At 41.3% G+C, this 125,207-nt stretch overlaps 3 protein-coding genes, 2 non-coding genes and 2 pseudogenes across 12 annotated transcripts; 6 read left to right on the top strand and 1 right to left on the bottom strand.

The window, feature by feature from the left end:
- Positions 1 to 19,358: 19,358 nt before the first annotated feature.
- ASB7 (ankyrin repeat and SOCS box containing 7) lies at positions 19,359 to 69,555 on the bottom strand. Its single transcript, XM_033188833.1, has 6 exons — positions 68,911 to 69,555; positions 68,628 to 68,731; positions 62,150 to 62,271; positions 59,570 to 59,831; positions 41,644 to 42,249; positions 19,359 to 22,744 (listed from the first exon to the last, which is right to left on the bottom strand). The coding sequence occupies exons 4-6, from the start codon at positions 59,778 to 59,780 to the stop codon at positions 22,605 to 22,607; spliced, it is 957 nt and encodes a 318-aa protein (XP_033044724.1). The 5' UTR covers positions 59,781 to 59,831; positions 62,150 to 62,271; positions 68,628 to 68,731; positions 68,911 to 69,555; the 3' UTR covers positions 19,359 to 22,604.
- Positions 24,551 to 25,641, top strand: LOC117069536 (annotated as a pseudogene).
- A 166-nt stretch (positions 69,556 to 69,721) lies between the features above and the next one.
- Positions 69,722 to 98,538, top strand: LINS1 (lines homolog 1). 8 transcript variants are annotated; one of them, XM_033188827.1, is made up of 8 exons: positions 71,672 to 71,682; positions 74,609 to 74,614; positions 90,865 to 91,361; positions 91,456 to 91,545; positions 92,509 to 92,650; positions 93,397 to 93,987; positions 95,577 to 95,748; positions 97,538 to 98,415. In XM_033188827.1, exons 3-8 carry the CDS (start codon positions 90,963 to 90,965, stop codon positions 98,412 to 98,414), a joined length of 2,271 nt encoding a protein of 756 aa, XP_033044718.1. In that variant the 5' UTR covers positions 71,672 to 71,682; positions 74,609 to 74,614; positions 90,865 to 90,962; the 3' UTR covers position 98,415. The 8 variants fall into 8 exon arrangements, with proteins under 8 accessions (XP_033044715.1, XP_033044722.1, XP_033044723.1 ...); XM_033188824.1 differs by lacking the exons at positions 71,672 to 71,682; positions 74,609 to 74,614 and adding an exon at positions 69,722 to 69,836 and having other exon boundaries at positions 97,538 to 98,538; XM_033188831.1 differs by lacking the exons at positions 71,672 to 71,682; positions 74,609 to 74,614 and adding an exon at positions 69,722 to 69,836 and having other exon boundaries at positions 93,697 to 93,987; positions 97,538 to 98,424.
- Positions 98,539 to 105,746: 7,208 nt separating this feature from the next.
- Positions 105,747 to 109,288, top strand: LOC117071069 (SH3 and multiple ankyrin repeat domains protein 3-like). The gene is made up of 2 exons (XM_033190856.1): positions 105,747 to 105,797; positions 108,389 to 109,288. The coding sequence occupies exons 1-2, from the start codon at positions 105,747 to 105,749 to the stop codon at positions 108,770 to 108,772; spliced, it is 435 nt and encodes a 144-aa protein (XP_033046747.1). The 3' UTR covers positions 108,773 to 109,288.
- Positions 106,887 to 106,993, top strand: LOC117071630. Its single transcript, XR_004432398.1, has one exon. It is a non-coding gene; the product is annotated as a U6 spliceosomal RNA (small nuclear RNA).
- LOC117071070 lies at positions 108,890 to 110,616 on the top strand (annotated as a pseudogene).
- Positions 110,617 to 111,788: 1,172 nt separating this feature from the next.
- Positions 111,789 to 111,894, top strand: LOC117071697. Its single transcript, XR_004432452.1, has one exon. It is a non-coding gene; the product is annotated as a U6 spliceosomal RNA (small nuclear RNA).
- Positions 111,895 to 125,207: the final 13,313 nt, after the last annotated feature.

Below are 125,207 nucleotides of genomic sequence, written 5' to 3' on the forward strand. Positions count from 1 at the left end.
CTTAGTGCCAGAGCCCAGCCTGGGGCTCTGGGGAAAGGATCGTGAACAGCCAATGTATTAACAGGGCTGGGGTGAGGTAGCCCGGGAGCAGAGCCCATGGCTTCTCAGGTAATAGTGTAAACATCCCAAATCTCCCCATCTCCTCTTCTCTCCCTGTGACTTCCACATATACCCAGTGCTCCCAGCACTGGGTCCCTGTGATTCACAGCCTCCTGCCACTTCAATGAGCATGCTTTGAAAAGTGAGCCCTTATCCTCCGGTCTTAATCAAGTGTCCTATGACCACGTGGAGGTTGACTGCACCAAGCAGGCCATGGCTATGTGGAGCCAAATATGGTGACTCTGATGGTGGAATTGTGTTCCCAACTAAAATTCATGTGTTGAATTCTAACCCCAAGCGCTGCAGACTGTAATTTACTAGGAAATAGGGTCTTTGCAGGCTGTACCAAGTTAAGATGAGGTCATTAGGGCGAGCCCTAATCTAATGAGACTGGCGTCCTTATAAAAAGGAGAGACGTGGACACAGAGAGACACGCACGGGGAGACTGCCACATGGACATGAAAGCACAGACCAGGATGAGTTTTCAACTAGCCAGGGACACCAAAGATCACCAGAAAACCCCCGAAGCTAGAGAGAGGCCTGGAGCAGAGTTTTCCTCCCAGCCCTCAGTAGGAACCCACCCTGCCAGCACCTTGATTTTTGACTTTCAGCCTCCAGAACTGAGAGACGATACATTTCTGCTGTTTAAGTCCCCAGGCTGTGGCACCCTGAAACAGCCCTCGCAAACTAATACAGCGACCAAAGACCCTGGAATCTCCAGGAAAGTTACAATTCCAAGTGTCTAAACCTCAGTCCTCATAAGCTGTCAAAATGTCCCAGAAATTCACATTTAATCTACAAAATACCCTCTCCCAATCTGCCTCGGAAACCCCCAAACAGCATAAAAGCTCATTGAGAGATCTAAGTCTTGATTCAGGATTCAGAAAATGAGGCCATCAAACATGTAGATCCGTCTACAAAAGCCTGCCTCATTCAGGACTCACTTTACCCAGGGGGGAGTAACCAGGTTTTCTCTCGCTCTCCAGACTCCAGTAACGGTGGTGGGGGCTGGACCCACCCTCCGAAGGCAGGCAAATTCCTGCCAAGAGTCAGCCGAGCTGTCTCTCACAGAAAGCTCCAAGCCCTGCAGGAGTGAGCTGAGTGCTGCTCCCGTGCTGGGAGTGCTGTCCATCCCTTGGTGCCCTAGGAGCTACCCCTGGGAGGACAGCCCCATTTGAAGCCCACGTGCAGGCAAAACTCCTTCAGATCTGGGCATGGGCTTCCAATCATTGCCACATCACTCTCTGTCTGAGCTTGAACATATCTCGAGCTTGCTGGTTGTTATTGGGTTACAGTAACTAGATTTTCTTGGGGGGCAGGGGGCAGGGATGGGTGGGAAGATACATCCAGAAAATGAAATGCAATGCTGCCTGTTATTCACCAATAAGTTTTTCAAGCCAGAAGACCATGGTGTTTTTTGTTGATTGATATTGCTTGATTTAGATTCAGAAGCTGGGCTCTCCTACAGTTACCCAGCCCTTCACTGGACTGGCTGACAAGGAGCCAAACAGCCCTGTCAACCTGTGTAATGCCTGAGGGTCAGCCAGAAGCCTTGGAGCCCCTGGTCTGAGTGGCGAAAGCAAATCACAGTGGAATGTGCCGAGGCAGGCTTCCAGCAAAACCCAACCCACAGTGGCTAGTGGCCCGAGACACGTCACCTGGGCTCTGGGTGAACTGTTTAAAGATGTCACAGTAAAGCTAGCCAAGGGATCAGTTAGACTACATGCAGCATTGTCTGTCTGCAGAGGAGTCCCCTGAGAGTTCCTAGAGACAGACATGTGGCTACCATCCCACCTCCACCACTTCTTCGCCATATGACTTCAGGCAACTCCCTTAGCCTCTCTGTGCCTCAGTTTCCTCATCTTCATCTTGCGGTAATGGAGTGCCTGCCTCATAGAGTCATTGAGAAGAGTTGCCTAGAAGAGAATTGCGCAAGCGCACATACGCGCGCGCACACACACACACACACGTATGCAATCCACGCACCTGGGTTGCTAATTTGTCAGTAACCACAGCCTTTAGGCCATCACAGCCAGCAGGGCCCGAGGATCATCGAGTCCAGAGGCCACCCGGGGTTCAGGGCCAGGCGGAAGGCCCCTCCCGAGGGGATCCCCATGCCCTCACACGGAGCTGGGACGCTCCACATGCTTACACTCACCATGTGTCTTTTTCAGACCCAAGAAACCCACATTTCAGGAAAGACGATTTTCTTTAGTACGAGAGGCTCTTATTACAGGAAGGAAACAATTTTAAAATGGCATCTAGAAATGGCCACTTAGGTTAGGTGGGAACAGAGAGACATAATGACCCTCAGTCCTGCACTTTCCCACACACATTTCTGTGAGGGATGTGTGTGTGTGTGTGTGTGTGTGTGTGTTTAAATACAAGTCTGAGTCACAGAATTTAAAATCTAAGGAAGGGAATTTTCAAGCAAGTCTCGTCAGCTCCAGCTTTGTGGGACCCACCAGCTTGTCCTATCTATTTACATTATTATTCGGTTTTTGGCCAGAGAGATGAAATATGGGATTAGAGAGGAGGTGAGGGACAAAACAATCCACCATGGTGTAAATAAATGAAGAGCCAAATCCTCCGTCCAAACAAAACCCAAGTGGCCTGGCCAGGCCTTCCTCTCCACGCGCTGCCCCGCGCCTCGCCTCCCCGCAACCGCAGGAACATATGGAGTCGGAAAATGCACGTTAGCAAAGCGCTGCACGTCGCCAGGCGCTGGCTAGTCCCTGGAAGAGACACAAGCATTTCCCAGCCTCTGCTGAGGGGCCAGATGTTTTCCTCATTAGGTTTTCCTCGGGTAGAAATAATTCTTGCCTGTTTAATGTTCAAGTCAATTAGTAATCACTCTACAAGGCCTGGGAGCTGTCTACTTTCAGTTGCCTTTAGAGATGAAACTCTAAAAACATATCCTAGAACACAGCATCATCTATGAAACATACCTGCCAAAAACGCTGACCCTGAACCCAGCCTGCTGCCAAACTTACTTCCAGTTTACCGGATATACCAAAAGTAGAGGAACAAGCTAAATGGCACCAGGGATAAACAGGCGCGCAAATCCAGAATATGGATATTCTCTAAGACAAATTTTCTGGACTCTTTAGTCAACTCCTGAGGTTTTTTTTTAAGGTAGGGTGTACTATTCTGGAATGAAAAATCAAAGGGACACAACCAAATGCAACGTGTAAACCAAGATTCAATCCTGGCTTTAAAAAGTAAATCAGGCCGGGCGCGGTGGCTCAAGCCTGTAATCCCAGCACTTTGGGAGGCCGAGACGGGTGGATCGCGAGGTCAGGAGATCGAGACCATCCTGGCTAACACGGCGAAACCCCGTCTCTACTAAAAAATAGAAAAAACTAGCCGGGCGAGTTGGCAGGCGCCTGTAGTCCCAGCTACTCGGGAGGCTGAGGCAGGAGAATGGCGTAAACCCGGGAGGCGGAGCTTGCAGTGAGCTGAGATCCGGCCACTGCACTCCAGCCTGGGCGACTGCGAGACTCCGTCTCAAAAAAAAAAAAAAAAAAAAAGTAAATCAAAACAGTTACAACAGATATTCTTGTGGCAACTGGGGAAATTTGAATAAGGACTCTGTATTAGATTTTGAAATTACCATTGTTTTCTTATGAATGATATCAGTATTCTGGTTATATTGAAGAATGTATTTTTGGATGCAAGTGAAGTATCATAATGTCTATACCTTCGTTTCATTTATTTATTTATTTTCAGAGACAAGGTCTCAGCCTGTCATCCAGGCTGGAGTGCAGTGCACAGTCATGGCTCACTGCAACTTCAACCTCCGGGGCTCAAGGGATCCTCCCACCTCAGCCTCCCAAGTTGCTGGGACTACTGCTATTATTTTAAAATTTTTGTAGAGAGAGAGTCTTGCTAGATTGCTCAGATTAGTCTCTAACTCCTGGGCTCAAGTGACCCTCCCACCACAGCCTCCCAAAGTCCTGGGAGTACAGGTCTAAACCACCATGCCCAACCAATAACTTAGTTTTAAATAGCATAGAAAAAAAGATATATAGGATATATAGGCTTCCAAGTACACATAAAGATAACTCAGTGATGTTAACATCTTTACAAATGTTGAAACCACAAATGCTTTCATATTACACAGCTAGGGAAAGAAAACAAAGAAAAATAAAACCAACCAAACAAAAATAGTTTTAAAACTAAAAAAAAAAAAAAAATTAAGTTAGTGAAAAATCTATTCTAATTAAAAGCCATGCACTCTACTACTCTGTCTTCTGAAAAGCATAATGGAGAAAATACTGCCGGCCAACAAGTGTGCATGATAAAACTACTAGGCATGAAAAGAGGAAACAAGAGCATTGTAAAATCAAAATGCAGGGTAGGCCAGGTGCAGAGGCTCACACCTGTAATCCCAGCATTTTGGGAGGCCAAGGCAAGAGGATCATTTGAAAAATGGAAGGGAGCCATCCATATATGCACCAATGATGATAGCTCAAAAATCAAGTAAAATCAAATACTGCCCAGTTCCTGTACTTGGTTATATGAATGATGAGAAAATGTTCTCATGTTGGTCTTCAGTCCTCTGGATGCTGAACTAAAAGAATTATACCAGGCCAGGTGCGGTGGCTCAAGCCTGTAATCCTAGCACTTTGGGAGGCTGAGGCAGGCGGATCACGAGGTCAAGAGATTGAGACCCTCCTGGCCAACGTGGTGAAACCCCGTCTCTACTAAAAATACACAAATTAGCTAGGCTTGGTGGTGTGCACCTATAGTCCCAGCTAATCGGGAGGCTGAGGCAGGAGAATCACTTGAACCTGGGAGGTAGAGGTTGCAGTGAGCCAAGATCATGCCACTGCACTCTAGCCTGGCAACAGAGTAAGACTCCATCTCAAAAAAAAAAAACACAAAAAACATACCCATTACAGGATGTTTTAGTTCATTCAATTATTCATTCCATAAATATTTACTGAGGGCCTGCTATAGTCCATGCACATAGACATATACACATATGTCATGCTATGATGAAATACATAAAGCATGGTAAGGGGCTTGGGAATAGAGAGTCTGACTTCTGGTCAAGGGGCCAGGGTTGAGCTCTTGGAGAAGGTGCCCTCTGGGCTGAGGCTAGAGTGAGTGAGTGAGCTGCCCTGTGTTCCAGAGGGAGGAGTACTTCTGGCAGAGGAACAGTCAGTGCACAGAGAGGCTGCAGGGCAGGGGTGTGCTCTGCACGTGGGGATTGCAGGGCTCGGAGCGGCTCCAGGAAAGTGCTACAGGCCAGAGAGGGCTGGAAGCCATGGGAAGCACTTCAGATTTGGTGAGTTGGAAGCCATCGGTAGGTTTGAGAGGAGTAGTGACATATCTGATCTGTGTTTTTAAAGGTTAAAGCCAAATGAGTATCTTGAAAGAGTAAACCAGAATATTATCAAGTCTATGAAGGCAGGGGTGATATCAAAAACACTGAGCAACTTTTGAGACAAAGGCTCTGCCAGTCTCAGCTGACACTGGTCCTTGCATAGAAACCAGGTGCCAGAGAGCCCGCCTGCTGGGGCAAGGGCCAGTCCTGGAGTTTCTGGATCTGGATGAGGTATCTGAGATCCAGGAGGTCTCAGGGAATGCCTGTTTGCCCATCTGTATGGAAGTAGTCAATATTTTAACAAAAGAATGGGTAAACACACGCACATATAAAGATAAAATGAATATAAATAAGAGTCAGTCGTGTCTCCATTTAACTGTCTAAAGTAGGTAGAATTGAGCTGGAAGTTTAAGAAAACCCAATCAAGGTCATCAATGAGCAGTTCTACTTCTTCCCCAACTGCCTTTATCCATAGACAACTCATCCATCCATCCATCCATCCACGCATAGAGAATCCACAGTTTTTAAGTTACTGGCACGTGCCAAATACTGTTTTAGTGCAGAGGGTATATCAGTAAAGGCAGGCAACGTCATCAGTCTAATGGAGTTTGTATTTTTATGTAAATGAACAATAAACAAATACACATCAAGCAAATTTCAGCCTGAAAAAATAAAAGCACTTCATGATAATAAGGTGATTGGGAAGTAGGTTAAATACTTTAGATTCCAGAAAAAAAATCAGCAAGAGAAAGACAGTAGAATAGAACCTGTTCCTGCTGTATTTCTGGAGAAGCATTTGGCATGTGGAAGGTTCTTTATATTGTTGGAAGAAAAATTGAATGTGGAATATTATTTAGCCAACAACAAGAATTCATTATATCTGCACATGGTAACATGAAAGGGTTTCTGCGAGTAGAAACATATAAGCTGCTGAGAGATCATTTTTGTAAACTACATGCACACAGATAGACGGACAGAGAAAGAGCTGGAAGAATCCACACTGCAATGGTTAGCACTGGGAAGGAAGAACAGGCTTTCACTTTTTACCTAAGGTATTTGTTCACTGATTATATTTTAAGGGTATACACTCATTTTGAAATAAAGAAGGACTTTTCAAAAGATGCACACAGTGATTTATATGCATTGGCGGGGGGTGTCTTAGAGCAGGAATATTGCTGAATAATTTGATTCAAACATGAAACCTGCACAAGACAAAGTCACTTTACAGATGATGACTCTTCAGATGTTCAGGCAAACTCACACACTCACTCACACATAATGCATCGGCCAGGCTCCCTGATGCCCCCAAGCCCTCTTCTATGTCCAAGGAAATACTTCTGCAGAGCATGTTAGAGTTTCCAATGCATGTGTGTTATCTCAGAAACAAAGGGCAGAAGGGGAAAAAACAGAAAATAAAGTATTGCAAGTCTCAAATTTCAGCATCCTGTTGTCACCATTGAAATAACTTGCCAGGATTTCTAGCGGTTAAATAGTCCAGATCTCTACTACAGGGGAAGATTAGAGATGCTGACTCGATGAACTCAGTCCAGGAGAATTCTGTTACTGGTTTGCAACAAAAAGAACTGGATGGGATGAGACTGTCCTTGTGGTTTCTCGCCCTAGAAAGACCTGCTTCATGTTAGGAGTATTAAAATCCTGGAGACAAAGGCATCCTGTGCTGATTTTTGTGACAGTATTAGAAAACTAACAAGGCGTGCCCTCCCTAAATTCTCCTGGGCAGTGTTGGTCCAAGGGCCTCACCATGGACAGCTGCACACAAAAAATCGGTGGGTGGGATGCTGGCAGGAGAGGGTCCCAGGGTGAGGGCTCCCTGACCCCAGAGGCTGAGCTGGCGAATCAGGTGACTCAAACTCCTGAAAGACCCTGTAATTTTCAGTTAACTAAATGGGGAGAAAATCAAGATGCAAATCACCTTTCAAGTATTTAATTTAATTAGACAAGGAAAATGAGGCTTCTTGAAAATTCTTACTTGGTATTAACTTCTGTCACAAAGCAGCCTAGAGTAATTGGTAAAAGTGAAAAAGTGATTACCGAGGCTTAAGCTTATTTATCACAGCTGGTGCACTTTTACAAAGTGAGTTTTATGGTGCTAAACCCTCCACCAGAGCAAAACAGGCCCTGGAGCATGGATTCCAGCCTTTTCATAAGCCACCTCTAATAAGCCATGGTAAGAGGGTGGGTGGAGAGGGGAGCATGGTAACAGGCAGCCGATGTGGGGCTCTTGGCTCCATCTGTTGCCCTGGGTGCCCGGTTTTTCCCCCTGCTGGCTTCTCTGTGATGTTAGGATCACAGTGTGTGGCAGCTGAAGGAACCCTTAGCTCATGCCTCTAACCCTGGGCAAATGACTCGGCCAGAGTCATACCACCACTTACCAGCACAGCCAGCCTTCAAAGTCAGCCTGCATGAGGCCAGGTTAGGCTCTTTTGTCTTTTTAGCAAGCTAATCAGAAAGAAAATGGAACCAGGTCTCATGAGTGCACTGGAGAAGCTATTCGTCTCTAATCGGCAGCCTTGCTTTAGTGTTAGTGCATTAATAATTTTTGTTTATATTCTTTATTCTCCAAGGGTCTAAACATTTGGAAGGTGGGTTCCTGATCCCATTCCTCCTCCAGGATGAACTACCATATATCGGATATAGGAAGCACTGGACATAACAGAAGAAAGAAAAGAAAAGAAGAAAAGAAAAGAAAAAGAAAGGAATCTCTCCATGTCAATAACAAACCTAACTGATGAACTTTAGGAGTCTGTTTTTTCCACCAAAACAGAATAAAACTTCCAAGTAAGGGGTCGACACTTGCAACGCAACAACCTCTGTGCTGAAATTCAAAAACTGAGGAAAAAATAGACTCAGCCCACAGAAAACAATTAAGTGGGTAAGACGACAATTTTCCTTTTTCATTTTTGAAAAAAGATATTAAAATGAAGGCTCAGAGAAAAATAGTACAGTCATATACTTACTTCCAAAACAGTACATTTCAGGTCGGGCGCGGTGGCTCAAGCCTGTAATCCCAGCACTTTGGGAGGCCGAGACGGGCGGATCCCAAGGTCAGGAGATCGAGACCATCCTGGCTAACACAGTGAAACCCCGTCTCTACTAAATAATACAAAAAACTAGCCGGGCGAGGTGGCGGGCGCCTGTAGTCCCAGCTACTCGGGAGGCTGAGGCAGGAGAATGGCGTAAACCCGGGAGGCGGAGCTTGCAGTGAGCCAGGATCCGACCACTACACTCCAGCCTGGGTGACAGAGCGAGACTCCGTCTCGGAAAAAAAAAAAAAAAACAGTACATTTCATCAAACTCACTTTGTCCCTCCCAACCCAAAACAGTCAAATGAAATCAGTGTCATGGCAAGCCAGGACTTGTCTGGGGTCCTGAACCAGTGAGCCGGGGATCTAGCAGCATTTCCCTCTAGAAAAATATTGTTAGGCAAGTCAGTAGATACAGAGGTTGGAAAATATGGCCATTGCAATCTATGTGAGGATTCAAAGACCCTAAATATTTTATTAAGCACCTTTGCCTGATGAAAAGATTTCTGAACCCCCTCTCCCTTACATCTTGACAGGCTGTGTTCTTATTAAAAGGGGCTACGAAACTGGCCAGGCTTTGGAGCAGGGCAGGCTGGACCCAGTCCTGGGCTGTGTGTAGTAGATGATTGTACTCTGAAGAGAAACTTTGGATGTCCTTTTTCCTTCAGAGTTGTCTGTTTTTCCAGTTTCAAAGAGAAACCTATCAAATTCATCAAATTGTATACATTAAATGTGTGCGATTTTTTTGTATAACACTTATATCTCAAAAAAACTGTTAATCAAAAGAGAACCAAGTTTTTGTTTTTGTTTTTGTTTTTGAGATGGAGTCTCACTTTTTGCCCAGACTGGTGTGCAGTGGTACGATCTCAGCTCACTGCAACCTCTACTTCCCAGGTTCAAGTGATTCTCCTGCCTCAGCCTCCTGAGTAGCTGGGACTATAAGTGCCTGCCACCACACCTGGATATATTTTTTTATTTTTTAGTAGAAACTGGGTTTCACCATGTTGGCCAGGCAGGTCTCAAACTCCTGACCTCAAGCAATCTGTCTGCCTTAGCTTCCCAAAGTGCTGGGATTACAGGTGTGAGCCATCATGCCTAGCAGACCCATCTTTGTTTTAGCAGGCAGATTCCATGCAGAGATGACTCTATGTCGGTGGTCCCACCAGTGGCTCCAGGACCCACAGTAGCAGCAGTATCTGATGTGAGGCTATGCTTATCTCCTAGCTGATTTATTTTTCTTAACGCCCCCGCAAGAAGCTCAGGCTGCATTGAGTGGCTGGAAAAGGATTCATAGGTGCCATGATTTCTTTTACTACTCAGGGGTCGGGGGTGGGTTGGTCAGACTGCAGTCAGCTGGAGCTGGCAAGGTGTTTTCTATCTGCTATCAGCAATTGGGGCAATGCTGCCCATGCTTCTTAGAGACACTTCGTTGGCAGGTCACCTCATGGGCAGTGCCAAGGCACATGCTGGCTGAGGCAGCTAGAGTCATTGTCTCTCCCACCCTGGAGCAGGCTAGGGTTGTCATTATTAATGTTTGGCACACATTATTATTTACGAGCCAGCAAATGAGACTGAAGAACATTTAACAGCAGGATAACAGAACTACAGGCTACTGGTTTTGTCTGTGCCCAACTGAAATTAAGTAGTTGCAAAAGATAATTGGAGACATAAAGGCCTAGGATGTCGAGTCAGCTTGTATTGTGGCAGGAGAGATGTGTCGTCTTTGTTCATATAACACATGCAGAACTATTCAAGGCTGGTCCATAAAATAAGAAGACTCAGTTTTACGTGTGGGTTCTGAAAATCACTACATCATTACTCACAACTCATGGGTAAGCAGATAGATGGCTATTGTATATCTCATAGTGACAGCAGGATTTCTTTCTTTCTCTTTTCTTTTTTTACCTTGTCCTTTTTTTGCTCCAAAGAGTCCAAATACCCTCACACAGTAGCTCTAAGTTGGGTCCACAGACCAACAGCACACACCTCACCTGGGTGCTTGTTAGACATGGAGATTATTTTTTTTTATTTTTTATTTTTTGAGACAGAGCCTCACTTTGTTGCCCAGCCTGGAGTGCAGTGGCACGATCTTGGTTCACTGCAACCTCCGCCTCCTTGACTCAAGAAATTCTCATGGCTCAGTCTCCTGAGTGGCTGGGACTACAAGCATGTGCCACTACACCTGGCAATTTTTTTTTTTTTTTTTTTAGTGGAGACAGAGTTTCATCCCATCAGCCAAGCTGGTCTTGAACTCCTGACCTCAGGTGATCTGCCCACCTCAGCCTCCCAAAGTGCTGGGATTACAGGCATGAGCCGCCATGCCTGGCTAGACATGGAGATTCTTAAGCCCCACCTGAGAACCACTGCATCTGAAATTCTGGGGGTAGGACTCGCACTATTTTAAAAAGTTCTCCAGTGGGTACAGAGGCTTGCTCACTTGCACTAACACAGAGAGTACCATAATTCCACACCCCAGGGATTGTATATGTTTTGAATCTGGAAAGCAGAAGTCCCTGGCTCCACAGAGCCCCAGCCCTGATCTCCACCCAGCCCAGTCTTCCCATGCCAACTCTGCTTCTGTCCTCTTGCTCATCATCTGGGCTCCCACGCGGGCTCCTTCTGAGTGCTGGCACGAATCTGGTCCTTCAGCATAGGTGCTCAAAAAGTATGTGTTGAATGAGCAAGCAGCACTCACCAGGTTCATTTCTAAACACTCCCGGGATTTTGTGAACATGTGCAGTAAGGAACACCAGGGCAGAACCGAACGGGGATTAGGCTTGACTTAGAAGCACCGCGGGAACTCCTCTCAGGGTCTGTATCACTTCCAGGGGATAGAGTCTGACCTGAGAAATCTCTCAAAGTGCATGTCATGAGAAGATGAGCTTCTACTGAGCAGGCTTTTTATTATTGCCCACTAAAACACAAGGTTATTAGAGTACTTTTTAATTAAATAATTGTTAGATGGAGTAGGAAGTAATGGTACAGGTTAATCTCAGGGTAGGGCTTTTTTTTTTTTTTTTTTTTGAACCCTCTAATAACTTCCTAAACATCAGCATTTCCATGAAGCTAGCCAAAGTTACTTAATTATAGGCTTCATGAGTAAGTGTTTCTACGGAATTCTCAAAGGGCTCATCAGGCTCCTCATATAACACACGGTTTAGATGTTTCCACGCGGAGCCTATATACGTGCTTTTAAAAAAATTTTTTTAGAGACAATGTCTCGCTCTGTTGCCCAGGTTGAAGTGCAGTGGCACGATCTCGGCTCACTGCAACCTCTGCCTTGCGGGTTCTAGCAATTCTCTTGTCTCAGCCTCCAGAGTAGTTGGGACTATAGGCACACACTGCCACACTGGGCTAATTTTTTGTATTTTAGTAGAGACAGGGTTTCACCGTGTTGCCCAGGCTGGTCTCAAACTCCCGAGCTCAGGTAATCCACCTGCCTTAGCCTCCCAAAGTGCTAGGATTACAGGTGTGAGCCACCGTGCCCAGCCTGTGCTTTTTTATCTTAAGGCACAAAGCTGTCCAGGAGTGCATGCCATGAGGACTTCAACACCTGGGAGCCAGCCTGGCTCACAGATGAGGCAACAACCGAACTCAGTTGCTGGCATCCCCACCCTGCCCAGCCACCAGCCACTGCGGGGCCTGGCATCAGTTACATAGTGGCTCTCCTGGTGGGGGGGGGGTCCCTCCAGGCAGGTGAGCACACCCTGGTGACAAGAATGTCACAGCTCATCACCGAGACACCCGACATCGCTGTTGCATCCCCTCACAGCTCTGAGAATCTCCCTTCAAAGGCCTTTCTGCAGGCAAAGCCAGGCTGGGTATTGTAACATAGCAGCCTGCAAGGCATTGGGGCAAAGGTGGGCACAGTGGACCGGCAGCAATGCAGCACCAGAGCCAAGCCCAGCATTGCCACCAGCGGGGAGCTCTCCAGGCTCTTTCAGTCTTGATGTTCCCTCTCTGCCTGGAGGCCTCCTCCTGAGTGCTGACAGACTCTCTCTCTGCATCTAAAGCAGGACCCATGTGGAGTTAAGTGAAGAAGCATAAAGAGAGCTGGGGGAGAACTCGAGGAACACGGGGGCAGCCTCCGAACCCACTCAGCCTGAGGCCTCCGAACACACATGGCCCAAGGCCTCTGAACCCACCCAGCGTGAGGCAGGGCCTCGAGATGGGGATCCGAGGTCCAGAAGGCAGGAGGCGGCAGGCCCTGTGCGGCACACTCAAGTCACCTGACGTCGGCAAGCTCAGCAGAGCAGAGAGATGCTTGGGAACAGGGGCACACATGTGTGGCGCCTTAACACTGCCGAGATCACAGTCCCCTTGGACGTGGTGACAACGCCACAGATCTGCTTCCTGGGAAAGGTCACGTGTTTCCCCTCAGAGGGGCTTCCCAGCCCTGAATTCGGAGCCCCGAGGAACACACACACACACACACAGCAGGACAGTGGGACACGTGTCACAGAACAGGCCTGTGGGGACCCAGGAGGGTGAGCTACACCAGCTCAGGAGCCTGGGGAAACCATCCCAGTGAGAGGCCCTGCGGAAGTGGGCAGAGAAGGGAAGACACTCCTCCACCTCTTCACCTGTGGAAATGACTGGAATACCCACTGTGGGGCGGTGTGGGGGGCGGTGGTGAGGGCGCATGGGAAGGGCTGTAGATTAGGAGTGGGTACATGAACAAATCACTGATTCCTTTCCAGTTCTCTCACCTGGTACCAGGGTTACGACCAGAGGCCTGCCCGTTTCCTCACTCACCCAACATCTGCCAGCCAGGGACCACACACAGCGCCGTTCTCTTTGCCGGGCCGCAAGCCTAAGGCCAGATCCCTGCCTTCCCGGGGCTTCCGACGTGGCAGACAAACCAGTTTCCCCATTACAAAGAGGAATTGTGGGGCAACCCTTCCAACCTGGAGTTTCCCAAGGACACAGACAGACCCAAGGGCAAGGAAGGTGGAGGGAAAGGGCAGGAACTGGAACAGGAATGCCCAAAGAAGCTGGTCTTAGAGGCTGCTGCTGTCCTGGGTACACACTGGGTGTGCAGCAGGATGGAAATCAGTCCTTTGCTCGCCCCAGCCCACCGACTAGTAGACCACACTTCTGCATAGGCACCAGCCTCTCTGCCATCTCTGGTGGGATGAAAGGGATGGAAAGTCTAGAAAATTTGAGCGTAGGTTACTCTAAATTCACAGGCCATGAACAATGAAACCCACCTTGGCCTGCACAATTGTAGCTGACCTCTCTGAAGAGGAGCTATAGGCCCAGGCTTCCCTCCGTGGATGTGGATGAGACAGAGGTATAGTTTCCTCCCCAGCACGGTTTTTGTTTTGTTTTTATTTTGTTTTGTTTTGTTTTGTTTTTGAGACAGAGTCTTGCTCTGTTGCCCAGGCTGGAGTGCAGTGGCACCATCTTGGCTCACTGCAACCTCCACCTTCTGGGTTTAAGCGATTCTTGCAGCCTCAGCCTCCCTAGTAGCTGGGATTATAGGCACGAGCCACCACCCCCGGCTACTTTTTATATTTTTAGTAGAGATGGGGTTTCACCATGTTGGTCAGGCTGGTCTCAAACTCCTGAGCTCAAGCGATCTGCCCGCCTCAGCCTCCCAAAATGCTGGGATTACAGGTGTGAGCCACCGCGCCCGGCACCAGCATGCCTTGTATCAGAACCTCATCCCCGTTCATCTAAGGCTTTAATGTAAACGCGCACACCCCTTGGAGTGGGTGGTAAACTTACGTCATTTTCACATTAGAGGACAAATGTGTCCTGAGAACAGACTTAATACGAAGCAGGACTAAAGGTGAGTGTTCTGAACAGGCTGTAGCAAAGCAGCAGTTGCTTTCTAGGCCCCCAGTGCAGGCAGGGAACGGTGGCAGAGCTCTCCTGGCCCCAGACAAGATGTTGTGCCCTAGTCTTTGAGGGGCTCCTAGGTAAGGATGCTACTGCTGTCAGTGCTGCCTGTCTCCATCCCAGGCGCCAGGTCTACCTTAGAAACTGTCATTAGGCTGCCGCTGTGTGTCCTGCTCCATGCCTCTCAGAGAAGGCTCTCCTGACAAGAAGAGGTAGGAGGCAAGGGCCGTTCATCTCTGCTTTATTGGTAGAGTAGAGTGAAGGGCTGAGCCATTACACTTCATGTCCTAAAAACACCTGCCAGGGATGGGGCTGGGAGGCTGGAGTGGTAGGGGTGATGACTTTCAAATCTACCTGGTATTAGGTTTGACAGGAAGTTGCAAGAGACACGATCACCTTGTCATTGACATGTGCACTGTGATTTTAAACACAGAACCTCAAGATGCTCCATAGATAGTATATTTGAGTCCACAGTTCTGGGATAAAGCATCACTATCTTAGTCTCAAAGGCTGATAAATTAGGACAAACTCTAATGGTATGACAGTCTTGAAATCAGCACACTGAAATAGGCAATCTTACTTTTTACTTGCCTAATGGTCTAACAAACTAATAGATTAATTTATCAACTTCTTATAGAAACTTCAGGAGAAGACTCCACGTAAGTAAATGTCAACGTAAAATATATACAACCACCCAACAAGTGCTATCGGATACAAGGATGTTTATTTCAACTTTATTTCTAAGACAAAATATCCACGTTCTTCTCCCTACTCCTCCCCAAGTCTCTTTTAACAAGTCTCTTTTTCTCTTTTCAGTAGAAGTGTATGTTATAAATGTGAGGGATCATAAAAAATGATGAAAGGATGGCAGTATACCAATCTCTTAGCTGCCTGCAATGAAAGCTAAAAGAAAAAGCAAGCCAAGTATGCATGCCACTGGCCTCTGTGTGCAGGCTCATATGTTCAGTTATCCTGCTCATCTTGTAAACAGTGGACAGGCAGAGCTGAGAGCGGTAGCATCCTTGCCTAGGAAGTAATTCTTACTGCCACACTCCCGAGGCCAACAAAGGGCACACGGAGTTCCTAAGGGAGTCCTAGAACCCAAGCTGTTTCCTTTTAGTCAAGATTATCCGAAAGGCAGTCAGGTGCAGTGGCTCACGCCTGTAATCCCAGCACTTTGCAGGGGCTGAGGCAGGCAGATCACCTGAGGTCAGGAGTTCGAGACCAGCCTGGCCAACATGGCTAAACCCTGTCTCTACTAAAATTACAAAAAATTTAGCCAGGCATGGTGGTGTGCACCTGCGGTCCCAGCTACTCAGGAGGCTGAGGCACAAGAATCGCTCGAACCCGGGCGGCAGAGGTTGCAGTGAGTCAAGATCACACCACTGCACTCCAGCCTGGGCAACAGAGACTCCGTCTCAATTAAAAAAAAAAAAAAAAAGGCAGGCATGGTGGAGGCTAAGGCTGAACTCTTGGGCCACATTTAATAGGAAATTACAGGCATTTTATAGATGTGTGGGCTTTAAATCCAGGAAATGTAACATGTGAAATCCTAAGCCTTGCCAACTTTTGCCAAGATGGGTCTCACTTATTATTGCTGTCCTCATAATGGGGTGATTTCCATTCCGTGGAAAACAACTGATGCCAGCAGGAGAAGAGTGACACCAATTCAGGGATGGTGAGGACCAGCGAAGAGCATAAGAAGGCCTGGCTTTCTCACCTGCCCAAGGAAGGGTTTGGACTAGATTCACTTGAAAATCTGCGGGAGCATCCATAGTGTGAAGTGTGAAAGGCACTGTGCCAGCCAGGCACTAAAGAGGGCAGACATGGTCAAACAAGGACCGAGTCGGCCAGGGCTTTCCTATGTAAGAATACCACCCATGCGGTGTATGAAACACTGGAGAAAAAGCAACATGGCGTAGAGATGGGGCGGGGGATCCACCTCAGTCTCCATCCAGCTTCACCCACAGCTGGAGCCTGCATAGATACTCCAGCTAGGCAGGTGCCTGGGGGCAGCTCTGAGTCAGCCATCTAGACTGTGCCTTGCCCTGCCTCCTTCGGGGGCTCACAGCACTGTGGGGGCTCAGGGAGGGAGAATCCTGACTGATACAATTCCTGACAACCAAAATCCAGTGGTCTCTGCTGAAGGTCTCAGTGCCCACACAAGACAAGTAGCTAGGCTCCACTGCCAGGTGACGCTGGCAGCAGGGAGGCTGAAGGGAGGAGGCGGAGGGAAGAAGGAAGAGCCAAAGGCAATACTAGTAGGAATCAGGAGGGCCATACCTACCTGAGACTTAAAGCTATGAACGACCTGGCCCTCTTTTTCCTTGGAGCCCTGAAGGAACAAAGTTAACATGCTAGGGACCAAATGCCACATGCCACTAAGGCCCTGGAAAATGGATTCTGTTGGCAAATACTGTTTGAGGGTCAGGCAAATAAGACCCAGTGTTTGTCTTCAAGGAACTCTCTGCCCAGTGGACTCACAGCAAATGAATTCTTAAGAGCACCAGTGGTAAACCAGGAAGAAATGCAATTTGTGCTCTGGTGCTACCCAAGATGGAAAATGGCTGTAGCCAACTAATGAGGCATTCTTCCAAAATGATAAGCTATATTTCTACTCAGGTAAGGTGGAGAAAATAAGCCATTTGGGAACTCTAAAATCAGCACACTAAAACAACCTGATGAGGCTGAGTCTACACCTTGTACACAGGCATGTACCTCACTAAAGGGTTAAGTGACCAGAATGAAGAGGGAAAATCTAGAAACTCTCTAGAGAAATCTAAAATGGTCATGTACAGTAAGTCCATGCCCCACAACTGTTCTTTTTTCTGGTAAAGAAAAAGAAAACTAAGAAGTGACCTGACCTGAAACTATTAGAGGAAGAAAAGCAACATCAGCTCAAAACTGAGCAGCAAGAAAAATATGACTACATTTGCCAGATAAAATAGGAAATCTCTGCAGCTGGAGTACTTCTGTGTCAGTCTACTCATCACATAACCAAATTTCTCACCTTAAACTGAATGTCATTGTCCAAATTCAGCCATCTCTGTTCTGATTCATAAACTACTGTTTCGCAAAAAAGTGAATCACTTCATTACTTCTTAATGTAACGTAACATTACACTTTTAATTTAAAACAGTGTTCTAATAAAAAGGAAACATAAATGTTCCAAGTGAGATTTTCAAGATACTGGAATCAAGATTGAAAATATATTTACAGGCCGGGCGTGGTGGCTCACGCCTGTAATGCCAACACTTTGGGAGGCTAAGGCAGGTCAATCACTTGAAGTCAGGAATTCGAGACCAGCCTGGCCAACATGGCGAAACCCCGTCTCTACTAAAAATACAAAAACTAGCCAGGCGTAGTGGAGCACACCTATAATCCCAGTTACTTGGGAGGCTGAGGCAGGCGAATCACTTGAACCCAGGAGGCAGAGGTTGCAGTGAGCCAAGACTGTGCCAACTGCCCTCCAGCCTGTGTGACAGAGTGAGACTCTGTCTCTAAAATAAAATAAAATAAACTTATAATAACTACCAATGATGACATGTTTTTAAAAGGTCACATATGTGAAAGAGAAATACTGTGCTTGAATGTGATCCTTCACTTCCAACGGTTTAAGGGTCAGAGTGAATCAAACCCTTGCCTTGCAGATACACAACTGAGGTGCTCTAGGCATAGCCGGATGAATGAGACTTAAAGATCACATCTAATCATTTAGTGTAAGATACTCGCTCAGGACAGTGAGACCAAGCACTGGGGCAACAGGGCTAGTTCAGGGTTTTACTCCCACACTGATGATCTTTTATAGTCCATACACAAATCACCTCAGTCTTTTCAAATGTGATTCAGAATGTTGACTGTCACTCAGGAATCACAGAGTTCTTCTGGAAGATAAGGAAATATCCATCAAATGAGCCATGGTCTTCAGGAAATATATTACAAAGAGTGGAACCCTATTTGTCAGGGGCATACAAGAGAAGTTATGAGATCCAGTTGGCCATATGCTGTCTGAACCTTTGTTTCATTTAGTAGGTAATAACAAAATAACTAAAGATAGAATAAAGAAAAATTATCTTTGTATCTTAGTATGTTGAGTTCTATCATCAAAACTTGTAAAACTTCACTCTTACTCCTTCAGTTAAGCACACACAGTTACATTGTTACATAAATATAGGCAGAGGATACAAATCCATGTTCTTTCATCTCAGATATCCAAATATGTGAGATGTGGAACTATTTTTTTTATCAAGTAGATAATGTTTTATCAATAGCTGTAAACTATTTTTGTAAACTGTCTTTCAGCTGAGAAAACAATATACTACTTCTATCATATTGGAAAAGGAATGATCTCAAGGTTTCCAAGCAACACAGCAATTTTTCAAAGCTGAACTCCCCTGCTGATCATTAGAAATAGTTTCAAATGTCCTATTCTTGGCCTTCATTTGTGCCAAACCCTGGACAAGGCTGCAACAAGATTATAATTCCAAAACATCCCACTCCTGCATGGGGTACTACGCAGTCCCTCTTCCCTTTCTCTCAGCACACCATCATTCATATTCACTTTGGGTCTCTCCTGAATCAAGCTGTGCTTATGTTTTATAGAGGAAATGTGAAATCAAAGTTGTTTTGCTTCATCTCCTGCAGGGTAACTCAGTCAGATTCATTGCTTTGACTGCATACTGTCCTACGTTTAGAAACGCTGTGGTCTAAATCCTGTCCTCAGTCAAGGTGTGACACGCGTGAGGTAGGTGGCGATTATGGCCCAAGAAAGCCCGGTGCTGGATCGATACACTCAACACTGTGATAATCTTTAGTTGGCTGGTATTTGCAGAATGCATTAAACAAATTAAAGGAGGGTAAGAAATGGCTTATCTGGTGACAATGTAGAGTGGTATTGTTTTCCGCATCATCATATTCTTAAACAATTCCCAGTGATCTAAAATGCTGATGAAGTAAGGACAGAGTTTTATTTATTTTCACCAAATAGCTGGACATATTAAAAAGTTAAGGTAGACTGGAAATAAAATACAACTCCAACATGTTTTAAATCAGATTTGATTTTTTTTTAATTCAAATTGACCCAAAGCAAAACTTACATTAAAAAGGAAGAACAAAATACATTATGATATAACACACTAGGAGTTACATGAAAGCTAAATTTGTGGGCAAATGGCCTTATCCCAATCACATTCTGGGCTAATGAGCACTTCTGCAGGAAAGTTAGAATCTCGATTTCGTATGGTCCACGCTGGTCATTAAACTACACATTCTTGTCTCTTAGGGTGTGCATCTGACAAATCATGCTCGACTCCCTCATGCTCCAGATGTGCACTCTTGCTACTGCCAGAACACTGAATTCTCTAGTGGAAATGTTGTTCCAAGCATGACTGATAATGAATTAAAAAACGAAACAGTCAAGTCTTCCAAACTAACAGGCATGGATTACTGTGTAGTAAATAGTTTAGAAATATGGGAATTAAATAATCTAAAAAACACTCTTACTCTGCTGTACATTTATAAACACAAATATTTACAAAAAAAAAAAAACACAAAACCTTGTTTTCGAAAGATGAGGTTTACAGTTCATTAATGATCATAATCTTTTATGAGCTGGTTTCTTTGGTGTATTTGCCAAATATATTTTTATAAAGGTTTAGTAATAGGCTTAAATAATAAATTTCAAAGGAAACATAAAAGAATCTGACAAATTTGAAAATATTCGGAACATTTTCTGTTCTGTCTTCTGGAAAAAACAATCAGTTGATTTTTCTGAAAATATCTGTTCTCCCTATTCATTATGCGAGCACGAATGCTTCTCTGTCAATCCAATTCAAATGCAGACCTGCAGGTTTCACCACTATAATCTACCAGTAACCCACTTGGAGACATTTTAGTTATTGTGAAATGTGATTGGGATTTTATTAACAACAAAAATAAAACATTCTTTTTAAGCTTCCAGATAAATCAAACCTCAAACAATAAATAATGGAATTATACACTTCTTCATTAAATAGAAATTTCAAAATTCCAGGAAGAGCTCTCATAATTTTTTTCTGAAGTCACAGCAGCATACAGAACAAAGAATTTACCTTAATCTGATCTTTTTTTACTTGGAATTCCCTGACTCAAACTCAGTGGCTTAGTTTGGAAACCTCTGAATGGCTGGGGAGAGAAAATCATTTTAAACTAGGTGAATAAATTAACACACACATACGTGGAAATAAGCCCTGTGCAAGTGTTACATTAACATCACTGCTCAGAGTGCAGAAACTCCAGGCACCCCTCTGCCTCCTCACATCCCTGGACCTGGGGTTTTAGGGAGAAGTCACACTCAATTCATTTCTAGCCACACCATGTCCCTAAGACTGCTAGTGTGTCCTAGCCCTGACCTGGGTATTGGTTTAAAGAATGAGAATATAGCTTGGCAACTGTCTTCACAGGGGACTCTGTCTGGAGATAACTTTCTGGAATATTTTTATGGGGAAAAGGACAGACTACTCGTTCCTATCCATCAGGCTCCAGCTAGTTTGGGGATGGTTATAGAACTGGCCACACTCAGACTGGCTGCCTGCGAAAGAGTCTATGCCAAAGAGTCTATGGGTCACCCCAGTAATCTCCCGAATAATCCTTTTTTCTGAAGCTGCCCGTCTTTGGAAACCTGTGCAATGCCTAGGCACAAGCAGATCAGAGTGTAAGATGCCACAACTACTCTGCACCCAAGAGAACAAACGCTGTGCTTGAGAAAATAGCACTGCTGGCTCTGAAAAAGGTAAGCCAGAGACAACCCCTAATTCTGCTTAGTTACACTTCTGGGTGAAACAGTTTACGCTTCATGACTTAAATCTAGAAATTCAGATGAGAGAAGCCCTTCATCTTGTAAACTTCTGATAACAAATTTATTAACAGTGTGTGAATATTTTTTCCCAAAGCACTAAAAACAATACTGGGACATCTGAAAAGATTCTTCTGAAGCTAATAACACAAATCAAGCACAGAATACATTTCTGAGGGCATCATCTTAGATGCCTAATGCCTCTGGGACTTTTTCCATTGTTACTGACACTTATCAGATCCGTGTTTACACAGCAAACATATGCCCAATCAACCCAGAAAAGAATTGTCCTGAAGAGCCTCACTGTATATAACCTTAAAATAGGAAATGTTTATTTAGCATATTAGAAATTAGCCAGACTTATAAATGTATACCCCTTAAAGATTTTACCCTTAAAAAGTTTTTTTTTTTTTTTAAACTGGGAGAAAAAGAAACACCATGAAGCCACCCCAAATTATTGAACCATTAAAGCCAAATGATTTAACAATTTTTAAGGGAAGACTCTACCACCAGGATACAAAATTTTCTGCTTAAAGTGAAGTAAAATACATAGCTTAAAATGGAAATTGCAACTGACATAGTATGGTTCTGCAATGAAAATTAAAGTGGCGGCTCCTGTTCTCACGGGCATGTCAAAGCTGGCTGTGAAATGATGACCAGCAAGTGAAATAATGGATAAAATACACCAGAAAGAGTATTGCACTGCAGGCACAGTTTTAAAAACAGAATACACTGGTTTCAATAAAGTTAGTTTCTTTCTCGTTAATTTTTTTAAAAGCACAACTCTAACTAGAGATAGAAATCGAGACACAATGTCTCAGGGTAGTGTACTACAGTTGTTAAAAAAAAAAAAAAGTTAAAAACAAGAGCACACCAAAAGAAAAGCAGAGGTACTGAATTTATGACATCCGAAAGCTACATCAATTAGGAAAAAGAACAGTTTGAAACGGCCAATTTGTACTCATTAAAAATGAATGAGGTGACAGCATTACTTTAAACATTTCTTAGGGCATTTTCCAGAGGAACCCAGGGACCCCCTGGGTGAAACTGTGCCTCCAAACGTTAACAAGTGCTTTGCTGGTTTAGAATACCGCGCTTACCAAGGAAACCATAAATTTGGAAAGGGTAAATTCTCCACTCCAAACCTGCTTGTGTCATTTAAGAAAAGACATTTTTTCTAAATGCAGTATTGTATACAAAGCTTGGACCTCTTAAACTTGGACCAAGAAACCAAATTAAGACCTTCAAGCATGTGGTGTGTGTTTTTATATATATATAAAAAATCCCTCCCCTACAATGAAAACCAACCAAACAAACAGAAAACCCAAAAGTGTATACCTGCTTTCTGATTTCACAGCAAATCAGAAATTGCATAGGATATACTTTGTGCAAGGCAAAAAGCCTTTTAAGTATCTGGAATATAACTCCTAATCCTGCTCACAGTTCTGGTATATCAGATATCATCAAATTTGTGTTTTAAGTAGTCTTTCATGACCTTGGCAATTGGTAGTTCATCAAGTAGCTTTAGGTTTTGAAGGCCTATACATTGTCGAATTTTAATTCGGCACAGGTCCTGCAAGTTTCTGGGCTGTCCTAAAAAGACAGAAAAAAGAGAATGTTACAAAGCCACAAAGCACAATATTTAAGGCACTTTTGAAAAAAACTGTTTATTTCACTGAGAAGTTCTCTCCATGGACTTTACACGCAAAGGCCCGGAAAGATACCAACTCAAACAAAGTGTCCTAGGACCTTCATGCAATGCCTTATTTGATCTTTTTCACAATCCTGGGATGGTGGATATTTTCACCTCCATTTTACAAATAAGAATACTGAGTATCAGATGTAAACAAGCTGCTTAATATCAGACAACCAATTAAGGCTTTAGACTGAGACTAAAAACAGTTCTGATTCTAAGCCTCATATCCTTTCTGTTACAAATCAGGAAAACTCTGGTTCTCATTCTGATTAGGTCTCTCTCAGGCTGGTGAGCCACTGTGAGCCAATCATTGCTCTGAGTCTTGGGTTCTCAATCTGAAAAGTGTGGGGACTGAATGAGATGTCCCCTATTGTGAGCCTCCCTTTCGGCTCTGGGTCTAGGACACTGGAGCCCCGAAGCCCACCACGGTCTCTGTGGAAATTTCCAAATGAGCTTTCCAGATCTGCCCACCTGTTTTCCATGATTCTGAACATAGCAGAACCTTGGTTGTAAGGCTGAGAGTTGAGTGCAGCAGGAATGGGGTGTGAAAAGCACCTCAAGGTATTCTGAATCTGCATCGCTTCAAGCTTCCACACCCTGATCATTTGCCAATAAAAACTCCTGTTATATCTCAATTCAAAAGAAAAATCACAAAATCCTATTTCTTTCCCTTTGGAATATTTTGTTTTACCAAAACAATAAAGATGGCTCCAAAAACAAGCAAGAATTCTTCAACTGTGCTTCAGTAGTGTTTGGAGTCAAGGGAGTTTTGCTTTCATATTAAACATGATAATAAAGCTAATATGTATTGAATACTTACTCTGTGCCTGTATTGTTAAGAGCTCATGACATATATTAACTCCTTTCATCCTTTTATGAGGGAAGTACTTTGATCATCGCCCCCATTTTATAGAGTCTCAGAGAGATTAAGTAGCATGCTTAAAGTCAAGTTGAATGCCATATTTGTCATTCTCAAACTTTTTGGTTTCAAAACTCCTTTACATTTTAAAAAAATTATTCCAAACCCCAAAAAAACTTTTATGTGGGCTATCCCTATAGATAAATGCCATATTTTAAGTTAAAACAGAAATTTTAGAAATACTTTTAAATTCATTCTAATAAACCCTTTACATGTTAACATAAATAACACATCATTATGAAAATTAACTATATTTTCCAAAACCAAAAAAAAATTTAACAAGAAGAATGTTATTCTTTCACATTTTTGCAAAGCTTTTAATGTCTGGCTTAATAGATGATAGCTGAATTTTCATATATGCTTCTGAATTCAATCTGTTGAAATAAATCACATCAATCACACCACCTAGTCTCTGGAAAACAATGACACTCGTGTCAAAAGGAATGAGAAAAAGGCAAATCATATCTCAGTGTTATTATGAAAATCAGGAGCAGACCTATGGAGAGAAAGCAAAGTCCGGGATTAGACTGCAGCTTCTCGCTTACCTGTGCAGTGTAATTTTGAGCTGTCTCTTTGTAGTCCTAAGATACAGGGGCTCCCGTTCTCAGCCTACTAGCCCATATGTTTCTGTGGCCAAGTCTTGTGTGCACTCCCTGCCATTGCCCAGCTGCAAACACACTTCTACACTGATCACAAGAAATAGGCCATTGATGATGTTCCCTTCTCAATCACTGCTGTCTCTGAAAGTGATGACCTTACTAACACCATCAATAATAAATAAAGGACAGAAATGAGTTCCACAAATATATGGAGTTGATTTCCTTTTTAAGGATCAGTTTCTGCGAATGCTCTTGGTCAAACACATGGAACGGGAGAACATCTCATTAGAAGAAGTTGTGGAAATAGAATAAGCGGAGAAGTATACTGCACCCCAACCAGAATGATGTGTCCATGATGACTGGACCAGTTCAATTTAAGGGACAGAGGTATGGATCTTGACTAGTTCGGATCTGGTCCTTGGAAGGAAAGTCAACATTGACAATTGTGGGACATATGGATGTTGTAAAAGATATGGCCTGGGTGATAAAACACAGTTTGTGTTATTACTGAGTGCCTCTATGGATCAGACTGTTCTCTCATGGGAGTGGAATGTTGAGAGAAACAAAGTGAAAACCCTACACTGCGGCACAAGTATAGATTCTACAGCTATTGATAGCTCAGCAACTAAATTTTGCAGTGGCTCCTGGGATAAGATGCTAAGGATCTGGTCTACAGTCCCTACAGAAGAAGATGAAATGGAGGAATCCACAAATTGACCAAGAAAGAAACAGAAAACAGAGCAGTTGGGACTAACAAGGACTCCCATAGTGACCTTCTCTGGCCACAAGGAAGCAATTTCCTCAGTGGTGTGGTCAGATGCTGAAGAAATCTGCAGTGTACCTTGGGAGCATACAATTAGTGTGTGGGATGTCATGTTTGGCAATCTTAAGTCAACTTTACAGGAAATAAAGTGTTTAATTGTATTTCCTATTCTCCACTTTGTAAATGTTTAGCGTCTAGAAGCACAGATAGGTATATCAGACTGTGGGATCCCCAAACTAAAGACGGTTCTTTCGTGTTGCGTCCCTAACCTCACACAGGTTGGGAGACATCAGTACAATGGTCTCCTACCCATGAACCACCGCTGATTTCAGGATCCTTATATAACACTGTCAAGCTGTGGGATACAAGAAGTTGTAAGGCTTCTCTCTATGATGTGGCTGCTCATGAAGACAAAGTTCTGAGAGCAGACTAGACAGACACAGGGCTCCTTCAAGTGGAGGAGCAGACAATAAACTGTATTCCTACAGATATGGGGGACACGAACACGAATAATAATTTGATTACAAAGATTCTTTCTATAAATGAAACTGGTAGAGAATCATGAAATTACATTGATGCAGATGCAGAAAGCAGCCTTTTGAAGTTTATATAAAGTTTTCACCCTTCCTAACAGCTAACATATCAACTATCTTTTCTTACTTTGTATTTGTAATACAAAAGTTTGTGTTTATAAAACAGAAACTGTGGCTTGCATTCCCTATTAAAAAAAAAAAAAGGAAAGAAATCATTTTGACCTCACAGATACCCCAAAAGGGTCTTGGGGACTCCAGGGTCCACTAGACCATACTTGGAAAACTATTCTTGTATTTTATCCCTTATATCCATTGTACTTGTTTACCGTGATCACCATTATTCAAAATGAAGTACTTCTTCATAAATGACAAAGGCTGACAGATCTCTGCTTTGTAAGGCCTGTATGAACATATGCTTTTTGAGAGGTTACCTGCTATGTGATCTCTTAACAGAATGGCAGCAGAAGTGACTGCTTTCTTAGGAATGTCTGTAAACTAGGAGTATGTGTATCCACAGATGTCTGTACATGGATCTGTGCAGGGATGTGACACACACTCTCATGTGTCTCTTGGGAGGATTATGTCTCCTCCACCTTTCAGATCTCTGCCAAAATAGCACTTCATCACAGGAGACTATGTCAGGATTCACCATCAGATACTCCCAGAGTTCCTTTCCTTTATAACATTTAATAAGGTTGTGAGTTCACATTTATTTGGTGATTATGTGTTAATTAATGCCCATCTTCCTCACTATATGACATGTTCCATGAGGGGAGGGCCATGTCTGGCTCCATTTGCCAATGTAAACCTGACAGCTGACACAGTATTCAGCGAATATGAGTTGAATGAATGCTTAATAGGGTTGTCCTTAAAGTATAAAACAGTCAACGCAAAATACACCCAGGTCAACAGCAAATCATTTCCAAGCCTGTTTTGAATTATTTTTCAACACTATTCATGGGCTACTTTAGGAAAAGAATAAATTATCATTGTCATTTTTCAGGAAATGCTTACAGTATTTGATCTGCAAATGCAAACTGGAATGTGAATTAGATGTGAATCTTCTTTCTTTAAAGAATCTGATTTTCCTAATAGATGATGGGTTCTTTTTAAGTATTATTTATTTATTTATTGCAAAGCAGTCTCACTCTGTTGCCCAGGCTGGAGTGCAGTGGTGCAATCTCACCTCACTGCAACCTCCATCTCCCAAGTTCAAGCTATTCTCATGCCTCAGCCTCCTGAGTAGCTGGGATTATAGGCATGTGCCACCATGCCCAGCTAATTTTTGTATTTTTAGTAGAGATGGGGTCTCATCATGTTGGCCAGGCTGGTCTCGAACTCCTGGCCTCAAGTGATCCAGCTGCCTCAGCCTCCCAAAGTGCTCGGATTACAAGGCATGAGCTGCCATGCCAGGCCCTTTTTAATATTAATAAAAAGAACCACCACAACATATTCAGGCAAAAAACAGATGAGGAACGAGTTTACATATGTGTATACAGGCATACTTAAATGAAAACATCATTCAAAAAAATGGTAAAAACTAAATTATTAGAATTTGCTTAGCTAAGGTAAAAAAGAAGGGGCTGGCCGGGCGCGGTGGCTCACGCCTGTAATCCCAGCACTTTGGGAGGCTGAAGTGGGCAGATCACAAGGTCAGGAGATTGAGACCATTCTGGCCAACATGGTGAAACTCCGTCTCTACTAAACAAATACAAAAAAAAAAAAAAAAATTAGCCAGGTATGGTGGTGGCAAGCTACTCAGAAGGCTGAGGCAGGAGAATCACTTAAACCCGGGAGGCAGAGGTTGCAGTGAGCCAAGATCATGCCACTGCACTCCAGCCTGGGCAAATGAGTGAGACTCTGTATCAAGAAATAAAAAAAAGAAGGGACTGAGACAAAAGGTTACGGAATGGGGGATCTGTTGACATGGATTTGTTTTGTGACAGACTTCTCTCCAAAGATGACCACATTACCTTCTATCTCTCCTGCCTTTCCACAATGAGGCTGGACACTGCTATCATTAAGAGATGAGGTCTATGTTCCCTCTTATTGGAACTGGGTGGGTCTGTGATAATGGTGATAGTGTTGTTAAGTAACTTACAAGGCTAAGTCACAAAAGGTGATGCAGCTTTTGCCAGACTCTTGGGACATTTACTACTGCAGCACACCCACCATTCCACGAAGATGCTCTGGTAGCCTACACAAGGGAACTGAGGTCACTGACCAATAATCCTGGCTGAGCTCCCAGTCAACTGCCAGCACCAACTCGCCAGCCACCTGAGGCAGCCTTTTGTTTGTTTGTTTTTTAGCCAGTCTTATTCCTTCACCCAGCCTGGAGTGCAGTCGCAAAATCTCTGCTCACTGCAACCTCCATCTCCAGGATTTAAGCAATTCTCCTGCCTCAGCCTCCCGGGCAGCTGGGACTACAGGCATGCACCACCACGCCTGGCTAATTTTTGTATTTTTAATAGAGACAGGGTTTCACCATGTTGGTCAGGCTGGTCTCAAACTCCTGACCTCAGGTGATCTGCCTGCCTTGGCCTCCCAAGGTGCTGGGATTACAGACGTCGCCTGGCCGCAAGAGTGAGCCATTTTCAAAAGAGAGATGCCCCAGTCAAATTGCTCCAGAAAATAATGTGTGGAGCAGGGAAGTAAAACAAATGACTCTTGTTGTTTTAAGCCACTAAAGTGCTACAGCATTAGATGAGACTCTGGCACCTGAAAGTGGGGCTTTGCCCTTGGCACCAGGCAGTGGGAGGGCTTTGAGGTGAGTGTTACAAGGAAGCCAGAAGGGCTTTAAGAAGCCTGTTGGTTGGGGCTGTATAAAAAAGTTTTTTGAATGTTACTAGAAGCTGGAAGACAGGGAAGCCTTGTATGTATGTAATAGTGCAAAGTCTGGCAACACTGTCACCTGGGGTAATGTGGTAAACAGGAAATGTCCTAATGACCTAATGGTCTATTTAAGTAGATTCCTCAGGCAGAATACTGTAAGTATCACTGGCTTTTCTTCATTATCTATGATAAGATGCAAGAGGGCAAAAATGAGACAACAACTTTAATTCAAGGGAAGCACTGACAGAAATGCTACCATCTTCACAAGTTATTTATCTCTGCGTAAGCCTTTTCCAGGGAAAAATGCACATTCTTAGGCCTAAATATGTTGAAATGCTCTAGTCAATATGTTGAAATGCTCTAGACTAATTTTTCTTCTCCTTAAAACGTGTGTTGTTGGAAGAATCTGACCTTTTAAAGGTTTCTTGACCATGTGTAACTCCTGTCTGCAGAATTTCCTTTAATGATAGAGGCATATCATAGTGGTTAAAAGCATCAACTTTGGAGCCAGGCTGCCTGGATTTGGCTCCTGGCCCCACCACCACTTGCAATCTGTGTGATCTTGGGCTCCTTAGCTTCCTGCTTGTTTTCTCATAATCATCACACTCACCTCAAAGGTTTTACAAGCATTAAAAAAGTTAATTTTGGTAAAGTGCTTATAAAGTGCCAAGCACACAGTAAGTACCAGGTAAATACATTTTTAAATATTTGTAAGGATGTCTGCTTCTGGTTACCAAAAAAGTAGAGGGCCCTCTTTGGAAGCTGCAGTCTCCATCTTCCTGGTGTCAGGACAGTAAGAAAACTAGGTGACAGTTTAACAGTAAAGGAGCAACTGGAAACCCATTTGTGGGAAACAGTCCTGGGCAAATTGATATAAATCATATTCTAGAAATCCCTGCCTGACTTGAATCAGGCAGAGATGTGAGGGCTTTTACCTGTATAAAAAGATGTGCAGAGACGAAGTGAGGGATATCATGACACTGTTTCTCTACGAGTGTACAGGTATGAACTCATCTTGCCATGTACCAGTATTGCTGAGTGAAAAGTGAGCTAAATTTTAGGCATAATAAGGACTGCTCATGGTAAGTACTGTCATTTCTAAGACTGTCTAAGGAGTTTTTTTTTCAGAAATGGCATTTTAGGAATAGAAGATTATGACTGAAAGAGAAGTACTTATTTTTTTGTCAACTGATCGCTTAAAAGTATTTACTGAGCATCTATTTTTTTTTTTTTTTTTTTTTTTTGAGACGGAGTCTTGCTCTGCCACCCAGGCTGGAGTGCAGTGGCCGGATCTCAGCTCACTGCAAGCTTCGCCTCACGGGTTTACGCCATTCTCCTGTCTCAGCCTCCGGAGTAGCTGGGACTACAGGCGCCCGCCACCTCGCCCGGCTAGTTTTTTTGTATTTTTAGTAGAGACGGGGTTTCACCGTGTTAGCCAGGATGGTCTCGATCTCCTGACCTCGTGATCCGCCCGTCTCGGCCTCCCAAAGTGCTGGGATTACAGGCTTGAGCCACCGCGCCCGGCCGAGCATCTATTAATGCTATATGTATTCAACAATGCACTATCCCAGAGATTAAAGGACCAAGGGAAGAGAAGGGCAGTGGCAGAAGAAGAGAAGCAGAGAAAGAGTATAAAGAGAATGAAAGAAGAAAAATCAACACAAATGTGCACACCATTTACTAGGCATCTTAGAAAATTAATTCCTCCCATTAAAGAACAACTTCCCTGTCCACGGGATGATAACAGGGGAAAACTGGAAGACATCTCACAAAAGAGCATAATTTAAAGAACTAGAAACCCTTTAGGGGATGCAGAAAAAACTACCAGGTATTCATACTAATGAACTACAATGGAATTACATAATAGTTCAAAGAGTTATTAGTCTTTCCATTTTATAAAGAAGCCCATCATTAGTAATAATTGGGCTGGTATAAAATAGGAAATCAGCTTTTGAAGGGTCTAGTATAAATTACAAAACCAGGGCCAGCGGCATAATTTAGAAAATTAAATATCCTAAATCACCTCCCTGTGACATCGCCATTACTGTTTTTACGATAGGATCAACTTATTTGTTTAAAAATATCTAGATTCATAAAGGTAGAGAGGAAAAATATTTTTAAATACCCAAACTGAGCAAAATGAAGGCAAAACAAAGTTCCAAAGTTGTTCTTTCGGGTGGAGAGGGGTAGAAATTGGAGGTGGAGGGGGGGCACAAAGGAATAAGTGAAAGATTTGCGTCCTCTGGATTGCTCTACACACCTGACCTGGTCCTTCCGGACTCTCTCCATCTTAGGTCAACATCTGGGATGGTCGTCCAATATCTCTTTGTTTTATTTCAGCTTCCCATTTTAAAATCCTACCATAGGCTGGGCATGGTGGCTCACGCTACCTGTAATCACAGCACTTTGAGAGGCTAAGGCGGGCAGATCACCTGAGGTCAGGAGTTTGAGATCAGCCTGACGAACATGGCGAAACTCCATCTCTACTAAAAATGCAAAAATTAGCTGGGTATGGTGGCACATGCCTGCAGTCCCAACTACTCAGGAGGCTGAGGCAGGAGAATTGCACGAGCCTTGTAGGTGGAGGGTGCAGTCAGTTGAGATCACACCATTGTACTCCAGCATGGGCGACAAGTGAGACTCTGTCTCAAAAAAAAAAAAAAAGAAAAAGAAAAAGAGAAAAAAAATCCTACCATAAATACATTTTATTCCTTTGCTCTTGCATCTGAATTCCCTTCACAGGGACCTAGTATGAAATGTGCTAAACAAATCTTACTTTATAGGACAAAGGCAGTTTCCAGCTCTCCTTAAAATAACAATTATGGTATTCTCTTCGATAGAATCCTAATGTATACAACATCAGGCTTATGATATTTTTCTATTGGAAGATTTTTTCCATAGGTAAATGAGCTCTGAATTATATTTTCCATTTGCACTAAGTCAAATGACAAGAAATCTCTAGATGTCTATATCAAAAATATAAAGTAATACAAATACTATAAACGGCAGGATATTTTCTGTATCAAAGAACCTTAAAATGTGATGCAATTTGACTAAAAATTGTGTTACTATTTATTTCTAAAAGTGATTCTTAATAACTGGGACTGAAAAACCTGGTAAGACTATGATATAATTATAAATCAATAATCAAAAATGCCCCTGGTTAAAATGTATTACACAAATTACTTCTCCAAAGAGCTGTACTACACAACACTGCTTTGGATAAACCATCCTACAAAAATATTAAAGTAGCATTCAAAAGGAACACAGGAAGGGAAGGCACTTGTTTTAGAGGCATTTTGTGTGATCAGCTGCTCATATACTTATTGCTGTATGGGGTTTAACCTGAGAAAGCCCAAGCTTAAATTTTGCTTTCTTAAAATTAAAAAAAAAGGAGGAGTTGTGATTTTTATTATGCCTTATTTAAGTTATTTTAAAGTTGGAAATGCTGTCTTTAAAGTTTTACTTCTACAGCTAGAACACAGTACTTGACTATTGCTAAAATTTAAACAAAAATATTTCAGGTTACCGTGATATTTATAAAATAGTATTTTCAAGTATCTGTGTTTAATGTTCCAAAAAGCAACTAGTTTAAGTACTCGACAGACTGTCTTCTGCAAAACCATTTATACAACTCAATTCCCATCTACCTGATCTTTTTCTAAACAGGATATTCTAAACAGGACTCAGAGTTCATTAGTCCAGTATTAAACACACCCACAGGCAACACGGGGTTTGGAACTGACCACATCTGCCAAACTGCCCAGAAATACATAGAAATACATACCAGTTAACTCCTTAAAACGTACAAATCAAAATACAGCCCAGCCTTACCTGTTATACACCACCCAAAGCATACTGGTGGTGGCTTCCAGTCTGTGAACAGTGTCTACTACAAACAGCTCACTTACTCAGCTCAGCCTCCTATGGATAGTAAATACCAAACTAGCATATTCTCTGACTTAAGAATCACCTAGACCAGAGCCTGCCACAGGAATAGAAGATGCTCTGTTCTCACTCATACGTGAGAGTTTAACAATGAGACCATATGGACACAGGGAGGGAACATCATACACCAGGGCCTGTCGGAGGGTGGGGGGCAAGGGGAGGGAGAGCATTAGGACAAACACCTAATGCATGCGGGTCTTAAAACCTAGATGACGGGTTGATAGGTGCAGTAAACCACCATGGCACATGTATACCCATGTAACAAACCTGCACGTTCTACACGTGTATCCCAGAACTTAAAACAATAATAATTAAAACGATGCTACAGTGTAAAAGTAAGATGTGAAAGTAAGTTGTTCACACGAGTGAACAAATAAATGCTTTATTTATTCAAGGACTTCCTGGCCCCTTTGATATGTTACTGTGCACAGTGAACCTCTGAAACCTGGACCTAGGATCCAAGGTACTTGTCTTCCAAACTGATTTGAATCATGAATCCACTTGACTCCACAGTATCTGATAGACAATTTTTCTTTTTCTTTAAGACTAGTCAAGTGCAGTCTTGAGAAGGGAGGAAAGAGTAGAACGAGGGATCTGACCCGTAACTGACTGTGGACACTACCTTTGAACTAGCCAGCCAGTTTTATAAACAAATTTCAGGAAATCACTGATCTCTGCAGAGCCTACATAGTAAATATGATAGTAAACGGCAAGCAATAATGTACTACATCTCGTATTATCCACAGATTTTAACTTTAAATAGAAATATATTAGAGATTCACCAAATTCTGAAACACTAGGCTAACAGGACACCCTAAAAATCTGATTGTAGGGAATGTATATCACTAGGTCTCAGTCTTTTAGTTTTAGGACCCCCTTGCACTTTTAAAATTGGAGAAGTGCAAGGAATCTTTATGTCAGTTATACTTATCTACATTTACCATTTTAGAAATTGAGAAATTTTTTAAATATCTAATTCACTTAAAAATCCATTATCAATTGAAATACATTTTTATGTAAAAAAAAAAGAGTTCCTTTCCAAAACAAAAGGGATTTTTGTGAGAACAGCACTTCTTACAATTTTCTGCAAATCTCTTTTAATGTCTGGCTTCACAGAGGCAGCCGCAGTCAGAGATCTGCTTCTGCATTTCATCTGCTACAACACGCTGTCTTGACTGGAGCACCTGAAGAAAATCCAGCCTCACTCAGACACGTAGTTGGAAAAGGAAGGAATTTTTAAATAATTTTTTTCAAGTAACTGTGGATCTTCTCTGATACTCCATCAAAACTAGACAAGTGGGCGTTTCTTAATGGTTAGTTACAATATGAAATCCACTGGTCCAACTTGCACTTGAAATGGATCGTTTATCCACGTGTGATTGTTGTGACATTATGCATTAGTCATTTGGAAAACAAGGTTCATTGGGTTATGTGGATCTTCCAAACGTTAACCTGTTCCATTATAGAAGATCAAAAAATCACTTTGTTGGCCGGGCGCGGTGGCTCAAGCCTGTAATCCCAGCACTTTGGGAGGCCGAGACGGGCGGATCACGAGGTCAGGAGATCGAAACCGTTCTGGCTAACATGGTGAAACCCCGTCTCTACTAAAAAATACAAAAAACTAGCTGGGCGAGGTGGCGGGCGCCTGTAGTCCCAGCTACTCGGGAGGCTGAGGCAGGAGAATGGCGTAAGCCCGGGAGGCGCAGCTTGCAGTGAGCTGAGATCCGGCCACTGCACTCCAGCCTGGGCAACAGAGCCAGACTCCGTCTCAAAAAAAAAAAAAAAAAAAAAAAAAAAAATCACTTTGTTAATATCTTCACTGATTGAAGAAGTCTTTAGATACTAGGAATCTCACAGCAGCAAATATAAGTTTTCTAAAATTCTCATTTGCAAAGTTCACATTTTATGACTGGTCATAAGTCCTGTCAGTTGTTTTCCTTAAAGTGACAAGTGAATTTTACTCATTTTCAAGAAAATGTCTGCCAAATACCCAAGACTAACTGGCTAGAGTTTAGTTGTTACTCTTTCAAGTAAAAATGGTGTTCCATGAAAAAGCTGCCAGTTCAGTTCAAACAAACTGAAGTTGCTTTTCCTCAATCAAATCACTGCACTTTGGTATGAAGTAAGAATACTAGTCATTTCCATCCCACAGAAAGTTTAAAAAGTATTCGCAGGGACAAGATTTAATAAAATTAATTTTACCGCTTCATCACAGACCTTCTTAAGTGGAATTGGAATCTTTTTTCCTGAGAGTGTCTGGCAGTGAACAATGACCAGTACTGGCTGGGGCCACTGTCTCGATTCATGCTAACATGCCAGCAGTTTCACCTACCACTGCTTGTACACCATCAACACAAATGTCATCACAGTGAAAAAGGCAAATCACATCTTAGTACTGTTAGGAAATTAGTTTTGATCTCATAGGCACCTAAAACAATCTTGAGGAGCCCCGGCTATAAAGTCCACACTGAAAAACATTCTAACATAAATTTAAAAAAGAAAAACCATTTTTGTTTTGTTTTCAATCATAAGCAGCAGAAAATCATAGCCTTTAAGAGTAGTTAGTGGCAAGAAATTTTAAAAGGGAGGGACTTGGGGACTATGTTCCAATTCCCCTGGTTTTTCAGAGAAGGAAACTGATGCCAGTGGGGTGGGGGGAGTGTTAAACATCTTGTCCAAGTTTCCAAGGCAAGTCAGACGCTAGATCAGAAGCCCATTAGCTGCTCTACCATCCCATCCTACTGATTCAACAGTGCCTCTGGCACAGGCACGGCGGGGAGATCTTTGGGATGATGTACGGGAGACACCTGATCCCAGTGGGCAAAACATTAACCAGCTCAAAGGACAATGGACAGAGTATGTTTTTCCTATTTTAAATAAAAACGATAAAACTAAATAGACTTCCAGTTTTAGTTCCAACAGGTAAAGAGCTTGGAAATCATCATGCCCATCCTTACAAGACAAAACACTTGAATAAACTCGAAGTCAATGACTTTTCATGGATCTATCAGAAAACTGAAGCTGTGGGGCAAACCTCCACCCAAAATCTGGAGAGGAAACAAACTCAGAGCCATGGCTGAGATCTGTGCACCTGCAGCCCAAGTCATTGAAGCCATAAACTGGTAGGAACGCTGAAATGGTAATTTTGACGAATGGCCAGACTGTGAATTGACTAGTCTGAGAGTGGCAGCCGGTCTTATGAAGCCTCCCACTTGGTTGTGAGTTCTAATCCCAGGAACTCCACCAAGTCCTCAAGGTAAAGAGCCAGTAAAGACCCTCTCATGGCTCCAGCATGAGGAGGTGAAGAGTAACCCTTGTGAAATGCACCCAGAACCTTCTCCATGATAAAGGCCCGCACCCTGGAGGTGGGAAAGACTTTCTCAGAGCCTTGTCTCAGAGCCAAGAGGAAAGGGCATTCCTGAGTCCAGTCCCCTCTGGCCTCCTGTCTCACTTATGGGGCTGGAAAAGCTACACAAGAAGAAACACGTGTGAAGACGCAGCCTAGAGACACAGGTCCACTGAAAGACTGAGAGTGAATCAGAAGACTGCAGACCACTGGCCCTTCCCACACCTTACAACTGCACCAGTGGGGCTCCAATGTGTGACACAGGATGAAAGCCAAGAAAGCTGCAGGATGTACCCTCTCTCCAATGAGGGTGCTTAGGGAAGCCCAAAGCCAAGACACAGGACAAAAACAAGGGCACTGCAGGGACCGGAACCCTCTGGCACCCACAGCTGCAATAAACATGACGCACAGCCCAATTCACAGTCAGATTAACAAAAAGCCTCACGTCAAAGGACTGTTTACCTCAGTTTCTGTTACCCACCATGTCTAGCTTCAGTAAAAAAATCACAAAACATGCTAAGAGGCACGAAAAAAAAACAGTCTGGAGAGACAAAACAAGCATCAGAACCAGACTTAAATATGACACAGGTGCTGGAATTACCAGTCAGGGAATTTAAAATAACCATAATTATTAAGATTAATGAAATTATTAAATGGTAATTGTCAAATCTTGACTGTCTTCATGCCTTAATAAGCAGTAGCTCTGAGGAGGTGAAATTCTCAACACAGTAGAGATGTGGATGTCACCGGCAGAGGGGAAAAGGAGTGACAAGGTGACCCCTCCAACAAGCACTGTACCTTGTCTGCTGGGGCAAACAAACCTTTGACTCTGCTTTGCCTTTCAAACCTTTCTCCCATATATAAAGGGTAAAAACCCTCACAGTGAAAGGAATTCCTAGGTAGAAAGCACAGTATGGCATCTTTTCTGCAAATAATCTAGCCAATCAGGCACTGCCTCCTTCCCAGTGGCCTTCTCCAGGAGGGAGCCATCCTGTTTACTGCTGTCTCAACTTTCACTGGACTGTGTTACTGAAAAGTTTCCTCCAATTTCTATACCATTTGCACAAGGAACTGCAGCTACTACTATTTCTTTCTTTCTTTTTTTTTTTTTTTTTTTTGAGATGGAGTCTCACTCTGTCACCCAGGCTGGAGTGCAATGGCATGCTTGCAGCTCACTGCAACTGAAGCCTCCCGGGTTCAGATTCTCCTGCCTCAGCCTCATGAGTAGCTGGGACAATAGGTGCATGCCACCACACCCAGCCAATTTTTGTGTTTTTAGTGGAGATGGGGTTTCACCATGTTGGACAGGCTGGTCTCTAACTCCTGGCCTCAAGTGATCCACCTGCTTTGGCCTCCCAAAGTGCTGGGATTACAGGTGTCAGCCACTGCACCTGGTCCTTTCTCTTTTCTTTTGAATCCTTTCCTTTCATCTAAAGAAGTGGCTTTAGAGTGAGAACAGTACTTACCTTGCCAGGTCTATAATTTGTGCTTAAGCATTCTGAGGTGGGGTTTTCCCCAAAAACATACATTCTCTCCTACTTCTCTTTGAACAAAATTCCAGTTGTGCCAATCATTAAAGCCTCGTTTTTATATGCATGTATATGTGAATATGTATATGATTAAATGTTCTTGCTAGTCACTGCCTCAGGTTCAGCTTTCTCATGGAATCTCTTTCTAAAAGATTTCATATTCTGAATAACTCCTTGGTTCATACATTGACTACGGGAGTTTACATTGTGAGCAAGAAGAAAAAAAATCACTAACTCCCTATCTGATTCTTCAGGGTGGGTGGTATTATTATTTACTCCTCAAGCTTTACTGAGGAACGATCTTTTCACGAGGTTATAGTACTGTACCTGTTTAACAACATTTTCTCGTGTCACCCTTTTCTTGTGCATAACCACAAAGTTTCTCTTTTGAATGAGGCAAACATTCCCACAACCTTCTGCTCTTCACCTGAGGCTGGAGAACTGTAACCAATGCCCATACGCCAGAGCCTCCAGGATCGTCTTAGTTCTGGAGTGGTGTGTGTGCAAACATTATGTACACATTATTCCACTTTGTGTGCACGAGCCTGAGAATGAGGGCCTTCTAAGTTTTGTGCCCTGGCCACCTCACTTGCCTCAACCTAGTCCTGGCTCAGGCACAAGGGGCCATTTACCTCCAGAACGGCCACTGCTGTCTGTCCTCACCACCATTTATTTCTCTTTCTTTTCTTTTTTTTCTTCCTTTCTTTCTTCTTCCTTTCCTTTTCCTTTTCCCTCCCTCCCTCCCACTCTCCTTCCTTCCTTCCTTCCTCTCTCTCTCTCTCTGTCTCTTTCTCTTTTTTTTTTCTTGAGAGAGTTTCGCTCTTGTTACCCAGGCTGGAATGCAGTAGCACAATCTCGGCTCACTGCAACCTCCACCTCCTGGGTTCAAGTGATTCTCCTGCCTCAGCCTCCCAAGCAGCTGGGATTACAGGTATGTGCCACCATGCCCAGCTAATTTTTGTATTTTTAGTAGAGATGGGGTTTCACCATGTTGGCCAGGCTGGTCTCAAACTCCTGACCTCAGGTGCTCCGCCTGCCTTGGCCTCCCAAAGTGCTAGGATTACTGCGCCTGGCTGTCACTACCATTTCTACTTGACACTGGTCACACCTTCACTGTTCTCTCTTTAATTTATTCATTTCTTTTTTTCTTTTTTTTTTGACTACAAGTAAAAAACTAAAAACTGGCTTCTTATAAACACTGCCAACTAAGCAGGACACAACTTTCCTTCCATAAGTGATGTTCATTATTCAGGCAGGTGCTTTGGCTCCTCTTAACTGTGTTTATCGTTCCTGGGCACAGAGAAGTGGCTCCTCCATGGATGGGCCCTGCTGTGCTCCTGCCATCCTGGAAGGGGGAGGTTCTGAGGTCTGAATGCTAGACAGCGGGCTGGCTGAAGGGAACAGCAACAGCAGCTCTTCCTGGCCTCTCCCCCTACTCAGCGTCAACAAGTCACCAGCAGATGCTACTTTATTACCAAGCCACGAGTGCACTCTGTTTTGTTTTTGTTTGCACTATATATTAGAGTTTTTATAGCAATTTTTCCAAAAGGCCAGAGTAGTTTTTAAATTCTGGTATTATAATTTTTTTGGTCTCTTCCAATGTAAAAAATCTGTTTTTAGTCAAAACAGTGTGATGAAGAGTAAAATGTCCCAGAATGAAGACCACCATGTGGCCCCCTGCTGTCCTTATGCCTTGGCAGTCTGCGATCTCCAATCATAAGCCAACAGCATGATGCCTGGGGCTGCAGTGCTTAGAGCACACAGGCTAGAAGAAGCTCTCAGCTTTGATTTAGTGCTCCCTGAACTAACCAACCTTCTTTCGAGCTGCTTTTCGTAAGAAAGCTCAGTCCAGAGCATCAGTCACAGTTGCTCCTTCTTGGCCCATATTGTTCACCAGGAAAAGAAAACCTGTTTAGAGCCAAAGAACACACAGGTGAAGCAGAAACACCAATTTACTTTTGGCAGGAAACACCACTGGAGAGTCAAGAAATATTAAATTATGTTGAGGCACCTGAAGACAAAGGACAACTGCAGCCTTAACAGACAGAGGGCCCTGCACTCAGGAAAGCAGTCTGGGCTTCCTCAGTCCCCACCCCTCGTTGTACAGAGTCAGCCAGACTGCCTGGACTTACTGAGGACCTCCTAAGCGCATAGCTCTGCTCCTCGTGCAGTGGAGAACCTAAGCACAGACAGAGGCAGTCCCCACTGATGTTTCTATCTGCTCAAATTTTAAAGTGCATGTGAGCCTTTAACTCAACATTCCTGCTGTGCAACAGCACTGCTGGGGGCAGCTCTAAGGGCTCAGGGACACAGGGCGGCTGCCCACATGCTTTTCCTGCCCAGCGGCTCCTCTCAGCCACCTGGCTGCGTGCCTCCATGTACAGACTCTAAACAGTCATATATAGGGTTGAAACTGGGAGGCTTGAGTTGAATATTAATCTAAAGATTTGCTCTGTTGGTAGTAAGCCAGTTCTTGCTGTTAATCCACCCTCACTTTATTAGTTACACACTTTATCTTGAAAAACAATTACAAAGAACAGCGCCTGGAACATGTTAAGTGTTAAGTGCATTATAAATATTAACTCATTTAATTCTCATAACAAGCCTATATTATCTTAATTTGAAGGTGAGGACACTAAGGCACAGAGAGATTAGGTGATCTGCTCAAGGTCACAGCTAACACATGATAGAGTTAGGGCTCAAACTCTTGCAGTCTAGCTCTAGTCTATGCCATTAACCGCTGAACAAAGTATTTTTAAAAAAGGAGGCTGAGGCATTTAGGTGAGTATATAACATGCCTTCCTAAGGGCAGCCACACTCATGATAACTAAGTCTCTAATGTAGAAGTTAAAAGAACAACAACAACAAGGCAACCAGGAACTGCAGCACTGCAGATATCATATCTCCCATCTTTGGCTGCTTGTGTGTGTCTCAGAAGCTTTCTGCAATGGAACGCCCACCAGCCAGCCCCAAATACCTCTCCCAAGGCAGGCAGATCTGTGTGGATCAACAAAGGAGTCACCAGGCACTTGTGGCCATTTAAACTTAAATCGCAATTAAATACAATTTCAATTCCTCAGTGGCAATGGTCATATTAATAGGTGCTCAACAGCCACATGGGACCAGTGGCTACTATACTGGACAGCAATGAGAGACCATTTCCAACATTACAGAAACTGGTACTAGCCAGCACTGAGTAGACAAAGTAGTGTGATTTCTTCTTATGCTTTAGTCTGAATACATTCGTGATAATAATTTCATCTTTTCTTCCATGAATCTGCAAAATTCAAGTTACATTTTGTTTCTTCATAAAGCAAGTTTGTACTCCAAAGGTCAGTTCTAAGGGGTAGAGTGGGTTATTTACAAGCAACTCAAGTAAAGCCTTTGTCCTCTAGTAGCTGGTACCCAGGATATTAATATGTCTTCTTCTATCATAATGATCAAAAGTTCAAAACCAGTGAGGAAAAAGGAATTCATTAAAAAGTTCAGCAGACAGCAAAATCAATTTTGTTTACAGATTTTAGCTTCATGTTGGACATTAAGCATGAGACACACAATCAACTGGTCACATGGAAGCTTGACAAGAGACGATGGCTAAGTCCACACAAACTGACACCCCATCACAGAAACAACTAGGACGCATGTATTACTACAGAAAGTGGGTCAGACACTTCAAGGCTTTAAAAAAAAGCATCCACATAAAAATTGTTCAAATACAATGGAAGCCATGTGGTCCAGGGACAGTGGTGCCAAACTTCCCACTGCTAGCAAATATTTTCTTACAACAATTTCTAGCATCCTTAACTTCCACTAGCAGTATCTCTAAATAAACAGTACCACTGTTCCATTTCATGTGGGTTCTCATGAAGCAGAAAAGCCACAACTAAAACGTGAACAACTTAGCAATAAAGCACAAATTCTAGGATATTTTCACAGCTAAGGAATCTAAAATCCAAAATTCTCCCTCTAACTCCTCAACTTGAAGTCCACGGAAGCCAGGTAAGATTATCCTTATGACCAACAGGAATTGCCTTGTTCTAACACAGATCTTTGTTTATTTAAAGAAATTCTCCTCTGTGTCCTTCTCTCTATTCCTTCCCTCACTCTTACCGTCTACCCCTATTACATTTAGAAACACAATTGAATTTTTATGAAATCTTGTGATTCAAAGTTATTTTTTTATTTCAGAAGAATGAGGCATCGCTTACCAAGCAGTGGTTATAGGAATGATTAATATCTAGTCATCTTAGGTTGCAAAAACACATTAAGCTCCTCAGAAGATGCAAATTTTTTAAAAATGCAATAAAGTAATAATTATATTACATACTTGTGACTTCTTGTAAGAAATCCAAACATGGTCGACTACTTCCAGAAATACTTATTGAAACAGCCAATGGGGTCTGTCCTTCATAGTTCCGTGTGTTCGTGTCTGCTCCATAATTATATAACATCCGTGCACAGAGCACATCATCCCTAAGGGCAGATAAGTGTAAAGGAGTCTGTCCATCTTCTAAGCGACCCAAGTTTGTGTCTGCCCCTCTCTGAAGGAACATTCGGCAATAAGAGTGATTGCTTTTGATCACGGCATATCGCAACAGGAAACCATTCTGAATGTCGATGTTGGCGTTGTGGTCCAGGAGGATTTTCACACAGCTTGACCTCTCTCGGATAATGGCAAGCTGAAGCGGTGTGGTACCTTTATCACTGAGTGGGTCAACCTCAGCCTTGAACTCCAGGAGAAGCCGGACAAATGAGTCCCTGCCGTAGTGGGCAGCCACATGGAGGGGAGTCCAGCCGTCATTGCTTTTTGCATTAATGATGTCGCTCCTGTATTCAGATTCTAACATCAAGCGTGCAATACGGGCCCGGCCATGCATGGCTGCATAATGAAGAGCCGTGAAGCCTCCGATTAAGTCTTTAACTGTGGGATCAGCTGGAGTTAAAACCAAAATGAAAGTATTAGCAGACTCTAAGACAAAATAACAAACATTACCATGGCACAGCAAACTGTGGCCAATTCTTATATAAAATGTGAAGCAACCAACCACTGTAATGAATATCAAGTACTTTTTTCCTCAGTTTAATTCAAGTCTAGTTTTAATGGAAAATAAATTTTGTAGAATGTTATCACGTCTGGGTTAATGAAAGGAGAAAGACAAAGTGTTTAAAATGATACACACAAAAAACATGGAGTACAGATCACCACATCCCCTGTCTTTGCTAATTTAACCAACTGCCTTTGGCTACTCAGCTCCTTCATCTCTGCACTGTTTCACATTGCTCTTCTGTTTTGAACTTTTTGTTTTATTTTCTCTTGTGCTTCTTCTTGGTCTTAAAGAGAAGCATGTGTAGCAACATCTGCTGCTCTAAATTACGGATGTACTATGGTCTGGCACACTGTGTTGTTCTAGGGTATATTAAGTAATAAGAAAAAAGTTTTTCTGTGGTCTATAAAAATTCCAAAGCATTTCAGATATATGTCAAGTAATCTTGATAAATTGTTTTTTCAAAAGACAGAAGTCTATTCTGAATTCCCAGTTTTACATGAACTTTAGAGTTTATAAGAATTAAGCAATGCATTATGTGAATAACCTCAGCATTGTGTAAATATTATTTTCTAAAACAGTTCCAAAAACCTCTCCTAACTGATCTCTGGGGAAGAAAAAACAACTATAATAATTTATCTGCTATGTGACTCAAGTCACAGACTTTTGTCACTGGCCTCAGATATTTCATTAAGCCAAAGGTTGGTTCTTGACGGTGTTCACCCCATGGCATCTCTGGCTGGGGGCAGAAGACGGACAAGGACTGGTTATGCAGGGCACCTCCTGGAAGCCAGCAATTCCGTACAAAAGACAAATTGATCAGACCTAACTACCCAGGATGAAAATGCTCTCTTCTTGTAAAAGTCACCTTTAATTTTTGGCTTGTTAACAAAAGAAAAAAAAATCATTAATGTTTCACACACACACATACACACACACACACAACACACACAGCCTCCACAGGTGAGTAAAAACTCATGTATTATTTAATAAATGTTATTTAGGTCTAGAACATATTATGACAAACGGTTCTCTTAGAAAAATCTATGAGGCAGAAAACTGTATGTAAAATAACACTGTGGAGAGTACTTCAGTGAAGGAGTTGCTAACAAAACCTGTACAAAATAAGATTTTTTTAGGTAAGCCATATCATGTAGATTTCTAAAAATATTTATTGTAAAGTGACAGTACACAATGGTAGTATTAGTTGTATCTATTTAGAGGAAATAAGGGCATCATATCTACTTTGGTCTTAACTGAAAGAAAAATATACAGTACCTGTTTACTACATGACTTAAGTAAATAGGCCAAGAACATTTTAACACAGCATTTTGCTGCCATCTGCTGGTAAGGCATGAGCATGAGCTACTAATGTTTCCGTTGGGCAGATACTGCTGAGCCCTCAAGTCACTCAAGCCTGTTTCAGGTGCATTGCTCACCAAAAGTTTGAAATCAGGCGTGAAATCTACAAGATGCTCTCCCGTTCAAATGAAACAAAAAATCCTGCCAAAGGTCATTTCTAATCTGCACTTGGCCACTCAACTGCTTGCAGACATTCCCTCTTAATCTGCAAGTGAAATTTAAGAATACCTTCTTTAACTTCTCCCACCTTTCAGCCACCAGGGGTGCTTTTAAAGGAGCCAGCCAACATCCTTATTTGCATCCTATACTCGTTCTATTTGATGGTAAAATTAAAATTATGTTACAAAACACTGCACTTGCATCTTTGCTTTCCATTTCAGGTCTCTTTTAGGTTCTATGTACGTTTTGATGCTACACTGAACTAAGGAAAAACAGAGATTCACACACACAACAATGACCTGCTTAGTCTCTGTTAAAACCAAATGGGAGATCAGAAAGCAAATGAAAATGCAAACAAAATGTAATTTAAAGATTATTAGCCCATGAAATAAGGTAAGAAAAATATGTCATTTGTAATAGCAACAAAAACTACAAAACACCTAGACAGAAATTCAGTAAGAAATGTATAAGACGTGAAAAGAAAACGTTAATTCAACTCATATCATCTGTATCCATTCAAATGTCCTTTTATCAAAAAAAGAAAAGCCTCCCCTAAACATTTCATCTAAAGCAGCAACCCCACCAAACTAATTACTTTGTCCCCTTATCGAACATTTTCTCCCCAGGTAGAACTTATTCTAAATAAGCTGTAGCAAAATCTCAACAGGTTCATTTAAATTTACTGGGGAAAAAATTTAATGTATATAAACAGAAGCAAAGAAACATTCCCTATGAATATGAGGGGATTGTTTTTTTTCTAACAGCTTTATTGAGGTAAAATGCATTCACTTTAAGTGTACAGACTGATGAGCTCTGATAATTGTATACAGGTATATAACCCACCACCCCATTTAAAATACAGAACATTCCATCATCTCAAAAAGTTCCTTCATCTCTCTTTAGCCCTTCCCAGACTCTGGGTCCCATGCAAATCACTGGTCAACAAAAAGTTTTCTCTTTTCTGGAAATTCATATTAATAGAATCATATGTAGACTTTTGTGTTTGACTTACTTCACTTTGCATTATGTTTCCAAAACATTTCCATGTTGTATCAACAGTTCATTCTTTTGTATTGCTGGATAGTACTGTATACTATATAGTTTTTTTAATCCATTTATGAGAAGATGGACATTTGAGTTATTACCAATTTGAGGCTATTTGAATAATGCTACCATGAATTAATATATGAGAGAGAAGGAGAGAGGGACAGAGTGTGTGTTTTCATTTCACTTGGGTTTCATATCTACGAGAGACTTGCTGGGTCATATGTCAAATGCACATTAAACTTTTATAAGTGGCTTTTTAAATGGCTATACCATTTTACATTCTCACCAGCAATGGATGAGTTCAAATTGTTCTACATCTTGGTATCATTAGTAATTTTAATTTCACTCATTCTAGACAGGTAAAATCGTGGCTTTTCCATTTCCCAAATAACTAGCTATACTGAACTTATTCATATACTTTGTTTTGTGAATTGTCTGTTCACATCCTTTATCCACTTTTATTGGTTGTCTCCTCATTAATGAGTTGTACAAATTCTGTGTATATTCTGGATACAAGCCTTTTGTCAGATGTGTTTTGTAAATATTTTCTCCTAGTTTGTTGCTTGCCTTTTCATTTTCTGTATTATGTTTTGAAGAGCAAGACTCTTGATTTTGATGAAGCCCATTATTTATTTTACAGTTTGTGGTTTTATATCTTATTTTTAAAATCTTTGCCCAATGCAATGTCACAAAGATTTTCTTTTTTCTTCTAGGAATTTTGCACTTTTAACTCTCACATTTAGATCAATGGCCCATAATTAATTTTTGTGTGTGGTATATCATAAGTTTGAGGTTGAGTACTTTCCACAAAGATATCTACTTGTTCCAGCACAATTTGTTAAAACGACTCTTTTCTTAATGATTTACCCTAGTGTCACTGCTGAAAATCAATTTACCATAAAAGTGTAGGTCTATTTCTGAACTGTTTTGTTCCATTGGTCTAAAAGTCTCTCCATACACCAAACCTACACTGTCTTGACTACTGTAGCTAACAGTAAGTTTTAATAGCAGGTAGCTTAAGTTCTCTAGCCTTCTTTAAAATTATTAATATTTGGGATAATAAATTTTAGAATCAGCTTGTCAATTCTTCAAACAAGTCTGCTGGAATTTTGATTAGAACTCCACTGACTCTAAGGACAGCAACCTCTCTAAAATGATCTAAACAATATTGATTCTTCCAAACCATAAACATGGGATAATTCTCTATTTAGGTCTTAATTCTCTTCAGCAATGTTTTATAGCTTATATACATCATACATACATTTTGTTAAATTCTTAAATATTTTAAACTTTGTTGCTAGTATAATGAGTAAAATTCCATTTTCCAAATGATGACTGTTGATGGAAATAAAATTGATTTTTGTACACTGACTTGTGTATTCTATAATCTACCCAAAATCACTTTTAGTTCTAGTACACATTTGTAGGTTTCTTTTTTTTTGAGACAGAGTCTTGCTCTGCTACCCAGGCTGGAGTGCAGTGGCACGATCTCGGCTCACTGCAAGCTCCACCTCCCAGGTTCACACCATTCTCCTGCCTCAGCCTCTCGAGTAGCTGGGACTCCAGGCGCCTGCCACCACGCCGGCCTTTTTTTTTTTTTTTTTTTTTTTTGTAGTTTTAGTAGAGACAGGGTTTCACTGTGTTAGCCAGGATGGTCTTGATCTCCTGACATCTTGATCCGCCCACCTCGGCCTCCCAAAGTGCTGTGATTACAGATGTGAGCTACCGCGCCCGGCCTGTAGTTTTCTTGCCAGTGTCTACATGTACAATTATTTTCTCTGCAAATAAAGACAGTTTGACTTCTTTCTTTCCAATTCATGACCCTTGATTACTGCTCTGCTCTCATTCCACTGGTTAGAACCTACAGTAAAGTGCTGAATAAAGTGGCAAAAGCAGAGACCCTTCCCTTGGTTCCTGATCTTAAAAGGAAAGAAATCAGTAGTTCACCACCTGGGAAGCTGTAGCTTTTCATTGCTTTGGAAATCACCTTCTGCTTCTGGTTTCCCGTCTTTCTCATGAAGGTATTTAAGACTGTCCCATTTTCTGAATCTACTGAAATGACTGTTTGGTATTTATGTTTTATTCTAATGTAACAAATTACTTAGCCTATTGATTTTCAGATGTCAAACAAATATTGCATTCCTGGAATAAATACTACTTGGGCATAATATCCTTTTTTTATACACCAACAGACTGAATTTGCCAATATTTTGTTAAGAATTTTTGTATCTATTGTCATGAAAAATACTGGCCTATAGTTTTCTTCCAAGGTCTTTGTTTGGCCTGTATCAGGGCTACACAAGTCTCATACAACAAGCTTGGAGGTGTTCCCTCCTCTGTCAAAACTATTGTGTAGAATTCTTATTTATGTATACTTTAATATTTGAAATAATTCAATGAGAAGCCAGGTGGGCCTAAAGTGTTCTCAGTGAAAAGTTTCAGTGATTAGCTAGATTTCTTAAACTGATATAAGGCTATTAATCTATTTTTTCCTTGGGTCAGTTTTAGCAATGTGCATCAGGAAATCTGTCCATTTTTCCTAATGGCACACAGGTGCCCATTATACTCCTTATTATCTTTTTGATGTCTAGAGGATCTGTAGAAACATACCCCTTTCCATTCTTTTTAAATTTTTTTATTGGTATGTAATATTTTACATGTTTATTGGGTATATGGGAATATTTATTACATGAACAGAATGTATAATGATCAAGTCAGGGTACTTGTATTATTCATCATCACCTTGAGCATTTATCATTTCTATGAGCTGGGAACATTTCAAGTCTTCTCTTGCAGCTACTCTGAGATACATAATACATTGTTGCTAACTATAGTCACCCTATTCTGCTATTGAAAGTTAGAGCTTATTTCTTCTAACAAATAGTACCCATTAACCAACCTGTCTTCATCTCCTCCTACCACCAACATACCCTTCCCAGCCTCTTGTTATCTATCATTCTATTCTTTACTCCCGAGAGGCCAACTTTTTTAGCTTCCACATGAGTGAGAACGTAATGTGCTTATTTCACCTCGCATAATGACCTCCAGTCATCTATGTGGCTGCAAATGATCTCATTTTTTACGGCCCAATTTTATTCTATTATGTGTATATATAACACGATGGACACTTAGGTTGATTCCAAATCTTTGCTATTGTGAATAGTGCTGTAATAAACACACAAGTGAAGGTATTCCTTTGACATACTGATTTCTTTTCCTTTGGATACTCAGTAGTGGGACTGCTGGATTATATGGTATTTCTATTTTTAGTTTCTTTGAGAAATGTCCAGTTTTCCACAGTGGATGTACTAATTTACAGTCCCACCAACATCATATTAAGAGTTTTCTTTTCTCTGCCTCTTCGCTGGCATCTGTTATTTTTTGTCTTTTTAATAGTAGCCATTATAACTGGGATAAGACATCTCATTGTGGTTTTGATTTGCATTTCCCTAATGATTAATGATGTTGAGCAATTTTTCACACACCCGCTGGACACGTGCATGCCTTCTTTCGAGAAATGTCTATTTGTGTCCTTTGCTAACTTTTTTGTTTTTTTGAGATGGAATTTCGCTCTTGTCACCCAGGCTGGAGTGCAGTGGCGCCATTTCCGCTCACTGCAACCTCTGCCTCCCAGGTTCAAGCAATTCTCCTGCCCCAGCCTCCCGAGTAGCTGGGATTACAGGCACCCACCACCACGTGAGCCCAGCTAATTTTCATATTTTTAGTAGAGATGGGGTTTCACCATGTTGGCCAGGCTGGTCTTGAACTCCTGGCCTCAGGTGACCCACCTGCCTCAGCCTCCCAAAGTGCTGGGATTACAGGTGTGGGCCACCACGCCTGACCTGCCCACTTTTTAATCGGATTATTTGTTGTTTTTACTGTTGAGTTCCTTGCATATTCTGGATATTACAATTTCCCTTGTCAGATGAATAGTTTGCAAATATTTTCTCCCATTCAACAGGTTGTCTCTTCATTCTATCAATTGTTCCTTTTGCTGTATAGAGGTTTTTCAGTTTCTAAAATATAGTCCCGTTTGCCTATGTTTTAGGTGTCTGTGTTTCTGAGGTCTTAGCCATAAAATCTCTGCCTAAACCAATGTCCTGAAGCATTTTCCCTGTTTTCTCCCAGTAGATTTGTGGTTCCAGGTCTTATGCTTATGTTTTTCATCCATCTTGTGTTGTTTTGCATATGGTGAGAGACAGGAGCCTGGTTTTACTCTTCCGCATATGGATATCCAGTTTTCCCAGCAACATTTACCTGAAAAGGGTGTCCATCCCCCAATGTACGTTCTTGTTATCTTTGTCGAAAATCAGTTTGCTATAAATACACAGATTTCTGGATTCTCTGTTCCATTGGTCTGTGTCTGTTTTTAGGTCAATACCATGCTGTTTTGGTTACTAGAGTCTTGTAGTATATTCTGAAGTCAGATAGTGTGATGTCTCCAGCTTTGTCCCTTTTGCTCAGGATTGCTTCAGCTATTCGGGATCTTTTTTGGTTCCTTATGAATTTTAGGATTGTTGTTTCTAATTCACAAAAAGTGACGCTGGTATTTTGATAGAAATTGCCTTGAACCTACACATTGCCTTGGACAGAAGAGTCATTTTAACAACATTAATTCTTCCAATCCATGAGCATGGGATGTCTTTCCATTTGTTTGTGTCCTCTTCAATTTGTTTCATCAGTGCTTTGTACTTTTCCTTGTAGAGATCTCTCGTCTTCTTGGTTAAATTTATGCCTAGGTTTTTTTTTTTTTTTTTTTTTTGGTAGCTATTATAAGTGAGAATACCTTCATGATTTCTTTTTTTGCCTGTTTCATTACTGGTATACAGAAATGCTACTGACTTTTGTATGTTGATTTTGTATCCTGCAACTTTACTGATTTATCAGATCTAAGAGTTTTTTAGGTAAAGTCTTTAGGTTTTTCTAGACATAGATCATATTATCATCAGCAAAGAGGGACAATTTGACTTCCTCTTTTCCAATTTGAATGCCTTTTATTCCTTTCTCTTGCTTGACTGCTCTGGCTAGGATTTCCAGTACTACAGGGAATCTCTCTTCCACTCTTGATATTGGTTATGTATCTTTTCTCTTGTTTTTTTTTTCCCCCACCATTCTAGACAAAGATTCATCAATAAAATTGATCTTTTCAAAGAATCCTTTTTTGCTTTTCAGTTCCATCTATCTTCTCTGTCATTTACCCATTTTCAATTCCACTGATTTCAATTATTCTCTTTTATTACTTCATTCCTGTTTTTACTTTGGGATTAACTGAATTCTAGAAGTATACAGAAACTGTTTCAATATAGCTCCTTTCTTTGTGCAATTACTGTCATATATTTCATCTTTATATGTTATAAGCCCAACAATTTAATTTCATAATTATTGTCTATTTTCATTTAAAAGATGAAATGATGACAAAAATATACTGTCTGTGGCAAAATTCCTCAAAGGTAAAAGAACAGCATTTCCTAAAAACTACTGTCAACTTTGATGATAGACTTTCAGCTTTTCTTCTACACATTTTTAAAAAGTTATACGTAGCTGTAACCATACTCTAATTACTTAATTGCTTCTCTATATGCGTTGAGAATGCCTACATTTGAAAAATTATATACAATGAAAGGTAGGCTTTTTTTCAATACATCATGACATTTAGTAAGGTGAAACTTTTATATAGAATATATTTCCTGCTTTTAAGACTGATTCCTCTGGCCACGTTAAAAGAATTGTATTTAATCTAATTATTAACTAAACTTAATTTAAATGAATAGAGTTAATATAAATTCTATACTGGCAAGAGAAGCTACTGTTTTTAAGACTTCAATACATACTACTAAACTGCTATTCAAATGTACTCTTGTAAATTCCCATCAATGTGCCAGTTTCATAACATTTGGAATTATCATTTGCAAAATCTTTCATTTTTGAAACGTTAAAAGTATTTTTCACCATTCTTCTGTGGATTTCTTTGATTACCCCCTTATCTCTCACTTTTTTCCCTGTGTTTCACCAAAAGGATTTTACCTACTTTATCGAGAGGTTTTCTCAGGTTCCTCTGGGGATCTGCTTCTAGATCTTTAGCCAACTTCCCTCAGGCCAATTTGTATAAACACTGAATCTGAAGATGAATAAATGCACTAAGACATTGTCTCTTCAACGTTATTTTCTTGAAACGTCCAGCATGGTCTTGGAGTTTTTAGAAGACTCAAAATTGGGAAATTAAGACAATCAGGAGTTTGTTACAATTTCCACCGTTAAAATAGAGACTCTTCCATTATGATTCTAACAGTACACTAACCTGGTCAGAAAGACTACCAGGATTTGTACAGATGTGCTATTATATGCATCCCATTTGTGTTTAAAAACTCAAATATTTTTGGACCATTGTAAAACCCTAAGTTTTCATCATTTTGAAGCAGGATGCTTGAAAGTAAAGCAGGAAAATAACACTTATATGCACAGGCCGATGTTCCACTGTCAGTCATTCATATCCATGTGTTCCCTAGCACAGCATCAACAAACCACAGATGAAAAATAATTTGATTAAAAAATTAGAAATAACAATACAATAAAAATACATTTTTAAAAAACAATACAGTATAACAACTACTTACACAGCGTTTACGGTGTGTTAGGTATTATAAGTAGTTTAAAGATGATTTTAAAGTATACCGGAAGATACGTGTAGGTTATATGCAAATACTATGCCATTTTCTCCCAGGGATTCGAGTATCTGTGGTTTTGTTACACTGAGGGGGTAGTTCTGGAACCAATCCTCTGTAGATACCAAAGGACAACTGTGCTCTCCAATATGGCAGCCACTCGTCACATGTAACATTTAAAACATGGCTAGCGTGTCTGAGGAACTGAACTTTTTAATTAACTTGGCTGAAATTTAAATAACCACACCTGCTATGGACAGCACAGGCTTACATTAAACTAGAAAGAGAGCCACACTGTGTTTTCCTTTTGGAATATAGGTAGTGTCAGTTACCCAACTCAAACTTGCTCATGTTCTGAACAAAACTGGATTTCTCCAGAAGCATCAGCAAGTGTGGCTTCATGTGGTCGCTCCCCACCAGGCTGTCTGTGGTCACAATGCTCTCCCCAAACTATGGTCACAGGCAACCTCTTTCTCTGATTTTGGCTAGCTCTGTGTGATCACTGGTCGATGGTTTCACCAGGCAGGTATCTGAATTTAACACAAGTAAAATCTGACCCATCAATATATTTGAGTAATTTCTAGTTGGGTGAGTGACTGGTATTAGATACTTATGTCCCATTTATTAAACTGCATCTGGCTAGCTTCACTCCTGTTCCTTTGCTAACCTTCATTTCAATTAACAACAATCTTCCTAATCCTCAGGCCAAAACCTCAGTCATTCTTGATTTATTTCACTCTCACCTCACATCCCAGCTAATTTTCTTGCCTTAGGGTTTACGCCCTTCTGATATGTCCACATACTATAACCAGCTAGATTACTAAAGCACGAATCTGTTCTCCCATTCCTCTGTCAAATGTTTTGACACCTCACCAATGTTCCTACAATTACTGGATATGCTGCAATACTACTGAACATTTTTCAGCTCCTAAAACCAAAAGTGTTCCTTCTTTCCTTCAATCCGTCACATGTAGTGTACCCTGAGTTGGAATAATTCCACACCTCCATCCTTCCAGTCTCCATCCTTGCCTCACCTTTCCAAATTTCCATTCCAACCCTGCTTTATCTAGGAAGCCTTCCTTGCACTCATCCACCCACCCCAGCAGACAGTGAGGACCTTGTTTTCTTAGGGGCAATACAGAATTATAGGTAAGACCAACGGTTTGAATCCCAGCTCCACTGCTTATGAAGTAATGACCTTGGGTGAATTACTTACTCTTCTGCAGCATAGAATTTTTAATGTAAAAACTGATAATACTTACTATCCTAAAAGAGCTGTGAGGAATTTGGCATATACTAAACCCTCAATAAATGCTGGCTATAACTCTGTCCCCCAGCAGATGATGAAGTACTAGAAGGAGAGCCCCATATTTGCTCATTTCTGCAACTTGGGGCCCAGCCCTGGGCCTGGCATCTATTAGGTGCTCAATTAATATTTGCTGAATACATAGTTTTTAAGGGATCAACTGGCCACCTTGTCTATCTATATATATGAATTATTGTTCTTTCTTTCTGTCTCTACACACACACACACACACACACACACACAGCAGGGTGAGAAGGTGAGGGAGGGTGAAAAGTCAAGTCTTGTTTCTTATGAGCTTTTCCACTCACTGTTCCCTATTGAGATCTTTGACTTCCTGTTGGTTTACTATCCACCACAAAATAAGCTACTAACAGGAAGAGCCAATCTGACTGGAGTTCACAAAGTTTTAAAGAAATTACATTGTTTTGAGGCCGGGTGCCGTAGCTCATGCCTGTAATTCCAGTACTTTGGGGGGCTGAGGTGGGCGGATCACCTGGGATCAGGAGTTCGGGACTAGCCTAGCCAACATGGTGAAACCCCATCTCTACTAAAAAAAAAAAAAAAAAAAAAATTAGCCGGGTGTGCACACGCCCGTAGTCCCAGCTACTCAGAAGGCTAAGGCAGGAGAATCGCTTGAACTTGGGAGGTGGAGGTTGCAGTGAGCCAAGATCACACCACTGCACTCCAGCCTGGGTGACAGACCGAGACTCCATCTCAAAAGGAAAGGAAAGGGAAAGGGAAAGTAAAGATAAACTACCTTGTTTTGCAAGTAACAGGTATAGCTGAGGCGGGAGGACTGCTTGAGCCCAGGAGGTAGAGGCTGCGGTGAGCTATGATTATGCCACTGCACTCCTGGGTGTGCCACTGCACAGCCTGGGTGACACAGGGAGAGCCTGTGGGAGGTGGGGGATGTATGATGTATTCAAGCGACTTCCTAATCCCACCAAAAGGCAGCCCATTTCCAATCTTTTTTGATAAAAGCAAAGATTAGTCTTGTCTCTGTAAAACTGAGGAATAATAATAAAACTTTAGATAATTGGTGTTAGTTTTCGCTCTCTTTCTTGATGGAAGCAAAACAGATATGGGTTCTACCCTCAAGAAGCTTTAGACTAATCGGAGATACAGACAGTAAATAAAGATCTATAAAACAATTCATTGTGCTCATGACAGCTGTAATAATAAAAAGTACAGGGAACAATAATATCACATAACAGAAGGATAACGTTACACAGGGAACAATAGTATCACATAGCAAGGATATATATAAGGATTCTAGGTGACCTGGTCTGGCTGGTAAGAGAAGGTTTTCCTGAGAAAATGATCAGCGAGAGCTGAGAGAGAAGCAGGCAGAGCAACATGATGGGGCAGGGGTGGAGAGTGAGCAGAAGAGTGATCCAAGAGGGTCCCAGGCCAAAACCTTTGCACTCAGTGACTCTGAAAGAACGCAGAGGGACTGTGGCTCAAAGCTGCAGCTGGAAAGGTAAGAGGAGCCAGGCATTGCAGGACCATGTGGATCACATTATAAACTTTCAATATCATCGTAAGAGAAATGGGAAACCAATTGTGGAATTTTTTTTTTTTTTGAGACGGAGTCTCGCTCTGTCGCCCAGGCTGGAGTGCAGTGGCCGGATCTCAGCTCACTGCAAGCTCCGCCTCCCGGGTTTACGCCATTCTCCTGCCTCAGCCTCCCGAGTAGCTGGGACTACAGGCACCCGCCACCTCGCCCGGCTAGTTTTTTGTATTTTTTAGTAGAGATGGGGTTTCACGGTGTTAGCCAGGATGGTCTCGATCTCCTGACCTCGTGATCCGCCCGTCTCGGCCTCCCAAAGTGCTGGGACTACAGGCTTGAGCCACCGCGCCTGGCCCAATTATGGATTTTTAAAAGGAAATATTTTTATTTCCATTTTAACAGGTCACATTATTTGCAGACAGATTGGGAGGGGGCAAGACTAGAAGCAGGGATGGAAGAGACCACTGTAACAGTCCTGGTGAGGAATGTTTCCTGGCCCAAGAATGGGTAGCATCTCCAGGGAAAGGAAGTGAAAAGATCTGACAACTTTTTAGGAAGCAGAATCAATAAGACTTAGCCATCAGTCATATTGGAGGTAAAGAAAAGGTACCAAGGATGGTTTCTAGATTTCTGGCATGGCAATCAGAGGCTGTGGTGTCGTTTGCTAGAATGAACACCGTAGTGAGAATATGAACGCAGCTTGTGCTATGCTGATGATGTCTATGAGCCATGGGAGTGCAGAGGTTAAACACACTTGGCTACACTGGTCTAGAGGTCACAAGCCAGGACTAGAGCACACCTAAGCACCACAAGTGGCCATAAGCAAGTGGGGCAGTAGGTGTTTTCTTCTACTAATTTTTCTAAGTCGGTTCATAATACACTAGGTGAAACACTCTCTAAATCTCTTATTCTACTAGGAAAAGGGTATCAGGTAAGAGGTGCTATATAAAAACAAATATAGGGCTTATCCAAAATATTTGTTGTTTTAAATAAAAACTCAGAAATGGAACCACACATATATGAAACTCTTATATCTGACCTAGCAGTGCACGGTAATGAAGAAAGAAGGCATGATTTAGGCTATCTTTATGGGAAAAAAGTGAAACTTTACCAGGCTACCTCATATACACCAAATCCAATTCTGAACAGATTAAAAACCTAAATGTCATAAAACATTTTAGAAGAAAATAAAGGCAAATAATGACCCTGCAGTATATTTCCTAAACAAGACACAAAGGGCACAAACTATAAGGCTAAAGAAAACCATAATTCACCTACATTAAAATGTAGACTTTTGCCCAACAACAAAAACAAGAATGTGAAAAACAAACTACAAAAACAGAGAGAATATTGCAACATATTAACAAAGGAGAATATATGAACAATCCCAACAAATCAATAAGACAAAAAGCCCAGTCTTTCAATGTTTGTTACTCATGTCATTTTTTCAAAGAAAAAAAAAAAAAAGAGAGAGAGAGGCAGGCATATCACACCAGGAAGGAGAAAACCATCTGGTAGTACATCACTAACAAAGGCAGGTGAATAGGCACTATCCTGCCCTGTCAGTAAGAACATAAAATGATGACAATCTCTTTGGAGGACAACTTGCCAATATCCATAAAAAATGTTTTGACTTGGCAAATGCACTTCTAGCACTTAGTCAAGAAATAAATTCTCACATAATGTAATATGATCAGTCAAGGACATTCTCTGTGATGTTTCCAGTAGCAGAAAAATGAAAACGTAAAATGTCCGACAATAGAAAGTAAGTGTAAATAAATTACATCTATACGATGGAATCTGAGACAGAGTCCTATGCAGATAAGGAACTATCATTAAATTAACTGTCATGTGAAAAAATCAAGAGGTGGAACAGAACGTTTAAAAAAGGGAGTTGGCTACAAGGTAGAAAATGGAAAAATATTTCTGCCTACATGCATAGACTATCTCTGGATGGTACAAAAGAAACCAGCAAAAGATATGGCCTCTAGGAAGAAGAGTAAGGGACTGGGGCTAAAAGTTAGAGATTTGTCCCTCATTGATCAGTCTATAGCAGCTTTAATTTGCTTTTTAACCATGTATGTATGCACTACCTTTTAAAAAACAAAATCTCCTGCTATAAACATTTCAGCCATTCTCAAAAAATAAAAGAGAATAAACAACGATAGTATATCCATACTTATCAATAGCTGAAAAGAGTGAATCAATATGTATTAATAGAACCGACAGAAAGTTTCTTTGGGGATAATGAAAATGTTTTAAAATTGACTGTGGTGATGAATATCCAACTCTACGAATATGCCAAAAGCCATTAACTGTACACTTTAAATGAGCGAATTCTATGGCATTTGAATTGTATCTCAATAAAGCTCTTAAAATACATATAGATATACAGTCATATACTGCTTAACAACAGGGATACATTCTGAGGACTAGGTTGTTAGGTGATATCGCTCTTGGGTGAACATCATAAAATGCACTCACACGAACCTAGATGGCACAGCGTACTACACACCCAGGTTATATCATATAGCCTACTATTCCTAGGCCACAAGCCTGTACAACATGTTACTGTACTGAATACTGTAGGCAACTGTAATACAATGGTATTTGTGTACCTAACCATAGAAAAGGTATAGTAAAACATGGTCTTATAATTTTATGGGACCACCACTGTAAATGGGGTCCATGATTGAGCAAAATGTCCTTATGCTGCATGTAACCAGATACATACACATATACAGAAAGATTCAGAAACTTTAGCCCAAGCTGGTCAACCTGCAGCCCAGGACAGCTTTGAATGCAGCCTAACACAAATTCATAAACTTTCTTGAAATATTATGAGAATGTTTTGCTTTTTTTTTTTTTTTAGCTCATCAGCTATTGTTAGTGTTAGTACATTTTATTCGTGACTCAAGACAATTCTTCTTCCAATGTGGCCCAGGGAAGCCAAAAGATTGGACACCCCTGCTACAGCCTCTAAGCCCCTCACTGGTTTTTTCTTTTTTTCACCCCACATTGGTTTTGATAAAGTTTTATTGGAACACCGCCACACCCATTAATTTACATACTATCTGTGGCTGCCTCCATGCTATGACAGCAGAGCTGGGTAGTTACAAAAGCCAGTATGGCATACAAAGTCTAACATGTTTACTATCTGGCCTTTTACAGAACAAGTTTGCAGACCCCTGTTATTAAAAAAGTCTTTAAGTCACACAGTTGTATAAAAAACAACAGTTGTAGAATTACACAGTCAGTATATTATTGATGTTCAAAAACCACACACAACATAATACCATAGAATTTTTCTTTTTTTTTTTTTTTTGAGACAGAGTTTTGCAGTTTTGCCCAGACAGGAGTGCAGTGGCATGATCTCGGCTCACTGCAACCTCCACCCACCAGGTTCAGGCGATTCGCCTGCCTCAGTCTCCTGAGTAACTGGGATCACAGACGTCCACCACCATGCCCAGCTAAATTTTTATTTTTAGTAGAAATGGGGTTTCGCCACTTTGGCCAGGCTGATCTCGAACTCCTGACCTCAGGCAATCCACTCACCTTGGCCTCCCAAAGTGCTAGGATTACAGGCGTGAGCTACTGTGCCTGGCCATATGACTGAATTTCTATGAGTTCATGTAATAGTGTTAGGAAATACTCTAGAAGGGTAAGCACTAAACCAAATGTATACCCAGTTACATCCACACAGAGGCAGACGGACAAGGATCAGGGTTAGTCAAAGGGGGCTTTGGCTTTATTTGTAATTTAACTGAAGATTTGCTTTGTTTGAAAGAGACAATATTCATGTATTACTTGAATAACAGAATATTTTTTATTAACTTTTTTTAAAGTGAGGCTGGCAGAAGTGAAAAGCAACAGGACTAGGTGGAATAAACATTGTGAGCCCTGATCTTGGTCTTAAATGTCATGAAACCCTGCATAAAATTTTAACCGTTCTGACTTTACACCCACCTTTTACTTTTTACATATCTTTTTCCTGGCATTCCACTTCTATTTCCCTTTCATCAACTTCAGAACTGAGGTTTTTGTGTTATAAGGCGAAATTATATGGAAGACAAGCTACAAAGTAAGCACAGGCCAGAGAATTTCTGGGTTTTGACAATGGTCAACTATTTCAGGCATATAGTTCCCATTTCAGGGCCCCTGGGCCATGCAGCTACTCCTAGTCTCAGTGTTAGCACGCCTTGCAATCAGTCCATCCTGTTAGCCTTTGTATTCATATTATTCACGTGACCCTCATAAGAATTCTAGAACTTCCAACATTTTTCTGCACCTCAAAATGCAAGTAAGCTTGGCTAGTTTTGTAACAAAGTGCACCTTAGCAAGGAAACTAAATCACTTCTAATGAGCAATTAAAGCCCTAGAATGGCATGTATGTAATTTGAGTCCCCAACCAAGCTGCTTTCAACCATAATTTACAGAGATAATATGGGTATACATGATCAAATATATATGAAATCCATCTCTAGGAAAATAAAGTAGGTTGAAATTCAACTGGAGAAATTAGTTTTGGACAATTATTGGTTTAAAAACCGTGGGAATGGACAGTTTTTTGAAGCAAAAACATTAATATGTCAAATATAGTTTCCAATTGCATATATTTATACAAAATTAGATCTCAGATAAGCAATCTTCTTACAGTATACCTACAAACTATGTACAGTTTCTGGAAAAAACAAGTGCTCTAAAATAACAAAGGAAAGCATCTAAAACAAAAAGATAAGGATAGGGTATCATTAGGCCATGATGTTTAAAGGACTGGTGCTCGGTCTATATGCTTGAGCAATAATCAACAGGGGAAACTTGTGTAATTCTCTAATTATGAGTATACCACAGCCACTTCTGCTTCTGAAACAAAAGCAACTGGACAACCTGAAGAAAGGCTGCTTAGCTGAAATAACCTGGGCAAACCTGGCTGTACAGAAACTACAGTTTCAGGGAAAAGAATCCATTCATAAAACTGATCTTTTAAACAATCTGGTTTTAAACAAAAAGGCACACTTATAGCAAATCTTCACAAAGGAGAGAGAATAAAATGTTGAGTATTAACAGAAGAGAAGCATTAGAAATTACACATAGACACATTTTAAACTAAAAATAATTTATGCTTCTCCTTGGGGAAAAAGATTTGCTTCTACAAAACTCACCTCCGTGTTCTAGAAAAACCCGAACACATCTTTCCTTTCCTCTTGCTGCAGAGAAATGAAGCAGAGTCCAGCCATTAGCATCTCGGCCATTTGGAGAATAGCCTTGTTCTAACATCTTTCGCACTGTGTGGACATCTCCAGCAGCCACTGCAGCCTGAATCTGCAACTCTTCCTGGAGTTCAGGGTTCCTTCGACAATGATGGTGTAACATCCTAGCTGAGTCCACTTTTTACAAAGGATTCATTAGGTCACAGGGATCAGCCTTTAAGAAGAGAAGGTAGAAAATGTAAAATTTAGAATAGCTGGTTCCTGATACTGTGTCCATTAAATATCACAGAACATTCCATTTGCCAAATCAGTAAACCTTACTAATGACAGTGTATACTACTAGCCGGGTGTGGTGGTGCACACCTATAGTCCCAGCAACTCAGGAAGCTGAGGTGGGAGGATTACCTGAACCCAGGAGATCAAAGCTGCAGTGAGCCATGACAGCACCACTGCACTCCAGTCTGGACCATAGAACAAGACCCTATCTCAAAAAAACAAACAAACAAACAAACTAGCAAGATGATACAATATATTTTAAAACCTTAAGAATCTAAACAATCAGGCCAGGCACAGTGGCTCATGCCTATAATCCTAGCACTCTGGAAGGCCAAGGCAGGCGGCTCACTTGAGGCCAGGAGTTCGAGACCAGCCTGGACAACACGGTGAAACCCAGTCTCTACCAAAAACACAAAAATTAGCTGGGTGTGGTGGCACATGCCTGTAATCTCAGCTATTTGGGTGGCTGAGGCACAAGAATTGCTTGAACCCGGGAGGTGGAGGTTTCAGCGAGCTGAGATTGTACCGCTGCACTCCAGACTGGGTAACAGAGTGAAATTCTGTCACAGAAAAAAAAAAAAAAGAATCTAAACAATCTGGTGATTAACCACATGATAAAATTACTGAAAGGAAAAGTAGTACAGTGAATTCTCATACTCTCTAATAGGTCAGAAAAGAGGACTGTACTAAAACCCAATATAGAATGAAATATCTGGCCAGGCACAGTGGCTCACGTCTGTAATCCCAGCACCTTGGGAGGCCAAGGCAGAAGGGATTACTTGAACCCAGGAGTTCGAGACCAACCTGGACAACACAGTGAGACCCTGTTTCTACAAAAAAATACAAAATACAAAAATTAGCCAGGCATAGTAGTGTGCACCTGTAGTCCCAGCTACTCGGCGGGTAGAAGCAGGAGGATCACTTGAGCCTGGATCGAGGCTGCAGTGAGCTGTGATTGTGCCACTGCACTCCAGCCTGGGATACAAAGCAAGACCCTGTCTCAAAAATTAAAGAAAGTAAAATGAGACCTCCTTTATGGAAACAGGAACAGTCCAAAGTGAAATGGTAAAAAGTTGCATCTTACGCATGCATACAAAAACATTTTTAGTGTGTTTTTAAGTTTTTAACTACATACAGCAAACTAAACTAACACGCTTCTGGAAAGCAACTCTAGGTGTGCTAACTGGAAGGAATAGATTAGACTCATCTCTTAACTAGCAGCCTCTGTTTCTAACAATTTTTTAAAGTGTGATAAAGCCCTTTAAAGACATTTCTGTTCTCATATGTAGGTTAGACATCTCAGGATAATCTTGCTACCAACAATCATTTATCTTGCAAAACTTATTATAGACTGTACAAAGGCAAAACTTATTATAGACTGTATCTTGCAAAACTTATTATAGACTTAGGCCTAACTTAAGTCAAATTGTTACAACTTAAGAATACAAATATCCTATGTTGTTTTATACATAGGAAATGGTGTCATTACCTACTCACAAGTATCATGACTAAGTGCTCAACTTTAAAAATATCAAGCTACTTCTACAAATAGCTATTTCCTCATAGAAGATTGCCTCTTTTTTTTTTTTTTTTTTGAGACAGAGTCTTGCTCTGTCCCCCAGGCTGGAGTGCAGTGGCGCAATCTCGGCTCACTGCAAGCTCCGCCTCCCAGGTTCACGCCATTCTCCTGCCTCAGCCTCCCAAGTAGCTGGGACTACAGGTGCCCGCCATCACACCCGCTAATTTTTTTGTATTTTTAGTAGAGATGGGGTTTCACCGTGTTAGCCAGGATGGTCTTGATCTCCTAACCTCGTGATGTGCACTCCCAAAGTGCTGGGATTACAGGCTTGAGCCACCACACCCCGCCACAAGATCGCCTCTTATTTCTTCTCTCAATTCCTTCACAAAAATTGTCCCTTCTCAGAAATGTTAAAATGAGAATCCTTTCAGAATAGGTTTTTGCTTATTCTCAGTTATAACAGAAAATGCTGAAGACCATTCGAAGGAACTAATGGAAACTTACTATGTTCACAATCATCCTTAACAGATTTTCTTTTTAACAAAGTGATTATGTTGGCACTTAAAATGAGGTCTACCATGCAAGAAAAAGACTGAAACAATATCCAAACAAACCTGGGTTTTCTTTAGTGAGTGGTGTATTTAGTACACTTTAACCGATTTGAGAGAGAAGTAAAAAAGTTAAATGAGTTTTCCCCCAGAACAACACAGATGACCAATAACCCTGAGTCAACTCACCTTATGGAAGAGTGTCCCTTCTCCTGATGTATAGATTGCCTAATAACCATTGTGCACATACAGCATCGTGGGGAGGGGCTTCAAAGTATGTCCAGCCTGCAGAGCAAAATAGCCTTCTTGACCTAAAAACAAATAAAAATAACAATCATAGGAAAATTCCTTAAAATAATAATCATAGCTGTCTGCACAGTCTATCTTTTGATGAATTTAAACTTCAGGGCTTTACAATAAATCTGTAGAGCAGAGAAAGAACTCAGATCAACTCTTACAGAAAATAACGATTTAGTTTCAGGATTTTTCCCCCAAAATGCTATTTGAAAAAGAGCAAATAAAAAAAATAATAAATCATATATTTGGAATTTGGATGCAAGCATAGATTCTTCATTTTCCTCTATTGAGAATACAGTTTCAGACTTGCTTTATCTGAATTACTTTTTAACTGACACCATTAGTCACCTGCACTTTCTAAACAGGACTTAAATGAGAATATGTGTGCATTAAATATAGTAGGTGGCCTGGGTTAAAATAAAATCTATGACAACTAAAAGGAGACTGCGTCTTTAAATGCTTTTTCTTCACATGCCCTAAAGGCATCAAGTCAATCACTTTGAAATTGTTATTCTTTTATGCATACACCAAACTAGATAAAACATTAACAACAGCCTTGCCAGGTTCCCCACTTGAATTCTGAATAAACTCTCTCTACAATTAAAAGAAAAGGGATCATTCTTCTGGTCAATTAAATTCCAGCTCTGTTAATCCATCAACGTTAAGGACACAAAGTGACTTCCACACAAAACTCTAGGAATTACGTATTGGGAGAACTACTACCCCATCCCCTGATGGTGGGTGAGCATCACTTAAACCTTCAGACAAGAAAAGGTCAGACAACTTAGCAACCTGGCATGTGGCAGTTGTATGTCCTGCCAGCTGCACACAGAATTTTCAACCAATCCAAATTGGTATAGTCACTTCTCTCTTTTCCTCTATTCTCATCTACTTTTCCTTGTCAAACTTCTTCAAGGAAGGTAAAGAGTTTGCCAACTTGCCCTTGGAAATAAAGTTTGTTTTAAAATTCTATTATTATTTCTAAATAAATGAGGGAGACAGGATCAGAACAAATCCTACGAAACAAGCTGTGAAACATGCAAAAAGATCCTTATACAAATGGCTGATTCCAAGACTGGAACATTGCACGGTGCCAGAAAGCAAGGAGGTGCTCAAAGAAAGACATCACGATGGGGGAAGTCAAAGGGACACAGGAGCCAACTGAAAGATCCCTCAATAGCCAAAGAGGGAACAACTGGAGCAATACTTAAAATAGTACCAAATGACAAAGTACGAAGCAGATACCAAGAGTTCACACTGATACAAATAACTGACTGGATAAATAAAGAGGGGGAGAAACACATCTGTTGTTCAGAATTCCAAATAATTTGTATAGATAGTCCCTCCTCAAGATGGTGACAAACATATATGTTAACATAAGACGTTAATAGGAGGAACTGAGTGTCGAGCATCTAGGAACTCTATACTGCCTTTGTAATTTTTCTGTAAATCCAAAGCTTTCCTATAATAAATTTTATTTTAAAATGCAAATCAACATCTCCAATGATGAGCCTCACACATTGCCACCAATGAATATGCCACCACTTTTCACATGAGCTACGTCTACATTTCAAGAGTGAACATTACTGGACATCTCACTTCTAAGTGTGTCCTCAGCACCCCTTGCTTCCCAGAAGAAGTAAAAATGACTCAATATAGCTTCAAGCCTGTAAGAATTCCTGTGGTTGTTGCTGGCTTCCAACTACCCATCTCCACATCCACGGAGGCAGCCGGAAGTGACAGGGAAGAGGGCATGAGAGCTGAGCAGAATAGGAAATGGTGTTAATTTATTAATAATACCAAGAGAAGGCCTGGTGGTAGAAGATGAAGTAGCAAAACTATTTCTCCCCACAAGAAAGATGCACAGGCAGTAGCAACTTGTGATAATTCCATATGAGCTCCTTCAGTCAAACAAACAAATGTCTACGGAATGCTTCACACCTACTTGGCACAGTGATAGGATCAGGCCATAGGCAGCACCTCCAGGTGGTATTACAATAGAGTTCTGCATATTTAAAATGAATTTTTAAAAATCCCAGACATTTTAAGATTATTTTTCTCTTTTCTGAAAATACCAAGTGCTATAAACAATACCCACAGGTTTAAACCAAAAAAAGTACTCCCTGCATGTACTAGTGCATCAGTGTTTACCAGAAAAAAACATACACACAAGTCATGCACACATGATCCCTGTCAGTGCACTGCTTTGAATTATGACAGACAATAAGTTATTATAAAAGACCCCCAAATAGTCAAAAGCATGAACAAGTAATTTCCTCTTGGTGTTACTTTATGAGAGCTGCACCTGACAGAGTAGGGCTAGTCACATGTGTATAAATGAAGAAAAGACCATGGAGCTGAAAAGCAAACACAATATCCAGCGGGAAAGAGGTCTATTAAAAAACGACAGAGGAAGTCCAGAGATGAGAACGGAAGAAAGCCTATTTTCCCTCAGGGAGTTTACTAAAAAACTGATAGCTCACAGAAGTCACCTATAAAATAAAAAATGAATATAGCAAAGGAAGTAATTTTCTGTGTTTTTTTTTTGAGACAGAGGCTCGCTCTATTGCCAGGCTGGAATGCAGTGGTGTGATCCTGGCTCACTGCAACCTCTGCCTTCAGGGTTCAAGCAATTCTCCTGCCTCAGCCTCCCGAGTAGCTGGGACTACAGTCGCGAGCCACCACGCCCGGCTAATTCTTGTGTTTTTAGTAGAGACGAGGTTTCACCATGTCGGCCAGGATGATCTCAATCTCTTGACCTCGTGATCCACCCGCCTTAGCCTCCCAAAGTGCTGGGATTACAGGTGTGAGCCATTGTGCCTGGCCAGGAGGTAATTTTCTAAGTTATGTATGTTCAGTTAAGCTTTTGTGGACTCAGGAGCTACTGATACTCTGAGGGTATGATCTTGAGAAATTCCATTCTAGGTTTCAGTCAGAAGGAAAAAAAAAACATACAAACAAGGAAGACTTTCTTTTCCACTCGGGGTCAAAATAAAACAATCTAGGCTCCAAGCTTTAATACTACTGACCATATTAAAAACTACTAATTTAGAAATTCAAATACATTACTATCTAATTTCCATATAGATGCCAAGTGAAGTTCATTTAAACCCAAAACTTCTTGCTTCACATAGTTAAAAGTCTATACTGATAGAACAGAGTGAAGAATAAAATAAACATAAAACAAAATATGCTTAAGACCCGTCCAAAGTTACAAAACCTTCACCAAATTTAACCATATTTCCCAAATTTCCTTCGGCATAAATGATTAGACATTAATGACTTTTTGCATATTATTATCATTAAAAGTCCACACAGTTTTGATCAAGTGATGTAAACTGAACTGTGCTTTCCGATGTCACATAAACTTAGAAACAAGATATTGGCTTGCTACTCAAAGAAAGAAATAAGCATCTCTTTGCAAAGTAAACAAAAATACATGCTGCTAAGAAAATAAATGCAATCGGCAACTCCAATGACACTGGATCTGAGGGAAAAAAAAAAATCCTTCAATGGTTCACATTCACAAGATCTAAGAGGGAAGATGGATGCAAAAACACTACACGGCCCTACCAAAATGGAGAACATGGCTGAGACGCCTGTTCACAAGCTCTACTGATAGGATCAGGAGCCTGGAACCCAAAATAAAGTAGAAGTGTTATTTTAATAACACTCAACAAAATATAGCATAGTGGTTATGTTCCAAAACAAATAAAGGCATTAGTACTTCCTCCAAATTACTGGGCCTCCATATAACATAAGGGTTTATTACCATGCACAACTTATCCATGACTCACATAAATTCCAGCAGAGAAACCAGTAACTTTCATAAAGTGTGGATGAAGCAACAGAAGAAATTTTAGAATTCACTTATCCAGACCCAACTCAAAGCTTAAATCACAAGTATTATAACGATGAGGTCCTGTCAATATTATCCTATTAACCCAGGTCTGCCAACACCATCTTTGTAGCCTCATGTGTCAGTTCCTAGAAAGTTTGCAAGAAAGGAAACAATCATCCTACATAAGAAGTGCATTCAGTTGATTATGAAATGGAAGGCTGCAAGTCAGGTAACAGATATGCCAATATAAATGATATCTGGCTTTAGACCTTTTAGGAATGGGATGTATCTCTGTGTCACCAAAGTTAAACATGAATTAAAGAGATATTGTATGTGTCACAGTATTAAATAATTGTAAATGACATCACTTTATGTGTAAAGAATGTAAGTACTGGCCACAGTATACTAAAGATGCATCATTGTATATCTTCAATTAAAATCAATTATTCGCCCTACATGATTATAAATCTATTATTTGGTGACCAAATAAACAGGACTTTTTTTAAGCCACATGATTAGCAATAGAATTAATACAAAGCTAACTGCCAGGTTAAAAAATTTAAGCTACCTAACTAGCCATGTTGGTAAATAAATACCCAAATTAAATATTCTAAATGTCTGGTATAATCTAGACAAAACACTCTCAATCATTCTGATATCAGAAACATGACAGATGTTGACAATTTATATATATATTCCTTAATCTTAGAAAAACCATTAAAAGATGAGATGATCCATGAAATACTATTTAAGCAATGAGAATGAACTGGCTGAGAGTCAGAGTAAAGCCTTCTCCTCTCTTACCTTATATGCTGGACTAGCCACAGACTCGCTCCCTTACCATCTCAGGTGAAACTACTTCTTAGAAATGAAAGCATCCTAGAGTTAAATCTAAAGCTGAAAAAATATTTAACTGAGAGGCTTGAATACAAAACCCAGCACTTCATTTTGATCTTTAAAACATACTTCAAATATTTTAGCATTTTTTAAAAGTTCTGAAGCAATCATTAGGCCATCTCCCTGGCAACTTCCATATTTACAGAATAAAAATTAGCCTTTAAAGATTTCTGCTTAGCTTTTACTGAAATGACGTAGTCAAGTACTCCTGATTCCCCACATATACATACAAAAGCTGCCCTAAGTATTCATCAGGGAACAGTCATTGGTAGATACTGATTCTAAATCCTATTCCCTAGAATCTCTTCTTTTGGCATACAGTTCCATGTCTCAAGAATATGTATACCTCAGATATCCTTAAAAACGTCTTTAGCTATGTCTTGAGAATTAACAGAATCAGTAAAGATGCTAATTTCTTTTTGTGGAAGGCAGAAAGTCCAGTGGAACATAGGAAATCAAAAATATCAACTTCTGCTATTTTAAGTACTTCCTTGTAACAAAAATTCCCTAAACAATCTGGGATATTAAAATAACTCAGATTAACAAGTCACTTTATACTTTTGCTACTGGATGTTAGAAAAGTCATTCATTTGGCTAATTTTGTAATTAAACCTTGTATAATTTTCATGCTTATATCCCCTTTTTAGGAATTACACTAATGTCCTAAGTTTACTTTCAGTGCATTTTCAGAAGCAACAACAAAATATGGCAGCAGAAATGTGATCACATGAATTAGATGCCTAAATTTCAATCTAGCAAACTCTATGTAAAGGTTTTTGAAAGAGAAATCTTTTTTATAGAGTGCTAAAATTAAGACCCAGATATGTAACCACACCAAAAGGTTCCTTTGTTTTTAAATTCCTGAGTCAAACGATTAATAAGATATTGTGTAAATTTTTAAAAGCTCTTCTAGAAAATCTGAGGTGTAACAAACATTGTATATTTTTAAGTTTCAAAGCCCATCCACATTTGTCACACACAAACACACAGAAAGCCCAAAGAGTTAATTACGCCTAAGTGCTTCAGGGTAATAATGTTGCCTTCATATCATTCACACTCTTAAGGTACACAGGTTGGCTTTCTAGTAGCAAATAAAATCAAATTATTTTCTGAAACTCATAAATCTCAGGCCAATAATTTACCTTTCTCTACCAAATCGATGTCAGTTCGATAACTCAAAAGGTTTTTCTGATGCTGGTAGAAGAAAGGTGATAGGAAAGAATAAGGGGGAAAACAGTAAATTGTGGTTTAATTAAAAAGGAAAGTCGTTCAGAATTAACAAGCAATTAACAAGGAACTGAGGAATTCCTATGAGAGTAAGGAAGGGAGGAGGGTAGCTACAAAAAGGTCTCAAAGCCTCAGAGCAGAGTAAATGGCACAGTATACCAAAAGATAATGAAAAACACAGAAACACACTGTACAGAGAGAAAGTGGGAAAATACGTTCCTGGGTAGAGAAGTTATAAAATGTTAAGGATCAGGCACGGGTAATGTTTTTATTTTTCCTGGGAAACTGGGGGTGGGGGGATTAGGAAAGGTTGCATTCCCAGGCAACCACCCTGAAAATAAACCACTGCTTAATGAGGTAGGGGCCAGGAATAAACAGTGGGGGAGGGGAGGGCTGGCTCATTACCTTTATAGACGATGCTGGTCAGATCAGAGGCGCTGTGCCTTCTGCTTCTCTGATAGGTGGGCAGACCCCTTCCTGCTTTCGCGTCTTCTTCAGCCAGCTCAAACCTAGAAAAACAGAAACCAGTGAGTGGTGTAGTGCCTCAGGGGTGAGGAGGAGGGGGTTCTGAAGGGGGAGCTCAGGAAAGGGGCTGGAGAGTGGCAAGAGCAGGCAAGAAAAAGCAGAGATTTTCCTCCCTCCTTCCTCAGCCAGCCCTCTTCCCCTCGGGAGAGGTAAAGGACTTTACCTGTCTCCTCAGCTGCTGCTTCTCTTCCTCCTTTCAGCCTTCTCTACACTCACCAACTTCTCCATTGAAGAAATACCCCAGGCAGGGCCGGACCCTGGCGTTCCTGAACCTCCTCGGTCCCTCACGGCCCCAGCCCGGCGAGCATCCGAACAGACGAGCAAGCAGGAGGTGGCGATCCCGGCCGCCGGGCAGCCTTGGGGCAGGGGTGCAGGGAGGCAGGGAGGAAGTCCCGGCTCGGGTGGGGGGGCAGTCCCGGTCCAGGGCTCGGAGTAGGGGGCTGCCGCGCTCCGGGCCGGAGGCTTCCAGCTACGGAGGGACCCAGGAGGTCTCGGGACGGCGAGGTCCCAGGTCATACGGGGCCCGAAGTGCCAGTCGTGGGATCTCCGGACAGGGGGCTTTCGGGATGCACTTTGCACTGGGCCACCCCCGCCCCCTCCCTCCAGCACTTTGGGGTCACTGGGATGGGACCAAGCCTTCAGCAACCAATCAGCGGCCGCACTGGAGCCTGAGCCTGGAGCCGTAAACCAAGTCCGGGATGGGTGGGGGTGGGGGGAGTGGGGGCGACTTGGTTGGTTGGTTGCTTCCTTCTCTCCTCCTTATCCCCAGCAGCCCCCACCCTCTACCTGCCGTAAAGTTGCCTCTGCATTCGCGACAGTTAAGGGAGGCGTGCCGAACGAGGCAGAGATTCGTCTCCGATTGGCCTCACTCACTTCCCCCTACAGCTTCCCCGTGGTGGCTTCCGAGGCTCCGCCCCTGGCGGAGGGACTCAAAGCCGTTGCTAAGAGACACTATACGCCGAACGCGGTCTCTGCGCATGCGGAGGGAGGGGACAGCGTGTACTTTCTGTGAACTACGGTGGCCCAGAGGGAGCATTTGTGTTCCCTCGAATGGCGGTGTGAAGAGTGTTCGCCTGAGCCAGATCCCAGGCAGGTAACCGGGAGCGGCCGCTGAGCTGGCAGCAGGGGAGGCACGAGTGCGGCCAAATGAGGGACTGGTTCAGGGCTTAAGGTTGGGAGGGCGGCAGGCTCCACGAAGCAAGGAAAGGGGTGCCCTGTCTCTCCGCCCCTGTTCAACGCTTCTCAGACGCAAATGCCCGGTCTTGGCGTGGCTGTTGGTCCCTGAGACCCCGGTAGCTTCCAGGCTGGCAGTGCCTCCCCTAGAATGGAAGAAGGGCCTCTCTTTGGGATGGCGATGCCGGTCCAAGGACTTTCCTGAAAGGATAGCAACGTTGGCGGGTTCCTGTGAATGAATGGAGAGGGGGCGTGGAGAGAATGCGAGATAAACTGATCAAGGCATGTTTATTAAGCACTTTATATTCATCTAGCAAGTGTTTACTGGCCACAGTTCTAGTCCTTGGGGAGACAACAGTGAACAAGATAGTGATTTCGGGGAGACATACACAAAATTATCAGATAGGGATGGATTATATGAGGAAAATCAAGCAGAATGGTGGGATCGATTTTGACCAGGACATGATGGTAGTGCTATGGTGTGAATATCTGTCCCCTCCAAAACTCATGCTGAAATTTAATCCCCAATGTGGCAGTACTGAGAGGTAGAGTCTTTAAGAGGTGGTTGGATCATGAAGGTTCTGTCTTCATGAGTGGATTAATCTATTCATGGGTTAATGGGTTATCATGGAGGTAGAACTAGTGGCTTTTTAAGGAGAGACTTGACAACACGTGAGCCTGCTCAGCCCCCTGACCACGTGATACTTTGCAGCGCTGCCTCCTGACACCAGATGTAGTCCGTCAGTCTTAGACTTCCCAGCCTCCAAAACTGTAGACAATAAATTGCTTTTCTTTATAAACTACCGAGTTTTAGAAATTATTTTGTAAGCAAAAGGAAACGAACTAAGAAAGACAGGAAAGGTCTCTGAGGAAGTGACATTTGAGCAGCGATCTGAATGACAAATAGCCAGCCGTGCCAAGGTCTAGGGAAAGGATTTTGCCAGCAGAGAGAATTAGAAATGCAAAGCCTCTGATGCCAGAATATGCTTTGCTCTTTACAGGAACTGCCAGAAAGAAGGCTAGGGTAGCTGAAGCAGAGTGGTGGGAAAATGACTGGTAATGAGACTAGGGGGTGGGGCATAGAGGTAAGAATGACTGGTAATGAGACTGGGACGTGGGGCATAAAGGTGAGAAGATGCCAAGAGTCAGATCTTGAAGGGCCTTTGTAAGCCTTGTTTAGGAGTTTGGACTCTATCCTAAGGAAAGTGAATTGGTTTTTCAGAAGGAAGTGGGTGTAGGGTGGGCCAGGATACAACCACTTTGGAAGGGATCGGTTGCAGTTATCCAGGGTAGAAGTGCAGTAGTGGCAGTGAAGATTCAGCTTTTTAATTTTTGTCCCTTTGTACCTCCCAGCAATCATATTTCATAATTTCAACTTTATAAATTTCCATTTCTCCTTGAAATTGGTAGCTGAATTATAATTAGAAACAACTTATTCAGGACTATTAAATGGTATCAATTTTTAGTAGCTTTCGGTCTTTCAATTCTACCATGATTTCTCCCTGTTTTTTTTTTTCTTAAAAGCAGGACTCCAATGTAAAAAATAAAAGCGGTATTTTATTAGTATTGTTAAATGAAATGTATAGGAAGCCATTGTTTTAGATTAAACTCCTGCACTAGGCCCAACAGACCAGGCCAAATCAGAATGGAGTTGCTGGTGCTAGCTGCCACATAATCAAACAACTTAGAAATGGGCCAGTTGTCAAAAAATCCGGAAGATACACAGCAAGGAGTCAAGGGGGCCTGGCTTACCTGAGCCAGCGTGATAAAAAAGTCTCTCTTCCATTTTGTCTCTATAAGGAAAGTAACTTTGAAATGACCAGTCTGTCTTTTATTCTCTTTTTGCTTCTTCAACCCTCTTCAGCCCACCTCTGCTCAGCTAATCAGAACACCTTTTCTAAATTTTCAGTTGAGATGCTGCCAGATTCATGAATTGCTAATAAAAGCCAATTACATCTTTAAATTTGTTCAAATTTTGTTTTTGTTTTTGAGACAGAGTGTCACGCTATCGCCTAGGCTGGAGTACAGTGGTGCGATCTTGGCTCACTGCAACCTCCACCTCCCAAGTTCAACCAGTTCTCCTGCCCCAGCCTCCCCAGTACCTGGGACTACAGGTGTGCTCCACCACACCCAGCTAATTTTTGTATTTTTAGTGGAGGTGGGGTTTTACCACGTTGGCCAGGCTGGTCTCAAACCTCTGACCTCAGGTGATCCACCCACCTCGGCCTCCCAGAGTGCTGGGATTACAGGTGTGAGCCACTGTGCCCAGCCTCAAATTTTGTTTTTTAACAGTTCACATATAATATACACGTTCAGTTTTATAACATTTACTAATTATAGACTCAAGAAGTTTTGAACTCCAAAAAGAAGGAAAAAGAGGCAGAGAGAGGTGAATAAATATGTAAATTGTTGTGGAGAATATATTCATTCTTATAGCAGACTCAGCACCCGTGGAATTCATATGCTAAATGATGGTTAAGTTTGCTAAATGATGGTTAAGTAGAGAGATGGGGGCCTAAGAACTTGTTGGTGAAGAGCCTAGAAACAGAGTTGTCTCCTAATTCCTAGTTCTTTGTATTTCTGGCCATTTGTTTTTCGTTTAAAATCCTGCCTTTGAGTTAAACAACAATTTTTCAAATGATTGAAGTACATGATTATATCATAACCAAGTAACATCATGTTGTCAAAGTTTCACAGAATGTGCTACTAGATAATTTTAAATTGCTTTATTGAATTGGTGCTATCAGATTTGCTAATTTTTATAACTTTTTGTTAATTTGTTTTTTATCCTCTGGTGTTGAAACAAACTTTTCATTGATGTAAAAACAGTTTAGATTGTGGAGTATTTTTAACAAGTTCATATTGATTAGGTTTTAACAGATATACTTCATTTCCCATTCACTTAGTTAACCATACAAAACTCACAAAAATGGGAACATCTTACAACATATAAGTGAAATAATTTGGGGTAAGTAGGAAGCTTAATTCATGAAACCCTGACTCAATCAGAATTGAGTTTATTTCTTGAGTAGAAAAAGACTTTATCACTGGAAAAATGCCCCAGCCCCACTGTAGCAATTCTGATTTAGCTGGTCTCCAGGGATTCGAAGGCTCATGGATTTTTCCTAATGATCCAGTGATGTCAGTGTCAAGGTCAGATTCCAAGGTCAAGGACCACTGCCCAGGAGGCTGTGTCCTGGCCCGTAAAGCACTTGGTGGTGGAGAGAACGAGCAGTTTATGCTCTAGTTGGCAGTAGGCACTGTTCTGGGCAGTAGGCACTGTTCTGGGCCTGCAGGTAGTGTCTGGGGACCTTGGTGTAATAAAGAGGGCCACCAGAAAGACAGATGCAGCACAGTTTGGAGCCCATCTTCTGCCTTGTTAGCCCAACTTAGTTCAGCTGTACCTGGCAGAAAAGGAGATGGCGCTGGGTAGACAAATTGTATTTCAGACCTTAGTCATCACAGCAAAAAGAATGCTGAAAGAAAGGAAGCTAACTGAAGGCTTTTGAGTTCCTTATAGTTCTTGCCCTGATAATTTAAGGGATTTTGGTCTTCCAGGGTAGTTTTAATTTGTACTCTACCACAACCATTTTAAGATGGTACTTCAATGTGTGTTGCTTCTGTCAAGTACGTTGTCAGATGTATAATATGGTAAAGACTGAATGAGCTCAGAACTTAATCACTCCTATGGATACTACTGTTTATAGTTTTTTGATACTACATTTTTATTATAATTTAAAATTCAGAACTTAAAATATTACATGGTATTTTTAAAGTTTTTTGAGATCAAAATGGTACTAAAATATACTTTGGTACTGATTTTAGGATTGAGACATATACACTACTAAATTAATCTTCAGCTAGGAATGTATCCCACAAATACAAGTACCTACTGTGTATCAAATGCTGTGCCAGGAGCTGGGGAAGAACCAAGCAGACAAGTCTTAACAGAATTTACAGTCTAGTAAATCATACAGATCATTGCACAGATTGTTAAAGTGTAATTGTGACACATTCTGTAAGACAAGGCACCAGAACTGGAAGACGGAATATCACCAGAGGACCTACCCCTGCCAAAGAAAGTCGTATTTAAGTCTAAAACAAAAGGGAAAGTGAGCGGAAGGGGAAACATTGTGTCAAGGCCCAGAGGCTGGAAGGAACCTTTCAAGGTTAATAAATAAAGACATACCGATGTCCTCCTACTTGGGTTCTATAGGTGTTTTCACATATAAGCCAGTTAATTTTTGCAAATTTTTGAGTATGCTACTATCTGAGGTAGATAGATAATCTCATTTTATCTATTGAAAAATCACACCTTGTCTGCGTACAGAATTTAAGAGTTCAGTAAAATCTGGACGGTATCCCATCTATAGACAGTTCCTAAAGGCTGCCCTGCCACTGGTGGTGGGTTTGTGGGGGCAGATGGAAAAGGGACAAGACAGAGACTGGAAAAGGGGAAGACTAAGGAAAACCTTTCTGTGAAATATTTCATTCTGAAGTACCACTTAAAACATACAGTCATAATTTAGCAACTAAGTGTAGAAAAGTATCATTCATATTGATACATTAGAGAGTTTCCATTTATTTTAAAAAAATGCTTAGCATTAGCATAATATGATAAAAACCTAAGGAGCTCAGATTCCTCATCAATAAATCAAGTAGATTGCACAGTGGTTCTCAAAGTATAGTCCCTGGTTCAATTCTTGGGCCCTCCCCAGACCCACTAAATCAGAATCTCTGGAAGTGGGCCCAGCCATTTGTGTTCTAATAAGCCTTCCAGGGAATTCTGATGCTGCAGTTTGAGAATTATCTCTAAATTATCTCCGAGATTTTTTTCTAGTATGAACACGTTATGATTCTAATGTCCAGCGTTAATCTGTGCTATGTTTAAAAAAAAAAAAAAAAAGGTTTTTCTTTGGAGTGGTCACATAATAGAGCTCCTTGAGAAAGATACTGTTGCCAGTAGGCCAGGTCAGGTTCTTCTCTGCACAAAAGAATTTGAAAGGGAGACCACAGTGAAAATGTAGGTTTGTTGCAGAGTGCAAGTACACACTCAAAAGAGGAGCGTGGATATGCTCAAAAGAGGCATGTAATGTGGTCCAGGCTCACTACACAGATAGGCATGATGAAGGCACAAAGTATTCTATAATAAAAGGAGAAGGTTTACAGGAAATGGGCGGGCAGTTCCCCGAATAAGGGTGCCACCCTTTTCTTGACTAAATGTGGTTAATCTGGAACTGTCATGGCTTCAGGTACGTGGCAGGGAGTGGGAGGTTTCCCCAGGGAAGTTTTATGGTAATAGGGGCATAGTGCAGCCAAGAGTATGCATTCGGTCAAGTTTTTGGCCATCTTGGATTTAACCAATTGCAGCAGGCTTCCTCGTTGTTACATTCTTATCTGTGTCTAGTCCCCAGGTAGCCCTTTCCTATTGGCATAGCTGCCAGCATTCACCTATGCAGGCTTTTAGCTTGCATATCTATGCTTGCAGCTTGATTTTTCAGCCCGTTTTTTGTTAGAAAAGAAATGATTTGGGGGCTGCTTTTTATTAAAAGGGAAGCTTTGCTGAGGACTCTCTTACCCTCACTATCTGTCTAAATAATTTCTAGCTCCTGTATCATCAGGCTGTTACCAGTATATTACTTTGACAGAAAAATGCTTTTAAGCATTAAGTCTTTTATCTATAAGTTGATTGCCAGGGTTTTCCTTCATGCCAAAAAAAAGTCTGGCCTGTTTCAGAGTCCTAAGACAAGAGTTTAATAGGAAGACAATTTACAAACATGTGACAGAATTTGTGTTCTCACTGTCTCAGAAGTAACCTGGAAACTTGTTAGAAATACAAATTATTGGGCCCCACCCCAGAACTATGTTATGGGAAACTCCTAGGGTAGGGCCCTGCAGTCTGCTTTCATAAACCTGTCAAGTGCATAGCACCGTTTGAGCACCATTGTTTTGAGGACAGGGCCAGTAACCACCAGCACCCGCTTTAGCCCTGAAGGTGAGAGCTGGCAGTTGCTGGAGCTTGAAAGTCCAACCTGCCTTCCGCCTCTCCTACTCCAAATCTCCTGGAGCCTGCTGGGGCACTGAGGAGGGTGAAGAATGGAACTAAAGGGAAGATACTGGCACACGGCATGCTGTTGGAAGATATCTGCCCCCTTCTTTTAATAGGGGAGGGAGGTGCTCTTGTCTAACCAGACCCATTTTATTTTTTTCTGTCAAAATTCATGCAGTTTTGATTGGTGGAGGGAACCAGAATCTTGGAAGACAGCCTTGGTTTGGAGTGCCTCAACGTCTGCTTCAAGTGTCACTGCATCTTCATTAATGGAGCAAAATAGATTAAGTATCCTCTTGGGCTATGGTCAGATTTGAACCTATTGTTGAATTAGGGGAAGGCCCACTATTGACTTTCCAGTCTATTAGTCTATATAGTAGCCACATCATATTAAGAAAACTAGTAATTTTTTTACTTTTAATATTGACCATGAAAATAGATTTTTTTTGTATTCTGAATTTAAACATAGACTTTATCTAAAGAAAACGTCCTAAAAAGTGGTGGCATTTTTTGTCACATAAAAACAAAGATTAAATTACTAGAAGCTTGTTCTTTGATAATTTCAAAATTAAGTGATGGGAGAATGTTTTCTAATGAGTAGACAGTGTACTGTTCTTCGTATTTCAGCTGAGTGCAGTGGCATGCGCCTGTGGTTCAGCTGCTGGAGAGACTGAGGCAGGAGGATCATTTGAGCTAAGGAATTTGAAGCTGTCGTGTGCTATGCTTGCACTTTTGTGAATAGCCACCGCTATCCAGCCTGGGCAACATAGTGAGACCCTGTCTCTAAATATTCTGTAAGAAAATACTCTTAACATTTTTAGATACCGTTCTGTTCAGTTTTAGGTCTAGAGACCTTTAAAATCAAAATTCAAGTATATTTTATTTATATTTTAATTGATACTAATGAAATCCTATACATATTAATGCTAGGAATCAAAAGACTGATGTCTGAAATTTTTTTATTAAACTATTTTGAGATGACTATGGATTCATAAGCAGTGAATAATAATAGAATTAATACAGAGAGATACTATATAGTCTTTACCCACTTTGCCCTAATGGTAGCATCTTACAAAACAATCGTGTAATATCACAGCCAGGATATTGACACCAACACAATTCACCAGCTTATTCAGATTTCCCGTTTTACTTTTATTCATTTATGTGTGTGTATAGTTAATTCTGTGCAACTTTATCATGTATGTAGGGTAGCGTGTCCTCCACCAGTTCCATCATCATAAGTGTCCCTTACGTCACCCCTTATAGTCCTTCCCACCAAGTGAGAGTGGCCTCCCTAACAGCTGGCAAGCACTACTCTCTTCTCCATTCTTTAATGTCATCATTTCAAGAGTGGAATCATACAATATGCAGCCTTCTGAGATTGGCTTTTTTCCCCTCAATATACTTCTCTTGAGAACCATCCAAGTTGTTGCGTGTATCAATCGTGCTTTCATTTTTTATTGCTGAGTAGTATTTCATGGTATGGATGGACCACAGGTTGTTTAACCATTCATTTACTGAAGGACATCAGGTACAGGTTTTTATGTGAATAAGTCTCCATTTTTCTGGAGTAAATGCCCAGGTGCACAGTTGCTGGGTCATATGACAGTTGCATATTTAGTTTTTAAAGATAACCACAAATTGTTTTCCAAACAGGATGTGCAATTTTACATTCTCACCAGCAGTGTAAGAGAGGTCTAGTTTCTCAGCATCCTTCCCAGCATTTGGAATCATTTTTAGCTCTTCTTGTAGTGGTAGTTCACTGTAGTTTTAATTCTTATTTCTGTAATGTCTAATATGGTTCAGCATCTTTCTGTGTGATTATTTGCCATCTTTATATCCTCTTCGGTGAAATGTCTGTGATCCATTTTGTAATTCAATTTTTGGTTTTTAATGTTGAGTTTTGGGAGTCCTTTGTATATTCTAGGTACTAGTCATGTGCTTTGCAAATGTTTTTCTTTAGGTCTGTAGCTTGTCTTCTCATCTTCTTAGGGTTTTTTGCAGAGCAAGTTTTAAATTTTGCTGAGTTCCGGTTTATCAGTTTTTACATTTGTGGATCATGCTTTTATGGTCAAGTCTGAGAATGCTTTGACTAGCCTCAGATCCCTAAGATTTTTCCTACACTTTTTTTCTAAAAGCTTAAATTTTACAGCCATGACCCATTTAGGGTTAATTTTTGTAAAAGGTTGGAATTATTTTAGAGAAAGCAAAATCAAGGTCATAGTCACCTTTATTCACAGTGCCTTTAATGTTGATGAACTGTTGATGCCTGAGGAGGAACAGTGGATAGTTGATTTTTCATGAGGAGCTTGCTGGGTTTGGTACAGCCACTAAAAGTACAGTCAGGCCTCCATATCCACGGATTCCATTCCAGTGGGTTCTGCTCCCCTGGATTCAACCAACGCCAGATCGAAAGTATTTAGGGAATTAGGGAAAATTTTTGGCTACAGGATGGTGTGCTGACTGCCAGGGGAACCAGCCCTGTGCTCAGAGTTGGCACTGAACATGTATGGATTTTTTCTTCTTGTCATTATTTCCTAAACTATACAGTGTAACAAATATTTACATAGTGTTTACAATGTACAGTGTCAAATATTTTAAGTAATCTTGAGATCATTTAAAACACCTACGAGGATGTGTATAGATTATATGCAAATACTACACCATTTTATATATGGGACTTGAGCATCTGTAGATTTTGGTATGCTTAGAGGGTCCTGGAACAAATCTCCCATGGATCCTGAGGGACAACTGCTCTTTGTTTTGTTCAGAAACTCACAATTCCAGAAAACCATGTCACTGACAGTAGCACTACCAACAACATTTGATCCCACAAGATTCATGATCATTAACCAAAATCAGAGACCCCTGAAGGTCTGATTACCATGCTGGCCTATTGATTCTGGGGCTTAAATGGAACTATAGTCGGCCCTCTGGATCCGCGGGTTCCACATCCACAGATTCAACCAACCTCAGATAAAAAAAAAATTAAGAAAAAATAAAAAATAACAATATGATAATAAAAATAGTACAAATCAAAACAATATGGTGTAACAACTATTTACACATTACTTACATTGTGTTAGATATTATAAGTAATATAGAGATGATTTAAAGTATATGGCAGGATGTGCACAGGTTATATGCAAATATTATGCCATTTTTTGCCAGGGAGTTGAGCATCCATGGATTTTGGTATCCTTGGTGGGTCTTGGAGCCAATCCCCCACAGGTACTGAGGGGTGACTATATAATTTTAAAAATTCAGTCAAATGGTTGCCCTGATTCACCTTTCAACCTGTAGTTGCTGAGTATCTTTTGAAAAAAATAATCTTAGTTTATATTGGGAAATTGCATAGTAATTGACCTTGATTTTAGATCTTGCGTAGCGTGTGAAAATGATTCTGAGCACTGATATTGTTTTACAGTGTGAACAGTTAAGCTGTATAAGTTACTACTTAATTTGAGGTCCAATGTTGAACTCTTGTCCTGGGCTTTTGGAGCACCAGTGGAAGTTTGAAGAGTGCTGTGGTGGAGTGGTGAAGGGCACAGGCTCTGATATTAGATTTTCTGACTTCATATCCTGACTCTGCCCCTTAAGCTCTGTGACATAACATCTCTCTGTCTTAGTTTTCTTATCTGTAAAATGGGTACGATAATTAAGTACCCCCCCCCATAAAGTTGTTGTGAAACTCACTTAGAGCAGTATCTGGCACATAGTAGGTACTCAATAAAGTTTAACGATTCGTATTCCTAACACAGCAATTTTGGTGAAGATGGGTAGAAAGTACGTTATTTTATATTAATAAACACATGGTTTTATTAGGCATATAATGCAAAATTCAAATAGTTTACAGAACTTAATTAATAGAGGCTTCAGACAAATTTTATACTTAATATGGGTCACCCTCAGGCCACGTGGTATGGGATTTCAGCTCCTCTGCCAAGAGAAAACACTTAAGAGAAGCATTGCCCCTTCACTTACCTAGTAAGACTGCCCCAATTGTTTGTTTCCTCTCCAGGCTAGAAAAATCTCTCATTTATCATATATAGATGGCCTCAAAGCCTGTCAGCATCCTGTGCACCCTTCCTCAGACACTTGGGTTTGTTTGTGTCTCTTAAAAGCTTGTTGTCTGAAGAGTACACATTCCCCCAGGCCAGCATGATAATGCAGAATGAGATGTGCAAACCTCAGAGCATCCACTTCAGAAGAAATTGTGGTCAGTTAAATCCCCTAGTTTGTTTTCTTAAGGATTTATCCTTTCCTTTAATACCACAATTGATTTAAAAAACACACACAAACTGCAATTTTCAATTCCAGTGGGCTACCCACAGACATTTATTTTAAAGACAGTGTAATTAAGAGGAGTTTATGCTTGATCACAATAGAAAACAGCCTAGCACCTATTGTCATCATTCATTCATTAGCTGCCTGGCCCCTTGGCATTTGTGACCTGTATTACTAAGATGAATATATTTTGATTTCCATCTAAGATTCCAGGCTCATCTCCTTTAAGCCTATTATTTCCTATGGGACTAAATATATGGCCTTTTGTCCTGGGTTCCTGAAGCAGCTCAAGAACAGCTTCAGAGCACTAAAGGTCAAAGGCAGTCTTTTGTTATTTATAATAAACACCTTTCACACACCCCACCTTATGTTAATGAGGTGATTTTTTTGGACCATCTAGATGGCCACAGGATGGAGTGCTGGCTGCGGGGAGGGAGCCAGCCCTTTGTTCAGAGTTGGAACTTTCAGCCCTACCCCCAGTCTCAGGAAGAGGAGAGGGACTTGAGGTTGAGTTTATCACCAAGGGCCAGTGATTTAATCAACCATGCCTAAGTAAGGAAGCCTCCCTAAAAATCCAGAAGTGTTATCAGTTGATGGGTGTCCAGGTTCTTGGCTTCTTAAACAAAGAAAGCACAAACAAAGCAAGGAAAGACACATAAAACACATCAACAAAGCAAAGAAAGAATGAAGCAACAAACAGAGATTTATTGAAAACGAAAGTACACCCCACAGGGTGGGAGTGGGCCAAGCTTAAGAGCCCCGTTACAGAATTTTCTGGCGTTTACATACCCTCTAGAGGTTTCCGTTGATTACTTGGTGTACCCCCTATGTAAATGAAGAGGGTAAAGTCAAGTCACTTGCTTACTGTACATGCTATGTAAATGGAGAGGATACTTCATAGGTGAAGTGTTTCCATTTGATTTAGTTCTCAGAAGTCAGCGTGAATTAGCCTTATGTCCCTGCCTCCAGACCCTATTTTGCTTCATTCCCCCCCAGAAAGATGTGATCCCCATAAATCTTTATGGAGGCAGAGAGACCGATGATCTGTCTTCTGTAACTGCTTCATGCTGGCTTGGGGCATAGTCCCTACCTATTGGGAATCACGGAACTCGCGCCCCCCTCTGTCTAGTGGAGGCAGGATAGCTTCTTGATGACCAGGAGTAGTGTCTAGAACTGGCTGGAACCTTTGTTGCATGATCATCTGAAGCTTGATGGTTTCTAGGCGAGAGGAAATGAATTTAGTTAAAAGATTTGATGGTAACTTCAGGGAGTGGATACCTATGCTGCCAGGAATGTTTTTTAGAGATTTGTAGGAGAAAAACAAAACCTAGTCTGTTCTAGGATCTATGTGTTTCCTTAATGTCTTAATGCAAGCGACTCCATTTTGGTTTGATTTGGTTTGGTTTGTTGGGGCCTAGTGCATGAGTTCAGTCCAAAACAATGGCCTCCCATAATTTTGTTTTAAAAAATTCCCCCTTTTGGTCACATTCTCACTTAGGTGTGACCAAAACTTAGGGCCTTAGCACCTCTCTCAGTTACCTTCATTTTGGGTTTCTGGTCTCAGAGTGTGATTCATAGGATATGGTGTCCTCATGTTCACACATTTCTTTCAGCTCTTGTCATTCCAGTTGAAGACAGACCATTTGACATTCTAGAGATGGCTGTGTGCAAGCATTTAAAACCTTTAAGAGAATACAGTGCACAAGGAAAACTATTATTGTTGTTGTTGTTGTTATTATTATTATTATTATTATTTTGAGACAGAGTTTTGCTTTTTTCGCCCAGGCTAGAGTGCAGTGGTGCGATCTTGGCTGACTGCAACCTCCGCCTCCCGGGTTCAAGTGATTCTGCCATCTCAGCCTCCTGAGCAGCTGGGATTACAGGTGTGTGCCACCACGCCTGGCTAATTTTGTATTTTTAGTAGAGACAGGGTTTAATCATGTTGGCCAGGCTGGTCTCAAACTCCTGACTTCAGGTGATCTGCCTGCCTCGGCCTCCCAAAGTGCTGGGATTACAGGTATGAGCCACTACGCCTGACCAAGACCATTATTATGACTATCGGGAGGATAATTCCAAGAGTTTGGAGTATGCTTCTTACCCGGGGTTCCCATAAACCAAACCACCTAGAATCAAATAGATCAAAGAATGAGCTAAAGAGCCTACTCATTTAACCAAGCAGTCTTTTTGTTAATGCCCTACAATGAATCTCTATACTTTTCATTTGATGTATTTCTCCATAGGCCACAAGTGCCAGCAGCTCCTCTGTTCAGCCATTTCTATCATAACTTTAACAAGGGAATTTAAAGTCTGTTGTGTAACTGTAGCCTTTACAGAAGAATCTGTTATACAGCCTATCGAGAGGGAAGCATTTCTAATTATTGCTTCTTTTGCAATGGAAAAGGGCCATGGAAAAAGGACCTAACAAATGATGCCCTTCTAGAAGATTGAATGCCTCCTAGCAATGTTCTCTTTAACTCGTGATATGGGTTAAGAGGAGTGAACCAATGTTCTGTTTCTGACTGATTATGAGGCAGTGTGTGTACCATTAAAGTTTCTCACCTGCATTGGACCTTCATATTTTATCTGTCAAAGTATAAGGTTATTCATATATGAGACTGGCAGCAAAATCCTTCACAAATAAAAGTGTACCCCATAAGTGCATATAACAAACCCCCTTTTCATTTCTGTTGTTCTTAGAGGCATAAACAAAAATATTCAAAGATAAGAGTTTCATAATAGTAGAAGTCTTGATCTGTGATCTTGGGAAAAGCTGTTCACATCAAGGATGCCATGTTCTTCTGGGGAGAGACTTCCTTGGTTAGCTTTATCTTAAGGGTTCCTGTGGGTGTACAGCTCCAAGAGTGTGGAGGGACCCTCCTCAGCTGTGAGATTATGAACCCAAAGTTCAGGGTTCCAAAATTTTGCTGCAATGCGGATGGCAAGGGCAATCTTTCTCTGATGTTCTCAGAAGATCTAATCTTTAGGTTCTAGATTGTGAAGGGGTTGATTGTCCTCAGCGAACCATGAAAAACTTTCTCTACCTGGTGAAAATACACCGTGGTATAATGACTTAGTTTTATAACATGAGCCTTCTTGCATAGGAGAGCTTTTATACAACCAGAAAACATGCATTGAAAATAACAATTGAATGAAATCCCTTCATAAAATGTTTAGATGGCCCATCAGGTGACCAAATGTACCTGAAGCTTTGATTGTTTTCCTAGGAATATGGGCCCAAACATTGGTTATAAACTATTTCAGTAATTTGTAAGTCACCACACCAGTATATTCAGTTTGGATCATTTTAGCTTTTCTGCGATGAGTCATCGAATGCAGAACTTTTAATAATAAAAGCTTTAAGGACTTGGAAAGGACAAGGTGACCATCCTGGTTCTCAGTGAGTCCATGCTTAATTAATATTAGACTTATATCCTCTTGAATGCCAGTTGTTTCTCCAAATTAGCTGCATAGCACTAGTAACTGATGGGTTATCATAAGGTAATTTGACTTAGATCGTGGAGTCCCTTCAAAATGTATATCTAAACAATTTCAGTATTAGCTGGTTTAACAGGAAAATCTGACAAAAAGTATTTTCTTATTTAGTTCATTCTTGTTCTACTTGTGTTAGCTGCTTTATACAAGGAAATTTGGTTATTTCTGTTTTTTAACCCTTTAAACTAGGCAAAAATGTACATTCCCATGCTTTCTTACAGTCTTTTACGAACAACACCTTTCACTTTTCTTACACACCTTGCATGTAAAACTGTTTCTTCAGTAGTCTCAGTTACATGTTACAATGTTAACTCTTAGTGACTTTTACTTTTGGTGAAAACCTTGATAAGTTTGGGGTTTTAATTAAGTACTAGGTGTGGAGGAGCCTAGAACCCAGAAAGAAATGCAGATAAAGTCTGACTCATTCTAGCATCTAACTCCATGTGTCCCAGGCCCTACCTAGCTGTAAAACAGGCAAATTGTACAGTTAAGAGTCATAGTGGCATTTACAAAGCATTTAGGAGGCCTAATCACCATTAAATTGTACAACATTTCTTGCATAAATTCTTTTTCATAAATTCTTTCATGACTCACACAGACCATCTATTACATGCTTGGACTTTCTGACTTGTCCTAAACATCCCTCTTTTAAACTAGCAGTTATTTTACTTTAGGACAAGAATTTATCATACAAGATCCTTTCTTATATAAAACCTTCTTTGCATAGCTAGAGGGCATGGCTAATTTCACATGTCCCCAAGATTTATCTAGAATCTAATGCTCCAGAATAAATTAAGAAATTTTTAAAAGTCAAAGAAGCAGTTTGTGACCTTAAAGCATTTAGCAAACGTAATATCTGACCTGCATAATTTAGACCGAATGTTTACATTTGTGAAGATACTTTTATTTTACCAATACTCTTTAAAACTGTCTTTATTTCCCAGAGATTGCTTAAGTCACATGAACTAAATGAAAGGCATTACACTTTTTGCTTTTCTGACAAAATATTTGATTTAAGCTCTTAATTAACCAGTTAATTAAAGCTCTTTTATATTATACACACAACACATATAAATACACAGGTGGAACATAAAGGATTCATTCCCTGAGCCAGGAATTGAACCCTACACCGGGCCACCATTGTGAAAAGAGAAAGTACAGCCACATAGTTACAAGGTCAAGCTCCCAAGGACATGACTGACCAATTTGCTGGGCCATCTTGAATAGTGGGCTTTTGGGGCCCTACACACACAGTTTATCCTAAGGTACCCCTCTTTATGACAGAACAACACAGGAAGACACACAAAGCACACCAGATTCACTACAGCTTACAACCAGCCTCAGAATTCCTTTTGTATTAATTAAAACTTTATAGAGGAGATAAACAGTGACATTTACTTTTCATTTAACCAGTTTGCACAGAGAGAGAGAGAGGCCAGAGTCTAACTATTAATAAATTCTTACCCTTTTGATGGCATGCCAGATTTCTGGGCTCTTTCTCCCTAAGCAACCCTAGTGACCCTAGTCAACTGTAATGCAAACAAACACATTCCCATGAGTTAAGAATATTCACAAATGGTTTACAAATTTTGGAGAAATTAGGCAGAGTGAGAAATATGACTCAAATTCTATTTACAAAAGTATAATCAAGACACTTAAAGTATCAGGAAGCCTAAACTCCAAAAAAGTTAGTTTAAGATTAAAAAGCTGGTGTGCTCCATTAATTCCTGTAGGCCCAACAAAGGTAGCCTAGGAATTCCAGATGAATGGGACAAATGATGACTTTCTAGAAACCCATAGGAAACAAAATACCCACAGAACCAAATAAAAGCCTTCCACTTAGGAACTTTAAAAAATCCTGGTTTTATATATATGCATACACGAGCAAAGCTCAGAGGAGAATAAACAGCAAACAAATGAAAACTAGAAGCACAAAGAAACAGAAAACGAACCATAAATTTTCCTACTGAGTCTATCCTGGAGGCTACAGTGTTACCCAGGGCCCCAAAAAACCCACATAATGAATATTTGGTTACTATTACACAATTCAGTTTCCTTAAGTTCACTAATATCGTTATACATCCTGTGCAATCAAGAAATTCACTATAGGCACATGACCAATAAGTACTTCAGTGCCAGCACTATCCATGCAAAACAGTAAACATAATGTGAAGCAATGCATGTATGTATGTGAAATTTGGCTCCACACTAAATCCGGCTTCAGGCTTAACTATATTAAAGAATTGCCAAACTGCTAATGCTTTTTTAAAAATTTTTTTATTTTTTTATTTTTGAGGCACTGTCTCCCTCTATTGCCAGGCTGGAGTGCAGTGGCGTGATCTTGGCCCACTGCAACCTCCGCCTCCTGGGCTCAAGCAATTCTCCTGCCTCAGCCTCCCGAGTAGCTGGGACTACAGGTGCGGGCCACCACGCCCAGCTAATTTTTGTATTTTCAGTAGAGACAGGGTTTTACCATTTTGGCCAGGATGGTCTCAGTCTCCTGACCTCGTGATCTGCCCACCTCGGCCTTCAAAGGTTCTGGGATTACAGGCGTGAGCCATTGAACCTGGCTGCATTTCTTTACAATACTTAATTTTAATCAAGACTAAGAGCTTTAACTGAAAACATTAATTAGCCAAATGTCTCCAATTCTCTATCAGGTTTTAAAGAATATTTTATTATCTAAACCTTTTCCACATCTTTCTCCACTACTTACTGGTTTCTTACTACGGTATTTCATGAATAACCTTTTCAAATCTGTAATCTGAACTAACTTTTAGATAACTTCTGAATTAGACAAAATTATTATTTTTCTCACTAGTGATATAAACTTTTCGGCACATATTATCTACAAAATTATGTGTTAACTAGAATTCTTATCCTTAGTAACCTAAAACTTGTGTGAAACCCCAAAAAGCAAGAAATCCTGAACCATCAGATGTGGGCATTTATAGATAAGAACAGTTCCACAATTTAGAAACATATTTCCCCATATCACGACCCTTTCTTTATTGGAAATGACCCAGATATTACATGAGCATCAGAAATAACTCAAAGCATTTAACTTACACAAAAAGTTTACCTAAAACATTTATCCCATTCACTGTACTCAGTTTTTTCAGTTTTCACAAGGGTGACATCAGACATCAATCATGGTATGTAAAATGAACATTGGTTCAGTCCAGAAAGGTGGAACAACTCTAAGCGGGGTGGGGAGGGGGGCTTCCAGGTCACAGGTAGGTGAGAGACAAACAGTTGCATTCTCTTGAGTTTCTGATTAGCCTTTCTAAAGGAGGCAATCAGATATGCATTTATCTCAATGAGCAGAGGGATGACTGAGTAAAATGGGACGCACATTTGCCCTAAGCAATTCCCAGCTTGAATGTTCCCTTTAGCTTAGTGATTTTGGGGGCCCAAGATATTTTCCTTTCACAGATTTCTCTGATTTGTCAAAAAAAAAAAAAAAAAAAAGAAAAGTCACGCAAACCAAGGTCATTTTGTTTTGGCTGGGTTTATAGTTTTATAATCTTATATGCCAAATGCTGACATCTCAAAATATCTAGCAAAGACAAACATAAAACCAGACAAAAAATGTATGCTGACAGTTCTGAAGGCATTTGTTTTTATTTTACCAGTAATTTTAAAGCCAGCTTGTTTAGTAAAATTATACTTAAGTCACGTGAACTTAAAAATTGCTTAGACTTAATTTATGAGCACTCTTACAAGTCAGTTCGGTAAACACAGCATATAACAACAAATGTACATACAAATAAACACATCTAGACATGTATACACATACATGAACCAAGATCCAATAGCTTGGAACCCTAGCCATGAGATAGCAATACAAGCTCACCGGTTTACTTCGTTTGCTGCAATAAATAATCCCATGAAGGCTGTGAACCAAAATTTTGAGTAAAGCATTTTCCATGGCAGTTTGATTTTTAAACGCCAAACCTCCCCAGACCCCAAAGGACACTGGGGCCAAACAGTTCCAAACAAGAGCACCACACATTAACCAGGCCCCCTGCTTAGAACAGCAGCACAAAAGCCTGAATACATGCAACACCATCCCACTTTCCCATTCAACAGCAAACTCCAGATTCCAAACAATATTGGGGCCAAACAGTATTGCAACTGCGAGAGAAAGTTCTAAGGAGAGTTTAGTACTAGACCTCAGAACCTCTGCCAAGGGCATCCCCTTTGTAGAGATTGAGGTCCAGAGGATCCCCGTGGGGTGTTCCCCTTTGGAGTCCAATCTTAGAGTATCAGACATCTCTGACCTTAGGTGGGCACTGGTGCTGCTTTGTATACTTTTCCTCCAGAGGCGATGGCTTGCTGTGAGCTTTCCTTTGATGCCTGCGTGTAATCCCCAACTTTCAGCATCTGTATAATTTGATAAGACCATGCTTTCCCATGCTTCTCATTCCACTAGAGTGACAGCCATGAACTGTAATGATAGGATGTGGAGCCTGAGTGGGCTTCTTTTGTCCTTAGCCAGTCGAGTAGGGGAGGGAAGAATTTATGGTTATGTTTTCCTGATTTCTATGAGCTGCCGTAACATATTAATCAAACCCAAAGGAGAAGTCAGGGGAACTCCCGATTTAGAGCCAGTTGATCAGAAGCACAGGTGAAACATCCTGGGGCTTGCAATTGGCATTAGAATTGTGGCTCAGTCTTCAATCTGTGTGATCTGATGGTATCCCCAGGTAGATAATGTAGAATTGAATTGGAGGATGCCCAGGTAGTGGTCTGTGCAGAGTTGCTTTGCTTGCTTACTGGCTGGTGGGGAGAAATCTTCACACATCTGAGGTCAGAAGCATGTTGTAAGAGAATAGTGGAAGAAACTGAGTTTATTTCTTCCTCTCATAACCCCAATGCTTTTTTTTCCCCCTCTGTCTCTAAAGGCTCATTTTGAATCTGCATTTCTTAAAGTTTACAACCTTTCAGTCTAATTTCTCACAATCACTCTTACCGAAGAACCTGGGTCCCACCATGAGAGAAAATAGCCCATCAACCCCCTGGAATATTTATTTACTGGCATTCACTTTGGTTGGTGTGCTAAAATGATTGAGCCATAAGAAATTGCCCTTTGTGTGGGTTGAAACTGGGTCAGATAGCAATTTCATTCTCATTTTGGTAAAATTTAAGGACTTAGTGACCCATAGGAATATTATTGGAAGTATTTTTATTGCTATAGCATTTAAATAAAAATAATTCCATTTGTTGCTGAAATTTTTACTAAAAGAGTTGAGCATGTGATAGTAATTAAAACAAAATATTCTGTTTTATAGTATCAGTAGTTTGAAAAGAAATGTTATAACTAAAATATAAAGTAAGTGCAATGGAATTAGACTTTGAGGTGGAACAGGAAGACCTAATTTCTGATGTGTGACAGATGATATATCAGGCAATTAAGGAGATTATTTTGTTCAGGCAGTTGCAATAGGGAGAATGTTCACTAATGGGAAACCTCTTGAAGAGGAAGGAGAAAAGGTAGGGATTAATAAAACAAGGGAGTCATCAAGGGAGGGTAGAAGTAGGTCCTATTTGGGAATTGTATTTGAGTTGATCCTTTCTGGTTAACCGTTTCTTGGTTTAAAACAGGGTGTGGTGCTTATCCATTCTGGCCTTCTGAGAGCACTCAGGGCTGAGATGAAGTGTAACACTGTCACATGGAACAACATTACGAACATTTGTATTAATAAATCATATGGGATGCATACCACAGGTGAAAGTGTGATTCAGAGAAAACTTATCTAAAGTTTCATTCATAACTTTAAAATCTATAGGTTTCTTAATATTTATTTCTCCATGAAAGGACTAAAACAGGGCAGCTTTGTGTTGTGGAGTAATCAACAATTGAAATTCAGGCTAAATCGGGAAGAAGCCAGCCATTAAAGACCAAGACTAGGCTAGTGGGCCATATTGTGGTATGTATAAGTGGTAGTAAGACCCAGTATAAGACCCAGTATAAGTGGTAGCCTTCCGAAGTCTTTTGGAAGTTGAAGATGGGAAGGGTGTCTATAAATGGGTCAGGGCAGAGAAGTCTGTAATTTTGTTAAAGGGTAGATTTCAAGAGTGCAAAATCACAACCCATATAAAATGACTACGTATCAAAGATTTTATTTACCTTTTTAGTAAGGGAACCAGGCACAACCTGTTTAAAGGAGCAGTAAGAAAACCATGAAATCTATGTAGGGTGAAGGAATGTTAAAATGAGTTTACAAATGGAAGCAAAACTGATTTTTCCCGCTGGGGAGAGGGTTGCCTCTTTATCAGACAGTTATTCACGTATCTCTGGACAAGAATTATTTGAGGTGTGAAATAGCTCAAAGGCAATGAAAGGAGCAAAACCCCCTTCCTCCCCAGGGTCAGATTGTTCCCAGAGGCTCCAGCATTCCGTTGTTGTGATATTCAGTAATCTCTTTTGCTTATGCCAAAGTCCTAAGTTTTTCCTTGCCATACTCCCTCTATAGTAACTACTTGCTGCTTCTGATATTGATGCATTTTAAGTTGGAATTTCCTTGGCAATAGCCATAATCTAGTTTGACCATATAGCAGTCTAACTTTAAAATTTTATCTATAAATTGGAGGTGAAGGTTAGTGAATTTGAATTAGCTCAGTGGTTCTCAGCTGGTGTGATTTTGTCCCCCAGGGGACATTTGACAATGTCTGCAGACATTTTTTTGGTTGTCAAAATCTAGCAGGTCAGGTGGGAAGTGCTTTGGGCGTGTTAGAAGGTAGAGGTCAGGAATGCTGCCAAACATCTTATAATACACAAAACAGCTCCCCACCACAAAGTTATCTGGCTCCAAATATTAATAGTGCCAAGATTAAGAAACCCTGATAGCCATTGAAAACTGTTAGAGGGAAGCTCAAGTTTCTGCTGTGTTAAAATTAAACGTAATTTTATGCTCTCAAATCTGTGTGGAAAGCATACATTTCATTGTTAAGGTCTTGAAATAATGTTCCTGTTACAATTTTCCATTTTAAAAATTAAGCAGTCAGCATTCCCTTTAACTTGAGAGAGTTGGTGATTAAGTGGAAACAGTTGCTTTCTCTTGTAGTAAGTGTATAGCACTTAGAATTTTTTTATTACTTTTCCTATTTTAGGTTTCACTGAAGAAACATCTTAGAGATTCATAGCACTTCTGAGATTTAATGTTTACAACTTGGAGTTGTTGACCTTCTTAAACATTTTGGAAGTCAAAATGAAAGTTTTCTGTGAAGTTTTAGAACAGTTATACAAGAAGGTACTTCTTGGAGTCACACTTGAAAATGACAGCCATGATTACATCTTTTATCTCAACCCAGGAGTTTCAGATCAAGATTGCTCTACAGCCACCTCCTTAGAATGGGCAAACACCTATGGTATCCAGGGCAGGCATCAGCCTATCTCTGTCGGTGTGGCTCCCATTGCTGTAGCACCTGCATGTTTGAAGACCAACTCTCTGATGAGCAGTTCCAGAGAAGTAATGCTCCTTCAGTTAACAGTGATCAAAGTGATGACAACCCGGATATTGTCTGTCAAAACCGAGTTCCATGCAAAGGAGAAATACAGAGATATAATTAAAATTCTCTTAGAATCAGCCAAAGTTGATTCTAAATTAGTAAGCCATTTGTTTTTTTAAAGATCTAGATATTTAAAATAAAAATTTTAGGAACATTCAGCAATAGTGGTTAATTGTATTTGTTTTCCTCTAGATCTATATGTTCCAAAATTCAGATAAATTGTTATGTCACATGGCCGCACAGTGCCTTGCATTGCTTCTCTATTTCCAATTGAGAGAAAAGGTAAGATAAGTAATCAAAGTATGTTATTATTTCTCTTTCTTAATTTTTTTTTTCTTAATTTAAATGTTTCGTGGAGACAAGGTCTCACTGTGTTGCCCAGTCTGGTCTCAAACTTCTGAGCTCAAGCAATCCTCCTGCCTCAACCTCCCAAAGTGCTGGGATTAAAGACAAGAGCCATGGCACCCAACCTGTTTCTCTTATAGTTTCTTTAAAATTGCTCTTTGACATTTGATTTTTACCCTTCAAATGTTTGTATTAATAAGACGTTTGCTCACATAATAACGTATGTAAAACCATAAAAATTTAAGAATAGAATATGATGATTTGTGTCTCGGATTAGAGTCTTAAATATGTTGTCAATCTTAATGAGATTCTTAACCTGAGAGGTGAGTTTCACCTAAGAGTCCATAACTTTCTGCATATTCTCAAACTGCTAGGTGGACCCCTTTCCCCTAAAAAGATTTAGGAACCACCTCTTGAGAACAAGCCTGTTTTCACAGGTTTAATGTAAATTCTAACAACAATCCTCAGCATAATGTAAAACAATATAAACAAATTCAGAGTTGAGTTTTTCTCTTATCTCTGAATTAGTTAAACAAATGAAGTATCTACTGACTTTTCAACCACAATCTCTTGCTTCTTTCAACAACTTTTTTCTGAATATAAAAAGTGATATTATAGTAGAAAATTTGGAAAATAGACAAAGTGTAAAGAGCAAATTAAAATTAAAAATTCACCACTTACAGATAACACTGCTAACATTTTCATCTTCCTTTTTTATTTTATTTCTATGGCATATTCAAATTTTTTACTTAAATTATATTAGGATATTTCTGTTCCTTCTGAGTTTACCACATATTATCATACTTCTTTTGACCAAATGCGTAAACAGTGTGGTATACAGTTGTATTATGTAAAGAAAATATTGTATTTTAACTACTTTCTTTATTTTCTGACTTGCAGATAACCTTAAGTAATTCCTGGATTGCTTTTTGCCAGAAAAATCTTTCTGAATACTCTGAGAGTAATAAAGCAATATACTGCCTCTGGACTCTTACAGCAATAATAAAAGAAATCTTTAAAGATTCATGTTCACAAAAAACAGGTATGGATTACATGGCCCCATAAACAATCGTCATCTTGCTCCTGGGAGTATTGTATTTATAATGAGAAACAAAACTTACTTTGGAACATTTGATCTGTCTTAAAGTAATGAAAAACTCAGTCTCTTCCAATATTTTGATTGAGGATAACCTGTTTTAAAAGAAAAAAGCATAAGGAAAAAAGTAAAGCTTTTCATGGTCGTAAATCCCTTGCATTGTTTGATGCTACTGATCTTTGTACAATGAATTTTTTTTTTTGGTTTTTTTTTTTTTTTTTTTTTGAGACAAGTCTTGCTTTGTTGCCCAGGCTGGAGTGCAATGGCATGATCTTGGCTCACTGCAACCCCTGCCTTGCGAGTTCAAGTGATTCTTCTGCCTCAGCCTTCCGAGTAGCTGAGACTGTGGGTGCTCACCACCACACCCAGCTGATTTCTGTATTTTTAGTGGACACAGGGTTTTACCATGTTGACCAGGCTGGTCTCAAACGCCTGACCTCAAGTGATCCGCCAGCATCGGCCTCCCAAAGTGCTGGAATTACAGTTGTGAGCCACCACACCTGACCATAAAATGAATTTTAACTGTGGTTCTTAGCCATTATTCTGTGTAACTTCATTTGTTAATGTTAGAGGTAAACATTCCAAATCTGTTTTTTCATCTTATAAAGTGATACTTATAAAAACCGAATTGTAAAATTATTTGAAGAAGACTGCGTTTTCCCTGTTTATAATTCCTATTTTTATAATTGCAGAGATTCTAAAGCAGTTCCTGACTCATTTCGACACTATTTTTGAAGTGTTTTACAATTCCTTATTCTCTCAGCATTTTGAAAACTGCCAGGATACTTCTAAAATAGTAAATATCCTGATGTGTTTCCTGGAGTTGCTTGAGCTTCTCATAGCCTCCAGAATCTACCTGAAGTTACATTTCACTTGCCAGAGGATTTTATTTTTGAAACCATCTTGCATGCTAGAAGTTATTACCTGGCCTATTCAGGCTTTTGTCAAAAGGAAGGTCATCATATTCCTCAAAAAATGCCTTCTCTTTAAAGTGGGTGAAGACCTTTGTCGTGGATCTGTGCCTCCCCTAATGCCGCCAGACCGTCATGTAGCGATGGACATGCTGGCTTTAGCTAATGCTGTTTTGCAAGCTGTGAATTCGGGGTTGTTGAAGACACTGTCTGTTTATGGAAAACATTCCTTTTTTGGAGGTGATGAAGTTCAACCTGGATGTGAACATATCGCTAGTCCAGATCATGTGATCCTTAGAGCAGCAAGCTTAGTTATAATGAAATCCTTGGAAATCAAGTTTCAGAATTGTTCTTCAGCAAGTGAAATGAAAGGTAATTCTCCGAACTCCTTTTGTATGCAGTGTTTAATTATTTACTTAAGTATAGTAATTCATAATTATCAAATCTCAGGACTAGTATAAATTCCACTAATTTAAGCTGTATGTTATCCTATTTGTAACTTGCTACATTTTCCAAAAAAAAGAGAACTGGATTTACCTTTAAGAAACATGTCAGCTTTTTGTGGCTGCAATGAATTTGTAAAGTATAAGGAATGATTTAGGTTTAAAAAACTTGCTGTTGAGTCATCTCAAAGTAAATGATGGAAATTCATATTCAAGTATTTATAGCATTTTATTTATATTAATCCTTCTTTTTTTAAAAAAAAATCTAAAGTGCAGTTGCGTGACCGTGGCCCACTGCAGCCCTGACCCGCCTTTGGTCCATGCTATTCCTCCCGTCCCAACTTGGGAGGTCCCAGCCTGGGAGATCAAGGCTACAGTGAGCTGCGAGCCGTCGCACACCTGTACTCCAGTCCTGGTGCAACAGATGGAGATCCTGTCAGAGAGAGAGAGAAGGAGAGTGAGGAGACAGAGAGATTAAAGAAAAATGTGTTCACTCCCACTTAAGTGTTGTTACTATTGTTTGTTATTGTTTCTTTGTTATTGTTATGTTTACTGTTTGTTTGTTTATTTTGAGGCAGGGTCTTGCTCTGTGGCCCCGGCTCGCTGCAGCCTCAACCTTTTGATCTCAAGCGATCCTCCCGCCTCCATTTCCCCACCCCGTTTATATTAATCCTTCATGCAATTATTATTTCTACTAATGTAGATTATTGAAAATTAGATATTGAATTGAAGCAAATATATGAGAAGTTATATTGATAAAGAAATTGTTACATATATAATTTCCAGGATAGTAACACAGGAATTCAAAGTCTTCCATTTTACTTGAGAAAAATGAATAGTAAATGTCTCTAAACAAGCAGCATACAGATTTCAGTGAAAAGTTTGAATGTGAGCAGTGACATCACTGAATTGCTTTGGATATAATTTAGCTTTTAGTAACTACACATTAGTTATAATTCTGTGCAGTTATAATTTATAACACTAGATGGCACCTGTCATATAATTCCGTTTTAAATTGTAGTTAAAGCTACCTAAAACGTTTTTTATTTTCGTGCTTAATAGTAGTACTTCTATGCTCTAAACAAACAAAAATGTTTTTCTGTTATTTTGAAGACAAAATTATTTTTGCTTGGTCGCATTCTTGCCTCTAGTAACAGACAGCTCTGGCATCCGATGAAGTGATCTTTGTGGTCTGCTCATTTATTTATCTGCTTTTAGCAAGAAATCACATAGCTTTTATTTCTAAGAGACAGTTATTTGGCAGTTGTTGCGAATAGATGATCTAGCTATACATTTTAAAGGTATGCTCTGGAATGAGTCACTTTTTTTCCCTAAGCCTCAGTGTCCTCATTTGCCAAATAAAGATGATTCCTAACTGATTCCTGATGACTTTTTGAAAGTGAATTAGGATAATTGCATCTTAAGGTACTTTAGGCACTATGAGTTTATATATAGGCAAGATATTATTAATTCATTCATAAACTATTGCCTACAGTTTGAAATTTGCATTTTTTGAAGTTGACTTACAGAGGTTCATGTCTGAGTTATTGACCTTCTTAAAGCCTCACCTTCAGCCCTCTCTGCAATTACACAATCCGTGCAAATGGCTGTCTAGGGTTTTCATAGAACAAGACGATGACATGCTGGAGGCTGCCAAGGCATCACTGGGCATCTACTTAACACTGACCAGGTTAGTGTATTTTAAAGTATTTATTGAACGGCCTACAAGTCAGGAAAGCAGAAAACATTTCTGAGAATGTGCTGGGCGTGTTGCTTCCTTTGCATCATTTGGGGTAAAACATCCTGTGGTTTCCTGGTAAGTTGCAGTTCCTTTCTTTAACCCTGACTTACATGAAAAGGAGACTGCATTTGCATCACTGTGAAAACTTGGCTGGCTGGGCAGATCTCAGGTAGTATAAATAGATTGGTATCTAAAACCATGGCTTCTGATTGAGTCTTCAGTAAGTCAGTACACTTCTCTGAATCCTAATTGTTGTTCATTTAAGACCTCTTTTCACCCCTAAGACTTACTTTTTTGTGTTAAGCTTCAGTAAGATGATCTTTGCTTTTGTAAAGGTGAATACAAACTTAGAAATAGTCAAAAGGAGCTGTTCTGAATTTTCGTTTCAATATTCAGTTGAATTTGGGCTGATACCTTCTTGAGGCAAATATCTGAAAGTGGTTATGTTACTGATGATTTATACTGATTGTCTCTGCTTTATTAAAATAGCTGTACTTGGGGTAATATCTTCTTGTGGCAAATATCTATAATTGGTTATGAAACTAATAACTGATGACCTTTTCCACTGTTTCTGCTTCTGCTTTATTAAAACACTCACATACTTGCTTTATTTCCATTTCTTTCTTGGCCTGGGAGAAAGGGATTTCTTGCTAATGATCTGTGGTGCAGTGTTGTGCTGCCAGTACTTACTTGTATTATGACACTGCTGGCAGTGGCTGCTCTTAGACTCTTAAGTGTTTGGGGCCAATTTTCAAAAGATTCTAATCAAGAACACAAAATTCCTGCATGTGATTTGAATTAGGTTCAAAACGGTCAAATACAAATTCAGTCTGAAAATGCACACGCCTGTAAGAGTATATCTTAATTGTACTCAAAGTTAGCTCCTTACTCCTCAGGAAGTGGAAACCCCTGAATTAAACTTACTTTGTGTGTGAATTTCTGACTTCCTTAATTCCAGTTCGGTGTGTCCAGAGAGGCATGTGCTTACAACATAGATACTTTTTTCAGATGTAGTTGTATTTGTTAAGATATTTTTGGTTATAAATGATGGAAACCAACTCTAATTTGAGCAAAAACCAAAGTTTATTGGCTCATAACTGGGAATTCTAAAGGGAATTCAAGTTGGAGTCAGGTATGTACAGGGACTATAATCATGTCATCAGTCACTTCTCTTTTTCTCTGTCTCACAGTTTTGAATTCATTCTCAAGGCATGGCCACCAGCAGTTCAAGGCTTACCTCAGCCCTGCAGTTATAATCTTCCATAGCTCCAGCAAAAGTCCCAGTAGAGATCTGATTTAACCCACTTGGGTGACAGAGCCTTGTCAGAACCAGTCATTGTGGCCAGGAGCATGGAGTGTTCTGATTGATCAGCCTGGGTCACCATGCCCACCCTTGTTGAGGAGGATAAGGAAGGAGGTTTAGGAATTATCTTACCACATGGAATTGGTTACCTGTAAGAATGAGGAATTCTGATGTCAAGAGAAAGGACGACAGAGAACTTTTATTGGGCAGACAAAAACTAGAACTGCCAAAGTCAGTGGATTTTGGTTTACTGAGTCAGACTTATTTAGAGCTTATGGGGAAAGGAATAGGTTTTGAAATGTTTTCTTTTAAGAAGTGATGCATAGATTTAAAAGTAATCTAATAGGTTAATTTATGGTATATGAATTATATCTGTTAAAACTGTTTATTTTTGTAAGGTCGTTAATCTGGATTCTCCATTATCTTCATTTTCAGAGGATGTGAAGCCACTGAAAGCTTGACCCAAGGAAAAGAAATGTGGGACCATCACACACATGAAAATGGCTATAATCCTCACTGTATTTTCCTGTTCTTCTTAAAAAATATAGGATTTGATTCTACAGTTCTTCTTGACTTTTTGATTTCATCAGAAACCTGTTTTCTTGAATATTTTGTTAGATATTTAAAGTTACTGCAAAAGGACTGGGATAATTTTTTTACCATTTGCAATAACTTTGATGCAACTGAATCTAAATATGACATTATTTGTGACTGTGTCCCCTCACTTGTCCAAGACCAAAGCACCAACCAAACAATACCCCATCATTTGACTGCTCCTCATAGTCACATAGATGTGTGTGCTCAGCACTCCTGGGCTTCTGATGCTCCCTCTGAACCACTGAAAGCTGTGATGTCCAAGGGGACTGACACCATGTGTACTTCTAGTCTGTCTTCCCCCCGGGCCTCTCAAAGTCTGGTAGATTACGACAGCTCTGATGATTCTGAAGTGGAATCTACAGACCAGTGTTTAGCTAACAGTAAACAGACATGTTTACACCAACAAGCAACTAAGGAGATTCAGGATGCAGCTGGGACAAGCAGAGATAAAGAAGAATTTAGCCTTGAGCCTCCATCAAGGCCTCTGTTTCTGAAAGAATTTGATACTGCCTTCTCCTTTGATTGTGAAGTAGCCCCAAATGATGTCATCTCTGAAGTGGGAATATTTTACAGAATAGTAAAATGCTTCCAGGAACTTCAAGATGCCATCTGCCGTTTGCAAAAGAAAAATCTTTTCCCATATAATCCAACTGCACTTTTGAAGTTGTTAAAATACATAGAGGTGATAAGTAATAAAACTATGAACACTTTGTAAAACATTGGCATTTTATTTTCCAGGAATTGTTTTTCCTTAATATAAATTATGTCTCAATGAAATAATAGTATAAAATAATCACCACAAAAGGGTTTTCCTTTTTTTTTGAGACAGAGTCTGATTCTGTCGCCCAGGCTGGAGTGCAGTGGTACGATCTTAGCTCACTGCAACCTCCACCTCCCTGGTTCAAGTGATTCTCCTGCCTCAGCCTCCCGAGTAGCTGGAATTACAGGTGCCCGCCACCACACCCAGCTAATTTTTGTATTTTTAGTGGAGACGGGGGTTTCACCATGTTGCCAGGCTGGTCTTGAACTCCTGACCTCAAGTGATCCACCCGCCTTGGCCTCCCAAAGTGCTGGGATTGCAGGCATGAGCCTCTGTGCCCGGCTGGGTTTTCTAAACAAGTTCTTACTTTTTGCCTTATTGGAAGCAACCTAGTGACTGAAAAAGAGATATCAAGTGACAAGTCACTCAATATACCTATATACCACTGGAGATTTATGACAGTTCAAACTGATACAAAATCAGGGGTGTTGATTGCGCTCCTTAACTAGGGCTGTCGTAACAACTTGCCACATGTGCCGCAGCTTCAGACACCTGAAATTATTCTCATAGTTCCGGAGGCCAGAATCCAAACTCAAGGTTCAGCAGGGCAGTGCTCTTAGGGTCTGGAGAAGAATCCCTCCCTGCCCCTTTCTGGCTTCTGGTGGCAGCCAGCCATCCGTGGTGTCCCTTGTCTTGTAGCGGCATCACTCCAGTTCCTGCCTCACATAGCATTTTCCTGTGTCGGTGTCCAGTTTCCCTCCTACAAGGACATTGGTCATTGGATTAGAACCCACCCGCATCCAGTATGATCTCAACTTGATTACAGCTGCAAAGACCCTAATTCCAGACAAGGTCACTTTCACGTGTTCTTAATGGACTTGAATCCAGGAGGGTCACTAACCAAATACAGTTACTGTTTCCTTCTGGGGTATTTACACAGAAAGCGATATATTAAAAATGTAAAACCTTAGCCATTTCTTTGAGAAGTGATTATACCTGGCCTACTGTATGAACATGATTCTTTCTAAAAAAATTTTTAATCACTACGTAATTTTCCTATTTAAAATTGTGACATGAATAATTGTGTTCCATACTCTTGAGGGGAAGCGGTAAATTCAATTTTAATATGTTTGTGTAATAGGAGCAATAGCTACATTGTGCTGCTAAGTCTTGCATTAAGGCAGTCTAAAGTATTGCCTGTAAATTTTTTTTTAAATGATCTCTTTGCAGAGAAACAGAATAAAGACTAAACCTACCAGACATTAAAATATATATTAAGGCTATGGTATTTGAAACAGTTTAGTACTTAATTCAGGCAGAAATGGAAAAAACAGTGGAGCTAAATAGAAGGTTGTTGATTAAAATAACAGTGAAGTACCAGTGTTAGCCAAATAGCAATGCAAAGGTCAAAAGGTTTGCATTTAACATGATGTTGATGAGGCTGTTGAGAAACTGCATCGAGGCAGTTTCTACCATAATTGAAAAAGCACATCAAAGAATGTGTATTCAAGGATGCCACATTATTTGCAAAATATTTTAAGGTTTTATTTAGAGTTTTACTAGAAATATCTGGTTAAGTAAGTCAGGATTTGTTCAATGGAATACTATATGCCTGTGAAAATAATGCATTTTATGCATGTTTGTGGATGTGAAACATCTCCAGTAAAAAACAAGTAAATACATGGGGCTTGCAATTATTTAGGGAAAGAAGCAGGGCAGGAGTGATACACATTAATATATGTGCTTTTGTGCATGTATAAAATATGTATGTAAGACTATATAAGAAAGTCATAATAGTGGTTGCCTTGGGAGACAGGTCTGATGTGGAAGACAAATTCTCATCTTTTTGTACTATTTTTAGCTGGATACATGCAGCACTGCGTTAGGATATTTCAGTAACAGACCACATAGTACAGTGGTCCCATAAGACTATGAAGCCATTATTTTTACTGTAACTCTCCTCTGTTTAGGCGTATTTAGATACACAGATACTTATTATTGTGTTACAGTTGCCCACAGTATTCAGTACAGTAACATGCTGTGTACAGGTTTGTAGCCTAGGAGCAATGGGCAATACCATACAGCCTAGGTGTGTAGTATGCTATGCCATCTAGGTTTGTTGAATATACTCTGTAACATATATGACATGACAACAAAATTGCCTTACAACTCATTTCTCAGAACATGTCCCTGTCAAGTGACACGTGGGTAACTGTGTTTTAATGGAAATAACTGGGAAAAGAAAAGAAAAAAACGACTGTTGTTCGGAAGGGTACATAAATGTTGAATGCATTATAACTCATGCTTATGCAGGTGTGGTTTTGACCTGTGTTTCTCTATAGGATTAGCAAAGAACTGTCAGCCCCTCGTTACATGTAAAATGAGGGAAAAGCAATCTTACAGGTATGCTAAGTTGGTGTTTCAGAATCTCTACATGTATAACTAACTAGAGTGTAAGTCAATTCATCACACACTCGCTAAGCCCTGTTTTTGCTAAAGGTGACCCTTGGCTGGTGTGATCACTATCCTTGGCTTTTCTGAGCATCTAAGCGCTATTCCCAGAGTTACGTCATAAAGGAACACAAAACTATTGATGCATGTCTGCACAGTGAGTTCCCAGAGTACAACATAAGAGCAGTCTGTAACCTCGCCCCTTCCAGTAAAAGCATATGGAAATGCCAGTGAGTACACGGTGCCATGCACCTAACTTACTTGTTTTAAAGCAGAAGAGATATAGAAAAGTACACTATAAGTATACAGTTTGTTGAATTTTCAGAAACAGCACATCTATGGAGCCAGTCCCCAGATGAAGAAATAGCATGAGGCACCCAGAAGTCCCTCTCGAGTCCTCTCCCTGTCACTGTCCACCCCTGAAGGTAACTGTGTCATGAACTGAGACAACAGAAATGATCTTTGCCTGGTTTTCTCTTTCTTTTACTCATAAATGGAGTCATAGATTACGTATTCTCTGTTCAACATCATTTGGGAGTGTGTCCTCATTTATTTTTAAAATGTCAAGTACCTGGCCAGGTGTGGTGGCTCACACCTGTAATCCCAGCACTTTGGGAGGCCGAGGTGGGTGGATCACCTGAGGTCAGGAGTTCGAGACCAGTCTGGCCAACGTAGTGAAACCCGTCTCTTCTAAAAATACAAAAAACTAGCCGGGCTTGTGGCACACACCTGTAATCCCAGCTACACAGGAGGCTGAGGCAGGAGAATCACTTCAACCCCAGAGGCAGAGGCTGCAATGAGCTGAGATCGCACCATTGTACTCCAGCTTGGGCAACGAGCAAAACTCCATCTCGGGGAAAAAAAAAAAAAAAGTCAAGTCCCCACATTTCAGCTATTATTAGTAACAAAATACTTTGACTCCTCATAATTCTCTGACACACCCTATATGCTAGCACACTGAGATTAACAAACACTGGTCAAACAATAAAGTGTATAGTAAACAGGTTATGCAGGGCCTTGTGCAATTGGCCCCAACCTGCTTCTCCAGCCTGTCTGTGCTTTTCTCCCCATCCACTGTTCCTTGCACAACTCTTGGCCCTTACATACTCATTCATCAAGCCCCATCTTCAGTGTTAGATCTGTGAAGCCTTTTACCATCTGTTCCGCACCATTCAATTTTGCATGCTCTATTCTCTGCACTTTGCTCTTTCCTGTGTTGTATCATTTGTCACATTATATTTGAACCATAAGTCAACAGTCTTTCCATTTGCTAAGCTCTTTTTACATCATCACATCATAGGCACAGCACAAATGTTGAATAAATGAGAAGTGATCCTTCTCCAGGGACTTGATAATCTACTGGAGGAGACAGATGTGCAGAGAATTATAATCATTATCCTTACCTTGCACTTCCTACTTGCCACTGTTTTAAGTGCTCTTCTAATCCTTGTAACAATGTTAGAAAGTGGGTCCTATTATTATTACTATTATTGTTTTGCAGACATGGAGATTAAGTAGCTTGCCCAAGATCATAAAGTGGCAGAGCTGAAGTAATGGATTCAAGTAGTTGGGTTCCAACCTCTTCTCAGACTCCTTGCATAATTTATTCCCTGCCTTCAAGACAGAAGATGAGGAATGTACACTATTAAAACGAAAATTGTTGCAGCTTTGGATATGTGTGGTGGGTGGTATAAGTCACACCATAAAAGTATATTGGAGTCAGGTCATCCAAGACCTAGGGTGATGTGCTAAGGAGTATTGACTTTTCTATACACAGTAGACAGCTGATGAGGTTTTTGAGTAAATGACTGGTTTTGTGTTTGAAGAAAGTGACTTTAGTGGCAATATAGTGGCTAGATTGACAAGCACAAAGATTGGGAAGAGTTTGTTGCAGAAATCCCACTGAAGGCAAGGGCAATGGGAATGGGATCCAGGCCTGGCTGAATGCTCACATCAGCTTCTCTGCCTTCAGACACCCACTGACAACAATAAAGATGCCACATCACAAGCAACAAGACACATGAGGACAAAATGGGAAAGGAGAAAACAATTTTGGAAGCTCAAAGGTAGGTAGATTGGAAATTCGTAACCACCCAGTGGGTTCATCTTGCCTGCTCCCTAAAGAGAGCCGATTTATCAAGACGGGAATTTCAATAAAGAAAGAGTAATTCACTCAGAGCCGGCTGTGGGGGAGACTGGAGTTTTATTATAACTCAAATAGGTCTTTCCGAGCATTCAGGGATCAGAGTTTTTAAGGATAATTTGGTGGGTAGGGGATGTTGAGTCAAGAGTGCTGATTGGTTGGGTCAGAGATGAAATCAGGGAATTAAAGCTGTCTTCTTGTGCTGAATCAGTTCCTGGGTGGGGGCCACAAGAGCCAAGATCAGATGAGCCAGTTTATCAATCTGGGTGATGCCAGCTGATCCATCAAGTGCAGACTCTGCAAAATAGTTACTGACTTAGGAGCAGTTTAGGGAGGGTCAGAATCTTGCAGCCTCCAGCTGCATGACTCCTAAACCATAATTTATAATCTTGTGACTAATTTGTTAATCCTATAAAGGCAGTCTAGTCCCCAGTCAAGAAGGGAATTTGCCTCTTAACTTTGTTTTAAACTATAAACTAAATTCCTCCCAAACTTAGTTCAGCCTATGCCCAGGGATGAACAAGGACAGCTTGGAGGTTAGAAGCAAGATGGAGTTGGCTAGGTCAGATCTCTTTCACTGTCTCAGTTTCAGTTTTGCAGTGGCGGGTTCAAACTAACTTAGTCGACCCAGGAACATTACATTCCTATCTGGAATGGGGAAAACTGAAAAAGCCTGACTTATGAGCTGGATTCCTCTGAAGGCTCAGGAGCTTGTAGTCTTGAGTACCATGCTGTACCATGGGGTGATGGGTGGAAAAGCAATTGGAAACAATTACTTCTAGATCCTCTGCCCCATTCCATGTAGTTAGCGATTGCTCCCTCCACCACCTAGCAGATCAGAGGTTTATTCCCAGAGAGTGTGAAACAACGGGCCTTTGGACTAGGGAACACCAGACACAGCTGGAGACAGGAATAAAACACTGAAAACAGGATTAATTAAACATTTACGTACTAAATATAACCACCATCCTCCCCGGCCTTCTCCCCAACTCTACTGCCAGAACACTTCTAACTCTAGGTAGGAGGCTAGAAGAGACTTTTCTGGGGAATTTAACAAACCCAAGAAAAAAGATCTAAAGACAGATATCAGGGTTCCCCAAGTAAATTACTCAGCCAAATCACCCTACTATGAAGTCCATAGTGGCAAATATCACCATGTACATAGAGCTAATTGGCATTTAAGTGGCTCACTCTTACGTATGAGTGAATAGCCAAGGATCATCAGGAATTAGGGGAAAGCCTCTAACCCAAAAGGTGGAGATCAAAACAAACACAAAACAGATTAAACAAAGAGGAAGTTAATTTATCAATACCCTCAAAGAAATTATAAAGTATACTACATAAAAAATGTTCAGTGAGGGGCTGGGCATGGCAGCTCACACCTGTAATTCCAGCACTTTGGTAGGCCAAGGCAAGAGGATCACTTGAGCCCAGGAGTCTAAGACCAGCCTAGGCAACATCATGAGACTCTGTCCCTCAAAAAAAAACAAAAACAAAAACAAAAACAAAAAAAAACTAAATAGCTGAGTAGAGTAGTCCCAGCTACTTGGGAGGCTTGGCAGAAGGATGGTTTGAGCCCAGGAGTTTGAGGTTACAGTGAACTGTAATCGTATAATCACACTACTGCACTCCAGCCCGGGTGACAGAGCAGAGCAAGACCCTGTCTCAAAAAAGAAAAAAATATTCAGTGGGGAAACAAATACCTTTTATAAATTAATAATGTGATAGCAAAAATGAAAAACTCAGAAGTGTAGTAAAAATAAGTTGAGGAAATCTAGATGTTACAGCAACAGGACAAAGAAATTAGAAAACAAGAGAAAGAGATGATACAATGTGAGAACTGGTCACCAAGGTCCAATAATTGAATAATAGAAGTACCAAAAAAAGTAAAAAGGACTGGAAAAGAGAAAGTACCAAAGAAATTCAAGAAAAGTTTTTAGAACTGAAAGACTTAGTCTTTAAATAATGTGTGCAAGTATAACCGGAAAAAAAATTTAAAAAGGAGGAACAGGATCAACCTGAAATAAAGAGCCATCGTTTCACTGGCATGCTGAGATGCTGCTCTGTTTACTCAGTAAGGAAGTAGGAAGCCCTAGGAGGAAGAAAAGTTCAGTTCTCACCTAAGTGACTTCTGATACTGTTATCAGCACAGAGTGGTATCCAGCAGAGAGTTAGAAATGCTCTGTTGAAAATTAGAAGGACAGAGCCAAATATGAGTCGTTTGTGTACAGGTATTATGAAAATAATGAAAGAAAGTGTGATTGCCCTGAGAGTGGAGAGAGACAAGGTGGGGTGGGTCGGGGGAGGACTGGATAGAAGAAGGAAAATGAGGGAAGTTTGAGGCAGGACAACAAAAAATACTATGAGGAAACTAAGAAAGGTTTTATAGAGCTTTGAGAAGGAAAATGTATGTGGGGTTTAGTATCTCTGAGAGCAACAGTGGGATGAGATCTGAGAAACCACCAGATGATTTGACCATTAGGAAGTAGTTGATGATATTTAAGAGAGAAATTTTAGTTAGACCCAAGTGTGCACGGGAGCGGAAGAGGCAGAAACCAAGGATGGTGGTTTTCAATTTATTTGTATTCTCTGCACACAAATAATACTGGCATTCTGGGTTGCACCTTTGAAATGACAGGCTGAAAATAATACCATTCAAGTCAAAAATAGTTTTAACACAATCACCAAAGGCGATGTTCCAGACATCCAAACCATCTCCCTGGGCACCAACTGGACTTACTGCTGTATCTCCCACCTTTTCCTTAATACAACCCACCAGGGCTGCACTTAGCAGGCATGGACTGCCCAGATGTTTGGACACTTAACCTAAATATTAAACTTTAATTGGTCTTGATTGTCACTTGTGACAGTATAAAACGTGTCTTGCTTTATCAAAATACACATTTGAAAATTGTGGTTGATAAAATGCCTTTTCTAATAGTAGGATCATAGATCAGACTAGCAAACCATTCTGAGTTTTTCTGGTTATTTTAAAGAGGGTAGAGCTGAACTCACATCAAAGCCTGTACAGTAAACGCCATGTATCCCCTCTTAATTGCAAAGCTGGCCTATGTTTTTTTTAAGTCAAAGGAAAAGCAAACAGTGATCCCTTTCTAAGTTTACAGTTCACAGTGAATCTTACCAAGTAGTTGGAATGAACTGTAGTCCAGTTACTTACTGCATTGGGTACAATACATGTTTGTGTACACCCTGGATTGCTTGTGTTTTTCCTTTTCAGGATTTTTGCTTTGTTTTTAAAGTACACTTCTCTGATATTTATTTTAAATTTACTTTACATACTGTTTTTTTGCAATGGAATCTTGCTATGTTGCCCAGACTAGTCTCAAACTCGTGGGTTCAAAGGATCCTCCTGCCTCAGCCTCCCAAGTAGCCGAGATTACAGGCACACACCACTGTGCCAGCAGTTCTCTGATATTTAGAAGCATTAAGATACGGAATGTGATCTGCCTGTGATTTTCTTTCCAGTGAGAATGGCTCAGGTGTTTGCTGTTTGGTAGAGCCTACCTAATCATTGAAGGCAGTAGAGTTGATGCATGGTTTTACCTGAAAAATGTGCAATGGCGCAATCAGCTTACCGCAAGCTCCACCTCCCAGGTTCAAGCGATTCTCCTGCCTCTGCCTCCCAAGTAGCTGGTATTACAGGCATGCGCCACCAGGCCTGGCTAATTTTGTATTTTTAGTAGAGACGGGGTTTCTCAATGTTGGTCATGCTGGTCTCTAACTCCTGACCTCAGGTGATCCATCCACCTAGTCCTCCCAAAGTGCTGGGATTACAGGCATGAGCCACCATGCCTGGCCATCTAAAAAACACTATGCTTATATTGGCAGCACATATACTAAAATTGGAATGATACAGAGAAGATTAGCATGGCCCCTGCTCAAGGATGACATGTAAATTTATGAAGCATTTCATATTTTTTAACTTTTAAAAAAAGCGCTTTCTAGGGGTGGCAATCAGAATGTCTGTGTGTTTTTTAAGTGCCTCAAGCCTCCTGTCAGACTCATTTCTCCCTCTGAGGCCCGTGAAGTTAGCACCCCAGAAGCACATTTATAATTGCTGATGACATCTTTTTAAGCTATTCAATAAACTATGAGGAAGGGCAGGTTTCCCCACAGCTAAACTTCTTTCATTTGCTAAGGACCATATCTTGTCCATCTCTAAATCACCAGATATTTGTTTTTCTGCAAAACACAAAAGAGTAATATATCCTACTTTTGTAAGACAACATTGGATTTTTAACTGTCAGTTTTCCTGAAAATTATCTTTTAATTTTTCTTCTGATTGTGCTATTTTTCTCCACAATGGAGAGAAAGGGTTCCCCTGACTCACTGGACTATTGACAAGTACATAATTTTTTTTATCGCGTAGCATTTTTTTTTTTTTTTTGAGATGGCATCTTATTCTGTTGCCCAGACTGGAGTGCAGTGGTGCAATCTTGGCTCACTGCAACCTCCACCTCCTGGGTTCAAGCAGTTCTCCTGCCTCAGCCTCCCAAGTAGCTAGGATTACAAGTGTGCGCCACCATGCCCAGCTATTTTTTTTTTTTTTTTTGTATTTTTAGTAGAAATGGGGTTTCACCGTGTTGGCCAGACTGGTCTCAAACTCCTGACCTCAAGTGTTCCACCCACCCTTGGCCTCCCAAAGTGCTGGGATTACAGGTGTGAGCCACCATGCCTGGCTCACATAGCATTCTTTGCTTGAATATAGTATATGCCCTCTTGATTGTGTGTTATTTTTAATATGTACAACAAACAGTTTGACGATTACATGGAAGGGAGGATAGGTGACAAACGAAAATAAAATTAATTGGCAACAGCCTTTCCACCATAAAAGTGAGTTTTATTACAAGTTAATAATAGAATCAGGGCAACATTTGAGGGTGATCACAAATAGCTGAGTCTTGGAAAGGGCTGTAGGGACAGAAGGCATGTCAGCACAGCTTCACCTGAGGATTTGGAAACAGGGCTCAACAGCTCTCTACTCTTCCTGGATTGGTAAGAAGAGAGAAGAAGCCACCAGGATTTCATCAGAGGCTAAAAAAAAAAAAAAAAAAGCATAGTAAGAAGTAAATAAATAGTATTGCTTATTTTGTTACTTAATAGTCTGCTGTGGGGGATGGCCAAGGCCCGCCTCTAGTGAAAATGTGTCATTCCAATTGTTATAGGTCAGTGGTGACATACCCACCGTGGGAGGTTGGATCCACAAACACAGCAGCATGCCATTTGGAATAGTGATATGTAGAACAGACGATGCTGGGATGCTTGGGCAGTCCGTATTGTCCACCCTCACTGTGCTACTTGAGTTGTGAATCAGCTGGTAAACAATCAAACAAACAAAAGCAAAACACCGCGCTCGCGGCTACTAAACTGGAGGCGGCGGCAGGCGCCAGGCGAGACCGGGAATGTGCAGGGCCCCCTCCCTGCCCCGGCAGCCCTGGCCGCGGTTCCCGTCTTCACCGCCACCGCGCAGCGCTCGGTGCCAGACCCCCGAGGTCAGCGGCTGCTCCCACCCGGGGGCTTAGTCAGCAGCGCCGGGCCGAGCACCGGGAGGCGAGGGCGCGCACCGGGAGCCTCCGTTGATGCCGCCGCCGCTCCGCCCTCAGAGGTTGCGTCCCGGGAAGCCCGGCTCCCAGAGAGCTCCGGCCTGGCCCGGTGCCCCGGACCTGAATGGAGAGCCTGGGCCAGCTCTCCGCCGTGACTGGCCCAGGCAGCCGCGGCGGAGAGCGACCCAGAGAGGTGGCGGAGGAGACCCCCAGCTGGGGGCCCGCGCTCTGCCCCAGCCGAGCCGCCTGCCTACCGCCTGCAGGACTTCGACATGCTGGCCACCGTGGGCACTGGGATGTTCGGGCGGGTGTACCCGGTGAAGAAGAAGACAGTCAAGCATTTCTTCGCCTCAAGGTGATGAGCATTCACGACGTCATCCGCCTGAAGCAGGAGCAGCACGTGCACATTGAGAGGTCGGTCCTAAAGGAAGTCATCCACCCGTTCCTCATCAGGTTGTTCTGAACGTGGCATGCATGACTAGCGCTTCCTCTACAGGCTCATGGAGTACGTGCCGGGCGGCGAGCTCTTCAGCTACCCGCGCAACCGGGGGCGCTTTTCCAGCGCCAAGGGTCTCTTTTACTCTGCGGAGATCACCTGTGCCATCGAGTACCTCCACTCCAAGGAGATCGTCTACAGGAACTTAAGACGGAGAACATCCTGCTGGATAGGGACAGCCACATCAAGCTCATGGACTTTGGGTTCGCCAAGAAGCTGGTAGACAGGACTTGGACCCTCTGTGGAACACCCGAGTACCTGGCCCCCGAAGTCATTCAAAGCGAGGGCCACGGAAGGGCCGTGGACCGGTGGGCCCTCGGCATCCTGATATTCGACATGCTCTCAGGGTTTCCTCCTTTTGTGTGTGTGTGTGTGTGTGTGTGTGTGTGTGTGTGTGTTAACACATTTGGCATTTATCAGAAAATTCTTGCAGGCAAAATAGATTTCCCCAGACATTTGGATTTCTGTGTAAAAGACCTCATTAAGAAACTGCTCGTGGTTGACAGAACAAGGCGGTTAGGAAACATGAAGAACAGGGCTAATGATGTGAAACGCCATCGGTGGTTCAGCTCCGTGGACTGGGAAGCTGTTCCGCAGAGAAAACTGAAGCCTCCCATTGTGCCCAAGATAGCCCGCGATGGAGACACCTCCAACTTCGAAACTTACCCAGAGAATGACTAGGACACAGCCGCGGCCATGCCGCAGAAGGATTTAGAAATCTTCAAGAATTTCTGAGGACAGGAGCTCACATCTGGAAGAAACAGGAAGATTGGAATCTGCCTGGAACAAAAATCTGCACCTAAGCAGACCAGAAGCAATGTCTTCTTCACGTGATAAGGACACTTCCACTTTTCTGTGTGCCTGTATGTACAGAAACAGATCAGAGCACAGATGAAAATAATGTAACTGGCATTACTTAAGTAACTGGAATTCCACACTGTAGAAAGATCTTGAAAATTGTTTGGTTGTAGATTTTGTCTTATCCTTTAGTGTTGTGTTTCTATTGTGATGTCTTGGTTTTTCTCATAGACTTAAGTTTATAAGTTTGAACTGGACTTGTTCGATTATAACCACAAATTTGTGTGTGTGTGTGTGTGTGTGTGTGTGTACCTGTGTGTATATATAGAAGTCATTATGGCAGATCCACAGAAATTGTACAGTGATGTAAATGTTCATGCTTCACAGAGCCTATAATTTTTATTTTTCAATTTGTTTTTTCAAAAATCTCTTCTCTTGGGGACAACATCTGAAGGGTGTGTTGCATGGATTTAAAAAAATCACCTCACATGCGTTTTTTGGTTTGGGTGAAAAAAATATCATGGGGAGGTCCACCTTCAGTAGCTTTAGTGCTTCCTACCTGGTAACTTGAGACTTTAAAAGAAGAAACAAAGAGAAGAAGATATGGGAACGAATTTATTCTAAGAATCTACAATGACATTGAAGTTGTTGGAGGAATGTACTGTATTAAAAACACCTTTTGTGTCACTTTCAAAAATTTCATCTAAGCTGGGTACAGTGGCTTGTTCCTATAGTCCCAGCACTGTGGGAGGCTGAGGTGGGCACATTGCTTGAGCCCAGCAGTTGGAGACCAGTCTGGGCAACATGGTGAGACCTCATCTCTACAAAATACAAAAAAGTTAGCCGGGCATGGTGGCGCGTGCCTGTAGTCTCAGCTACTTGGGAGGCTGAGATGAGAGGACCGCTTGAGCCCAGGAAGGTCCAGGCCGCAGTGATCCAAGATCACACCACTACACTCCAGCCTGGGTGACAGAGTGAGACCCTGTCTAAAAACAAAAACAAACAACAACAACAACAAAAAAAACAGGCAATGGCTTTGAAGGTGGAATGAAGAGAACGTCGACCTTAAGACTTTATTTATTTATTTATTTATTTATTTATTTTTTTATTTATTTTTTTTTGAGACAGAGTCTTGCTCTGTCGCCCAGGTTGGAGTGCAGTGGCCGGATCTCAGCTCACTGCAAGCTCCGCCTCCAGGGTTTACGCCATTCTCCTGCCTCAGCCTCCCGAGTAGCTGGGACTACAGGCGCCCGCCACCTCGCCCGGCTAGTTTTTTGTATTTTTTAGTAGAGAGGGGGTTTCACCGTGTTAGCCAGGATGGTCTCGATCTCCTGACCTCGTGATCCGCCCGTCTCGGCCTCCCAAAGTGCTGGGATTACAGGCTTGAGCCACCGCGCCCGGCCGACCTTAAGACTTTAAAGGACAGTGAAGCTGGGTGCAGTGGCTTACTCCTATAATCCCAGGATTTGAGGAAGCCAAGGCAGGAGGATTGCTTAAGCCTAGGAGTTTGAGACTAGGCTGGGCAGCATAGCAAGACCCCATCTCTGTAAAAAGAAAAAAATGTTAAAACACAGTGAAATTGCAGAAACAGAACATAGCCACCCTTTTTCATCAATGACCTTTTCTTCACGTTGAGGTCAACTCAGTAGGTGAGAATAATTAGTGGGTTGAGTAGAATAAACTCTTTACAATTAATAACTTAGTGGAATATGATGTTCAGATGGTGAAATGTGGAAGTGTTTTAGACAACTGTATTTTCAGCCTGTGCACCTCAGTCACCATCCTGTTGGGATTAACAGTTGAGGGCCATCATTGTCTAAACATTTCACATTCAGTTTCCCACCAGTTTTGCTATGAATGTGAAAAGGTGAAACTGGTGCTGACTTCGGCAGCAGGTATACTAAAATTAGAGTGGCACAGAGGAGGTTAGCATGGCCCCATGTGCAAGGAAGATCACAGATTCATGCAGCATTCCATATTTTTTTTAAAAAATGTTACACTGTGCACTGATATGTGGAGCTAGAAGGAAAAGTATTAAGTCTCATGTTTGCTGACTATAAAAATGAATCATAGTAATAATATTATTGAACATTCTACTTTAAAAAGTATTAATAAAACCGTAAATGAAACATTTTTCTTGAGCACGTTTTAAAAAGTACATAGACCCACGAGTCCATATGCCTATTTTTAGGTTGCCTGTTTTGTTATCCAGGATTTCATACTGATGAAAATTTGCATCAGGAAAGCCTGAAATGCCTTGCCTTAATTATGAACAGATATGCAGGAAAATGAAATATGCAAGCACATTGATGACCTTGTTCTTTACAGACATTGTAATAAGCCTCCAAGCCATACAGAACAAATGAGAAATTAGAAGCACTTCCAAGAACGTGTGATGGTGTGAAACCCACTTTTGACTGTCACACACACTTCAACATTTGAAGTGATACAGGCTACCTGGTAACTGCCCCATGGCGGGGTCATAGTTTAAATGGCCCAATGTCATGTAGAGGTTAATTTAAACAAAATGAGCTATAAACATGGAAAAATCACGATGTATAATTTTTAAATAGTGTACCTGGCCAGACAGGCTCACGCCTGTGATCCCAGCACTTTGGGAGGCCGAGGCAGGCAGATCAACCGAGGTTGGGAGTTCGAGAGCAGCCTGGCCAGCATGGCAAAACCCCCGTCTCTACTAAAACTACAAAAATTAGGCGTGCTGGCTGGTGGGCACTTGTAGTCCCAGCTGCTCAGGAGGCTGAGGCAGGAGAATCACTTGGACCCGGGAAGCAGAGGCTGCAGTGAGCCGGGATTGTGCCACTACACTCCAGCCTGGGCGACAGGGTGAGACTCCATCTCCAAAAATAAAAAATAAAATAAATAAAAACAGTTTATCTGGATGGCATTCCAAAATTTTCGCATAGATGATCACATGAAGCAATCACTATGCTAAATGTGGAGGAAAAGTCATTACAATAATCACAAAATTTGTATCAGAAAAAATTACAAATTTACTTTGCTTCATGTAATTTTATGAGTTGGCAGTATTTTCCTCAATTGGAACTGTATAAGAGAATATCTTCAGGAAATGGATATGCCACAACAGGAAGTATAGTGGGGCAAGTCTTGTTTTCCTCAAGGGAAATGCCACCAGCCTGCTTTCATAGGCATTGATAAAGCCAGGAAGAAAATAAAGTCACAATCGAATAGTATACACTGTATCTACTGAATTATTCTAATTCCTTCCCAACACAAGTCTAAATCCTGCTTAGCCTAAACTATCTATAGCCAGTGATGGGCAAATTATATTTGCTGTCAGCATGATAGAATAAGAAGCAGAAACCCCCAGCAATGGGGTAAGATTGCACGCTTCATCCCTTCAAAATGCTGTTCTACCCCACTGCCTCTCCATGCCCATGAAACAACTGTACAGTCTCTTGTTAGTGAATTTCTTGTTCAGCGTGTTGTTTCTTTCTGTCCATACTTAAAGACCAAATCATTTGTTTGCTTTGAAGAAAAACAAAACAAAACAAAAAAAAGACCAAATCATTTGAAATCACTACCCATTAAAAAAAATCTCCAGTGGAACTAAACAGTAGAGTGCTTTGGGATGTGTTCACCATTTCTTTGTTTGATCTATGTGGCCTCTAGTTCTTTGAACCATTGTAACTGTGAAACTATGGCTTAATACTGTTAAAGACCCCAAGGCTCAACTCTGTGCCCAGGGTGTACTTCAGGCTACACAAATATCACACCAGAATGTCACAATCATTCATTGCTCCAGCTACTGAGTGAACAGAGTGCAACACAGCACTGGCTTGGGTTTTATTTTTGCAGCCAGTTAACTTTGCATCAGGTCTACACAGTCCTTGCAGCCTTTGATTTCTCCAGTTGCAGAGATTTGAAATGGGGTGCCATAGCTGAGGCTATGGGTGTGTGCCACAATGCCCAGCCTTTTAAATTTGTTCCTCTCATTTTTCCTTCAATCTAACTAGCATGAATTTTACACACATTGGAGGAGTCCTTTGCACCATTTTTCTCTGTTGCCGACGGAGGCAAGAAGGCCTTCTAATTAGTCTAACTTAAACTGATGGGATTCGCTTAACAAAAGCAAGAAGAAAAGCACAAGAACAGGTGTCTTAATGTATTTGGATAGTTTCTTTGGGGCGTGTGCGTGTGTGTGTGTGTGTGTGTCTTGGTGAAGGTGGGGGCTGTATTTTCACCAAGCCTTTTCATAATCAAGTTTGCTTTGCAAACCTTATGGCCTTGCACCCAGCAGAACAGTCCTGCCTAATAAAAGGTGGATGCCCTGTCACGGTTCTCTGTAAATTATCATGTGTTGGGAAGTTCTGTTGAGGCTTAGTTTGATCTACCATGGTGGACACGTCTGTTCTGTATGTAAAAGGCTTTACATGTGTGTTTTAGCAGATGGGATTTGAAGGCTTTCCACAGTTCTTGTCCTCTGAGATGGCTGTTGAGCTCTGCTCAGCTGTCACAGCCGAATTCTTTCTTTTTGCGCTGAACGCTGAGCAGCCTCACCATGTTGCCAATGTGCTTCTGGGGTCCCTGTTACTGCTGGCGGATGCCATGCACACAGGTGGAGTGCCTTTGCAGGTTTGTGCACCCCTTGGTGAGCCAGAACTGAGAGCCCTGTGGGGTGATCTCCTTTTCATGGGGGGCGGGGAGGGGACTGCCTATTTTTAATCCTGTCTGTTTGTTGCACAATGGAAATCACTGTAATTTGTACATATGCCCTAGGAAAATCTTACTGCTGTCTAATTTATGTAATAATACTGTTGATTCCAGGTTTGTTTAATAAAACTTTGTATCTTTTAAGAAAAAAAAAAAAAAAACACTGTAGTATGTCCAGGAAAGTGCGTTGGGATAATCCAAGGCCAGGCTTTGAGGTTCCACCACTCCATTATGTGACTACAAGTCTAAACCTTTTGGTATAATTTATTTGGCCTGATTGTTTATAAGTAGCAGATAATAAATGAATTTTATATTATAAACACAATTGACAAACTTTTGCCTCTTTTCCCTTTTTATTAAAGTAAAACATACATAGGTATAACCTCTTAAATAATTTTTCTTGTCATAAATTACATATTTGCCATTTTATTTTAGTCTTAGTGTTTCTTTTGTTTTCTTTTGGGTTGCATGTGAATTGTTAGTGATTTGTATTTCTCTCTTATAGTTATTTGGAAAATATATCTGTTTTAAATCATTGCCTTTCTTTTTTTTGAGACCAAGTCTCACTCTGTCGCCCGGGCTGGAGTGCAGTGGCACAATCTCAGCTCACTGCAACCTTTGCCTCCTGGGTTCAAGCAATTCTGTCTCAGCCACCTGAGTAGCTATGATTACAGACATGTACCACCACACATAACTGACTTTTGTATCTTTAGTAGAGACAGGGTTTCACCGTGTTGGCCAGGTTGGTCTCCAACTCCTGACCAAGAGATCTGTCCACCTCAGCCTCCCAAAGTGCTGATATTATAGGTGTGAGCCACCACGCCCAGCCAAATCATTGCCTTTCTATGCTTTTTTATTTTTTAGTTTTTTGGAGACAGGGTCTAACTCTGTCACCCAGGCTGGGGTGCAGTGACACAATCATGGTAACCCACTGCACCCTTGAAACTCTTGCGTGCAAGTGATCCTCCCCTATCAGCCCCCCGAGTAGCTGAGACTATGGGTGTGTGCCACAATGCCCAGCCTTTTAAATTTGTTTGTAGAGATTGGGTCTCACTATGTTGCCCAGGTTGGTCTCAAGCTCAGCCTCAAGTGATCCTCCCACATCAGCCTCCCAAAGCACTAGGATTACAGGCATGAGCCTCTGTACCCAGGCACCTTTCTCCTCTTTTCAAAAAATATGCTTGAAAATTCCTTTTTTCAGTAATCAAAGCCAAGACTGAAGTAAATTCTGCATGCAATGTGTTTCCTGCCCCCTCCAGCTTTCTGGCCATTGTTAATTTCACTTGAATTTATAAACCAAATTGCTATTCGCAATGATTTTTTACATTATGTATCTTCTCAAATTTTATTCTTGAATTTATACTACATTTTGTTATCACCATTATATTTATTATTTAGTCTTTATTTCATGATGTGTCTAATGAGAAAATCTTAATTTGGGTTCGTTTCTTTGGTAATGTTTCCAGGAAAAATGACTGGGTTATGTTTGCATCCCAACAATTTCCTAAGAAGAAAGATATATTTTCTCAGACTGTGTATCAGAGTATGTCTTTTGGTTGCCATTCTTTTTGTTAATGGCAATATGATGTCTTTTAGAGACCCATCACACATATTTTTTTCTCCAAGTTATTTTGCCGTCCTTCAATATTACATTTCCCTGTCTTAAGGAATTATTTGTAAATTGAGTTTCTGCTTTCCAATCTCTATGTTTAATTACCACTTTCATCTTCTCCTGAGTGTTCTGGGAGAATATCTGAACTCTTCTTTTTTTTTTTTTGAGATGGAGTTGCTCTTGTTACCCAGGCTAGAGTGCAATGGCACAATCTCGGCTCAATGCAAACTCCGCCTCCCGGGTCTCAGCCTCCCAGGTAGCTGGGATTACAGGTATGCCCCACCATGCCCAGCTAATTTTGTTTTTTTAGTAGAGACGGGGTTCCACCATGTTGGTCAGGCTGGTCTCGAACTCCTGACCTCAGGTAATCCACCCGCCTCGGCCTCCCAAATTGCTGGGATTACAGGTGTAAGCCACTGCGCCCGGCCCTATTTACTTCTTCATACCTGATTTGATCTTCTTCCATGTCAATTCAATTCATTACATTCAAAGCAGGTTTTACTCATGAGGGAATTCGTGTGTCAAAAGGCTATTAAAAAGCACTAACAAGACTGGGTGTGGAGGCTCACATCTGTAATCCTAGCACTTTGGGAGGCCAAGGTGGGCAGATTGCTTGAGCCCAGGAGTTGGAGATCAGTCTGGGTAATATGGTGAAACCCTGTCTCTACAAAAAAATACAAAAATTAGTCTGGTATGGTGGTTCACGCCTATGGTTACTCAGGAGGCTGGGGCGAAAGAATCACCTGAACTCAGCAAGTTACTCACCTTACTCTGCGGTAAGCTGTGATTGTGCCACTGCACTCTAGCCTGGGTGAGAGTGAGACTCTGTCTCAAAAAAAAAAAAGAGGTCAGGCATGGTGGCTCACTCCTGTAATCCCAGCACTTTGGGAGGCTGAAGCAGGCGGATCACGAAGTCAAGAGATTGAGACCATCCTGGCCAACATGGTGAAACCCTGTCTGTACTAAAAATACAAAAATTAGCTGGGTGTGGTGGCGCGTGGCTGTAGTCCCAGCTACTCCGGAGGCTGAGGCAGGAGAATCGCTTGAACCCAGGAGGCAGAGGTTGCAGTGAGCCAAGATCGTGCCACGGTACCCCAGCCTGGTGACAGTGTGAGACTCTGTCTTAAAAAATAATAATAATAAATAAAATTAAATTTAAAAAAAAAGAAAGAAAGGCCGGGCGCGGTGGCTCAAGCCTGTAATCCCAGCACTTTGGGAGGCCGAGACGGGCGGATCACGAGGTCAGGAGATCAAGACCATCCTGGCTAACATGGTGAAACCCCGTCTCTACTAAAAAATACAAAAAACTAGCCGGGCGAGGTGGCGGCCGCCTGTAGTCCCAGCTACTTGGGAGGCTGAGGCAGGAGAATGGCGTGAACCCGGGAGGCGGACCTTGCAGTGAGCTGAGATCCGGCCACTGCACTCCAGCCCGGGTGACAGAGCGAGACTCCGTCTCTAAAAAAAAAAAATAAAAAAAAAAAAAAAAAAAAAAAAGAATAAATAAATAAATAAAAAAAAGAATAAATAAATAAATAAAAAGAAAGAAAAAGAAAAAAAGCACTAAAAAGCCTGAAGTCACACATCCCAAAGTTAGTGAATGAGTCGGAGTTTAAACCCAGGGCTGTATGGCTATGATGCCTCTTTTCCCCTACTCTGCTATACTGTCTCCTCTGTAAATTTTTTTTTTGTTTTGTTTTGTCTTTTGGAGACAGGGCCTCGCTCTGTCACCCATGCTGAAGTGCAGTGGTGCCATCACAGATTACTGCATGTAAATGGTTTTCCTAGATTTGTATTTTAATCAAATATTCAGAGAAAGAGTGCTCCCTGTTCTCTCTTGCTGCAGATGTTTTCATTGCCTCATCTTACCTATTTTCTATTTTTCGGTCTCTGTTAATTCAACCTTACAATGGGAAATGACTGCAGACCTGGGCTTGCTGGCTGAGATACTCCATGGGCGCTTATGAAATTATTCTAGAACGGCTTCCCCTTCCTGTCAACAGCATGTAGACAATTCGTGTTTTCACCTTCTGAAGAGGTTGTGTAAGGCACTGGGTTTGGAATCATGAAAGGCCCAGGTGCAAATCTCAGCAGTGCCCGGCACCAGCAGTGCAGCTCGGGTGAGCTGCTTAGCCCCTCTGACCCAGTCACGAGTGATGCCTGTCTCGCGAGGCCAGTGTAGGACCAGTGTGGTCCAGGGGCAGTACCTGAAAAGGGCACCCAGGAAAGGAGCCGGTGGTCGGTTGGGCGCTCTCTTGGCCCCCACCCAGGCATCCCTCGCCCCCGGGCTTGAGGGGCGGTGTCCCAGGATGCACCGCTGCGGGGCCCTCTCTCCGCCCTTGCAGACCCGCCTCGGCCCAGGACAGAGGAGGAGGCAGGTGGGGGGCCCGGGGTGGATATGGGGAAGGGAAGTGGAGGGAGGAGGGCCCTCAGGCCCTGCCCGCTGCGGTGTGTGGGGCTGCCCGACCTCGCCCCCAGCAGGTGCCGCCCAGACCCCGGCCGAGGGTCCCTGTCCCCGTGCAGGCCCTGGCCGAGAGAGCGTCCCTCGTCCCCGCGCAGGCCCAGGCCCAAAGTCACCGTCCCTGTGCAGGCCCAGGCCGAGGCCGAGAGAGGGCCCGTGTCCCCGCGCAGGTCAAGGCCGAGAGCGCGCCAGTGTCCCCGCGCAGGCCTAGGCCTAAAGTCCTAGTCTCTGTCCAGGCCCAGGCCGAGGCCGAAAGGGGGCCCGTGTCCCCGCGGAGGTCAAGGCCGACAGAGGGAGCCTGTTCCCTCGCAGGCCAAGGCCCAGAGTCCCTGTCCCCGCACAGGCGGTGACCTGGGGCCCAGTCGCCGCCCCCTCGCTGCAGCCTCTGTGTACTGGGCCTTGCAAAGTCCGTTAAGAGTGCTCCAGGGCTACAGTGCCCAGCGGTTAACAAGTTTGTGATTACTTTCGTGGGTTTATATGTCGCAAATTGAGAAGAGGGTTGCTGGATTGGGCCCCCCTCCTCTGGACACTAACCCCACCCAGGTAAACAGGGACCCGGCCCAGGTTCCTGCTGGGTGCCGAGGCAGGGGATTCAGCGGGGAGCTCTGGAAACTGCCCGGAAACGTGCTGGAGGCCTGGATGTGATTCCACTGCCACCATCCCCTTTACCCCGGCTACAAAACCTCCTGGAGTGCGCTTTGGTTTTCCCAGGTGTAAGTTATTAGCCCTGTATCATGACTAAACGAACACTAAAGATACCCTTTAACTTATTCTGAAATTCAAAACATGTATCAAGGGTCCAGAATGTACCTAGAACTTACAATTCTAGATGCTAGGACCTCAAAGGTAAGAAAGACATCCACCCACGGCCAGGCGCAGTGGCAGACACCTGTAATCCCAGCATTTTGGGAGGCCAAGGTGGGCTGATCACCTGAGGTCAAGACTTTGAGACTAGCCTGGCCAACATGGTGAAACCCCGTCTCTACTCAAAATACAAAAATAAACCGGGTGTGGTGGTAGGCACCTGTGATCCCAGCTACTCGGGAGGTTGAGGCAGGAGAATCACTTGAACCCAGGAGGCGGAGGTGACAGTGAGCCGAGATCGCGCCATTGCACTGCAGCCTGCGCAACAAGAGCAAAACTTCTTTAAAAAAAAAAGGAAGGAAGGAAGAAAGGAAGGAAGGAGGGAGGAAGGGAGGAAGGAATGGAAGAAAGGAGGAAAGCCTTCACTTGTGGTCATAGTTCAGAGGACTGAATCACTCTGATATTTGAGCTTACCCCCAATTTCAAAACTCTCATTAGAAAATGTTTTTAAATCACCTGAAATGAGAACAAAATCTAAGTAGTATGTGGAGTGTAGAAATGGTAAAGCAGTTCAGTTAGGTTGGTTTGGGCAGCGCAAGTGTGCATCATCATGCATTAACCGTCAGAAAACCAGTGCCAGGGTCCACACCAACAGTTTTCAAAATAAAGAGTCTCAATTAGACCTGAATATGACAGGCATGGTGGCTCACGCATGTAATCCCAGCACTTTGGGAGGTCGAGGCAGGTGGATCACCTGAGGTCGGGAGTTCAAGACCAACCTAGCCAACATAGTGAAACCCAGCCTCTACTAAAAATACAAAAACTAGCCAGGTGTGGTGGTGGGCACCTATAATCCCAGCTACTCAGGAGGCTGAGGCAGGAGAATCACTTTAACCCAGGAGGTGGAGGGTGTAGTGAACTGAGATCCTACTACTGTACTCCGGCCTGGGTGACAGAGCAAGATTCCATCTCAAAAAAAAAAAAAAAAAAAAAATTAGACCTGAATAGGCAATAGAGTGTATCATAAATAGACAGCATAGATAAGTATTATTTTGTGAAAATGTAGTTTCAGTTATATATATGTGTGTGTATATATATATGTATATATTCATACATATATATTTGTAGGTATATTTGTGTTACATCAGGATATAACATGTATTTATTGTGAATGACATTCTTAAAATTGTTACTGAGTTTGAACCAGGATAAATTAATTACATATACAGAAAGTGCCCTATGGTAGTAATAATTATTGCATACTAATTATTTACATGATTGGAACTATAGAAGAGTTCAATGGTATTTTATGCACTAATTAGCTCCATGTTTTACATTTACTTTACATAGTATTAGCATGGCATGCATTTGAGTATCTGATCTATCACACGAAGAATAGATCATTCCTGACTTGTAAGGAATGCAATGGCAGAATTGTTCCAATATGTTGGAACAGTCACTGTGGTGGTTGCCAATTATGGAAGCCATGAGCCATTATTGTTACCATGAAAATATGCATGATTTATGCGTTACTTCTACTGTTGCATGTGTGACCAAATAAGGGTCTTTTGCTTTACATTGTTTCTGCTGAAACAAAGTAAAGAAGTTCAACAGTCCAAGAGTTTTCTTGTCTCTTTCAATTATTATGTTACTTTCTCAGAAAGCTTAGGACCTTGGTCATAATTCATTCCTGAGGCTGAAGGGGTTTCATTATTAAGAAGTCCGATAATTTTCATTTCAGCTTTCATAAAAGATTTCTTTTTTAATTTTGAGCAAAGGTTGAAGCACTTAATGCTTATTGTAATAATTAGTTTTATATTTTCTATTTTGATTGATTCATTGGTTGATTTTGATTTTAAGGATTTAAATAGCTGAAAGTATGGACTATATTTCTAGGAAATAATTTCCTGGTGTACCATTTATCCTCTAATGGTTAGTCCAGACATTTAATTGTAAATGACTAGTATCCCATTTTGTAAATAGGCCTTGCAGAGAGTTTAACAGGATCAAGCAAATTATTTTTATTTTAACCATACTCACTGGTGTCATAACTGCTTTGATGAGAGCTCCATAAATGAATGAATGAATGTTATAATTTATTTATCTAAACATTGTGATATGTTACTACTTTTTAGTAAACTTAATTTTTACTCCTTTTATTAATGAGAGACTAATTTTTGGCAAGTTTATTTCGGGGAAGCAATAAGTAAGTCATCTGTCTGAACAGAGGTGAGTGAATAGAAATCATCCTGTCCTACAGAACATGTTCAAACAGCATCCAACAAAGAAACAGGGTAGTTCACATCTGAATTTCTAATTCAAAACCGGTCCAGTACAACAGAGGTTAAAAAAACAAAGATTCCAGTTTGCCGGGCGCAGTGGCTCAAGCCTGTAATCCCAGCACTTTGGGAGGCCGAGATGGGCGGATCACGAGGTCAGGAGATGGAGACCATCCTGGCTAACATGGTGAAACCCCGTCTCTACTAAAAACTACAAAAAACTAGCCAGGCGAGGTGGCAGCGCCTGTAGTCCCAGCTACTCGGGAGGCTGAGGCAGGAGAATGGCATGAACCCGGGAGGTGGAGCTTGCAGTGAGCTGAGATCCGGCCACAGCACTCCAGCCTGGGTGACAGAGCGAGACTCCGTCTCAAAAAAAAAAAAAAAAAAAGATTCCAGTTTCTTTCTAGTTTTTTTTTCCTTATTAAGGTCTTAGTAAAAGCCAGTGATGGACACTTTTTTTTTTTTTTTTTTTTTTTTTAAAGACAGAGTCTCGCTCTGTGGCCCAGGCTGGAGTGCAGTGGCACAATCTCGGCTCACTGCCTCCACTTCCTGGGTTCAAGGAATTCCTTGTCTCAGCCTCCGGAGTAGCTGGGATTACAGGCATGCGTCATCATGCCCTGCTAATTTTTGTATTTTTAGTAGAGACAGAGTTTTGCCATGTTGGTCAGGCTGGTCTCGAACTCCCGACCTCAGGTGATCCGCCCACCTGAGGGACACTTTTTAACCAACTTAGTATGTTATGGTTTTCTTCATATCTCTTAAGTGCCTTCCAAAATACTGGACCCCAGCACTTGCTGCTTGCCACATAGCTCAGTTGATCTGTTGATAGACCCCCACAGAGGGAGAGTGAATGTCTGCTGGCATTCAGGGATGTCCTAGCTTTTTCCAACCAAAGCTACAGATTCTCAGTAGCTGGAAAGCAGGGATGGTATCTGCCTTGTTCACTGTGATCTCTCTAGTTTTAGACACATAGAAAGTGCATAATCATTGTTGAATACATGAAAACACCAAAGAAAGAAGAACAGCAGGAGAAAGTATACATAGCTTGAAACAAAGGGGTAGAGACTGTTATAATCTGCTAAGAGTTTGATATCATCCTCAGATAACAGTGTGTTATCCACTCTTAATTAATACATTTGAGGGTGTCTTGTCAACCCAACAGTGTTTCTGGGGTGAGATCTGGACTCATAGGGTGAAGAGCTTACTGGAGACAGAGCACATACCTGTGTGCACACATATACACACATGCACTACACGCACACTGTGATCAAGTTGTATTGCAGAAGCAGTTTGTGCGGTACTGTTAAACAATAAGGCTGCATATAAAATGGGGCTAATGGTGTAATTTGGATAATTAGCATAAAGAGTTCAGGAAGAGAAAGGTTAATTTTTTTTTTTTTTTTTTTTGAGACAGTGTCTCACTCTGTTACCCGGGCTGGAGTGCAATGGCGCAATCTCAGCTCGCTGCAACCTCTGCCTCCACGGTTCAAGCAGTTCTCCTGCCTCAGCCTCCCAAGTAGCTGGGATTACAGGCACCTGCCACCACACCCAGCTAATTTTTTGTATTTTTAGTAGAGACAGAGTTTTGCCATGTTGGCCAGGCTGGACTCGAACTCCTGACCTCAGGTGATTCACCCACCTTGGCTTCCCAAAGTGCTGGGATTATAGGCATGAGCCACTGTACCTGGCCAAGAAAGGTTAATCTGAGAAGCAGTTTCACGGAGGAAAGGGATGGGACTTGGATAATGAGGGATCACAGATGGGGCCTGAGCCAAGGTCAGAGTGATCATAGCCAGTGGACTCAACTGAAGTAGAGAACAGTACTGGGTTTGGTGGACAGTAAGGTGGGACAGGTGGGGTGGGGATTGAACTTCAGAGGGTGGTTTAGGAAATAGATAATCCTAGAAGTTTAGATTTAACGTAATCAGCATAAAGAAGCCATAAATTCTGGAGCAAGAAAGTAATTTTGTGGGGGCTGTGTTTTGAGATTACTTGGAATAGCAAGCAGGAGGACAGCTCTGCCTCAGGACCAGAAAGGGAAGGGAAACAGCCTCCCAGGACTGGAATCTCAGCACCATTTTCAGTCACACTGTTGGCCAGCTCTCCTGGGATGCTTTGGTGGCACAGAAGCAACTGATAAGGGGAAATGCATTCGGTTTTGATCTTCCCCTTGAGAGGGTCTGGAAATGATCAAAGAGTGACCAAGCTTACCTGATATGGTTAATCTTTGTGTCCCCACCCAAATCTCTTCTTAAATTATAATCCCCATAATCCACATGTGTCAAGGGAGAGACCAGGTAGAAGTAACTGAATCATGGGGGCAGTTTCCCACATGCTGTTCTCATGATAGTGAGCAAGATCTCCTGAGATTTGATGGTTTTATAAGGGACTCTTCTCCACTTCACTCAGCACTTTTCTTCCCTGCTGCCTTGTGAAGAAGGTGCCTTGCTTCCACGTCACCTTCTGCCATGATTGTAAGTTTCCTGAGGCCTCCCCGGCCATGCCAAACTGTGAGTCAGTTAAACCACTTTCCTTTATAAATTACCCAGTCTTGAGCAGTTCTTTATAACAGTATGAAAATGGACTAATAGGTACATTGGTACTGCAGAGAGTGGGGTGCTGCTATAAAAATACCCAAAAATGTGGAAGCAACTTCAGAACTAGGTAGCAGACAGGGGTTGGAACACTTTGGAGGACTCAGAAGACAGGAAGATGTGGGAAAGTGTGGAACATTTTAGAGACTTGTTGAATGGCTTTAATCAAAATGCTAATAGTGATGTGGACAATGAAGTCCAGGCTGAGATGGTCTCAGATGGAGATAAGGAACTTGTTGGGAACTGGAATACAGTTGACTCTTGCTATCTGTGGAACTTTGAACTTGAGAGAGATGATTTAGGGTACCTAGTGGAAGAAATTTCTCAAAAGTAAAGTGTTCAAGAGGTGACTTGGGTGCTCTTAAAAGCATTCAGTTTTAAACAGTCACAAAGAGATGATTTGGAATTGGAACTTATGTTTAAAAGAATTACAGAGCATACATGTTCAGAAAATTTGCGGCTTGATGATTCAATGGAAAATAAAACCTATTTTCTGAGGCAATATTCAAGCCAGCCGCAGAAATTTGCATAAGTAACAAGGAACCAAATGTTCATCACCACGACAATGGGGAAAATGTCTCCAGGGCATGTCAGGGGTCTTAACAGCAGTTTCTCCAATTACAAGCCCAGAGGCCTAGGAGGAAAAAGTGATTTTGTGTGCTTAGCCCAGGGCCTCGATGCTTCATACAGTCTCAGGACTTGGTGCCCTGCATGCCAGCCATGGTTAAAAGGGACCAATATAGAGCCCAGGCCATTGCTTCAGAGGGTGCAAGCCCAAAGCCTTGTCAGTTTACACATGGTGTTGGGGCTGCAGGTGCACAGAACTCAAGAATCAAGGTTTGGGAACCTCTGCCTAG

This window comes from Trachypithecus francoisi, unplaced genomic scaffold (assembly GCF_009764315.1).
Source record: "Trachypithecus francoisi isolate TF-2019V2 unplaced genomic scaffold, Tfra_2.0 Lachesis_group3, whole genome shotgun sequence".
NCBI classification, from domain to species: domain Eukaryota; kingdom Metazoa; phylum Chordata; class Mammalia; order Primates; family Cercopithecidae; genus Trachypithecus; species Trachypithecus francoisi.

Coding starts and splice junctions, on each gene's coding strand:
- ASB7 (XM_033188833.1), bottom strand. CDS start 59,780: ATGTTACACCATCATTGTCGAAGGAACCCTGAACTCCAGGAAGAGTTG. Junction 42,250..59,569: donor GGTTTTTCTAGAACACGGAG/GTGAGTTTTGTA, acceptor TTTTAACTCCAG/CTGATCCCACAGTTAAAGAC. Junction 22,745..41,643: donor TTTCTTACAAGAAGTCACAA/GTATGTAATATA, acceptor CTGTCTTTTTAG/GACAGCCCAGAAACTTGCAG.
- LINS1 (XM_033188824.1), top strand. CDS start 90,963: ATGAAAGTTTTCTGTGAAGTTTTAGAACAGTTATACAAGAAGGTACTT. Junction 91,362..91,455: donor CCAAAGTTGATTCTAAATTA/GTAAGCCATTTG, acceptor GTTTTCCTCTAG/ATCTATATGTTCCAAAATTC. Junction 95,749..97,537: donor ATCTACTTAACACTGACCAG/GTTAGTGTATTT, acceptor CTTCATTTTCAG/AGGATGTGAAGCCACTGAAA.
- LOC117071069 (XM_033190856.1), top strand. CDS start 105,747: ATGTTCCAGACATCCAAACCATCTCCCTGGGCACCAACTGGACTTACT. Junction 105,798..108,388: donor CACCAACTGGACTTACTGCT/GTATCTCCCACC, acceptor GTTGTGAATCAG/CTGGTAAACAATCAAACAAA.